The sequence below is a fragment of the Alosa alosa genome, chromosome 3 (genome assembly GCF_017589495.1).
Source record: "Alosa alosa isolate M-15738 ecotype Scorff River chromosome 3, AALO_Geno_1.1, whole genome shotgun sequence".
Classification (NCBI taxonomy): Eukaryota; Metazoa; Chordata; class Actinopteri; order Clupeiformes; family Clupeidae; genus Alosa; species Alosa alosa.
In genome coordinates this window covers 19,128,938-19,273,116 of record NC_063191.1, presented here as the reverse complement: position 1 = coordinate 19,273,116, position 144,179 = coordinate 19,128,938, and the positions used below count along the sequence as shown (strand labels likewise).

The 144,179-nt window shown below is 42.0% G+C and overlaps 2 protein-coding genes across 4 annotated transcripts in view; one reads left to right on the top strand and one right to left on the bottom strand.

Moving 5' to 3' along the window:
* Window positions 1–90, top strand: part of stx19 (syntaxin 19) — a 4,538-nt gene extending 4,448 nt beyond the window's left edge. Inside the window, exon 2 of the mRNA XM_048239546.1 lies at window positions 1–90. This exon is cut by the window's left edge and continues 2,396 nt beyond it. The gene's annotated coding sequence lies outside the window, so the exon portion shown is untranslated.
* A 49,597-nt stretch (window positions 91–49,687) lies between these two features.
* epha3 (eph receptor A3) lies at window positions 49,688–131,165 on the bottom strand. Of its 3 annotated transcripts, none has more exons than XM_048239544.1 (18): window positions 130,927–131,165; window positions 123,082–123,146; window positions 116,693–117,353; window positions 86,798–86,953; window positions 83,845–84,180; window positions 76,825–76,949; window positions 72,218–72,380; window positions 71,144–71,246; window positions 70,524–70,588; window positions 70,077–70,202; window positions 68,355–68,540; window positions 65,224–65,285; window positions 62,850–63,059; window positions 61,048–61,197; window positions 60,194–60,387; window positions 56,584–56,736; window positions 53,045–53,136; window positions 49,688–52,133 (listed from the first exon to the last, which is right to left on the bottom strand). In XM_048239544.1, exons 1-17 carry the CDS (start codon window positions 131,009–131,011, stop codon window positions 53,061–53,063), a joined length of 2,916 nt encoding a protein of 971 aa, XP_048095501.1. In that variant the 5' UTR covers window positions 131,012–131,165; the 3' UTR covers window positions 49,688–52,133; window positions 53,045–53,060. The 3 variants fall into 3 exon arrangements, with proteins under 3 accessions (XP_048095501.1, XP_048095500.1, XP_048095502.1); XM_048239545.1 differs by having other exon boundaries at window positions 52,026–52,133; window positions 53,041–53,136; XM_048239543.1 differs by lacking the exon at window positions 53,045–53,136.
* Window positions 131,166–144,179: the final 13,014 nt, after the last annotated feature.

Genomic DNA, 144,179 nt, shown 5'->3' with positions numbered 1-144,179 from the left:
TTTGCCTCTCGATCATCGCATCCTCCTGAGTAGATCACTAGTACTTTGTGTATACAAAAAAACTACACTAAAATGTGTTTATGGCCTTCAAAAATGATGTTGATAATAAATGTACATTTCTCTTCTTTTTTTCTTAAATCTCATTGTCATGGTTTGTTTATATACTATGATATGACTGAACAACCAAATTTTTGACAAGCAGATCCAATATTTTGGTAATGTCAATGATATCCTTTTCTATGCAGGTCACATATGCTTCTTAATATGAAGTGTGAACGCTAGAAAGAACCAGAGCTTCACCATCAATAATTTCTCATCAAAGTTTTCATAGTTACTGAAGTTCAGCAGGGAAACATTTACGTGCAACACATCATAAATTACACTCATGCATCATCCACCTGACCAATACAACTTAGTTGCATTTATGCATCATGGTCAACATTATGCTTGCAAATGGTCAGTAGATGGTGCTGGTGAAAAACAACTGACCATAAACAGAGCTGGGGATTGTTCTCTCTTTCTCCTCATCCTCCAAAAGCAATCATGGGTATTATTTTTGAAGACACAACACTTTCTCCGTATATCTACCAATTTAGATCAAGTCAATGATGTTCTGCATTCTATTTTTAGTTTATATTTTAGTTAAATCCGGCTCTGGTTAGATCTTTAAACAAAGGAAGTACTGAATATGTCATGCTCATTGATTCTGACTTTATAATATCTTACCTCTTACTGTAATCTGTTTTGTGATTAAATCAAATCAAAGACAATTTATTTACCACATTCTACATTTCAAATTAATTGAATGTCAATATTTTATTACCATTATGGTGTTAATAAAAATAATGAGAAGAGATAAATTGATTTGATAAACATGTTTAGCCTGTGATGCAGTTTCACAAATTGAATCATGGCAGAAGGATTACACAGCACTATGGGCTTTTAATACTTCTTCTATTCAATAATGCTTGACTTTGTTACAAAATGCTAAGGGTAAGCTCAAAGCACTCAGCACAAATTCTGCCAACACAATAAAAAATGAAATCTTATAAATGCATCTTATTATGTAAGGGCAACTGTCAGTCTGCAAGTTCAATGCAACACTGGCATACTGTTTGTGTAGTGTGTCCTTGAAGTAAGGACAATGTGGAAACCTTTCACAGGAGTAGCTTTTATTTTCAGCGAAGAAATATGTAAATACATCAGGAAGCAATTTACAGCCTATCTACTGTGTTTTCAGAGGTCTAAAATTGTATTATGAGCATTAGAGTACAGATATAATGTACCGACTGGGCCGACAGTACAAGTAACAGCCACACTGGCTGACAGTGTCAATAAAACCAAACGTTAACTCTAATGATTAATGTCTTATAAACATGCCTCTCCTTTTTTCTCATTTCAAAGAATCCCATCAGAGGATTACAGTAATAAAGTGGATCAGTCAGTCATGGGGAGAATGAGCACTATTGTCTGCGTCTGTAGCTGTAATGCTTTGGCCTGAGCTCCCCAGCGCCTGATGTGCTTCATCAGAGTGAGGCGCACCCAGCCACAATACCTGGAACAGGCTTAGACGCTTCGCTTTTACAGTATTTAGGCTGCTGTGGGGAAATGGACACGCCATGTGAGAGCACTGACACACTGTGTGTGTGTGTATGTGTGTGTTTGTGTGTTTGTGTGTGTATGTGTGTTGGTGTGTGTGAGAGAGTGTGTGTGTGTGTGTGTGTGTGTGTGTGTGTGTGTGTGTGTGTGTGTGTGTGTGTGTGTGTGTGTGTGTGTGTGTTTGTGTGTGTGTGTGTATGTGTGTGTGTGTGTGTGTGTGTGTGTGTGTGTGTGTGTGTGTGTGTGTGTGTGTGTGTGTGTGTGTGTCTGTGTGTCTGTGTGTGAGCATGTAAGGCTCAGCTGGCCAGGTTGATTTACTAGGACCAGTGACACTCTATCTGAACCATGAAAATTTGGAAGTGCTGCAGTTCCCCAATATTCCTGAGATTTGGGCCCTCATTAGCAGAACGAGACTCCGGAGAGAAGAGCATGGATGTATGAGGACAGGATATCCGTAAAGGAGACAGCCTCAGCTGTGACTCACAGTGTACATGTCACTCGGGTGAGAGTTTTCCCACTCATGAAACCCTATTGATCTTGGACTAGAGTTCACATATATAAAATAATGAGCAGAGATTTTTGTGACAGGATTGTATTGGATGAATGAAGATAAGTAGTACATACAATACAATTATATGAATATGTTTCACCAGATTTAATCCAGCATTTTATTCAATTTATTTAAAAATAAAATCAAACTTACAAAAACTAAAATAATGCTGAAGAATTGTGCATTTAGCCTATCCATGACCTTTAACAGTATTGAGAGGATTGTTATCTGAAAACTCAAATAAGCATAAATACAGTATCTTCAGTCCAGATCAACTCACAATCAAGTTAGAATGGAAAAAGAAAAATGTCCCTTAGAATGGATTTCTGTCATTCATCCACATGGCATTTTTTATTTACAATGCCTTCTTTAAGCTTTGGTTGACTTAATAACATTTCAAAGAAATCTAACGCAAGGTGCATTTAAATTGCTCTTCAGCATGGGAAAGAACATTAGAAAGACATTCGGGCAGATGAAAAAACACCTATCACGGCACAAAACAGTTTTCAGTGAATGGTAAAGGGAGATTTTGGAAAAGCAATAAGGAGACAAGCTCGAATGAGGAGCTGGAGCCAGAGACATTCCATCTCCAGGAAACATCCCACTAGGGTGATAGGCTCTGTACGGGGGAAACAGCTACAGAGGGTTCTACTCACATCCCCTGCAAACCCCGAGACATCAGATCACTGCCACTGTGCCAAAGTGAGAAGACAGAGGGAATTTTGAAATGACACAACAATTTGACAACTTCCTTTGCCATGGGAGAAGGAGAAGAATAGCAATGAGCCAGGCGTGTGGCAGAGCAGAGTATGTGTGTGGCTCCTGGGGCTTGTGCTACATCACAGGCAGAGGGGCAGAGATGCCTGGAGGAGCTTGCAACAGTATTGGGATTCTCCAGTGCTTTATCAATATTAGTGTGTGTGATCTCTCTGCTCTCAATCTCTCTGTTGATTAAGGAATATGTAAAAATCACACACTCTTAAAACGAATGTGTTGGAAACAACACAAACCGTGTTGTCCCTATCTGGAGACAGAGATGTGTTAAAAACAACGCAAGTTGTGTTTTCAACACATTCGTTGTAAGGGTGCAGCAACAGTCTTGTTACTGTTTTAGTCAGATATGATATAATAATGATATGCTGTATATCTGTATGCCTTTTAACTCTGAATGATGAATCAGTTTGCTATTTGTTTGCGTGTTTGAGTTGTGAAGTGCGTGTTTAGTTTGTTACCTTCAGTCTGTTTGCTATCTTAAGCCGAGTTGTACTGCAGCTGAATGTGTCCCGTCGCCCTACAACCCTGCCTCATTCTGGAGCAGGTCACAATCTGCTGTAGGGCCACATTCATCTCCTTGTCAAAACACAGTTGTATGCGAAAAATGCTGTTCTCTTGTCCCACGTTAAGGAGAATGATGGAAGCTGGCTTTAGCGCCTGAAACTGACACCCAGGGATCCCATGTTGTGGCTTGAAGAGGACCATTGCAGTGACATTTTGATGTCACAGCTGCCACAGTTGTACATCTTGAGTTTCTTATTTGAGGAGCACTCATAAATATCTCTGACACTTTAATATTCTGGCACCTGTTTTTCTGATACCATGACACTTTTTGATTTATTTCTTTATTGAAAGTAGTTGTCATCTATGGGTGACCAGTACAATGGAAATACTAAAGTAATAATTGATTATTTTAGGAATAAGATTTTTGTTGTTGTTATGATTGCTTTGCAATTACAAATTATAATGGATTGCATGAATTATTATGCATTGATTTTGATCAGTAAATCCAGTCAACATTTATAAATTCCAGGAGGAAATATAAATTAGGATTTTCAAGTATCAAAACTTCTATGTATTTTTTGAATTATGATGATGATGATGATGATGATGATGATTATTATTATTATTATTATTATTATTATTTGTAGTAGTAATAGTAGTAGTAGTAGTATTAGTATTATTATAGTAAGTGATATCATTATGACCATTTTATGCAAGAGAGGTTTACAATATGGACTTTAAAAGGGGGTATGACCAATGTCAGGAAAGGTTACATTAAACGTTTGAGACCCAAACCCAGTGGAAGCAGAGGAGAGGTGATGTGAGTGTGTGGTAGTGTGAAGGCATTTCTTTCTGTTTTAAATGGGGAATGAAGCAGTGCGTCCCTTCTCTGGACTGTGTGCTATGTGCAGCAGGCAGTGACAGACAGCACTCAGACTAGTGTGTGTCTAACCCTCCCTAGAGCTGCCGGCCTTCACCTTCAGGAGGGCCAAGCAAATCTGACATTCATTACGCCAACAACCTCCACTGACATCTGTTTGCCAACAGCTCCCCAGCAAACATCGATCCAGCGCAAGACCTGTGTCCAAATATTTCAGACTGTTGTATATCAAACTCCAGTCATTCTAACTCAACACAATAACTTATTTATAGCAATCATAAATTATTCTCCCTGATATGAGCTTCAGTCACGTAATGCTAATTTGAAGACAGTTGCAGGGGAGGGCTCAAGTGCTGTGCTGCTATCTTGCAGGCTTCTACTGCCTCATAATGTTATTATCCTGGAAACTCACTGTAGACTGTATGAGTGAAATGGCTACACCAGAGAATGATTTTGTTTTACCAACTAGTATAGCTGACAATTACAAGATCTTCACTTCAGTTATTTTATCCTTCTACAATGTGGATGGGAATTTGCTGTTAAGCTCTTGTCAGCAAAAAAAGCTATTGAGAGTAATGAGCATACTCTGAGACCAACTCCACAGGGTGTTTTTTGATTTTTTTTTCAGTTTATTTTGTAATCTAACTGTAAACAAATTTAGAGGAAAAACAGCTGAAAAGATGTCATATAGGCCTACCTTTTTTCTAGTTTCCAACAAAGTGCCCCTTATCCAATGACCTTTTCATTAATTAAAAGAATACTGTCCCCTAAGAGCCATAGCAAACTGCAGTCAAGCAAGTTGGTAATGGAGACGAAAATGGCCCAATAAAACAAAGAATTCCACAGCACTGCTTAAATGATTTTCAGTGTGCAAATGTTATTTCCTCTTAATATGCTCATGAAAGTTTTATGGAAGAGTTCGTTATTTTTCCCCCCATTCCTTCTTTTATCAAAAATCACAATGATTTTTATTTTTCACAATTTTTATTGCCACGAACATCCACCTCCACCACCTGCCCTATCCACCGGCCTTAACGTCCCACTTAGTCTGGCATTCACTTCAGCACAGTCTTATGCCTAATCTTGAATAAGAGTTTTAATAGTGTGAAACATCAGCTTGTTTACTTACTGTGGCAGGGAAGCATACTTTTACCCATGAATAGAGGGCCTGTAAAAGCTCCCCAGTCTTACCGCAGAGCCATTAAAGAGCTTCTCCGCCCTCACAGACTGACTGACTCTCAGACGTCTGATCTGGAATCCACCATATCCTGGAACTATCGTTCTCCTCCCAATCCCCCTGTCCCACAGCCCAGAATGGGTCTGAGTCTCTCTCTCTCTCTCTCTGACACACACACTTACACACACTTACACACACAGGTCTTACAGCCTCATCTGGGTAATGATGTTTTTACATTATCAAGGTCATGGCAATATTCTGGAAATTTCTTCAAAATTACTGCGCAATAAAGTCTTTGATATTATGCACCATGGTCAGTTTGATCTTTGGTAAAAGGAAGCTGGAATGACGTCTGGATTCATTGTTTTTGGAACATTTTCTGTTTTTTTTTTTTTTTTTTCAAAAGAAAGGCATGGGCACGGATATGTAATTCTTCCCATTTATTTATGTATTTATTTTTACTATTTACTATTTTTCTAATGTGAAAGAAGTCTTTCAAAAACATCTACCTTTTCAAGGTCTTCATCTTAAGCTGACCTTGAGATTAGTAAGTTTGTGGCACAACTACTAATAGTATTATTTTCATATTTCAAGACATGTCATGACAAGTCTTAACTTTTACAAATCTTCAAACTCTCTTACTGCATAATATACTGTAGTGCTGTTTTGCTTTGACATTTCCCATCATCCAATTGTGGAAGATAAATGCATTAGCGACAGTACTTCAAGTCAATGGTACTGTCATCAGCAGACTGCCTGACTGTGCCGGGAGAGAGTGGAGAGACATTAGAGAATGCAATTGCTTAATCTCCCGCTCTGTATAAAGATCGGGTCATTTTCCTGTCTGCCCCAATGCCGTCAACTGACCAGAGTGCTTTTATGTCTGCCGTGATTGGGATCATGCTGGGTGTCAAGTTGTGTGCGACAGCGGGGTGAAAAGAGGAAGCACTGCGGGCAGCTCTGAGTCTGGAGCTCTGCTCTGCTCTGCAGAGAGTAATGAACATGCAGAATGAACACTCACCGCTGCCTTGTTCTTCTCTACTGTAAGGGAAAGAAAACGGAGTCTGAGCGTATTCTAATACTCACACATCTACCACCCCCCGAAAGATTCTTTTACACCTTACATCATGTTTTTTTATTCATAAGATTATGATGGTTGACAATGACATTGATTTCCCTCTCTATTAGTAAAAGCGCTGTTGCTGCTTATTCTCAGGAAGTGATTTTGCTGTGGCGATTTCCCTCTTGTGATTGTTTGAAACAGATCTCAGTGTGTTTCCTTCCCCTATGTGAATGAGAGAGCCAAACTGTGACACCGCAGACACAGATGTGGACTACTGCTGATATTCCCCCCAAATGACTCAAAGTGTTTGGCACCGGTACTGTACTGTTTATTTAGTAAGTCATCTAGACAATATGCAATTTATCAGGGTTTATAAAGAGATGGATACAAATATTTCCAAGACATCCTATAATCACTGTATTTAATGTTATAATATATTGTCATGGGCATGAATTGTCTTTGAAACTTCTTGACAGACAAAAAATAATCCTTATTAATAGAATCCTGTATGTTCTTGGAGATACTGTATACACAGACTTGCATAGATAGTAACACTGTCTCTTTCTCTTTAAAGTCAAAGCTAAACATATGCAAATGCTTAGGGCTTTAAAGTGGGAGCAGAAATATCTTCACATTTTCAAAGAATCTTAACATTTCTTCACATTTTCAAAGAATCTTAATGACCCTTTAATGTATAATGACCATGCATTAAAAAGCAGCAATAAGTTCATCTTTATTCAAGTGAAGTCTGTGTATCTAATGAAGATATCATATTAAAGACAGAGTGCCAGTGTATGGCTTCTGTAAATATGAAGCGTCCACTTTAGACCTGGATCCAACAGCTGAGAATGCAATAGGGCCTTCCACCACAAAAGCACAGCAGTTTATCTTTGGACACTTGTGCCAAAATGACACAGGCATCATACATCATCTTCATATCTGAATAGCACCCATTCAGTTACCCTGGACCTGGACCACAACAAGCAATTTAGCGTTGAAAACATATCAGAATTGTTTTATATGCCATCATCAGAGGCGGACAGAGTACACAGCTTCATTACCTGAGTAAAAGTACAGATACCCCTTGCTAAATTTTACTCAAGTACAAGTAAAAGTACAACAGTCAGATGTCTACTTAAGTAAAAGTACTGAAGTATTTGCTTTTAAAAGTACTTGAGTAACAAGAGTACAAGAGTACATTTTCTAAATATTGCATTACTACTGCCACAGTGTTTATATTTATGTACAGAAACATCCTACATGGAGTTATGAAAAATGTTAATGTGGAGAATGTAAAAGGAATTGAAAGTAAAATCAAGTCATTTTCATTTTTTTACCATGTTGCCAGGGATGGGCAGTATTTCTAATACATGTATTTAAAATACATATTTCAAATACAAAATACTATTTTGTAATTGAAACACTTGAAGCGAAAACTATCATTAACTTGTTCAGCAAATTGAAATAGTCTGGCGAGGTGGGGCCACGGGTTGGCACATTCCCGGCATCTAGTAACCTGCTGCATCTTCATCCATTGTTTCATCCATGGTTTCTCTCTTATCTAAATCTGACCATGGAGTTGACTTTGGTGGAAAGCTGAGGGTGATTGCTGATAGGCTGTCCCAATCAGTGGTGCCTGCACAATCCAATCACGTTTGAGAGGGAAACAACAAATTGAGGGTTTCCGAGACTCACGGTTATGGATAGAAATGTAGCGGAGTAAAGAGTACAATATTTGCCTCTCAAATGTACTTGAGTAAAGTCATGAGTACTCCCAAAAATGATACTCGAGTACAGTACAGATCCCTCAAAATTTTACTCAAGTACCGTACTCAAGTAAATGTACTCCGTTACTGTCCGGCTCTAGCCATCATTACCCCCTGAATAATTCATAGGTATTTATTATCACATTAGTGTACTTCCAAAAGTAAAGACTTCTTAGTGAATTATATAATCTTGTGGAATAAAATGACATCTGGAACTGGGCATCACACTGAGGTCAGTCGGCCTCAGCTCTGGTCCTCAGGTGACATCCTGTACATCTGAGACTGGTCACTGTTATTTATCAAGTCTCACCACAAACGCGAACCAGAGACATCAGCTGCATTCACAGAGTTCCATGAAGGCAAAAAAACACCAGAGACAATAAAAGAGTGTGCTTGACAGGAAGCATGCAGAGAGTGTCATGTTTTAGGCACCAGCCCATCTTGACGTTTCCAAATTCACTTTTGATGGATGAGCCACAAACGGGACCCATGGATATTGAATGCAATGTTTGAGCTGTTTTTGTATGTCATAAATTAAGCATGGTCGGATGTATTGAATAGCATGTCTCCCCCTGCTTAAATTGCATCCAGATGTCACCGCATTTCAATTAAATTCAAAAGGGGCCTGGGCTATGTGTTTCATAAAAGTCCAGTTTCCCGAGCAGGTGTAGGATGATCAGAGTGCTCAACAATGCACTGGAGAGATTTGGGTCCTGCGCTCATCTGTGAGGGTCTCAGTCACGGCCTCCTCACTGACTCAGTGAAAATCGACTCCCAGCAACTCTTCTGCACCACACAAAGCCACAGTCATGCCAGCTAATCGGCCAGCAGCAGTCCCAGCTGATGTTTCTATTAGTCTCCTCTGGACTGCTCTCTGGGCCCCCACACTCTCTGGGTACTGTAAAAGGGCAGATTTCTGTTTTCTGCCAGAGATTCTCTGTTTTATGATGATGTATGACAACTGTTTTGGGACAGTAATGCACTTGGCTTCGACAACCACATGAAATCACCGTGAATATAGAGATGATTATGGATGGATCAGGACAATGGTTGGCGAGATCACAGCTGCTCATCAAAGCTCAAAGGCCTATTCACACAGTGTTCATGTTTGGGATGTTTATCCCCCTCCATGTTTGGTACTGTCTGTCCACTAGCCACTTGTACCACTGTCTTTATGCCTCACTGTTTGCGTGCTATATTAGCACATTAGCACATATGCATAACCCCCCCCCCCTCCATGCCACAGCCGAACTGTGGCCACACTTATACATTTTCTTAAATAGTTAAATATATAGATATATAGACTTTACTTTATTTCTGCATTGTTGCAATGTTGGACTTACTCATTTGGACTTACTCATTACTTTACTTTATTTCTGCATTGTTGCACTGTTGGACTTACTCATTTGGACTTACTCATTTGCACTATCACCATGACCACTATCACCATTGCACTACCACCATGACACTCATTCACACAGAGCACCTTAGAGCACCTTACCATACCTTACTATGCACAGAGAATCACAGGCTCAGCCCCTGCCTCAGTCATTGCAAGCGCCTCTGATTGATTTATCACCACTATGTGGATACTGTTTTTAGAATTGATTTAGATTAAGTGTTAGTATAATTTGTATTTTTGTAATTTGTATTTTAGTATATTTTTATATATTGTATTAAGTGTTAGTTAGTATAATTTGTATTTTAGTATATTTAGCATATTCTTTATCTTCTACTGTCCTTACTGCTTAGTTGTGTTTTTATATTATATACTTTAACTACTCTTTCTGCTGTTAAAGAATGTGTTTGTGTTGTATGTATGCTGCTGAGACCTTGAATTTCCCCTGGGGATCAATAAAGTATCTATCTATCTATCTATCTATCTATGATATGAATCATTATTAAAGAATCATTAGAATTATTAGAAGTGCATTTTGTTCAGTGTGACTCACTATCCCATGAATAACAAAAGCCTATAAAGCAATTTCACATAGCCTACTGCTGCTGGTAATATCAGAAAGCAAGCCAAGAAACAAACAAAAGAAGAGTTGTCCTTGATTATCATTATAAAAATGATTGTCATTATAAAACAAATGTGTCATATAATGGGAGTAGGTGTGCTGTGAAGGTAGAGGTATACTTCACTCCTGACACAGTGAGAAGAGAGGGAGCGTGCAGCGGGTCGATGTTAGCAGTACCGGCCCCACCACTGACCAGCTCCTCACTGCACTTACTCAAAGCACAAAAACGCCTGACAGGCCTCTAAATCAAATCCTCTTTCACACGAGCACACTCTCCCACTGGTGACGAGAATAAGAGGTGTACTCAGGGCAGTACAAAAAAAACACAATAAATTATAAGCATTGTTCCAGAGTTGAGCTTTCAGTTGCTCATACATAATGTGGGATTACTATTTCCAATCCATATATCACACACATGGAGTCTTTTGGAGAGCCAGCTATAGGCACCTACACATACTTGGAAGCTAAGAGTTATAGATTTAAGCCTGTGTCAGAGCACTGCTGTGTCCGTATGACTGCATTAAAAGTGCAGATGTAGAGTTGTGCTATTTGTGCATGCTTGCAAGTGAACTTAGTGTACCTTCATTGTGCTTTATACACCTCCTCTGTGCTTTATACACCGCCATTATTCAGTGTTCACTATTTGAATAGAACTCCCCAATACTCCACAAACCTACCCTGACACCCTCCGTATTAGTCTCAGCAATCTTTCTACTGCAGTGGGCAAGATAAGAGGCAATGGTCATCATCATCATTTATCTGCTGGAGACATAAAGGAGAGTGTGGATGACCTCCAAAGCAAAGACCCCCATAGTGTTTGATTAGTGGCAGCAGAGGGCCCGGTAGTCCCAGATAGCAACCGCCGTTGGCCCCGATCGGGATGTGGGGTCAGCTGGCCTCCTGGATGATTGTAAATTAATTGTTGGCCCTCCATCCATTTGGCCCCTGCGGTTCCTAGAGGCACAGCTCATTTTCGTCTCCCCCTGGGCCACCTGCTCCCCTCTCTCACGGGTAACACCTCCAGACCAGTGTGAGAGACACAAGGTCAGCCCAGGGTCACTCCAACACATCTGTCCTTTACGCTTTACGACACAGACAGGTACGACTCGCCACTGACCTGCATCTCTACCTCTGCCGAGTGAAAAGAGACACAAAAACAGGCTTTTGGTTATAAAGTGCCGAAAGAGACTGTTAACCATTCACACATGTTATAGGCTCACTTACAGACTCACACGGCTGTTTACAGGGATTTTTCTACGAGCCCAGTGTTGGGCCTCAGTATCCCTGGTCACTCCACTACATTTCATTCCTCACCATCTCACATCCAGCCTTTTCCTCTCAGCAGAGGCTTATGGTAAAGCAACATTCTTTACAGTTTATGAAAAGGCCCCATAGATAAATCCCCATTCATAGATCATATTCTGCACTGTGTCTTGTCACACCTCCAAAAACAAGTCCATGGTGCTCAAATAGAGAGAGAGAGAAAGAGAGAGAGGAAAAAAGTATCTTAAGGAAGTTGAAGAATCATGAATGTATTGAATACATTCCATGGCAAGTTACAAAAGGTCCCTACGAAAAGTAAAATCTTTTCCCCCTTTTTTCAGATGGATTCAGAATCCATCTGAAACACTAAAATATAAAACATAAAGACCCTGAAATGTTCCAGTAAAGAAATAAATATCAACACCCAGTTTCACAGCCTGAGAGGCTTAGCTCTCAAATATGAAAAAGACCCAGGTGATGGACCTTTTTGCTCATGAAGGTTCCTAACTGAGTAATATAACCTGGAAGTATCTTGTGATACAGTAATTTCCCATGGATTAGCTACATTATGTATAAACAGCAGGACATTTTATACAAATAATTTAAAAAAAAATGTTTATTGACCACACCAGTGCATTAACTGCAGTGCCCAAAGGCCCAATTAATCAAAATCAGATCATGCTTTAATCATAAAGAGTATACCTATGTATAGCCCACTCCTGTGTATTAACCTCATAGCTGTAGACATTTTGCTAATTCAATGTATAAACCTCTATTAATAGGTGGGGAATTATTGTAATAGCTGTTTGAGTTCTCTAAATGCATAGGAAAGGTGTTTCAATACGTTATTTTAACATTCCTTTTGGACAGGGTGCACTGGACCATCCTTGCAACAGGATGGCTCGCAATTCCTTGCACCAGGAAAAGCGATCAACACATATCGATAACACCCTTCTTTGCATAACTATGTACTCTGGTGAAAGTGGAGTCAGATTATCTTAGCGCTGCGGTTGACTCTTCCTACGTCATTATGAATTCTTATTCACATCTTTCCTTGACCTCATGATGTTTTCCATTGAGCTTAAGGGAAACTTGATCGGAAAAGATTATAAATGGAAAATCTGACCGTAGCCCTGGTCTGTCTTGGTTTTGTGGAAATGGACCTGGTCTTCATAGATTTAAACATATTGAATGCTATCAGTTATTGAGATTGTGATTGGAAAAGAAAACACAAAACATGCAGCCTCAGTAGCTGGAACAGTCAGAGCGAATTCTCCTCACACTGGGACACAGATGCCACTGTCACTGAATATGCCAACATGACATGGCACACACATTACATCGCAGGATCATTTGGTGAGGATTATCATTGATTTTCATGTTTTACATTCTTCCAGTAATATACTGCAGAGTCTGATGAAGCTTCATGTGCTGTTGAGGCCCAATGAAAAGTACTGTACCTCACAGACTTTTGATAGGAGGGGGAGTGAGGAGTGAGTGTTTTGTCACGCTGTCTCAACAGTCCGCATTGCCTCAGGACAGCCATCAGTTTCCCCAAGCCAGGGCCTGTGCCGGGGTCTCCAGAGGCCTGCGAATGTGCAGATGCTTTGGCTGATGTCACTGCCAGCCACACATGACTGCCTCAAAGGTGGGGAGGTCACCCCTCTGTCGGGTGGAGGGGGGCTAGGGCAGAGCTGGGACTGCTGACGCTGACGAGGGACCCAGTGAAAGAGCCGGTGCAGTGGACAGTGCGAGCCATGCAGGGTGCTGAGCCCATGGTGCCATGCGGCAGGCAGAGTCCTGACCCATGCCACTCAGTGTCAGACTGGAAGAGGCCATTGTTTGAAATCATCTTTGACCACACAGAGACTTCTGATCCACAAGATCCGGATACAGATGATTAAAAAAGCTTATCAGAGCACTTTTAAAAACATAGTTTTCTTTGATTATTTCACACTATAACTAAACACGGGTTTAGTCAGGTAAAATATTTTTTATACAAATGAATTCAATTAATTGAACTCAAAATAATGTATCGGCAGATTCCTTCATCATTTACAGCAGTCTTTTAGGAAGCCACACACAAAACAGAATTACTGATTAACTAGATTTAGTGAATTGCTGTCAGGCGAGAGCTCACACAGCCTGTGTTATCAAACATAGATAATTTGCTGACATCAAACTTCAGAGGCAGCCTGTTTACAGTAAGAAAGACTTCTTACAGGTAAATAGAAGACAGCCGAGCATGTTAAAGGTTCAGTAGCCTATCACACCAGTAGAGGGCATTGTAGGGGCATTGCTTTGTGTGTCACACCAGAACACTCTCCATGACCCTAAAACATTCCTTCAGATTGTTTAATTCTGTGTTTCGTATACAAACTGACCAATTTATTACCAGTTTTTTTTTTTTTTTATATTATTCAAAATATATTCATAATGCTTGTAACAGTCATCTAGCCTCGCATATGATTTAATAAGTAATTGATTAAACAATTGCAGTTTTATATAAAGTAAAAAGAATAGATGCTTACATACTGGAGTATGGTTAAATAAATGTGCATTGAAACCAGATGTATCTATGCAGTTAAAGTACCCACCGTCAAAGACAAAGACCTAAGAGTCCTATTTTCCACATAATTGCATGTTCATTTTGGAGACTTGCCCGATTATTTGAATGGTGGTAATTACATCGTGATTCTCTTCCCTCCCTCCTCTCTTTTCACACTCTGACGGTACAGGTTTTTATGGTACAGAGTTTGGAGATGGGATTAATGGTCTTTGGGAGGGAAAGAATGATATGCAGGCCATATTTGCACCGAAATAGCCTTGGGCTCACACCACATCTACTCATTATAGCATCAAAGGAGCTTTCACTCTCTCCTTCTCGACCCCCTCACCACCACCACTACGACCCCAGACTCCTCTCCACTGTGAAGGTAAATAAATGGCCAAGCCTATTGAAACATACAAAAATGGAACGATTTCTGTTCTTTATCCCCAGATTTTTCTTATTTTTACCTCCCCTCCACCCTCCATCTTTCCCCATCTCTCTTATAGTGGCTATACTGTCATCTATTTCTGCATAATGAAAACCATTAAAATGATCATCAAACTGGGGTCAAGAGTTCAGAGAGGCTGTTGAAAGTGAAACAAACACATGAAACAAGAGCATTGTCTTCCTCAGCATTACAGTGAGATTTGATTTCAGAAATGAACTTGACTGTGATGTGTTTAGAATATAAAACTGTGACGGTAGAGACACATGAAACCTTTCCAGTGATTTTACAACGACGGAACGTAAAATAATAATATATATTTTGCACAAGTACAGGTCAACTATGTTTGTACCTTTGGCATGTATATCAGCCTGAGGATGACATTTCCAAAATAAGTGTTAAGATGAGACTTTAATTTTCCATCTCTTCCTTTCTTGTTTCATTTTGGACAGACCTATCCACAAGAGCAATGTGTTGGGTAGGTCTTATATAGCTCATTACTCTAAAATTGATGGACATCATGTGATGAAAAGGATGTTGTCTATGTTCTTATGTGTATGGCAAAGGCACATACTATGGGGAGCCTATTGTAATATAAATATATGTCCCAGGCTTGAGATGTGGTCAGTTGGACTGGTTAAGATTTTTAATTTGATTGGGCTTTTGCATGGTAATTTAACTAAATGTTTTATGTGATCTTTCAAATATATTTTTGTAGTGCTATATAAAGTTGCATTTACTGTAAAAGTCACCACTATAACTGTAGAAATGTTCTTCATGAAAAGCTGCTTTTACTATGGGAGAAAAGGGATACCCTCACAGATATTACCCCTGCCTTGTTGACCAGCAGGGGGGACAACATGACCTGACCTCTCTTGACAAAAATAACTGTGTCTGGCACACAGAAAGATAACCTGGCTGAATTTGTGAGAGGAAAAAACGACATACAATACGTTCAAATATGCCCAGCTCAGACAGACACAAATTCAGTATACAGAATATTGAACTATATGCAGCATACATATTGTTTTTTTATAAAACACTACTGGCTCTACAAATCTAATATTTTATAGTATTGGGGTTTTGTGGTTACACAATTGTATTACTACTGATGGCAATGACCCAGGGAGTGAAAAAATGTGTATCCCTGGGCAATTATAGTAATCCTAGAGCCTCATAGTAATCAAAGAATAATGGTGTTCACCTCTGTTTTTTAATCGATGGTGGTGTTGGCTTGGTTCTTATCTTGGTTCTCATTTCACACCTCAAACACCTCTATCAAAATCACTTGAGGATTAAAGCTTTGATATCTGGGCCTGAGGTGTAAAAGGACTTGGGACACAGACCCTCTACGGAGTTGCAGGTATTAGCCCAGCCGCCGCAACAGACGAAAGACGATAGATAGATAGATAGATAGATAGATAGATAGATAGATAGATAGATAGATAGATAGATAAGTAAGTAAGTAAGTATAAGTATATATACCCTTTTGATCCCGTGAGGGAAATTTGGTCTTTGCATTTATCCCAATACGTGAATTAGTGAAACACACTCAGCACACACACAGTGAGGTGAAGCACACACTAATCCCGGCGCAGTGAGCTGCCTGCAACAACAGCGGCGCTCGGGGAGCAGTGAGGGGTTAGGTGCCTTGCTCAAGGGCACTTCAGCCGTGCCTACTGGTCGGGGTTCAAACCGGCAACCCTATGGTTACAAGTCTGAAGCGCTAACCAGTAAGCCACGGCTGCCCACAGATAGATAGACTCAGTAGGTTAAAGAGAAGGAGAAAGAGAAAGGCAAAAACAGAAAGAGAATAAGGACTCCATGGAGGTCTAGGGGTCTAGATCTAGTGGTGAGGAACCTCCATCTTTATCACATCATGCTTTAGGAGGGACAGTAAAAAAAACAGATCCATATGGTCCTCTGCAAAGACCAATCACAATAAGGGACAGTGCTTCCTGTGCCAGAATGAAATGTGCCTCTGGAAAGCTCCAAACAACATTTCTATTCTGACCTAACACTTAGAAGGACCAAAGGGGAGCAAGATTTTAACAAGGATGCAGTATGTTCTCTCAACTCTTGTAAACTGCCTCTTGTCAATCTCTGCATGTCATAATGAGCTTGCTCAGCAGTCTTTAAAGACCTCATCAATGTTTCTTTAAAAACAAAGATGTAAGTAGTGTAAAGTGTACATCACCAGTTTTAGCAGTATCCTACCGTGTCTGTATTGTAGTGTTTCTGCATCTGAGAGAGCTAAAAGGAAGAGAGAGAAAATAAAGAGGGATAGAGTGGGAAGGAGAGAGATGAGGAGGAGAGAGAGGGGCAGAGACAGAGAGACAGACCAGTTCCGTGCCAGCCATTATTACAATCCTGTGCAGCTGTCTGTGTTCAGAGTGAATTTAATGGCCTCCTTCAGTGTCTAATGAGCATAGCCCTGTTACGAGCATGTACATTAGGATGTTGTAATTTTGGAGATAATTAGTCCGCTTGTCAGTTTTATGCTTGGTACCTCTGTTGCTTTCCAACAGAGCCTCAGAGATGACTGTTTCTATTTGTGCAGCAAACAAGGAGATTTTACAGTTTTACTTCATTAGTTACGTCTTTTATTAGCTTAACTATCTCTCTTTCTCCTGTGGGACAGTGGACACTTTCAGATGTAAATATGAGAAGGGCAAAATACAGAAAAAAAATTATGTTTTGTAAATAATCTACCACAAGAACTATTGATCAAAACATTGGTTTTTAATTTGTTAAAGAGTTTGTGTTTATACTTACAGGAAACTATAGGCCCACAGTTGAGAGAACCCACCGTCTGACATAAATACTCTTTAGATATACCAGGTAGCTGTAAAAGCAATGGAAATGACCTTTTCTACAAGGAAAAGTCTAAATAAGTCTAACAGCTGTGAATTAGTCAATATAAAACACATTACTCAGTATAAGGTTGCAATATCCCGCACAGAATATACGGATTTAAAAATGTAAAAACATTTACTCCTGTGAATGTGATTGATGTATTATTTGTCTAAAAATTCAGCCAGACTTCATTTTATCATGATTGTAAGTGGTGGGACACATTGAAATATAGCCTGTTCTTCATCACAAATTGTGACAAAAGTCACAGATGACGTCCTGTAGGCCATTAGAGTGGTGTTCAAAACAATTTCAGCAATTACTCTGTGAACACAACACACAGTGCACAGGGTACTTGGGGAGTGAACTTGGCAGCTTGAGGAACCCTGAGTGCAATTTCCTCTTTATGAGTAGCAGAAAAGTCTTGGGGCTCTGGGAGTGGGATAAAAAAAGAAATCCTTATTTAATTCAGTCAATCTATCATCCTTCAAAGCTACAGCAGCTTTCAGATTTCTTAAATGCTGTGTTTACTGGCCTAACTCCATTTGCCTGTTGAAGCTGCTATTATTCATTACATGATGAAATAGAATAAAGGTAATTGAAATACTGTACACTCAATATACAGGCTACAAGTAAAGAAGATTGAACCTGAGGTTTCCTGATTTCTATCAGCACATACAGTAATGTCTCAGGCTAAGAGCTGAGACAGAGGAGCCTAACATACTGTATACTGTTCAACTCTGGATCCCTTCAGTGAGCTTCCGCGACCAGACATGTCTTACTTCACATCTCTGTTTGTTTGAATTCCACCACTGAAGAAGACCTTGGAGTGTGATTCTTGACGTGTTTTGAGTAGGATGTACTTGCTGGTCTATCGTCAAAGTGTTAGTCGACAAATGAGCAAACCAGAGCAGTCTGTGTGACTGAAAAATTTCATACAGGCAAATCAATCAAGGTTCAGCTCTGCAAAAAGCCAGTCCCAAGCCTTATGTGGGTAGGGGAAAATATCCACCTCTCTTTCTGAACTCTGCGAGAGTAGGTTAGACCACAACCCCACACACCAAATATCTATGACTAAGAGTTACATTATATTTCTACTTCTCAACAGGATAGTCTTCTTCAACATAGTCAAGCTATTAGTTAAAGGTTTCGGGAAATACTCCCCCAGTTTTCTACACATTTTCTTTCACTTTCACTCACTCTCCAGAAAAAACACTGCTAGTATTTCTCATACATTTTTAGTGCTAACCCCAAATATTATTTAATATGGTACAGTCTCTGGCAGTTGGTGTGTTTATGTAAGTGATGCAGTGAGTAACTCTGTTCAAGTGGTGTAGCGTTTCAGACAAAAAAACACCAAGGTTCCACTGACCTTTTTAAGCCAAGGAAATAACACTGATTAAAGTGCTTGCCTCTACCTCTGATTCTTTTGACCTCCACAGCATATGGGAGACCTTGGAGTACAAGGACACAATAGTTACAGATAATAGGAGATTCATCACTGACACTGGGATCAATCTCTATACCCAGTGGAGCCGAGAGGCTTTGTCTCAAGAGAGAGACCGTGATTTTGAACATAAACATAAAGCAACAAAGGAGGCCATAGCATGGAATAATTATGAGGATATTATGTTGTCTTTGCCCCTGTATTAAATGTTAAAAGGCACAATATGTATGACATTTGTTCGCCTTTTACTAAAATTACTAGCATTTTTGCAAAATACAATAAAACCTCAATGTACCTTAATTCACCACAGCAGGTAGTGAATCAGCACTGTGTAACTGAGCCAGTGTTTTCTACCTCATTCAAAACATATTCTGGCATAACTGACTTGATTAGCTTTCCAGCAACTACCCAGAGCACACAAAGGCTGGTTCAAGTATAGGGGTGATTTCATGTTAAAAGGGGTCCATTGAAGGGTAATAAATTTAGGCAGGTGGTAATCTCATGTCGTGGCCCCTGAATTTGACCCACATTCCCCTTGGACCTGCTCCAGACTACCTACAGTCATTAAGAACTGGAGCCCATACCAAACGGCAAGTAGTGCAGCCACTGTGAAAATAAGCTCATCTATTTCCAGGGAACAACAACAATACATGGCCCTACATCATCCTAATCACTGTGTGAGCACATGTTGCCCCTAACGGGTGGGGCTTTAGACTGGCTTTAATGTAAGGTTTTGGTCAGACAAAAGTTTCTCCATGTGTGGCACTGATTCAAAACAGCTATTTCCATGGACATCTCTTGAGGGGGTCAGACAAAAGTTTGTTTGCTTCTTGGCTTCTGGGCACTGTGGACAAAGTGGAACAAAGAAAATTCCAAACTATGTTCTTTCTGAGAACATTTTCTATTGATCATAACTCATCTTTGACATTTGTCTCAAGTCTACAGCTAGGTTAACAGGTTAACTTATTTGCAACTGGATTAATCAAACTCCCCATGTTAGGGTGCTTATCACCAGTGGACCACAAATTTATATGAAATGACACTGACAACACGTCTGACGAGGTCTATAAGTTCAACAACTCTTACATTTTTGCTTACATTATTGGAGGGGAAAAAAAATGAGGGAAGTCAACTCCAGATGCATTCTCAACTGATGACGTCAGAAGTGAAGAGTTGGCTTTGGGTAGTTCCCATATGAAAAATCTATATTTATAAGATTACAGGATCCTGTCAAAGTAAGACAACACATGTATGAAGGGGAAAATTTCATTTCAGACTATATTTTGTTTCAGTTTGTTGTATATTTTTCCCATAGAAAAAATAGATTCAGCTGATCATCGGGGAAGTTAAGTCTGAAAAGCTTAAAAGGATTGTATTTTCCCACACACACAACAAAAACCTGTAAGATGTAAGGCCTTAATATTCCAAAATTGTATTTTAACTGCCACAGTCCAAATACATATACACACACATACAGTATACATCATAGACCATAAGAGGATGGTTCAAAGAGGATAAATTTGAAGGATCTGTTCCTCTCAATGTTTTTGCCCACAGCCACCTTTATCAGTTTGGAGTATGGTGTGGCCAAAGGCAGTGTTTGCATCAGTACAAATGTGGGCCTCACACTCTTTCCTTTATATTTAAATCACTTTCAAAGCATTTCCATTTTAAGAAAAAAAACTTCACCTTTAACATAGCATCAACAGTGGTCTGGAGTGAGTGATGAGCTGTGCATAGAAGAATGAGAGAAGTGGATGTGTAATTACTGCCAGCGCCCCTCTCCTCCCACCCTTCCCCTCTCCCCTCTGTCTGCTCTCTTGTCTCCTTCACACCTTGTCTGAGGCCATCTGGGCTCTTGCACTGTCTGCTCACTCAAGGTGAAAGTAAACTACAGACAGCTCTGTCAGGACACTGATACCACCAATACTGCTGCCTCAGATAGCACCATATTTGTTTCGCACTGCTATTGTGCTCACTATAAGAGCAGCCAGAGCCTCGTCTCAGGAGCTAGCTGCTGAGGAAATGACAGTGCCAAGGCAGTGAAGCCTAGACTAAATATGGTCAGCAGGGGCTATTCTGGGCTGAAAAAAAACAGCTGTTAATTTTGTATTAATGTGCAATATTTACATCAGAGACCAGAGTGAATACTACAGTTCACACAAAAGAGTGCCCAGACTTGTACGTGTGCACACACACACACACACACACACACACACACAGACACAGCCACACAAAGAGAGAGGGGATCCTACTGAGGTGTTAATAGGCTGGGGGTGTTATATCTCAGGTGGCGCAGGAGAAAATAGGTTTGTGTCTTAGGGGGCCACTATGCTTTCTGATTCCAACATAAACCTCGGCTTTCACTTGTTTTACTATTATGTGATTATTTGGGATAGAACAGATGTTGAAAGTGTGGTGACAGAGATGTAGGCATGCTGGATAAGGACAGCAAGCTGTGGCATGGCAGGACCTACACTGCCCTCCCTGAGCTTGTCAGGGGATTTGGATCTAATGATGGGCTGTTTATCAACAGTCTTCAACACAGGGGGTGTCTCAGTGTGAGCTGAGCTGAAACGTAAATAAAACCAGAAGCACACATGATGGTGGCATATGTTAGGTACTTGTATCATATTTCCAAGGTCCTTGGTGGAGATAGAAAGCCAGACTTTATCTTGAGATGAATAGGCTGGCCCTCTGAAGAACTATTTTTGTTTTTATTTCATCCTCTACACGATTCTATTGAAAGAACAAGCGTAATAAGTTGGTCTGTTAGATGAGTTTCTGAGCATCGTGTGAAACATCAGAGGAGAAAATAGGAATTGTAGTCGATGAAAACGTATAGGCAGGTGGATGACTCAGTCCTTCTCACGCCTCCCCCCTCCTGTATTACACCAGGCCTTCCTGGTTCTTTGGTAGTTTTACACATGCAATTAGGTTGTTTGTTTTACATGTATTTATAGGTCCTGAAGGTCTGACAGACACCAGTCCAACCTCGCTCCCCATTGAGAACCATCTGGCACACAGCAAATTAATATTCAATGGGCCTTCTGGTGCAGCTCTCATCCTTTAAATCTGCCGATGAGAGGATTAGGATAGAAATGGGTGCAATACACAGGTTTACCCTGACAAAACAGTGCTGTACACATGGAATATAGGATCAGTGATAGGGATAGTTTTCAGAAGGTTTGCAGTGAGTAAATTAGTCTGTAATCAAAAGTACACATAAAATATACAACATAGTTCCATTTTTTAGGGTAACTTATGAATTTGCAAGCTATTTATATGCTATGAATTCCAAGAAACGTCAAGAACTTAAACTAACTTTTAATTGGGGTGCTGGTGTGGAAACTAGTGGACTTGTGTTATCTGTATATTTTCATTACAACCAAAATGTTGCCATTATCATGTCAGTTTGTCACTGCTCAGCAGGTTTGAAGTTATGATACTGTTGTATTCTATGCCACTAGGGGTTATCTACTATCTACTGGTCGTTGCTGCAACAGGGGATAAATGGCCTGAAGAGAGGAAAAAGGCACTTGCTGCATAGTCTAGGAACAGAGGGCCAGAGACTGTTCTATACGCTTCCATGCCAAGGTATGACAATGGAAGATGCCCTCAAAGCTTTGAAAGCTCACTTTAATCCGAAAAGAAATACTGTTGCTGAACGACATGCCTTCAGAAAGAGAGCTCAGGCTCAAAATGAAACTATCCTGCAATACGTTGCTGCGCTACAAGATTTAGCTACTACATGTGAGTTTGCTACGGAGCCCCTAAGGGGACATGAGCAAAAAAAAATCTGAAGTTTAGTTTCATGTGCTCACGTGAAACTTTCATGTGCTCACGCAAAACTTTCATGTGCTCATGTGAAAGTTTCATGTTCCAACTGGCTGACACACGCAAAACCTTTTCACATGAAGCTTTCATGTGCGCACGTGAAACTTTTATGTGTGCACATGAAAGTTTCTATCATGCGATGTCAGCCAAGCCACCTCGTGCAGTTAACCTGTAACCCTCCCCTTGCCCACAGGTCCTGATGGTACCCCTCATGGGGAAAAAAATGAAATTATAATAAGTTTGCCCATTAGATTTCCCACAAAATCCTGATGCCCAGAACACAGAAGTGTACGGAGCCCCGGATATGTCATGGGGGAAAAAAATGAAATTATAATAAGTTGTGGCCACGAAATAGCCATTCGCTGTCACACAATGGAAAATAATTTATTTTGCTGGGAATTAAATACAAAGACATTTTTTGAAAATGGAGGATTCAATTAGTTCCTCCAGCGTGCTAATTTGTGGCCACGGGAAATATTAATTTGTTCCAAGGCTCTGGAAAGGAATAGGTAATTTGTTTTATAGACCACTGGAAATATTTTAAGCAAAAGGTTCCTTTGGCCAACTGCAATTCCTACGAAATAGGTAGGCCTAGGCTGTGCACTGGACAGCTGGATGAGCAAATCAAGAGCAACTCCTTAAACAGGAAACAACTGTCACACAATGGACAGGGATAGTATGGTAGGGTGTTATTTTAGGCTGGGAATTAAATACAAAGACATTTTGAAAAAGCCTGGCATTGGAGGATTCATTATCAGCTTAGAGGCATCTCACAGACACATGATGCTAGCTGTTCAAATTGGACGCCGGGATAGATCATTGTTGACCAACTGCAAGGCTCTGGAAGGATCACGGTTAATAATAGTGGGTTTATAGACTCAACAAACATCAGATTTAGTCAAACGGTTTGATCAAGGCTAAAAGGTTCCTTTGCAGTGATACAGTGAGCTACTGTAAATAGAATCTAGACTGCAAAAAAATGAGACACCTTCATGCTAGCATCATTAAACACTATTGGCTTTATTCCCTCCTAGCTTACCATGATGCTAGTTTCAAATAAGATGATCTGGCAATGAAAGCTTTTTCTGGGTTTTAAGGTGAACATCTGAACCTGATCAGGTGCAGTAATGTGCAGGGATTTGCAGCTAACACCTTCATGCCACACACAAATGGACCTATTTCATGGACACAAATTGTCCTCCTATGTCTGTGCAGGGCTGCAAGGTACAATAAATTACCTATTTCATGGAATTACTATTTCGTGGGAAGCGAATTACTATTTCGTGGCCACAAATTAGTACTTTGTGGGAACGAATTGCTATTTTGTGGCCACAACTTATTATTTTGTGGGAACGAATTGCTATTTCGTGGCCACAACTTATTATTTTTTTTCCCCATGACATATCCGGGGCTCCGTAGAAGTGCCACAAAGTTGCTAAGTATAAATATATAATAAGTTTATTTAGATAAATTAGTCGATATAAAGGTTAAAAAGATTTTAAAATGAAGTTCCGCTGCCAGTCAATAGTCCACAATGGCTGCTGCCTTATACAGCAACATTGGAGCAAAGAGAAGTCCTCAATGGGGAAGCCCGATGCGTGACGTTACTGACCACGCCCCCTCGTGATGGGAATCCCCAGTAGCGTCATGCGCTTCCACCCGGAACCGGCAATCCAAGGCACCTCGGGCAGTAAGCAACAATAATCAAGGCCTAACAGCTCAAAAATACATTGCAATCATGAAATGCATATGACCAGGATAGCAACTGGACTTTCCTTTCGTTGGATATTGTGAGCGTTGGTTATATGCATGTCAAATCCTCGCAGCTCCAGACGAAATGTCGGTAGTCACAGGCCCTCCTCCGTCACTCCGGATAGCAGTCAAACACCTCGGTCAACAAGGGCAAGGAAATCAGGACAAAGCAGACCAAAACACAGACAATGACAGGAACATTCATGCGGCTGGGAAGGTGTTCTTACGGCCCTTTGCAAAGGAATCGAGGCGTTGAGCTGTACACAGCACTGGGTCTCCGTGGCGTTCAGTCGTGGCTCGCGTTATGTCCCGTTCCACCTCACTCCCATCACCGTTGGCTTCCCTTTCGAACCAACTCAGAAGCTGACCTAAGTCCGGGTCTTGCCGTTGCTGATAAGCTCAGTCTCACTCTGGTGGTGCAGTGGTTTGGGCAGCTTCTCCTTGCAGCAGGCGTACCACAGCCGTCTGTTCCCCGGGCAACCTGGACAGTATATCATCATTCTGGTTAGTTTTGCCTGGTCGGTAGTGCAATGTATAATTATAGTTGGCCAACTGTGCTTCCAAACACTGCTCCACCGCACCCAGCCGAGCTGAGTTCAGGTGAACAAGCGGGTTGTTATCTGTGAAGACCTCAACAGTGGCCCCCCAAAGATAGTCCTTGAATTTGAATTTAAAGGAGCTATAGTTTTGATCATTTTTCTCGGCTGGGTGTAAACTTCGGCTAGCATATGCGATAACCCTCTCCTTACCTTCCTGCACCTGCGACAGAATAGCCCCTAGTCCGTCCAGGCTAGCATCAGTATATAAGCAGAAAGGAGGCTAAAATCTGCATACGCTAAAATTGGGGCACCCAATTGGGATGCGTGACGTCACTGACTGGGAAGGTGTTCTTATGGCCCTTTGCAAGGGAATCGTGTGCACAGCACTGAGACTCTGTGGCGTTTAGTCGTGGCTCGCGTTACGTCTCGTTCCACCCCACTCCCGTCACCGCTGGCTAGCCTGCTTCCTTCCCGTTGTCTCCGCCCGAACTCCAGTAAGTCCATATTTCTCTGTATTTATACACCTCCACTTATTCACGGATAGGCTAGGCAATAATTGTCCCGTAATTGTCCATGACAAAGTGGTAAAAGTCATTTGAGCACACCAATGGAAAGTCTGTATCAGGAATAATGTTATATCCACACTTCACACTAGGTAGGCACAGCAATCAGTGATTCAATTAGAAAGACACAGCAAAAACACAGCAATCCCATCACACACACAGTGAATCCCAGCAATCCAAAGACTATGCTTCTCCTTATACAGTTCCAACTGGCTGACACACGCAAAACCTTTTCACATGAAGCTTTCATGTGCGCATGTGAAACTTTTATGTGCGCACATGAAACTTTCACGTGAGCACATGAAACTAAACTTTACATTTTATTTTGCTCATGTCCCCTTGGGGGCTATGTAGTTTGCTGACAAGCAGGATGAAATGATACGGGACCAATTGGTAGAACATGTTAGTAGTCAGTGCATACGAGAACGTCTGCTTATAGAGACTGAATTGACGCTGGAGAAAGCAATCACACTTGCTACTCAAATTGAAGCTGCAACACAGCAGGCCAAATCAATCTCTGCCGTTGCTGCGGCTCCTGTTGCCGCTGTGCATACAAAACCTACAGAGGGCCGTAATCGTCTCTGTAAACCTCGCCCTTGGAAACCACCTGCTGTAACCAATTCAGGACCTGCTGCTGCCTCTGCCTCTTCGTTCATGCTACCAATGTGGTTCTGATAAACATGTGGCAAATCACAAGACCTGTCCTGCTGCCACAGCCAAGTGTAAGAACTGCCAAAAGACTGGTGACTTCACATGCGTTAGCCGCTCTGCGCAGACACGTCATGTGGATTCAGTGGAGTTACCGGAGATTGAGATCGTGTACTTACATGATAATGACACGTCTGACAGAATTCGTTGTACAGCCACTGTTAAAACATCGTCTGTCACTGCCCCTAAAGAGTTCATTGTGGACTCCGGTTCATCAGTTTCCATAATACCGAAACCATGCTACCCTGCAGGCCCCTACTGTCAATCTAGTCACCTACTCCCGCTCTCCAATCCCTGTGCTTGGGTGTCTACCTGTCTTAGTGTCGCGTATGGATGCCTCTTGCTCTACAAAGCTGTTCGTTGTTGAATCAGGGACTGCGCTACTTGGGATGGATCTCATAAAGGGACTTAAATCACCACACCCCCAATGCCATTGGTATATGGCTGCGCAAAATGGTTTGTCCACAAAGTGAAAGTCTCCAGTGCAGTTACTCCAGTGAGACAGAAGCTGCATCGCTTGCCGCTGTCAGTGCGAGATTCAGTGAGTAAAGAAATCGACAGACTTCTCAAAGAAGGAATAATAGAGAGAATCGACGCTTCGCCGTGGGTTTCTTCAATCGTGGTCATTCAAAAAAAGTCAGGAGGCATTAGAATGTGCGTGGATTTGCGAGAGCCGAATAAGGCTGTTGTTACTGATAGTTACCCCCTTCCACATATTGACGAGTTGCTGTCACTGCTCAAAGGCGCTACTGTCTTTTCTACCATTGACTTGGAAGCAGCATACTTTCAATTACCTTTACACGAAGAGAGTCGTGACCTGACCAGTTTTGTTACGCACAATGGGCTGTTCATATTTTGTCCCATATGGGTTAGCCTCAGCCCCATCAGCATTCCAAAAAATGCTGGCTACAGTGCTGGAGGGTTTGCCTAATGTAGCCCATTATTTAGACGACATAATCCTTTGGGGAAAAACACAAGCTGCTCACGATGCCACTCTTGCCTCTGTTCTACAGCGCTTACAGGAGGCCGATCTACACCTTAACAGAGACAAATGTCAGTTTCACAAAACCACCTTGCGCTTCCTAGGGCACACCGCAAGGGATTCAACCAACTGACGACCATCTCTCAGCCATCCTGCACGCACCACCTCCTCTTGATGCATACACTCTACGTTTCTTCCTCGGACTGTTATCTTGGTATAGCAAATTCATTCCAAATTTCGCCACAGTCGTCGAACCCCTGCGCGCTTGCATCCGTCAAGATGCGGAGTTTAAGTGGACAGAGGAGGCTCAGTGCAGTTTCGAGGCTGTCAAAACGCTGCTGGTAGACAGTCCAGCTCTGGCTTTATTTGATCCCGACCTGCCTACGATCGTTTCAACTGATGCGTCCAACTATGGATTAGGTGCTGTCCTGACCCAAATGCACGGCCATATAGAACGCGTTGTTGCCTTTGCCTCGAGAACATTGTCGTCTGCTGAACGCAAGTATTCCACTATTGAAAAGGAGGATCTCGGATGCGTATAGGCCGTGGAAAAGTGGAGAACATGGTGGGGACGTGAATTTACATTGCACACAGATCATCAGGCATTAACTACGCTGCTCACTTCAAAAGGGATTGATTGCGCAGGCATGAGAATCGCGCGCTGGCTGCGCGTCTACTATGTTTTACCTATGATGTGGTATACAGGCCTGGTTCTCAGAACAACACTGCAGACTGCTTGTCACGCTTGCCGCTCCCTGCCATTGCTGACGGTTGCGTTGACACTGAGCCAGAGTTTGTTGTAATGTTGTCTACTGCTATGCATGCTGTATCACCCAATGAATTTTCATCTGCATCTGCTTCTTGCCCAGAACTTACTGCCCTACGATTACAGATTGCTAAAGGCTGGCCTCGCTCTCCCGTGATATTCCCTGGCACTGTCCGCCCCTATTTTCGCTTGCGAAATGAATACAGTGTGCAAAATGACTATGTGTTCAGAGGCACTCGCCTTGTTGCTCCACTCTCTCTGCGTAACACACTGGTCACTTTGGCGCACGAGGGCCATCAAGGAATAGTTAGGACAAACAGAGACTCCGTGAATGCAAATACGCTATCACAATAACTGACTATCACAGCAAATGACCAGAAGTGTCTTTTACTGTCACTGTTACGTCTGACAATGTGATTGCATTCCTTACCTCAGTCTTCAGCAGATTTGGAAACCCCAGTAGCATAGTGACAGATAACGGAAGCCAATTCACGTCTGCAGAGTTTGCTACATTTATGAAATCCAGAGACATATACGCATATCTGTCTATCACCCTGCTGCAAATGGCGCTATTGAGCATTTCCACCGTGTGCTTAAAAGCTACATTCAATCTGCCATCCTAGAGAGGAAACTTTGGAAAAACACTGTCAATGAATTCCTTCAGGTGTATCGCTCTGCTTTCCATTCAACTACTGGGATTTCTCCTTTTGAATTACTCATTTGGAGAAAGATGCGTACTCGCCTAAATATTCTGCCACTAGTGTCCTCCTCTAAGTATAATGCGGCCCTGTCACAGAGAGTGTCAGCTCAGCAGAGTAAAATGAAAACCTACACCGACTTCAGACGAGGTGCGCGCACTCCTACATTCAGAGAGGGAGATAGCGTGCGCGTTCGGAAACCGACACATGTGCCAAAAGTGTACCCAAGGTTCACAGACCCAATGAATCCAACGGAAAGTCGGTCCTGCCACTTATCTGTTACAGGATGGGAGGAAGTGGCATGCTTCTCACTTAACATTGTCCAATACCCCTGCAAGGCCGGCTAATTCAGACCTTCCTGTAATTGACTTGCCTACTGAAGACCCGCCTACAGTTCTTCAGCCAGATGTTCCTCACGATACACATTGTGTTCCGGACATAGACGTTCCAGCTGGCGTGAGACAACCGCCACGTTGGCTGCAGGAATATGTGAAATGATTAGTCTTTTCAGTTATTGATTAAGAATGACTGATTTAGAAATGAATGTTGTTGATGTGTACTTCAGTTTAAAACAGTATATGTTGCTAAACTACAAAAGGTAATTTATAGGCTTGTGTGTGAGTTATAACTTCTAGGTTGTTGTTTTGTATAGCCTGAATAAGTTCGGTATGTATTATTCTTAAAGCAACAGCAAAGAACTTTGCCTGTCGCATGCACGTTATTTGTTTATCCAGCACCGCTTTGCAAATGTCCACAGACAAGGTAGAATATATTGCATGATTTATGAAAGTTCGATGTATTGCGACATTTAAACACAAGTCAAATTTGTAGTTTCTTATGTCTCATTCCATCGAACTACAGATCCGCTACCCGATCTGGCAAACTTACATAGTGCGGTTATAGCCGATAGAGGGCTGTGAAGCGAATGCAGAAGTGCCGTTCACCCTGTTACAAGTTGATGAACCACTGAAATGATTTTGGAAACGTTATTTTAAGGTACAAAAAACTCTTTGGTGTTGCTTTAAGTAAGAGGGGAATATGTTCTATTCCATGCCACTAGGGGTCAGACTACTATGAATCTGATACTGTGAATAATGGGTGTAAGAGGGTAGAGAAGAAGTTCACAATGACTTTAGTAAAGTTATAAAATACTATTACACAGCCTCTTCATTTACATTCTACAATGCTTAACAGATACCCAGACCCAAAGGTGCTTATGAGATGAAGGGGTGTCTGAGAGAAGAAATAAATGATCATATTCCAGACATGCAAGAAATATCTTCAGATAATTTAGATGACTTCCATGAAATGTCAACAATTGCCATTGAAATTACATTTTTATCCCAAGCTAGCTTGTGCAAAAGGTAGTCTGTGTCATTTTTATTCCATAGAGAATTACCTTCATCTCTAGGAGGAGATAGAATGGCAGGTGAAAACCAACATGTGCCTCTCTAAGATCCCCCTCGCTTGGCTAACCTTGAATGAAACCTCAGATGAAAAGAAAAAGCTATTTTCACTTACCTTGCAGACCAGAAGTGCCAGACGTGGGTGTCTGTGATGTGCTTTGCTCAGCTGGCTTGGTTCACCCCTCTCCATTCTCAAGTACACATTAAGTCCACACAATAAAATTCTGCCTGATTAATTTTGTCATTCAGCTTTCACACCCAGTAGGATCACATTTCAGAATCGGGTACGTCTGATTTCATGGTGTGTGGCTAACCATCTTAGTGTGTGAAAAAATATAAATGACACATAACACCAATTATGCACAGGCCACAGAAAACAATAGCTGAACCAGATAATGCACTTTCAGTAAAGCTCCACATGGATGTTCTTTTCGCTTAGAAAAGTAAACAGTCCATGTACTGTAAATTACATCTCATTGTATGCTAAAATGCTAACAAAATACAATGTTGAACACACAGAATAATACAGTAAATGCATTCTACAAAATGTGAGTAATTTCTCAACCCCTCTGATTAACAAACTTCCAACATGTTACTTGATGTTGCTTGGTGCTAGTACAGCTGATGGAATTACTATTTGGATAACACAATGACAGTAAAATCAGAATGGCTGACAATCCTCTAAAGACCTTCTGAACCTGAAGCAGAAATTGTTTGCAGTGACCTCAAAACTTTTTTCTTTAATTTATAGCAAGGAAATCCATTAGTAGAGATAAACAGTTCACAAAGTCAGGTCATTAAAGGAAGGTTATGGGGGATATACTGTATTTTTAAATTAAAATTAGAACATTCTATTGTTCAATTTGATGCGGATATCATATGCTACTTTACTCAAAGGGAGTGATAGATCTTTCAAAAACAGGGCTTTTAATATTCTAATTTACATATATGGTGTTAGATGGTATGATGATCAGTGAGCTGGAGTTATTATATGAGTTAGACTTAAATTGAAGTCAGGTTCAAAATAAGGCACTAAAATGAGGTATTTCAACAAATAATGTTTAAGTATTGTAATTCCTCACAGATCCACAAGGGTAGCCTTCATGGATCTCACAGCTTTGAATTCCATTTCTGTTTCAGGTTTATTGGTGTTTTGGGAGTTGTTCATCATAACAGGTCTCTGTTTTACAACCAGGGATACATAGCACATCATTCCAGGGGCTTCTCTGCTCCAGGCTGTGTGTAAAGACTTTGTGGGTCTGACTGTAAAAATGGAAAGAGAGAGATGGGTCAGTTTTCCGAAGAACACAGGGCACCTCCTAGGATCCCACAGCCATGTCTGCTGTCTGTTTACAGCACAGAGTCTCTCTCCATCACGTCATTTGCGCTCCATCTCCTGAGCATGGTCCCAGGGGCCGCCACCTCTGACCCGCCCAGTCACCACCTCCTCTTCTCTGGTGCTCCATCAGTGGCGTCTCGGAAAACTATCAGCTGACAGATTTACTGGACTGGGCATTAGTTGAACTTGGGAGAGGGTACAACATCATAGGGTTACTCTCACAGACCTCTCTTGTCCACCGCAGTCACAACATGATTTAGTGCAAGGACATCTCTAAAGACATTAAACTAAATATACTGTCATTATACAACATATAGATTTGAGATCTGTCAAGAGGAAATGTATGACTACTCCTGAATCACCATAATGATTTTTTAAAAGTATGTAATGCCCTGATGCGTTTGAGGTATTCATGATGTGAAAACAAGTGATGAGCATCTCAACATTTCCCAAAGAAATACAAATTATCAGAATTTGAATATAAAGAACATGGCCAGGACATCATGCTGCCCATAAGAAACATATATTGTCACCATGGGATCCATGGATCTGTACTATTTTAGCATGCAGAATTATTTGAATAATGTCTTTAAAAACCTAAAGTTAAATGTGATTTGTTAAGTAATTCCTATGGTATAAATCAAAATGCATGTAAATAAATGTACATAATACACAATGATGTTGGACCATTACTGGTTCACACAGACCTCTTCAGCAGCAGTCCTACTGTTTGGCAGATTAAATAGTTGTGATATGACAAGTGTGTGTGTGTGTGTGTGTCTCTCTGTGTGTGTGTGTGTGTGTGTCTGTGTGTGTTTATGCAAATTGGTTGTCATATAGAGGATTTCACTTGAAATGTATGTGGGGAGTGTAATGTTGTATTATAATCTGACTCCAAGCAAATATTCACTTAGCTCTTAATTCAGGCATAATAAGCCTCCTTTTTCATTCATGTAGAATGAGGATGGCTATGAATTCAAATAATGTATGGAGAAGAACAATGAGTCCAGTTTAATTCAAATGGTATTCAAAAGTATTCAAATACCTTTCCATACCATTAAGCCATAAATAAAATGCATTGCACCCACACTTGGACTTTAGAATTGACAGTTCAAATTAAAATTCATTGGGATGGGATTTGGTAACCCAGTCTTTGAGGGAATAATGGAAAATTAATGTTTAATCCTATTAAGATAAGGATGTATTTATGGAATGGTCTGTATCTACTTTCAGCAGGCCTGCCCATCATAAATTGAAAGTCTTCTGGGGCCCTGTCAGTTGCCAACGTCCCCCACAGTTCCTTTATCAGTTCCATAACTGTTCCAAACATGCAATATTTTTGTGATAGAGCATTTATCTGATGCTCAGATGGAAAATGTGTGCATTGAATCCTTCAGTATTCCATATGAAATGTGCACATCCTGTTGTAAATGATATTATCATTATTGCATGAACCTGCAGTGAAAATGTCAATAGACTCTGTATGATGCATACATTTGAAAGGTATCAGTTCTTGACTTTGCACATCTTGTTGATTTGTCTGTGCAATTTTGCTCTCTTCACATCTAATGACAAAGTACACATACACAGAGATCATTTACATAATAAACCTATATTCTTACAGGGTTGTTCTAATTGTTCTGCTTAGGGATGAGAAAAACATACCCAGATGAGAATTCAGCTTTGACAAAATGTAATATTTTACAGGTACTTCCACAAGTTTTCTTTTTGCTTTGTGTTTTTAAGAAATTACTTAATATTTGGGGAATTTCTTGTCAGATACAAGCACAGCATGACTGATATGCTTGAGAAAGGCATCCTGCATGCGAACACACCTCAAGGGAGATTATATTTTATGGCATGTGTGTGTGTGTGTGTGTGTGTGTGTGTGTGTGTGTGTGTGTGTGTGTGTGTGTGTGTGTGTGTGTGTGTGTGTGTGTTTTACAGGGTGTAATTTGGGAGGCCATTACAATTAATACTTTACAAGTAAATCAACAGAATCCCCAAGGTGGTTCCTATCTCCCTCCCACAGACCATACTCTCTTAGCTCATTCACTTAAATCAATCAAACTCAATCTCTATTCCCACTATTGCCATCAAACAGCCACTTTGTGTTGACATCATGAAACAGCTCCACTATTATTCATATTTCCAAGTTGGAGCAAAATAAATTCAGTGTAATTAAGTATGAAACTATTTTAAATGGGTCCATCCATCTTCCATACTCAACAACTAAAGACTCCCTCTTCCCTACTGCAATGGCCTGTGAAGGCATTTATGTCAATACAATTTAACTTTTTTAGGCTAATAATTAGCCTACTGTAATGTTTTTTAATGAATATATTTTGCCTAAATTTTGTAGCAAATGACTTGAGATGTCATTAAGGATAAAGTAATTGTTTCAGTTTTGTTGTGACCACATTGAACAATTAAATAAAACCATCAACGACAGTAAAACCAAGTTTCTGAATTTAATTTTTTTTTAGTAAAAGGAAGCGCTGGTAAGGAGACCTTTCCTGCACTATTTGCTGCTTCACCTCACGTTCCATATCAACACACACAGTTAAGGACAAAATCACTTGGGCCATCTCAACCTGTCTTTGTTTGCCACCGACTAAATTCATATCTGAAGTCAAGCGGGGTGGGTGAGGTTAGGTCCTACCATAGCTTATATGGACAAATACAGCCACTGCAGTGAAATGCCACTGAGGCCAAACTCCATGAAAACTAAGCGTGACTTATTGAAATGTAGTCCAGCATGAAATGCCATCCGTTCGGTGGCCCTACCCTGCACCTCTCCTGTTTCTGCTGCTTGAAATGGCTTCACAAGAACAGCAAACCAGCAAACCAGCAAAGTCTGAGTCAGCACAGAACAAAGCAACACAAAGCACAATCAAGGATGGCCTCCTAATGGTGGGGGCATCTATCAGATGTCCTCATCATCTTTTGTGCTGTTGGCACGTAACCTCATTGTGTTGTTTGTTTACATGGTGCTTACACCCCCATGCCAGAGCTCAGCTGTCGTGAAACAGGGGGAGAGTGAGGACAAACGGATGGCTAATGCCAGGGTGGAAATGATCTGAATCTCTGTGTCGTCCTGAATACATAGAAGAATCCATCAGATCTAACAATCCCACAGCCTGGCTGCCCTTGATGTGGGGGAGAGTAACGCAGATGCTGGATGACCTTCTCAAGGGTAACCTTCTAGCGTGTTTGACCACAATCTAAGCCCTCAAAAGCCAGCAGGCCTAAGCTGACCCAGTGTGACCATAGATTCTACCCAATTAAACCAATTTGCATCAGGGAACCACAGTGATCTGTCAACCTCCTGAATCAAAGTGGTGAGCAGGGAGCCTGGGTTCAATGGAAGGGTCCTGGAGCATGTGAGTGTCTTGGGGAAAGGATAGAAGTGTCCTTCAAATAGCAATCCAATGTGGATCTCTCTCTCTTTCTCTCTCTCTCTTCTGTCTCTCTCTCTATCTCTCTCTCTCTCTCTCTCTTCTGTCTCTCTCTTCTCTCTCTCTCTACGCCCCCTCTCTCCCTCTCATTTTATTTCTCTTTCTCATATAAAGTCATATATGGTATGTACACAAACAATTACGAAACAATTTACCCGTGCCCTGTAAATTATTGTTTGTTGAAATATCAAAAAGACCTGATGACTTAATAGAATAATGAATTAAATCTTGGTCTGGATCTGCAGCAGGCCAACTGAGATGATATTTCATTTTATTTGTCTCATCTGCAATTACTTAGAGATGAGAAGCCTTACAGAGCTGCACAGGAACTGGCCTGATGAGAGCCAAGGGCCCTCCCCGCACTGCTGGCTCTGTTCCCCGCTGCAGAGGCATGTCCTCTGGGCTCTTCCCTCTGTTCTTGTCTTTTCCTTTGGTCCCCAATCCAGTGAGGAATCCATCTCCGCTTCTCACTTAACCAAGCTATCACCACCCTGCCATGCCTATGCACATATCAAGCCCATCACAAAACTTTCCAACCAATGATTCAGTTTATGCTGTGGGATAATGTTTCAACAATGTCGGGCTCCCTGTGCTGTGGCTATTGGAACCAGCAGTGGGGCACAGCCAGGAAGCAGAACCTTTCATATGTATGGACCCTTTCAACAAGGTAAACACAAACAATGCTTGAACATTCTATTTGGGCCCCAATCTACTTCCTCTGCATTAAGATAACATATGGAATGTTAAAATGGAAGTCTTGTGGGGCCAACTATGATGCTGATAATGGAACTCTCCTGAAAGGGTCCATACTGTAGCACACTGTCTGTAGAACACATTTACTACAAAAGATAGTGTTGCATAATCCAAGGTTTGGTCTCCTCAGGAAAACAATCCCAGCAGAGGCACTTTGTCATGATGAAGATGCACTCATGCTATTTAAATGTTGACTGGCCAACACTGATGGACTAGAACAAACTATTCCATTGTAATAGATTGAGTGCTGTGTAACAAATTGAGGCAGACAGGTAAAGAATGATATATAGGTGGTGCCTTTGGACTGTACATCACAGGTATGAGCATTAGAAATCTATTATATGCCAGGTGAGAAAGAACTCCAGCAGCAGCATTTTTTGGTGGGAAAAGCATATGCTGGAATTGCTCGTTTTACATTTTAGATGAAAAACAATATATTGTTTTATTTCTTGTCATTCAACTAGAAAGTAGTATAGCATAGCCCCCTATTGACAATTTATGCCGTCAATAGGCCTACAGTTTATAATCTTTTACCCAGTTGGCTTAGGACCCTAAAACCTTTCTCATAATCACTATTTTGTTAAATCACCGCTTTTGTCATAACTCCCCTGATGCATTTGCAAGAACACAATAGATTTTCAATTTATTTGACGTAAAATGTGTGATGAACTTTATCAAGGCCCATTTGGATTTATTTTGCACCACTGTTTAGATTGATGCTTGTCAGGAATTAATTTGATATTTCCCATTTTTGGCCGCTTCCACAAAAAAAATCCATCCATCCAAAATGAATTTGCATGCACATTTAAGGTATGGCACCTTTGTTGGACGCTCATCAGGCCTATATTTTTTTACGTTAAAATGGATGAACAGTCTGGCATTTGATTTATTGCATTTGTAGAAAAACTATAAATGCGTTTCATGAAACAATATAGACACCAGTCCTTATTTGCACCACTGGGATGTAGGGTGAGGCCTTTCATCAATGCATTGCAATGGATGAACTAAAGATGACTAAAATCTTATGTAGAAGAAGAAACCCTAAAAAAAACATCCATCCAAAATGACCTTTGTTTTAGGAAAAACGGCATTTGACAAGGTTTTATAAATACAAACAAGTACCTTTCATCACCTTTGGATGAACTGTGATTCCTACTTGTATTGTTTAGAGATTTTAGCACTATTCAAAGTGCCAAACAAGCATACACAAAAGTTTCAAGAGTGGGGATGGAGTAAAATATGGAGACAAATTGAAGTGTGATTTATTTCAAGGAACGGAACAGGATGACTGACATCTAGTTTATTATTGACAAATATTTCCCAGTGGAATTTGCATGCTTTCTGTATTTTTGAGATATTATTTAGAACAGATGACTGACAATTAACAAAAACATTACTTAGAGTTTTAGAAAACATAGAAATTCGGATAGTGTCTCAAATCAAAAGTGGGGCTTTGACCAGAAACCAGTTTTGAATGCAGAAAATGTGTATTGTTATTAAACCCAACACATTAATTTGGTTTACTTTTAACTACAACACAGTGAATAGCATGATATATCTATTCATCCTACACACGAAATGTCAAGGTGGACTAATGACATTTTCTAATTTTTCGCATTGTCCTCATTAAGCAGTTAATTTTCAAAGAAAAAGCCCTGATCTCCTCAAACAGATGTCCTTTGCCTTTACTTAATCAGGTTTGCATGTGTGCGTGTTCCTTTACCCCCGAGTTGGATCCTGCTGTAATCATACACCAGGGCTACAGATGAGGACAGAGTTCCCCACAGAGGGCCAGCGCTTCACAACATCACTATCTCCTGGGGGATTTGTTCCCCATTCAGTACCTACAGTAAACACAGTGCATATTTTTGAACGTGTGGTTTGCATGGCTTGTTTGAACTGCATGCATGTTGATGACAGCATATCTGCAGAAAGGCAGCATGGGAAGCAAAGGAATGAAGGGATTTGTTGACCCCTCATTGGCAGACAGACAGAACCTCTGTTCTCATTTAGCTGGTTGAATTACGTTGCTTTGCTCGGCCTTATTGCTGTTGAACTAAAACCACTGATGTTATTAAGTAAATGATGGCTAATACTGTATGTCTTATGAAGAACAGATTGCGGGCAAAGGGCTTGAGGGTATGATGTAAAGACGCCCCTTCAGATGTTTCCAGAACAAAGAGCCAAGTCAATTCCACTCTTCCTCTGTCAGTACTTCCTTTTGTTTGGGCTAGTGTGCGCTTGTTTATGGAAATGTGTTTCTCAGCGGTGTGTATGGAGAATGGTGGCTTCCTCAGGGCACCTATCAGAAACACCTGTTCTCTTTTTCAGAGCTGTTGAATGAAGGTTCTGCTCATTCTGCCCCAAAGCCCTGCCTCAGGTGAAAAATACGGCTATTGTCACTCACAATCTGGATTTACATAGGCACAAACATAGCCAAGATTAAAGAAAGGTGCCTTTCATTTGTCTCTTTGCATAGAAGAATCCTCCAAATACTGGCTTTTAAAAAGATTTCTGCAAACATAGCTTTCAGGAAGGAAAAATGAATGGTATCAAGTTCAACTTAATTGTGGTCTATTTTGAGGTATATAATTAAATTGCAATTAGCAACACAATATATATAAATTATAAAATCAAAATTCATGAAAATTCATTCAAAAATCATGCCTACTGTTATACCCTTCATATACTTACATTAGGGGAAGTCTCTCTCTATCTCTCTCTCTCTCACACACACACACACACACTTTCTCATCCACTGCCCACATTTCTGTTTTAAACGTCTATAATTAATTATCCTAATTTGTCTATGATCACAGGCCATAGTAGAAAAATAGTATTTACACAAGTATTTCCCTTTTTTTCCTACAACTCCCCTTTCACTGGGAGTAGGAGTTTAATTATGGACTGTTACATGTGATTTTGATTCCAGAGCAAGCTCTGTCTTCAGTATGATGGATTGAAGGTCAATTTCTGCACACAGAAATAGAGATGGGAGTTGATAAGCACTTCATCTTTCTGTATGTTGCATTTTTTTCATGTTCCCACAGACAACTTGTTTTGAACATGCTTTGGAATTTTCAGATACCCATATCTGGCTTTAAGATTATAAAACAGCATGAATTTACATTTGATAACACGGAAGTACACAGAGGGTAGAGCTATGAATAAAGGAATGAAAGAAAACTAAAATAAAATAACACACAGTTGATTCATGGAGGCTCTGACTAGAAACAAAAGCTCTTGAAAGATTCTCTTTATAACTTCCATTTGCAAAGCAGCAAAGAACTGTACAGGTCAACTGATTCTGACTTATTGTTTAGCAGACTTCTCACAAACATAAACAAAGGTCCTGAGCCACATGCATGGATTTAGTCTCTCACTTGGCCACATCTACATTTTCCAGGTTGCTTTCCCAGTGTGTCTCTCTCTCTCTCACACACACACACACACACTTTCTCATCCACTGCCCACATTTCTGTTTTAAACGTCTATAATTAATTATCCTAATTTGTCTATGATCACAGGCCATCCCAGGAAAAATGAGAAATAGTATTTACACAAGTCTTTCCCTTTTTTTCCTACAACTCCCCTTTCACTGGGAGTAGGAGTTTAATTATGGACTGTTACATGTGATTTTGATTCCAGAGCAAGCTCTGTCTTCAGTATGATGGATTGAAGGTCAATTTCTGCACACAGAAATAGAGATGGGAGTTGATAAGCACTTCATCTTTCTGTATGTTGCATTTTTTTTATTCATGTTCCGACAGACAACTTGTTTTGAACATGCTTTGGAATTTTCAGATACCCATATCTGGCTTTAAGATTATAAAACAGCATGAATTTACATTTGATAACACGGAAGTACACAGAGGGTAGAGCTATGAATAAAGGAATGAAAGAAAACTAAAATAAAATAACACACAGTTGATTCATGGAGGCTCTGACTAGAAACAAAAGCTCTTGAAAGATTCTCTTTATAACTTCCATTTGCAAAGCAGCAAAGAACTGTACAGGTCAACTGATTCTGACTTATTGTTTAGCAGACTTCTCACAAACATAAACAAAGGTCCTGAGCCACATGCATGGATTTAGTCTCTCACTTGGCCACATCTACATTTTCCAGGTTGCTTTCCCAGTGTGGAAGTAACAATTTAGCTTAAAGCAAGCCTACTTATGAGAGGTGTAATTTGATCCATATCCACACATTAACTACATTCAAATACAAAGTTAACTGCAACGTCATAACAGTGAAAGCAGACCTATCACTGTACCAAAAGAGTGTTGAAGAAGAACAGCAACTAAAGGTAGAATTCCAACTGATGATTTTTACATGTTGGTGTGGAGAATATTAGTAGGCCACATATCTATTTTATTATTATTTACACAAAATGCACAAAATGTTATGCACATAACATGTTACATGTTATGTTATGCACATACACTCATGCATATATTTATAGTCTCTCTCTCTCTCTCACACACACACACACACACACACACACACACACACACACACACACACACACACACACACACACACACACACACACACACACACACACACCATTTGCTGTTGTCTTGAAAAACTGCATGCCCCTGAATAAATTAACACATCTGATGACAGGGGCAGCACCTCAGCGGTGTATGCAAGTGTGATCATGTCAGAGGACACCTTCTGCCACAGCCCTGGTGATGAGCCTGACTCATGTTCCCCAGCTCACTGCCCAGTGTTCTTATTTGAGCCTCAGTCAGGGAGTAGCACGGACTCCTGTGTGGGAGCTAATGTGTGTGCACCGCACGAGCATCTCACATGTTGAGTGTTTCCAAAAATGTCCCTCTTCAGCAGGGTGGTCTTCTTCTCTCTGGAATACACCCCAATCTCCAGCTTGGTAGGGTTATTGCTAGAGGTGGGGGACTAATGCAGGGGACAGGGATCCCACTGGGCCAACTGGAAACCAAAGTAAAAAACCACACTGCACACGGATCTAATGTAGAGTCTAATGTAAAATGCCCCTAATAAGCATGATTTATCTGCACAACAGAGAGTTAAGTGCCCTATTTTTTCACAAATGAAGGAGATTAAGTGGGAATGGTGATCCAGATGGCAATCACAAAAAAGAGAGCATTTCTCTGGGTTAGATCATAGCCAAAACTCAACTCACCAGACACTAGCGGCAAACCTCTACAAAACATTCTGGGATCAGAGAACCTCCAGGAAAGCCCTTTCAACTACTGTAGCCAGTTTTCCGATTGGTTACACTCTAAACTGAACTGACAAACAGAGGATATGATTACAGTGTCAGTACCTGCTGTACAGGCCATTGGAGTTGTTTACCTCCTGCGTAAGAAAGACATCCAAAAACTGTGTGGCGTTCCAGAAATGGAATTCAGTGCAATGGTGCTTTTTGCACTGCATTGCATGAGCAAAACATCTCCAGTCTGTAAGCCCACACAGGGAAGCCTTAATGTTCAACAAATGAATAGGCATCTGGATCAGATTGGGTAACATTGAATGACTGTGGTCGGGTATTGTGTTTGCCTACAGCTTATTGTCAGATCTAATGCAGAGCAAATGCTCGCTGTCAGATTAGGCATTGATATGCCTGTCAAAGTGTAAAAGTACAGCACAGCCACAAAGGCAGCTTCAAATGTCATCTATAATTATGGGAAGGGGCATTTTTTCCACATTTGTACATTTGTGTAGCCAGTCAATATTGATTCATATTCATAATTTTGCATTGTAGTGAGGAGCTATAGTCCCTAACATAATGTATAAGTAAACCTTGGCTTTCAAAGTACATTAAAAAGAGGTTATTGGAAAGCCAAACAAAGCAACCCATATTATCATGGGCATCTTAGCAACTTACATTTCTAAAATAATTATTGGTTTAGCCTTGTTTACATTATCACCTGGCAGTAATGTTCAGGATTACACATTCAACACTTTTGAATATACTATATTTAAAGTATATTTCTGCAATAAAGAGAGATATTTTCAAGTTTCTGCCCTTTTTATTTCTAGTAATATAGTTGTTCAAATAGAGTGTTGCATATTGATTATTGTTCCCTCTACACATTAAAATAACCTATTAATTTATTTTATTCAAATATGTTTAATTGTATTTTAAGAATGGTATTATTATATGTTGTTTTTTTTATTATTTTTTTATTTGTTAAACAAAAATATTTTGGTTTTCGGAAAATTGGCCCAAGTTGTTAAGTGTGTTAACAGCTTCTTGTCCACAACTGTAAAAGTCTCTCAACTGAAAACGATGCATAGAGCAGAGATCCAAGCACAGATCATTAATGTTATTTTAATAATTGTAATCAAACACATATTGTGTTTATTTGATGGCATCTTCCACAAGAGAAGTGCTGTAGTAAGACTTCATCTCTATGCCATAGTCATGTCTAAATAGCACTTAATCTCTATGCCATAGTCATGTCTAAATAGCACATTCATACAGAGCGAGCAGTGAGAGAAACAAAAGGGCAGCTATCCAAACAAAAGTCAAAAATAGAGTCAGAGATATTACAGTAGACTGTGCCGAGTGACTGGCTCTGTTAACATTTTCCATAGGCTAAAGTGTTAGCAGACCATCACATAATTAGTACTGCAATAGCCATACCTCCTTCTCAAGCCGTGCAGGCAGCAAGCCCTATTTGTTTGAAAGGACCTGCCAAAAGGGATCCCAGACACTTGTGTCTGTTTTGATGAGAGAAAATCTCACTTTGCAGAAGAGCCTGTGTCAAAAGTAACTAATTCTGTCACTATACATCCTCTCTCTCTCTCTCTTCTCCTCACACACACACACACACACACACACACACACACACACACACACACACACACACACACACACACACACACACACACACACACACAGAGAGACACATCTCTGTTTGGGGCTGAATTACATGAAGGTATTGTTTTCCAGCTGAAACACACATCTTGCCTTATCATAAATTACATCATCCACTTTTTGTCCAATCAGAGACAGTGCATGGCATTCCACCTTTTCTGTTTGTTTCAGACTCAATGTAATGCAATGACAACAAGGTTTCCATTTGAAGAGAGAGTTCAGAAATCAATAGGGATCTACACCATTCAGTTTAAGAGTTTTGACAATATCTGTGTTCGGAACAATCTGGAGTACACATTCAACAATTATTTTATATGACTTTAAAACAGGAGATAAATAAATAAAATGATGAATAGATAAATGAATGAATAAAGACATATACGTGTGTGCAAAATGGATTGGTTCTATTCCTCTGGTTATGACATCAATAGGAAACTGAAGGTTTTTTATCATTTCCCATTTGGAAATGAGTTTCATCCTGTCTGTATATCATAACACGCTTGTAAAGGGCCTCTGGTCTGTACACACCGTCCTTATAAAGCTGGCCATGATCTGAGGACTTCTAACTGTGTTTGACAATCAACAGCACTTGTAAAGCAGTCGCTGCCAGAATCCAAATGGGCAGTAATTGTAAATGTCAGGCAGAATTAAGAGGGGAATGCGTAGCTGCACCTTGGTGCAGGAGAGGAACAAAGGAAAGAAAGGGGAAAAACTCCCCCTGACGGGTTCCCTCTGGGAGGCCTTTGTCTGCTGGTGCTTTCCAGTGAAGGGGCCAAGTTGTGACAACTCTTAATTATGGAAACATGTTCAGCATAATAGTGACCAATAGTGTGATTAGCAACACAAGTATTGTGTATTATGAAGGTCTATGCACATACAGTATTTCACGTTTGTAAACAATTTGAATGTTTTTTTTCCTCCACACCTTTCCATCAACTGTAGCAAACTATGTACACAATCTTGAAACAAAACAATCTGAATATGATAATCAGTGTGACTCTTCAAGACAGAACAAATAATGACATTAAAGTTAATATGTACCATAGGCTTTATGTGCAGTAAGCTGGCTTCTTGTCAAAATATTTAATCTTCTCTAAAATATTTAATCTACTGAATTCTGCCGGTTATTGTGCTTTTGTTAAGAAGTAGAATACTCTGTTTATTAATTTGAGTTATATCAATGTAGAAGGAGATGAGAATTCAGTAGGAGCTATTCAAAATAATAGCAATATTACATGATTGAATAATCATACATTATGAGAAAAATTATGGACAGAAAATGTCCTTTCCAACGTCAAGGAATCTCATGTTCAGTATGCAAGGAAAACGATGGATGGCTTTCTTGTCTTTGTTTGACTAATGCAGATGCCATTTTGAGAACATTTACTTATAAAGATATCCAATCAGAAATGGAAGGATTAAAGACTTTGGTCTGATCTGAGATCATTCCAATGGTAAGTCAAATTCCCATAGAGCTGCTGTGGCTGAGGTTGGGCTGGATTTCATGGTGAGAGGCGGAAAAGATTGCTCATGTCTGAGGAGCATGGAAACATACTGGAAAGAAGCGGATCAAAATAAGAGAGTGGGAAGCAAAAGCAGCTAATGAAAAAAAACAAATTAGAGAAGAAAAACAACAACTGCATTCTTACAATGTGAAGTGCTCTGTGGATTTGGAAGGCATCGAGAACTTCACAGAGCAAACATTAAAGCATGCAGCTTGTCTGGATGGTGCCCGGCAGGGCATGCCTGCGTCTCCCCTCGCGCTCTGTCTGTCTGTGGTCCTGAGGTCACAGCCGTCCCAGGCCTGTGTTGTTTTATAAGTGAGTTATGGCGGATTCCTTGGGCTTCCTCTCAGCCAAGTTAATGGCTGCGCTCTTGTGGGCTCTCCTCTCAGCAGGATGCTTCCAGGCTGCTCTGTGGCGTCTTTGTCTGTTGTCCGGTGCAGTCTGCAGGGAGCCAAGATCCAGCCCATCCCCCTGGTCTCCAGATGTTACCTTGTCCTTAGGACCCCATGTACCAGCTTGACCTAGACCTCACTATAAAGCAATCCCAAGGCATTTTGCCTAAAGAGCAAAGGGAGTAAATACATAAATAAACTGTTGATTAGTGTCCCCATTAATTCATAACGCTTGAGCTCATAACAAATAGCTACAGTAATGCTCATGGAGTGGAAGCTCTCTAACTAAAGGTCACTGAGCCTGAACACCAAATTCAGTCAGTGTATCACTGTAGTGACACCTGCACTTACCATGCTTGAGGTCACTGAGAAAGGTTTGAAAAATCATAATGGCAGTGGTAGCCAGTGAAATGGTATGGTATTTATCAATACCATAAAAGTCAAGAGGCAGAGGCACGGTCTGTTGGACGTCTGTAAATCTCCTCAATATTTTGGTTAACTCCTTTTGATCTGTGGCAGCAGTGTTGTATGAAATATTTCTTTAATATGAGATCATAGAGCCCATGTTATGGACAGGAAGAGGCCATGAGCAGTTGTGTCAGTGGATGCTGCAGCGCAGTGGTCTCCTGGCCCAGGAAATGCACTGGGTAGTTGTCCAGACCAGCCAAGAAAATTCCAGAGGCAAAACACCAGAGACATGACCCTACAAAAGAAGTAGGTTCAGTGAACCATTTGTCTTTTATCTGAAAATAGTTATTAATCTTGAAGAGAGAGAGAGAGAAAGACAGAGAGAGATGGTCATGGAAGTAACAAAACAAGTAAATATTAATAAATGCTGTCACTGTTAACAAAACCAAATTGATCCAAGCCAGCGATCACATTGGCTATTTGGATTGAGTATGATAGTGCAGAATATATACAAACCATTTTGATGTAAAAAGCCAAAGCAGAAACACTTAAATCTGAGGAATGTGTTTGCTTTTGTGCATGACAAATCGAACTGACGCTCCTCTGGCCTTGTCAAATATCTAGCAACTAGTCATTGTGCATGAATGCTTTCTAGTCATCATTCTTCAGACAATTCATCACCATGCTAGGCTCCAGCTGTTCCTGCAGAGGTTAAAATACTAAGGCTCATTTCTTTAGATATTCATATATCCAAATGCTTTTCCTCAGGACAGTAGGGCTTTTACTGGTAGAGTTTTGTCTGAAGTATTTTGGTAGACACAATTTGCAAATGGTTATGTCTTGGAGTCAGGAAAAAGTGATAATGAACTTCCAGGGAGATTAACATAGTGCCTCCAGTAACAGCAGTAAGTACTGAGATGGCCCAATTTCATTTCATGTAGCAAATATTCCAAACCTTTAAAAGGATTAAAGTGTAAGATGAGGAAAAAATGTAAAAATGCATAAAAAGGACTTTTTTGCAACCAATGGGGGATGGAAGAATGTACTGCTGAGCATTTTTGATGATTACTTTCATTTCCTTCAACTTCCAACAGACTATTTGTCACAGAGGCATCAAGGAAGCTAGCAGCTTGATCCAGGGAGAGGCATCTGACTTGAAATGACACTTGTGGTTCCCCAGCCTCTGCGGAGATTGACGAGCAGAGTGCCGGGAGTGGTTCAGTGGAGACTGCAGCCAGGGAGCATGGTGGAGGCATCATCCATACATCCTGACAAACACCCTGCAGACAGCTCAGCTAGCCCCAGCTGCACTGCTGACAAAACGTTGTGACAGGACTACCTTGGCCTGCTTGGCCTCCCGACTCTGAATTACAGTAAAGCAATGAGCTCATGAAGTATGGGCTCATCAGGCAGAAGGCGGAACCGCTTTTGTATTTGGCTTTGGCTAGTTTTGGGGGACAGTGACTATGTGCGCTTTTCTGCCCCTGTGAATGTAATAGCAAATACTTAGTCAAAGATAGTAACAATCACGAAAAGCCTCCAATATGATTAACATATGACATCTCCACCTCTGACATTCAGGAAGTGACTCCTTTGAATGACATTCACATCCCCTCCAGCCACCCTGACTTTGGGTTCCTTATGTCTTTGCAAGGTGGTGTCATGACTCTCAGCACAGCTGCAAACAGCTGGAGGCCTTTTTACAGGGGGAGTGAGGAAGGGGACTGCTTCTATCTTTGAATGTTTTTTTCAAGGGCTCTCCACTGATTTGTTTTTTTGTTTTTCTTCTGACATCTGATCAACCATTCCAAAGGGGTGAGCTGCCATTGCAGTTTTCACAAACAAAAATCAGCAACAAAATCACCTCTCCCAATATTTAGTATTAGCCAAAAATGAACTGACTTGCCAAGGGGTTAGGTTGCATTAGAGGGATATACAAAATATATGACTGTAGACATCACAGGGTTTATAGGTCTGCCATATGTGCCCTCAAAGAGAAATATGGCACTATACATAAACCTAACTACATAACTCTATTGTCTGTTCTAATCATTGCCATACCCCAAGAGGTACCTTCCTCCATTTTATTCTTTTTAAGGGGCAAAACACAGCACAGCTAACCCTAAAAATGAAGTGGACTAACCACATGCTGGCTTGGTTTATGAACATGCACCAGACTTCTCTGGGTTAGCTGTGTGTGCGAGGGAGGGACAGAGAGTCTCAGCCTCTGTACCTGTCGGACTAGTTTATGTTCTCTGTCTCTATTCGCCGGCCCACACGGGCCCTCCAGGAGCTCACGGGTCCGCTGGATCACCTGCAGAACAAATCGCAGCAGCGTCTCCCACATATTCTACATGTAGTTGAGCTTAGCCAGTGGGGGAGAATCTCAGATCTGTGGCGGCCTTTTCTGACGCACACCGTCTGCCCCGACACATCTGGTCTTTCTCAGTCTTTCTGGGCAGAACAGAGGGCCCATCAGTCACCACACGACAGCCATGTTTGACTGGCTCTGGGAACCTTAAAGATCAGTTGCATTAAAATCACACAATAAATCTGGCTCCTAACTATGCATGTAAGGATATGAAATGTTTTACTGAAAATGGCCTGCAGCATGGCCTTCTTAGACTATCTATTATGCATCGAGGACAGAAGCACTGTGGCATGCACTGAGAAATTGGAAGCTGGTGACCACATGTGCGATACAGAATACATAAAATTCAGCTGTGCTGCACTGTAGGAAGCTTTCTCAGAGTGAAATGCATTGCCCTTTAGGTCCAAGTTCTAGTCTTTATGACCAGATTTATGAGGCGGGGAAGGCCTAGTTGCGTTTATCATTGGACCTTTCCACATGTTTCAGTGTCAGTAATTTTTATAATTGAAGCCACAGGCTACTGTTTGTTCTGGTTCTGTACCAAATGTAATAATTTGAGGAAATCAGGTGGAAAAAAAATCTCTTTGTAAGTCATATTCTGTTTGATGGAAGGAACACAGACCTGTAGGACATACTTCATCATGGAAGATGTAGCCAGCGAAAATGTTTTACAGCGAAATTTGACATCAACTCCAAAAACTACATAGTAAAAATCCTGAATGTCTAGTTCCTATTCACATAACTACATAGGCCTACCATCAAACTTAATAGATTGATTAAAAAATAGATTGTCATGTTATATTCCCATCACGTGCTGTGGGTCAGAGACATGGTCCCTGGAGGTTGAGGTGTTTGATATGCCCAAAGACATAATTTCCATTAAATTATCACCATTAACTGAGTGTGACGTGCATTTAAACAGAACCCATCATTTACACTTTGGGGTTCCGCCACCACAGATAAATGAATAATAAATATATTCTTTCATACCAACTATAGCGTGATGATATTCTTAAAATAAATAGTGAGTTAATGTTTCACGTGTACAGAGGTGACCAAGAAGCTAGCAATTCTTGTCCAAAAAGTATTGCTACACCACAATACTCACCACCTTGTGTCATTTTCCCCCGTTGCACCGACACTGGATTTTAGGGTTCCCCCACCTGCCAAATGCTATTTTAACCACTGACTATAACATATTCTTGTGCTAAATTTGAGCCTTTTGTGAAATTTACTTAGGAAGCAGCTTCATTGTATAACAATTTTTTCACAGTTATTGGTAGAGTTTTGAATGGTATTTCATGCAGCGCCCCCTGTGAAAGAAATTCTTACCAGATCTGGCATGCATCCCAAGAATTTGGTAGTGAGGCACGGCATAACATTTTCTATAATATATTTGTAATATACAATTTTCTATAGACCAACAAGATATTGGCTAGTGATTTTCTTTTTTCTGAACGCTATGTGGTACCACTTCAGAAATTAATTGTAATCTGCTAGGGCATTTCACCTCCTAGAGGCAACCTGCCATAAAATATTGGAGTTTTTGCAAAACATTTTTTTCAAATTATTGCCCAAAACTGCTCTGAGCCTTCAGAGGGCGATAGCATAAATGGAAATGTCCAAACTTATAGGGACTCACTTCATATTCCATATCATTTCTGGGCTGGGCTAGCATGCAGTAGCCTGAACAGTTGTGGGTTCAATTCCCAGCTTCCACCGCCCTTGAGCAAGGCACTTAACCCCAAGTTGCTCCGGAGACATCGGCCCTTGTACTATAATAAACATGTGTAAGTCACTTTGGATAGAAGTGTCCGCTGAATAAATCAATGTAAATGGGCTACCATCACACTACTGCCTTGGTAAGGCATTGAGTATATGACATAGTTGACTAAAAAGTGGTGAGGAAGAAGTAAAAAAAGCACATAAAGGTTAGTCGCTGGTGCTGTGGTGAGTACAATACTGTATGAGTGCAACAGCAATAACCATTTTAAATCTCAGAGTGCATGTTACTTTTCCAGATAAGGACTACCTCTTCCAGTAGGTCAAACTTAAGACCTACAGCAAGGCAGGCATTCCCGTATGTCTGCGTCATGGATCCTAGTCGCTATTTGAACACGTGCAGTTCTTCCCTTTCACTATCCTGACAACAGAAAGCTGTGGGGACTTTCATGTGGGTCATAGCTTAAAACTGCTCTTTGCTCTGGCTGAGACTATGAATGCAGCACCTTAGGGAACCTCAGCCCCTCAGGGAGCACACGACTGCTGTTTACTGTAGATGGGGAATGACACAGGCTGCATAAAGTAGAGGTGGATAATAGGTTTACGAGGGTCACGGCATGGAAATACTCAGGCCTCCCTACATGGACCTGCTCAGACCTGCTGGTGCATCAATAGCAACACAAAAAATGATTATCAGTAGTCTGAAATCAAACCCAGGAGACACATTTCTCAGAATTCTTTCTTTAGAAAATATTTTGAGAATGTTTATTATAAAAATATAAATGTTTCCACTACAAATCACTTTACATTAGTAGACAAGGCCATCTACATTTGCACTCCCCACACACCCAAGCACACACGGATCTAATGGAAGAGGAAAGGACAGGTGGGGAGGAAAACAGTATTGCTCTTTTAAACACCATGTCTATAAAGTAAATACAAAACATTAATATCATCGTCACATAACCATGTCATAACTTACTGTATGCAACAAACAAAACATTCCAAAAAATTTGCACTGTAGAGTGTATGTTAACAAATAAATAGGTAATTATAGTTGTTTTTTTAAACTGTAAAAAACAAATATAAAATAACATCACACAAATGATTTTATTTAAATGTTGCACACATATTTCATTGATCTTTTATACATACAAACATTTGTACAATGGGATGGCCAGGAAAAGGACTGTACCCCTAGGTTCACTGTTGCTATTAGTACAAGGTCTTGTTTACATATATACATGCTAACAGTAGGGAGAGCAGCAACATTTACAGGCAGGTTGAAAGGGACAGAGGAAGACTGGAGATGTTCACCTAAAGTGGAAAACTGGAAAGATGCGGTAGGATTGCACTGCTTTCAAGGCTGCCATTCTATCCCACTCAAATACTTCATGTTTTTCTGATGCACATAAAATGTGACTTGCAGATATGCTAATAGAAGACTCAAGGCTACATGTTACCCTCTGATTCAAATGCTGGATCCTGCAATGCAAACTAGACCAAGCTGGACAGGACACTACATTCTGTAATAGTTGGTTGGTGCATTTTATCTCTGCATCCTCTTTCTTTTTCACTCTCTACCCTGCCTCCTCATTCTTTTCTTTGTTTAGCTTTCTCAGATTAATGAGGAACATGCATCCTGAGATCCTGCACAAACCACCCAGTCCACTGTGCTGTTTGTTGATCTCTGTAGAAGCCCTGATCAAGACATATTCATAGGAAAGTATGAGAGGGTTATGTCCTCTACTTAGTTATTCACATTATCAATAAAAACTAATGCTTCCATTTAAAGTGACACTGTCAGCAAGAAATACAAAGCTCTCTCAGTAAATTCACTCCTTGCCTACGATGGAAAATTAACTTATCATTTGTAAACGTCTTATTATGTCATCTGGCTATATGCATGTAGTGTAGTGTAATAGAATATGATACTATGTATCTACTCATTAATTCATAAAATTAATTTTACGTCAGTGGATAAGACTTTCTAAATGGACACATTTTCAAGTTTCTTTTTTTTTTTTTCCTCAAAGCAAAGATAACTATGACATGACTGAGATTCAGCCAGAGACGTCACACTAGCCAGATTCACTATGTTGGGTTCAGTCATTGGAAGACTGCTCTGAAGATCATTAACACCCCTCCCTCTCATGTCAAGCCTTTTCAACCCTTGTGACAGCAACTTTCAAGCAAAATAATTTTAGTGCTAGACCTTTTACAAAAAAGCAAAACAATGCTCTGAAATGCATATTGCCTTATTTGACAATCCCATGTACTCAGCTTGACAGCCTTAGTGGATAAATATTGCTTGGCATATGCCTAGTTAGCATTTTACAAGGCCTGAAGGGCCTCTTTCCAGCTAACAAGAGAATTATCTTGGTCTTCCCCAAACCAGACCCTCACAAAGTCAAAAGGTCACACTCAGTGGTAAAGTGAGGAGACTGGACACGGACACGCAGTCCTTTCTAGAAGGGGAAGAAGAAGCGAAGAAACAGCTGACAAAAACCCTCAGGTTTCTCTGCAAACCCGATCAATAATTCCATCAGGAGGTTTGTTGAATTGGTGCATTTTTGATTACTAAAGGCATTTAAACAACTCTTATGTTGAGTCTTGTTTTTTTTTTATTTATCCGTACCTACTCAGAGAAGACAGCTTGACAGGTCAATGGCTCCATCAGCTCCATCCTGTTCTACAAGCAGGGCTTCTGCTGTCAGACTCCAACATGTCGCAGGCGTATGGTGGCAGAGGTGCGGACCAGGAAGCCATCGCCCAAAGCACAAGCTCAGTTACAGCTCACTTGCAGCTGCCACATACAGCTCTCGCACCCTCTCTTGGGCCTCAGCAATAAGGCAATACATCATTGGTGGGGATCTCGAGGTGTTCAGGCTCTCACTGAGCACCACTTGTCCCTCAGATCTCTCTCTCTCCTTCCAGGGAGTGAGCCCTGAACTGCAGATACCCTAATCGTCTTGTACCTACTTCCTCCTGTTATATGCTATTGTTTGTCATTGTTTTGTTTCAATGCAGAATTCTTGTCTCTTAAAGCCAAAAGCAGTTATAATGTCCTGCAGTTTACACGGGAACCGGGCCATTCTTTGTGTGTGCTTCAAGTGCTTGGATACTGCTCACAATCTTCGGTCCAACAATCGTCACACCAACTTTCTTGAAATCCCTGAAACAGCAGAGAGAGAGAGAGAGAGAGAGAGAGAGAGAGAGAGTAACTGGTACTGTCCTTCCTGAGTAACATACGATGACAGTAATGACATGCCCTCAGTCCTCAGTGCCATTTCACCTCTTTCATCCTCACTCCACGCAGTTGCATCAGTCAAGAGTGTTTGGATGTGCTCTACAACGGTTTACAGAAATCTCCACTAATGTACAGAGTGCTTCTATGAGTGTATGTAGAATGTGTCGTGTAGCATGGAAAACAACAAAAATGTATCTTAATGCAGCAGCATGAATACCTGGAGGGTATTAGAGAGTAATGCTTATGCTGGAACTACCTTAAAATGGGATGTGGTTTCCTGGGTAAACATCTTTCATAACAAACATTATTAATTTCACTTCATCTGAAATATGGATGTGGTCGCACTGCGGTTGGGTAGTAGATGTCTGGGTGAAACAGCACTGATGACTGTGCATGAACAAACCAAACTCTCAGTCAAGAATTTGTTTAATTAGTTCCATGCAATGGTTGACAAGAGCCTCAATTATTTACAGCAGAGTATCCATTATCTAGACATACTGTACATTTGGATTAGAAAATCACTTCGTCACAAGCATTCAGAGAAGCTAGACAAAAAATAAGATCAACAAAATTAGTATGACCCATATTGCCATGTTGAAACTGCAATTACTATGAAAAGCACAATGGGACCTTGTGGTTCTGGAGATAATAAGAGCAATTAGTATAAGCAGACCTACAGTTGGTTAGGACAAGCACAGCTCACAATGCACACGATGAGGATGTTCAGCTGACAGGTGACTGTCGGAGAGAGGTCATCTAAGCACCAACAAATGCAAGCATGGCGGCTTTAGGAAACATACACACGGCAGTAAACCACACAAACCAAACCCACCCACCATCCAGTCTTTAGGGTTAAAGTGTTGTGATTCCCATGGAGGGCTCCCACTCAGGACAAGTAGCTGCCGGCCTGACTTCTGCCATACAGATTCTACAGACAGAGTACACCTTTCAAGTCGGCAACAAGACGTCAACACGGAATTGAATACAGTAGCTGACTGAAGAGTAGTTGGGCAATTTTCTCAGACCTTTTGGACTATTAGTGAAACATTTACCCAATTTTGCAGCTGCTCAACTCTATAAACTGAAACAAATGCAGAGACAAAGAAAAAACTTCAGATGAATAAGTGCAGAATATTCAGTGCAGAATAATTACCGCGTGATGCACTTTGGAGTAGGCTGCAATTTGCAGTTCATGTTAAAACTTCACTATACCGACTGAACACAGCTGAGGAAACGAAAAGAGTAATGAGGGCTGTTCGGTAGACAGCCGAACCAAAGAGCATGATGTGGGTAGCAGAGAGAAAGGAACTGAGAGGACAAGGCCTGTATCCCACGAAGCCCATCAGATTTGTGCGGTGAACTCCTACACTCGATCTCTCTCAGAGTGAGAATACTCACATGAATGTTCTGATGCCTCACGTCTAACCAGAGAATAAACTAAAAAACGGCATTCAAGGCCTTCAGAGCTGGGAACGCCACTGGGAAGAAGTGTGGTGGAGGACCACAGAGGAGGGCCCGAATAAAGTCATCCCAGTTCTCAGCACTGCTCATGGCCACAGGTTACTCACAAAGTCTTGTGGCAAATGGCATATTACAGATTGGAATGTTAATAGAGTCAGACAGCGATGACTAGATGATGACTTCATGTTCCGTCTAAAATCTCAAATCTAATCTAACATCTTCATTTCCAGTAAATAGTTGCTACTAAGGTACTCTCCAGTGGCACTTGCAGTTAATACTGACTCACTTAGAGAATGTTTCACCAGTGACTCCCAACAGTCTGGCATGGAATATACAATACACAATTTCCCATGCCAGAGTATATATATCCAATGGCAGATTGTATAGTGTATTATACTGTAGACGTACATTTGTGATGATAACATTGTGTGATGAACTCTTATACTGATCTGTCATTTTACATTTGATTTGACTCAGCAGTATGTGTGATACCAGGAGCCATGAGTCCAACTCAGCAGAGGGAGACAAGTGGATTATTAATTAGCTGAGGCCACTCGCTTTCTGCTGCTGCATGCAGGTGGAAGTGGATTAAGTATGCAGCTCAGACGCATCATGTTATCATTTGCAAACGTTTTGCAATTGTCAAAAGTGCTTTGTTGCTCTCTAATTATCTGAGTTACATAGTGACCAGCAAGAAGCTAGAGTGTTCCACATAATAAAATATGGCCTTTTTAATAAAATGAAATGTGAGCATTCCTTCTTTGTTTTGACTGTTCAGTCTGAACTGTAGAGGAGAGTGAGGAATTCTGTCATGCTTTTCAGTTTTGGTACATATTTCACTGTATTCTCAATTAATATTGCGGTGCAAAATCATTAGGCATTAACATGAGAGGGCCACCACCATAAGTGGGTAAATTGCCACATTGGATTATTAAGCAAACACATACTTTGTTATGAACATACAGCTCTGGAAAAAATTAAGAGACCACTGCACATTTGTCTTTGGTTGCTTTGGTTGGACATTCGAAAGAGCTGTCATATTCAAATTTGCAGTGGTCTCTTAATTTTGAATATGACGCCAACTCATTCAAATGTCACTCAGCAACCGTAGGATGACATCAGAAAAATGTGCAGTGGTCTCTTAATTTTTTCCTGAGCTGTAGATTAAAATCTATTTTATATCCAAAAATGAACCCACCACCTTAAATATACAAGGACCTGGTCTTCCAGTATTCAGTCAGAATTCAAAATTCTGGCAAAACATAAACGGTCCCTCCTCAGGTAGAATACATGCAGCATGGGCCATTTGCGACATCTCACACATTAAACCCAAGTACACTTTGGCTGGCTCTATGAATATAGTTTTACGCAAACAGAGGAGAAACACTTTTTTCTCATGTAACAATAGGTCGTTTGTATTCTTAATGTAACATAATATTCAGTTGCCCTTTTTTCTTTCCCAAACCTGACTTTGATACTTTCTTTCCTTAAAAGTGTAAATACCCAAAGCTACAAAAAGTGTTCACATAAAATCTGATGTGACATAGTTTTACTTTGGAAGGGGGGGGGAGTGGTAAATTTGTGCTAAGCTCAAGTTTTGGGAAACCTTGACTAAAGGTAAATAAGATGCTGACTCAGAGGCTTGTGTCACACAGTGTAGCTATTTCAGTTCTGAGATTGCGCCCCTTGTTTTGGAGAAATCACCAGTGTGACAACTTACCCCACTCGCCTCAACCCTCCTCACGAGTCAGCTCTCTCATCACAGAGAGCCATCCCGTGTACTCTATGAATGCTGCCGTGGGGGGATGAAACAGCCTTACCCTCAAAAAAAATTACATCTGGGTCATGGGTAAGGGAAAGGATTTTATGCACTATTTGCATTTCATTATTTACACTGACATTGGAAGGAAATGTACACTCAAAGAATGCCTAATTGCTGCCTGTCCAGTGTTTGTCTACTTGGTCATGTAGGTCCAGGACTGTGCAAAAGCAGACATGCTATGAGACTAGGCCCTTTGATCATGCTGATTAGCCAATTTCTAATTATTTACTCTGTCAAATACTGCATCCACTGAATGAGCAAGCATACCTCTAGGGATGCTAACTAAACTAGGAAGTTGTCCCTTCAGGGCAACTACCATATGTGTTTTTTCCCACAAAGCAAGTCAGATACCAAGGAGTAGCACCATGAAGGCTTTGTTTTCAGTAAGATGTTTGATTTAATCTCCTCAACTACTGAATGTACAATTACAGTGTTTCCCAGGCCACAGATTTTGTCAGACCCGTCAGATCTTGTATGTTATACTTGTTGTTTCACTACACATATTTTAAGTAAATGACACAAAATAGAAACATGTGTACAGTGTAAGAACAATTCCAGTAAGCTGTAGCTGTTGGCCATGACTTGGACCACATGGGTGCATTTATGAATGCATTAGCCTTCAAGATGAGTGGATGTAGCAGCAGTGACATCTTCAAAGAAGAAAAGTCTTTGTTGTGGATTTATAATGTGACATCTTTATATCATGCATTGTGGTTGTTTTGTAAATTTGAGCTAATGTGCATGGCACTATTCTTGATAGTTCTTGAAGATGGGATCTGGTGTCATGCTGCATTATATTAATTCAATCACCTCAGACTTGAATCCTTAAGTTGCTGTTCAGCATGCATACTGTATGTAATATCTAGTTTGTTTCAAACATTTGTCATGGGTTGCACCATTCACAGCCAATTATATTTGGAATTTTGTTATTTGACTTCAATGCCAAGCAAATCTCTGAACATGAATTTGGATGTTCAGCTGAAGAAAAACGAAACACATTATAATAGCATAATTTTTCATGTGGAAATAATTCCCTGATTGTTACAATATGAAAAGTGCTGAGGGCAGGAAAGGAAGAAATGGTTCTCTTACTCTGTGGAGGTCTTGGCTAAGGTGTCGCACGAGCTGTAGCTGACCCCCGAAAAGGCCTCCTTGCAGGGGAGAGTCTGAACAGTCTCCAGCCAGTCACCCATGGTCCGAAACGTGATGTCTGTGTTGTTCCGATCCAAGAGAAGGTTTGCAGGTCTGGCAGTTGAGCAGAGGGAAGAAAGACAAGATTAAGTTGAATAGTGTAAGACTTGTAAGTGGTCATCTAACAAAGAATTTGAAGATGCTTGAAATCAAACATTGATTTGCAACCTTTTTCAACGGGAAAAGTGTCCCATTCTCAATTGCACTGTTATTTAATAATATCAACAGTCACAATAATAGCAGTGTTAACAACACCATCTTATATGTACACACACACAGACACACACACACACACACACTCTTAATTTAAGCCCAATGAAGGCACCCCAAACTAAAGAAGATGTATCCTGCTGGTCTGCAATTCACATCAGGTACAAAAATGCCATTATTAGGAAACAAGCTCATAAAAGTGCATGCTGCAAAGAGAAAGCACTGGAGGCCTAAAATCTGATCTGCTCATTGTCCCACAGGTTCTCCACAAGGAAATACCTGTGGAGAAGGGGGACTCTCCATAAACTGTTTCTTATGCTCAGTGTTATGGCAAGCATTCCCAAGTGAAAGTCACCAGAGACCAGAGATGTTTATTTTCATGTACAGACATCTCTGACCATTGGTGATGATTTCCCAATATGCGTTTCTCATTGTTTATTGGATAAAGGTCCATTTGTGGGGTCATATCTGGAACAACTATTAATCTTTCAATATGAGAGATTAACATCACAATTAACAGTTTAAAGTAAAGTACTACCGCCTAAACAATAATACCAATATTACTTTATTCCATACCAAAAAATACCAATATTACTTTATTCTTTTACACTAAATAAAATGTAACAGAATAAAAACATAACCATATACATATACAAAGCACAACTCTGTAAGAATTCTACAATCTACAATGAGATGTCAGCTTCAAAATATGGAATGCAATTGTATATAATTGCATAATTTTTTTCATTTTTGATGATGAAGGTAAAACTCTGCCAAGAGACTATAAGAGGGTGAGGCTGACCTCTTAGTCATGCGGCCTCTGTACATTCCATTCACACGTAATGCCCTGTATCTTGTTGATTTGATCAGTTTGACTTTTATATCACAATGATGGGCGGGAGCGTTTTCTACTACTGTTTTAAATGCTTCAGGCAAAACAAGAGGAACCCACTACATATGTAATGTCAGGGCCAGGAACTTGAACACCTGATGAAAAACCATAGGGAATAGAACGTAGGAAATGAGATTATGATCCCCCATAGAGACGGCTAAATTTAACTCAGTAAATAAACAAATTATAATGCCAGGAAATCCATCCCCCTTAAGCCACATGTGTCCAGGGATGAAAATTGGAATGAGATTTGGAACAAGAACAAAACTTGACTGTGCCCCGTAAACAATACAATTGTATCCAGCCTGTGTTCCATAGCACAGGTGATATCGTATTGCATTCTCATGCCGTCACACTTCCTGCTGCCGACACAGGCAGCAGAATAAGAGACTGGACTCATATGAACTGATGTGGTCCAGCACATCAGAGCAGCAGGACTCCCTTGAGGAGAAAAGTATATTAAATCTAAAAGAAGTACACTAGAAAAGTATATTAAATCTAAAAGAAGTACACAAGAAAAGTATATTAAATCTAAAAGAAGTACACAAGAAAAGTGCCTAAGAGGAGTACAGAATAAGTGCCCAGGAGGCTTGGTCAACTTTACTCTTGTCTCTCTATTGCTGTGGTTTGTAAACTGCAGATCCTGTTCATTGTTGGCAGGAGACAGAAAAAGACAATACTTAAAAGCTGCATATGAGCTTTATAGCTGTTGAAGAGTATGTGATTCACCATGAGATTTCACCTTTATTTCCAACTCTTAGAAAAACCTAGACCTTTTCCAGACCATCATCTTAATCTCTTCCATAGGGTATAGTTGCACTGGGGTTGACCTTGTTATATTTTTTAAAGAAAGGGTTCTTGAGTTTGTTTTTGCTGCTATCGTTATTTTGAGATGCAGCATCGGAGTCTGACTGAAAGATACATGGCAGCAAGAGAGGGAGAGGCAAGAGATGAAACAGAGCAGCGTTTGTTGTCGGCCGTGTGAGTGATATCCCAAACCGCTGTGTGCACATCGCATTTCACAGACAGTTGGGCTCAGAGAACCAAAACAACAGAGGGAAGGAAGAACTAAACACTCAGGGCCCTGTGTCTTCCTCTCTCTTTCCCTCTCTTTCTTTTTCTCTCTCTCTCTCGCTCTCTCCCTCCTCCTGTCTCTTCCCCCACTAGTGGGGTGACCTCTCCATATCCACGACTGCATAGTATCATGTTTTTAAAGCCCTCCTGAGAGGAGAAGAGGAGAATGTAGACCCTCGTCTTCCTCATAGCAAAGACATCTGGGCAGCTTCGTCTTTCGTCTTTCAGCTTTCGTCATGGACCAAAGTATGCCTGTGTGTGTGCCGGTGTGAAGCGTGGGCTGCCCCGAGCGAGAGAGCCTTTCGCGTTCCTCTGCCGCACACATCTGCCTGCCACTCAGTCGCTCTGTGCTAATGGGGCCCCAGGCTCAGTGAGGGTGCTGCTGCTGCCGCTACGGCTGGGCTCTATTAGTGTGCTGCGACTGCACACAGAGCAGGAGAGGACGGCGGCCCTGGGTGCCGTCCGGCGGCACCCTCAGCGGAGCCTCTGAGAGGGGAGAGCCATAAATCACCCTCTCACCCTCCTCCACTCCCCGCGGCCACTCCGTGTTAAAAGCCAATCAGGAAAATTACACACAAACACCCTGGGACCCATTTTCACTTTCTTAAGAAATCATTACTCAATGTTATATACTCCCCATGTCTCCATAATAACACGACTCCCTGTTACAGTGTGGATGTCGACAACAGAAATGGGGCAAAACGTGTAGGTCCCATCGCGGGAGAAGATTTATGGCTATAAAGAGAAGGTGTGGGAGGGGAGGATGCAGGCCAAGTGCTGGCAAGGAGCAAGGCACAGTAGGCTAGAACTGGCTACTGGCACCCTTTTCATGAGGACAAGACCAAATCAGTGAACTGAACCGGCACATGCTGCACATCCTGCGTATCGGAGAAGCAGGATGTAACAGATTGTTTACAACAAGCAATACATGTCTATGCACAATATTACTACAGGCTGACTTTGCAAACAAACAGAACCTAAAGCAGAATAAATAATCCCAGACAAATGCTGTGTGCACACTCTAATAGACTGGCTGCATGGAAGAACCTGATTAGCGAAGACCAGATGTTTGAGGAAGGAGAAGTAACTGTGTGACTGAGCATCAAGGACACACAATAAATGAGTCTCTGGGAAGAGGGGGAACTATTTCCTCTCATTAATGTGCTGGTGTGTTACTGATGAGCAGGATGTGACATGAGTTGTGTGGTGCGGGGGAGGTGCGCTGGGAGCAGGATGAGGTCCACAGCCGGTTCCCTCCGGTGCTATCTGTGGGTGGATGGCCTGCTCTGGGTTGGGTTGGGTTGCTTGGGTGCAGAACTGAGCACAGTGACCTACCTGGAGGCGGTGTTGGCTGTGATCTTCAGACTGCTGGGATTGCGAATGAGCTTGTCCAGGATGCTGACGATCTGCTCAAACTTTGGCCGGTTGTTGCGATCCTTCTGCCAGCAATCCAGCATCAGCTGGTAGAGTGCAGCAGGACAGTCCATAGGCGGGGGCAGTCTGTAGCCCTCGTCCACCGCTTTGATTACCTGCAGCCCAAATATAAACAGGAAAGGACAAAACAAGGACTCATCATTCAGCGTGGAATTTTGGCTTTGGGTGGAATGTCCTTTTTAGGGAAAGTATTTGATAAATTTCCTGTCTCAGATTATTTTTCAGTTCCTCAGGGTAAATAACTGCTTTGCCTGCAGACGCTCAAAATGGAAGTGGATGAAAGCATAACACAGACACAAAGCGCATACAATCAATTGACGCTGGAACAGAACAGAGCTTTCTGGCAATGTTTCCCTGCCTCTAATTGCTTGATTATCAATGCTGTGGCAATCCAGTCCAAATAAACTCCCTTAGTCCATTACTTTTGACTGATTTGACAGCACTGCATCAATAGAGACTCCTCTCTGGGTCACTGCAATGTTGAGGACCGCACCTAAGCTCACTCTGTCAGCACTGAGCCCTGCCTGCCCCATATCTCCTTCCTATCACCACACTTGCCCATTGTCCACAGGATTGCAGCCACTAATGGCCTGTCTTTGTGTCTGTGGCCAGTCAGGTGGCAGGCTCTCTGGAGCCGGCCATCAGCGACAGGTTGCGCCTGCCACCTGGCTCCTTCACGCCTCACTTCCTCGCACAGCAGGAAGTTCATTAGAACCCCCCTGCCCCGCCCTGTTTGCTGACATAGCTCAACTCACATCCTGATTGGACATCTCCCAGTACGGCCTCTCTCCATACGACATGACTTCCCACAGCACGATGCCGTAGCTCCACACATCGCTGGCTGAGGTGAATTTGCGGTAAGCGATGGCCTCTGGTGCTGTCCACCTGATTGGGATCTTGCCGCCCTGTGGGGAAAAAAGTCAGTTATAAGTAAGTAAATGTTGATTGTTTTTGTAATAATCTTGTCAACTCTTTACATTGTAATCTTACTCATTCCACTGATTAACTCATTAAATTCTCTCATTGAATTCATCACCCTGCCTCAGTCTGGGTAGTGGGACGATATACAGTATACACTGAAACGGGCATCTCCCTTCATCCTGAGCTGAAGACCTCTACAGGGCTGCATGTGTGATGAATAAAAACCAAAGCACTGACATCTGCACCGTACAGGGAGTATAAATATGCATTTGCATATGTTTGTGTGTTGAAGGCTGAGGTTTGGCAGCTCATGCCAGTGGCTGTGATGAACGCCCCCATCTAATCTCACCTCACCTGCCTGACCTGCCCTCTCCTGCCCACAGGCATCACAGGGAGCAAACGCCCGCCCACCCGCCCGCCCGCCCGCCCACCCGCCTGCCCTCCGCAGCTCATTTCATCTCCAGCCCAGCGCTCCCAGCGGAGCGGGCCGGTGCTTTTCCGGTGCTCTAAGCAGCGCTCCGACAGGCTGCTGGACTTACTCAAGGCTCTGGGCTCCATCGTCATGCTAACAGCAGGAGGTAGAGGAGCCAAAGCTAACCGTCGCGCTGGCCAAGGCATACAACTCCTGCCTCGCTTTCTCCAAACACACCGCCCTCAAAAAATAAACCGGCGCGTCCATGGGACCCTCCCCTGTGAGTGCAGACAAACAGGCCCAAGTCTCAGGGCAGGAAGATTACTGCTAATTAATGTAAAATCTGACATCCACGCCATACCGACTCCTGGGGGCCTTTCAGCTGAGGGGGGCGGAGGTGGGCACTGTCTGTGAGAAGTTTACAGCAACACAACATGGACAGGATAAAGTGGGACTTTCAGATTGACCACAAGTATTTATGTTTTATTTCGTCACACTTTTGAAATGAAACGTATGAGGGCTTGCCCCCTGAATTCCCTCATGAAAAGTAAACTGAGCATTTATTTAACAAAACAAATATCACATGATGGGACAGTCGTGCCTTGAGTTGAGTCCTTCATATATCCTGGAAGTTGTGTTTAGAGGAGAGAGTGTCATTCTTTTTTTCTCCATGATCCTCCTGAAAGGGCCGCGCATGTTCTGAATTTACGTCCGTGTTATCTCTTTATTTATGCGTGGGCTATCTGCCTCACTCCAGCAAGGCCGGGATGCTTGTCTGAAAGTGACATATGTGCCCATTAATCTGGGAGACAACAGATATTCCTAGGAGAGCTGGCCTTGGGAGATAGGGAGAGACAAAGCCCCTGTGTGGGCTCCCAGGGTACTATGCTGTGGGAGGAGATGAGCAGTCCTCAACACTCAGCTTTCCACAATGGAAATGTGTGAGTGGATAAAAAGACTTAGACATGTCCTGAGCTGGAGAAAACATGGATTATCTTGTTTGTTTGGGTTTTAATTTTGTTTCTTTTTTTGTTTGTTTTTTTGCTATTTGTGTAAATCTGTATATCATTGTAATGTAGGCAGGAGCTGCACTAAAATGATGTGGAAGAAAAGGAGGATGGCTTATTGGAGGGCTTGCTTGTATGGATGGCTTACTTACTCTCAGCAGTTTAAAACAGATTTGTCAGGGAGTTTGGTACGGCGACGGCTGCTTTTCTTGCTCACCCGTGTTGTGTAGGCAGCCTCGGGGTCGTCCTCCAGCACCCTGGACAGGCCGAAGTCAGACACTTTACACACCAGGTTGCTGTTGACCAAGATGTTGCGGGCGGCCAGATCTCTGTGGACGTAGCCCATGTCTGAGAGGTATTTCATGCCCGAGGCGATGCCACGCAGCATCCCCACCAGCTGGATGACGGTGAACTGTGCGTCGTGTTTCTAGCCGAAAGAGAGAGAGAGGGCAGTTGATATAGCGTGGGCCAGAAAATCACAAGCAGACTGGCCATGTCAACGGAACAATCACTAGCAAATTATCAGAGTCCCACTCAGACTTTCCAGCGACCTATGAAATGATCTCACTCCTTTTAAAAACCTGACTGGCCATGAGAGCCAAAACTCTTTAATGTGTTGATATGCTGATGTATGACTTAGTTGGAATCTCAACCCTGTCACTGGAATTTCCTTAAATGGTGGGTTTTACCTCCATCCAACCGCTCAACAAATATCTGCTAAGCAAATGGTGAGTGCAATGTGAAAGCAAATACATCATCCATAAAACACCTACAGCAGTATATATGAAACAGAATGAGGGACATATACAGCATCATGACATGTTGCCCTAGGCTATGTTTACACTGTAGTGTGCTGGGTTTATATGCAGAGTGATGGGCAGTTGATGCCTGAAGAGGACGTGGAAGATAAACACCCAGAGGAAGCGCTATCTCAGACGGAAAGAGAAGACAGGATGAATGAGATAGCATTGATTCTTCAGAGGACTCTAGAGAAGGGATTCTTTTACCAAAGACAGGCAACTGCAGGCTCCTTCCAGGCAGCTTGTTCGATAGCTGCACTCTTTAGCTCTCTCTCTCTGCTTGCTCTCTGTCTGTCTCTTTTTACCGACTCTCTCTTTTACCAACGTCTTTTTTGTGTGAATGAAAGCCAGTCGGGAGCTTTGTTTATGTACTGAATGTAAAATACTTTTGGATTAAAATAAACACTGGACCACCTGGAACAGAGTGAAGCCTGAGCAAGTTCAAAGACTTGCTAATAATAGTGACATGAGCGGCAGTGAGCAAATGCATTCAGTGAGGGATGACAGTTTGCTCTGATGGAGTGCAGGCCACTCTCAAAGCAGCAGGAAATTGCTGCAGAATACTGCAACTGTGCTCTGGGTCGCTTTTTTTTCTGTGGGTGGGATGCTGTGCAGGCACATATGGAATACAGTTCAGATAGCTCCCCCAAAAACTGAAAATCATGTTTGTTCATGTTGTTTTAATGTTATGGTATGGCTAATTTCAATAATCCAGACCCTCTATTTAACGTTAAGTGCACTGCGTAACTCAGGGAATCTGGACTGCCGCCTTTGGATGCACAAGTTTCTCATCAAAATGACTCATACCCTCCACTTCCACGGGGAATGTATGTTTTGCTTTTCTCTCTCCCTTTTCACAGTACGCTGCAGCAGTGTGAACTATCTTGTGTTGAGGTCCCGACAGTTAATCATGCTCCAAACCAGCAGATAGCGCCTGGCTGAGGTCCTGCGGATGGCAAAACGGCTGAGAAATGACACAAAGCCGTGTTGAACACATGTGTCAGGTGCGCTAGCGCTGCTAAGCCCTGATGGTAGCTTGCAGAGGTTAAGCTGACCCACTTAATGAGCTCGTTAATGAAGCTATCAGCACTTTCCAGAGTGGCCATGTCTCGCCCCGGCCCGCGCGACACGCAGCCTGTTGTTTGCTTGTTTGTTTTTGCAGCGCTGGTGATTTGGTAATGGGCGGTGTGTGAAGGACAGTGTGAGCCCGGGCTGTTTATCTGGCACGGCTGAGCGGAGCGGAGCTGGCAGGCTGGTGGGCAGGCGGCCACTCTCCAGCACCCGCTTCCTCCTGCCTGTTCGTCCTCCACGTGACAGCCTGGTGGGATTCATTTCACTTTTCTTTTTTTCCCCCCTCCACTCCCAGGCCCCAAGTCTGTGTTTGATAAAGGCTAGAAAGACACAGTTCCACACTAATCAAGGACTAAACACACAGCTGCTTACAAAAATGCATTGAAGGAACCCAGAATAGAAGAGCTTTTTCCTTCAGTTGGAAAAAAAGATCCTGTACTAGATGTCAGAGAGAGAGAGAGAGAGAGGGAGAGAGGGAGAGAGGGAGAGAGAGAGAGAGGGAGAGAGAGAGAGAGAGATCTGTGTCTGCCGTAAGGTAGTCAACACGTATAGGGTAGAAGACAAGTCGATTAATGGCTGTGCTGCAGACGTCAGGGTGAGAGGAGGGGAGGGGGCAGGTATTTAAAGCCTGTTAGAATGAGAGCTCACCGCTCCTGGAGCCTTGCCTCTGATCATTCATAATAGAATGTCATTAGTGGAGCCGAGGGGTGTCATACTCACTCGCAGGAAGCTGTCCAAGGAACCATTCTCCATGTACTCCGTCACAATCATCACCGGCTTACCTGAGGGGAGAGAAAATTGGAGATTTATTTCCCTCTTAATCTTTTTAGTCTAGTTATTCTTAGAATTATTCTAAAAGCTCCGTGTCTGAAGGAATAATTCACTTCGCATCACACCGAAATGCAACGCATCAAAATGCTTTTTGAAAAGTTTTCTCTCCTGAGATTACAGAAATGCAAATGGTCTGAGATGAAAATATCTCCAGCACACACCAACCATTCAAAGCAAAGAAATAAAAGATTCATTGTCATGATTTTGCAAAAATACTCACCTCATCTTAAAATAAAATAAATGATACTGAGTTAAAAAGAAGATTTGTGGCGTTCTGCTCAGCCTCATTTGGGAATCAGAGTAAAATCAGAGATGTGGCAGCTGTACTTTATACAGGTTTACGAGGCCACTGGGCCAAGTTGGCCTTTTCAGTTCCAGCACATCTAAGGCAACCTCCAAATGCCACAGAACTATGCACGGCCTTGCCCTGTACTGTGTGCCTCCCACATGACGTCCGTGACCCTGGCAGAAACGGTCAACATGACAACTTGCAGCGGCTGTGGGTTCACAAGAACTTCCTCTGGGATGAAAAGAGGAGTCTGAGTGAATTTAGAGAGCCCCTGAGGTCAGCTGTCAAGCCCCCAGACAGCTTTACTCTGCCGTCACCGTGGCCTGTAACTTACTGCTTTTATCATCTGCACCTTATTTCAATCTCCACTGATGCTCCATGTCCACCAGAGAAGGAGAGAGAAAAAAGGCGGGCCTTAAATCAGGAGCGGGCCAGCCACTGGCTGTATGGTCACGAAATGTTTGTGTGACAGATGGCTCTATTTCCTCTCTTTCATGCCTCACATGTGCATGTATCAATGTGAATACCACACATCTGGCTCCACATATCCTGCTCTCAAAACTGCCTACAGTCCAGAATGATAGATGGTGTTTATAAAATACAGTACATACAGTCAATATGCGCTGAGTTGATAAAAAGTCACCCAATTAATGCAACATGTCGAATCACACACATCCTGCCCTATCTCATAGCTCACAGACTTTATGGGAGTGCGTTTACCTCATGGGCTCCACTGACTGACAGGCAAACCTGTAAGTCCTCAAGATAGAGCTGCAAAGCACTTTCCCCATCCATGAGAGCCATTCTCATTCCAAACACTCTTAGATAGAGTCAAACAAACCCTCTCCTGTTACAATGAGCCTTGATAAAGTGACTCCCACACATGGGGCAGACAGCTTTTATGGTTCCAGATAATAAAAATATGGCCTCCACTCCCCCAACTCAAGGCCTGAGCTTTTGATCCTGGGAGCAGGCTCGTAATCAGTTTGCAGGCACAATTCCTTCGTGAAGCGGCAATTGCAGCTCTGCAAATATTTTGCCGAACGCGAAGCCAAAAGCAGCAGGTTAAATGGGGTGTGAAACTCTCTGGATTATTAAGAATTAACAGGGGCTAGTTAATAAATCACCCCGCGTCAGAGGCCGTGGGGAGACACATGCCAGCCTCCCTGTCCCCCGCACTGCCAAAACACTGGAGCCTGGAGCTGCTTTCAATCACGCACATATGCTCAGCCAAGCCACGCAGCCACTGCCCTCACCCAAACACTGAGGCAGACGCAGATACGATCGCAGCGACATGCCCACTCACATTTCCACACACACAGAACCACAAACACATACTAACATTTACATAGACTCTCACGCACAAACATTCACAGACAGACAGAAAATAGTATACATACAAACAATCCCTAAAACTAAACCTAGTGTCCCAGTCCCAGTTGTTTACAATTAACATCCACTTGTTATTTACAAGATGGGTTTTTGTTGAGAAAGAATTGCAAAATTAACCAGACAAGAATCATAATTCAATTTTATGAGGAATCATATACATGAAAGGCACATTCTGCATTCCTCTTCTGATACTATTTGAAATGAATCAAAACTTGACAAACTGTTGGATACATTCTGTAAGACTTTGATCAGACAAAATGCTGAATATGCAGTCCAGTCTGGCAAGGATTTCTGCAAGCAATAAAAATGATTGGTACAGAGAAGGCTGGTCAAAGTTGTTGTTTTTTTTGCGTAATTTCCAAAGAACAGACATTCATAATTAAAGCCACACACACACACACACACACACACACACACACACACACACACACACACACACACACACACACAGCAAACCTATACCTTGAAATATTATGGCTGTCATAATGAAATTGAGATTTAGATTCAGATTTATATCTAAATTTAGATCTAACTTCTAAAATGATCTACAATAAATTGTTCTTATCGTATCACTGTCAGTAATTGTTTTGAAGACCTATGACTTTGGGTTCAACAATGTTTCCTCTGAACGGCAAAGTAAAAAAAATAAAATCCAAGTGCGAGACACAGTTGGGTAGAGTACCACGGTTTGGCTTTTTTGCTATTTACATTATAAACCATTGGAAAGACGTAAATTTACATTAATAGAGATTAAGCTGCTGAAATTTATGATGGTGTGTAAATGCTTTGCCTTGGTTTGAAAATTGACCCTTGACTATGAGAATTAAGTCAGTACAACAATAGCGTTTTGGGACTTTTGTGGCATTTGATTTATACTGAATTTGAAGTTACACAATAATTTATGTATAAACTTTACTTGCTTGCATGCAAGGGTGATACGTAAAGTTGACATTTATTTAGCAAAAATAAGAAATCCATAGCTTTGATTAAAATATTATAAATCAGAGAAAAAGACTCAGCAAGTCATGTTCCATACTCTACTACATGACACGGCAATCTGGAATTACTCAATAGTCAAAATCCACAACCCTGTTCCTGCAACAATTCCACCAGCTTCATCACCGTATTCCTCTTTTGTTTATGTGCCGTCTGGGCTGAGAATTACAGAAACAAAACGGACTCAAAAAGCCTGTGAGCAGTGATGGGAGATGAATATTCAACTGTTTCTTCTCTTCATCCCATGAAGTTTATAGTTACTGAACAGAAATAACTTTACACTGTGTAACAACTACATGTTGTTTTATGATGGTGGAATGCACTGCAGAGAAAGCCCACTTACTTCGTGTGACCACGCCTTCCAGCCTGATGATGTTGGGGTGGTCAAACTGTCCCATGATGCTCGCCTCACTCAGGAAATCCCGCCTCTGCTTTTCCGTGTAGCCTGCCTTCAGAGTCTTAATGGCCACACAGATCTCTTTTTTTGAGGGCAGTTTGAGGCGCCCACTGCAAACCTCCCCAAATTCTCCTGGAGAGAGAGTGCATGGTTAATTTTACTGGAATGTGACCCTTTGTCAGTTTTTCCTACCGAACAAATTCTATTATGCTCTTACCCTTAAAAATGGTTTACTGTCTCTGCCAATGTCTACAATTTTTACAGCACATGTTATGACCACTTATCAAAGGTTTCCATGTATAACAATAAACATGGCTCAAGGGCATCTGTATTTTCACTGCTCTTAGGAAGGAGCCAATCTCCTAAAGCCATTTCTAAAGGCACGTGGCCATGCAGGTGTAAGTTTTTCCAGGGTAGTTCCCAGCCGAATGAGCCAGCCAGTCCACTTCAAAGAGCTCCGCACGAGGGTTGAGCCCTCTCGCTGAGACGTGCGGTGACAGAGACTTGGATGGATGCAAAAGAGATTGAGGTGATGTCACCAGAAAGATATCCAGGCCAGGATCATGTCCTCCTTGCGTAATTTCATGTGCAATTATTTCCTATCCAGGTTGAGGAAAGGAGAGGAGGGGAAACACAGGGCTGATATCTGGAAAAGCTTAGCAGGAATAATTGCAAGCTGTCCAAACAGCCGCCCTGCTGGGCTTGGCTGCTGGATAGACACATTGCTGACCGTCCGTACAGTAACAGTAAAATTCACTGGAAACATACATAATCCTCTGTCTTGCAATCAGTCTAATGAGAAGGACTGGAAGATGAAGCTCAACTAGTGGGCTGGACATGACTTCTATTCTAAATTGAAATGAATGGATGGCTATTCTTCATCACACACTGTCCAACAGACACACACACAGACACACACACACACACACACACACACACACACACACACACACACACACACACACACACACACACGCACACACACACACACAGAATCCACAGTTAATGTATCAACAGCTCTGTTTTATTCACCCATCTTAACAATAAAGAAATGACAGCTCCAATCAAGCAACAGCATTTAAGCGAGTAGGAGATTTTATAAGACGGTGGTAAATGTTGAAGTTTGTGTGAAGGCTTTACAGGGTGGACTCTAGAGTACGTGTGCCAGAGAGGATGTGTCATTAGATGTCACGTACCATCATCTAGCCTATTGTCTGCTGGAAGCATGAATCACATAGCATTACTCTGTCTCTGACGCCGACTAGCTATTTAAGACCTCCGAGACCCAGAGTGCCTGTAAGCAAGGGGGCTGTGGGGGGCTGGAAAATAACATCCCAGCTGGGGGTGTGGAAGCATTACCCATATTGCATTTCTCTGGCAACAGGCAGCCACTGTATTAGGGGCAGCCAAAAGATGTGAAGCAAACTGATGTGCAAACTCTCTCTCTCTCTCTCTCTCTCTCTCTCTCTCTCTCACACACACACACACACACACACACACACACACACACACACACACACACATACAGCTGAGATAACCACCAAGAGAGGTGTGGTAACTTTGGGGAGTTTTGAGGAGTGTAATTGCATATCACTTGCTTATGTATTCCATACTTGAATACTTTAATATGTTATGTTCTATGAGGAGGGGCATGGTTATTTGGCTTACCTGCACCAACAACTTTGTCAATAGCTATACAGGACGCATCCAACTCTTTGGCAAACTCATGTACTGCCTGACAGGGGTCCTCGTATGTGTGGGGATCCACATATGTCCTGATTCCCGGGAGCCTCACTAGGAGGAAAATAGGATTGTTAGAAAATCAAACAGTCACAAAGCAAATGAGCAAAAACTCAGCATCATACTGAGCGTGTGCTCTCTCAACCAAACTGCCAGGACATATGTTTGGCAGCCACTAGTAAAGTGCTGCCCTCTAATCTTGCTTCTAATAGTTCGTAGCACAGCACGCTGACTTGCATTTGTTAACAGGAAACTGTGGTTGCATTGATCATGGATTCAAAATGAGAAAATAGTAACAAATTCAAAGTCCCGCTCTACACTTGGACATGGGAACAATAGGAAGACAAACACGGAGGCACAGATAAATATACTCACAGTGCCCATTGCCAAACTGAAGCCTCTTTTCGTCTGGATGTTTGGATTTGCTGTAACCACAAAACCTGCCAATTAAAGCAGAGGAAAGGCATTAATTACCGCCAGTGACTCCTCACTGCAGCGCTGGCTTTGCAAAGTGCAGTCACAGAACAGTGACAGGCACAGGACTGAACAGGGGCTGGAGCCAGCAGACAGACCTGACTGTTTTGCTTAGCTCTGAGGCAGAACAGTATTTTTGTGTTCCGTAATAAGCCTGAGGTTTATACACTCCTCAGCTGCACGGGTTCCCAAGATCAGCCCCTTATGCATGACATGATCCTCTGCACTCATGTCACCTTTACACTGGGTATGGGACAGAGAGGAGAAATAACACATCTCCTGCCAAATGTATCACAAGAAAAGGGGGGTTGCAATGGGTCGCTGGGGGAGGGGGCAGAGGTTGGTGAAAGGAAGGTTCTTGGGAGAATCCTACATGCATTTCGCACTGATTGGTGGTGTAAAGCCACATATATTCCTCACTGTCCCATGAACACATGTCAGTAAACACACACACACATCCATTTCTCTCATGTTCATATACACAGCAAGTATTGCTTGTGGTATGCTGGCGATAAACTCACCTGCCAATCACAATGTAGAGCACCACAGACAGCAAGATGATGGCAACAGCAGAGGAGATGGCTATCAGCACAACCTGGCTGTTCTCACTGGAGATAGAGAACGCTACAGAGAACACACAGATAAGAGATCAGAGTCAACGCTTCTCACCCCTATAGCACTAAAATGTGTATTTGGTGTTTACATGCCTTCACTGACATTTACATTTTAAAATAAGTTCAGCGAGTGTAACAACAAATCTACCTGTTAACACTTGAATATTAAAGCCTGTCCTTTCTCAAGAATCTATTCAGAAAAATGATAGAGGTGTCTTCTCAGGTGCTGTACAATTTGAAGTGTATAGCAGTAAGTCAGCGGTTCATTTCTCAAGTGCTAACTCATGGGCAACATCCACCTCCTCAGTGTGAGGCAGAGCTGTTCAATCTGTGTTTGTCACAATCATTCATCATGATCCAATCTTTTCCCCTCGTATTCGTTCAAATGATTACTTTAGTTGACTCCTCAGACAGATTATTTTCTTTAAATAAGCCGGGGCCATTAGAGGCCCATTAGTGTGTGGGATTGCTCTGTGCGCTTGCTGCTCTGCTGAAACACAATGAGGATTGGGAGACTAGTTTCCTCCGAGCGGGGATTCAGAACCCACCATGAAGAATGAGGGTTATTTCCACTTGAGATTTATACCATTTTTCACATATCTCTCTGGTCAAGAACCACCGGAGAGACAGGTCTGTTTTTCTAGTGGAGGTCTGCAGAGGCATAATGACTGCTGGGAGACTCTGCGCTGATTGTGAAACTCTAGTAGAACAACTGTACTTCATTGATTGCCCATAAATGAGTCACTTTCACCAAGGGAAAGCTCAAACCTTCAATCATAACTGCAAAAATCAAATTTTACTAATTTAACAAACTAGTTTTGTTCCGGTTTGAATAGTGTTTTTGCTGTTTTGCCCTTGCAATGAAGAATGAAAATAGCAACTGTGCAATGCACATGCTTTGGGGTACATTTGTCTTATTGACAGAGACGGCAGTGACAATGTTAACAGTGAGTGGCGCATGATGAGGAAAGCAGTGCTCACAGTCAGGGCTAGTCTCAAACTCAAACTTGCGGCTGCTGCTCCCATAGCCAGCTGCAGTGCGGGCGCGGATCTGAAGCAGGTACGTGGTGTCCGGTTTTAACCCGTTCAGGGTCACGTTGGTGCCCTTAGACCTCAGGATGGTGTAGCTGGTCTCTTGCTCCTGCTGCAAGACACACAAAGAGAAAAAGAGGTATGAGCCTGTAGAAAGACGGACATGGTGACAGCAGGGATACGTTTAACCACCAGTAGTGAATGCGATGATAAGCGGCTCTAGCTGGACGCTGCCACCTGCATAATGACAGCTTTTGCATGAACACCAAGGGACAGAGAGCATATCATGTGAGTTAGTCCCCTGTGTAGAAATGTGTCTTTGTAATCAGGTGTGTCCACTGCCATTGGGGACTCTGCCAGCTCTGCTTGATAAATTGCCACCATTATTTTTTATGGCTTTTCTAAAGATCTCTGTGGTGTGCTGATCCTCTCTACCAGCAAAAATGGCAACAGATTTATAGGCAGTCTTTACTTTCAAGCCATTGTTTCCAGATGTGCTTCTGACTGGAGGGGGGAAAAAAGCATGGAGTCAAACTCTTAACTATTTGTCCGGGTCAGAAATTCATGAAGAAGGAAAAGAGCAGTTTCTTTCTCCTGCGTCCCACAATGCGCGTGCGCTGTCCCCACGCCTCTGCTCGTCTCTGGGCTTTCTGAGCGCTAAGGGAGGCAGCTGCCATCGCACTCTCCAGAGGCACATGGAGGATGGCTGGCATTTGGCTCCATCCCTGACCTTTAAGCAAAGCCTGCCGTACCCACTGCTGGTGCTATAACATTACCCCATGCTGAAGTAATTAATGGTAAATGAGATTTGTGAGAATCATTTTGGGGGTACAGCAAACACGTAGCAGAATGAACTCTATTAAGTTTCATGTCTAGACGAAACATGCTAATTGGTTTGTTGATGACGACTGGTATGTCCTATAACAGTGAAGTGCTGCCAGATGACAGGAAAAGGCTACAGTTACATATAACGGATTTAAATATAAAATGCTCTTATCCACTAATCAGAGTGAGAATCAACTGGGCAAACGAATGCATAAGCCCATCCACAATTTCCAAGAACAAAATGGTATACTGATCCTCTTTACCACACATTGGCATGCAGTGCACTGTCAGTTATGTTTTGTAACATGTAAACTGTACAGGTCAAAGTTGGGCTTCATTAAGGAAGTTTAACCTAAAGACAGATGGCTACAAAAACTCAAGACGTTTTTGGTGAGGAGCGATTAAAATATGAGATTTCAGTGAACACACCAATCTCCTTCACAAGATGTCGTTTCCATACTCAAAGGAAAACTCACATAGATCTCTGTTTCTCGAGGCCACCGAGAGCTGTCAGTACAAAAAAAACAATGATTTTAAAAATGCCCCAAAAGTGTAGCACTGTGTTGTTTTTCATACTGACAGTACTCGGTGACCTCAAAAAACAGATCTGTGTGAAAACTTGCCGGACTTCTCCTTTAACTACACAGATAAAACTGAATTTGAGAGAAACTTCATTTCATCTAAATCCAACATCGCTGTTGTGTTGTTTGAGTCCTCATGTAAAGACCTAAATCTTTCCCAGGTTGTCACTGTTCAGTGCTCACAGCGTCATGTGGTCTCTTCAAAATCACCCACAGGTGTGTCAGAACTTTTGCCTGATGGACGTTCTCCTAACACATGTTCCAGTCAGACTCCTTACAGACGTCAGGAAACTCACAGCACTGGCATTTGACAAGGCGTGCGAATGTTACTTTTCAGTGTCTACATTATTGGTGGAATTTAATATGTTTGTCATGTTCTGCTTTGGCAATATAAATAACACAATCTGGACTTCTGTTACAATATTCTCTGGCAAAGGAAAACCAGAAATTGAGTAAATAAGAAGAGCATTTCAACAGGCATTCTTTCCAAGCAAGCCTTAAAGCAAATAAACACTTAAATTAGAGAAAAATGTTCAATGTTTCTTTTTCACCCTAAGATTAATATGATAAAACAGAAAAAATAATCAAACATGTATTCCCACAATACTTATTTTCCTTAAGGGCTCAACAGAGCCTTATCTTCATGCTCAGTGCAATTAGAAGAGATTCTAATGTGGGAGAGTAAAACTGTGGAGTCAGGATGATTCCTCCTCATTCTGGGAAACGCTTATGATTAGGGTTCTCATATTTAGACACCCTCACGTTGTAAGCCTTCTTTCAAGGCATCCCATATGCATGCATTTGATATATACACCAAGAGAGGGTAAAGTGTATCACCCCTGCCTAGCATGTAATCAAATCGAGCTTTATCTTAAGTGAAGCAGCATGAGCACCTTGTTGAGAGAGAGGAGCCGGTGAGTTTCTCACAGGAGCTGCCGTGCTGTAGGTGCCGTGCCTCTTACCACTATTCAGGCAGGCGTTTAGTGCTGTTTGTTTGGATTTATGGTACACAACATCCCTCTCTGTAAACACCAGGTCGTTTTGAACTGGGAAGATTGATGCCACCGCTCTGCCTTTAGGCACTTTTTGTAAAGAGGTTGTGTGCTGAGGTCTGCAATGTATTTCTGTGGTCACTGTGAGCAGCGTTAAGTTGAAGACTGAGGATCCAATTTTGTGTGTGTGTGTGTGTGTGTGTGTGTGTGTGTGTGTGTGGCGGGGGAGACGGTTAATTTTGTGTGTGTAGGTGGGGGCCCTCTGTCATCTTTTGCCAGCTTTGATCAGGGGCACAAGAGGTTTAGAGGGTGTCCCTGGCTTTTCCACATGGCAGCACCAACTGTGTGGGATTTGGGAGCCACCAGCCACGCCTGATGGGGCTGCTCCGCATACTGTTGTGTAATTAACAGGACTCAATGGCGGGGGCAGACTGAATTTTATTGTGCAAGGGAGAAAACACTGTGCCACCCAGGGTCAAATGAGACATAGCAGATTTCTGGAGGCCCTGTGGTGTACCTGTGCCAGACTGTAAGACGAGCTGGAGATGAGCCGCCTTTTTGCTTGCAAATAAGGGGATTAAGGCCAGGCCAGGCCGGGGCATTTCCAAAGGCCAAGATTTGGAGCCTGACTGCTCATCCTGAAAGACACATTACAAAGGTCCTCTGTGTGGAGCACGGGGGTCTGGCAGGCCTTGCCAACCCTCGTTTTTGCCAGCAGATTGAACAGTGGTGTCAGTGGATCTGGGTTCGGCATCAATCTCGAGTGTCGCTCTGTGTGGCCATTCAGCCAAGGAAAGATGAGCTTATATCTTCTGTGAAACAAGCTCGTAAAAATGTGGCAGAAAAAAACAGTTCTGATGATCCCCAAAAGGGCCATCCCTCTCTTGAGTGATTAAAATGGTCTCCGTGGCTAATTTCTGTATCAAATGTCACAGATAGTTCATCCTAGACCGCACCGAAGGGCAGCAATTTGTTCACTGTTCATTTTCACATAGAGACCTTGAAGACATATTTATTGTTGGTAATAAACCCTCTCTCCATTAAGCTAGATTTTAGACCTTATGTCTGGAAAGAATCATTTCACAGACAAAAACTCATCCATGATGGAATTCAAGGCTTTTACTACGCCTGAGAGTATTGTCCATAAGTGAAGAATTACATTAACAATAGGTAAACAATTTTGCACTTTAACTTGGTCTGAATTGTTAAAAGACTAAATGAAATGGGGTGCGTGCAAATGTGTGTGTGGTCATACAGTCAAAACGTTTACCCACTAGACGATGGAATGTTTTTTCTGTGGCAGGGTTATGGCCAGTTGCCATGGGAGACTGTTCTAGAGCTGTCTTTCATGGCCCTCAGATCCCCTGCCAGTTTGGGCAAGGAGGCTCCCACAATGTCAGGCCCCACTTAGGTGCCAAACCCAGAAGCGGAGGCCTTCCTCAGCTCGGCCCGTCACAGGGAGATGTGACCCAGTCCATCTCACGTGGCAGCGGCCCCATCACGCAACCTGACAGGCTGAGAGGACCGACCCCAGCCTGCTCTCAGGACTGTGGAAAAGAGCAGCATTGATGTGGGAAAACAAAGCTCACCCCGCCATTCAGCGCATTAAGTCAATCAGGACCGAATCCGTGCACGCTTCATTAATCACACGGAGGCTGAGAGGAGACCTGGGAGGAGGCCGGCAGAACGGGATCGCCACGGGAGAGAGCAGGCTATTGTGTGAAATGGGGGGAGAAGAGGAGAGAGCCAGGGCTCCTGTAACATGGCTTTAACAGGAGAGAGGTGCTAAGATCAGGGAGGATTCCTGACGTGAACACTCAATGGGATCAAAGTTGGAGACATTTGACATTTTTACTGGCTGGTGGGAAGAGTTTCCGACGTGACAAGCCGCTCGTTACACTAGACTCTGGAGCAGAAGAGAAAGCGCCTGGATGAAGACAAAACCCCTCGAGACTACCGTGCCACAGTGGTTTGTTCTTGAACTTAGCCTCCATTGATTTTGTTTGAAGCCATATGAACTAATGACCAGAGCCATGCCTCTCGGCCATGTGTAGCTGTAATTTGGATTAAAGCAGCATGATGGGGTCACTGAGGGAGGCACAGACCCAGTTAGAATGCTAATGCTAGTGTGAGCACTAGCACAAAGACCTGCCCTCACCTTCTCATAGTACTTGACCTCATAATCCAGGATGATGCCATTGGGTCTCTCCGGCTCCAGCCAGGAGAGTGCGATGCTGTTCCGGGAAGTCCTGTCCTTTCTGATGACTGTGACTGGGGAAGGTGCTGGAGACATGAAAAGAGAGAGAGAGAGAGAGAGAGAGAGAGAGAGAGAGAGAGAATGTGTCCAAAGAGTAAAATAGACAGAAAAGGACAGAAAGAGCCAGGAACAAAGGAGAAAAGAGAGGATTAGTGCCAACACTACCTATGGCCGCATAGTATGACCATGGAGCTGCAGTTCACAGGAAGTTCAAAGGATTAGGAAAGTATTCAACATTTTGCATTTTGCATCCTGTGAATACTTCCTGTTGACATAATTGAATTTGCTCTTCGTTGGGGTCAGACTGCAAGCTATAGGAGTTCAGGACTCAGACATACAATACAAAGACCTTCATACATCTGGCTGGAACTGAGGCCACTCTATCAAAGTGAAGACAAGCAGCATGAGTATGAATCAGTGCCACCCGTTCTATTTCAAATCCAATGAAGTCGAAGCATTCCTCTCCCCCATGGTACTTTTGGTTCAGTGCTTCACATGGTCTCAATCTGCGTCCATAATTCAAGTCAGAGCTCCAGGCCAGCCTCCACCCGTCTCTCTCTCTCTCTCACTCCTTTTTCTTTCAATTTTACAGCTCTCTAATTGTAAACCAGCATGGAGGCCATGAAGGCATCCAACTGCCCCGTGTTTTAATTTTATTAGACCACAGGAAAAAACATGTTGTTCTTTGAAATGTTCAGGCTTCTCTTGATTGTGATTATACACTTTAAAAATGTCCTATTTTTTCTCTCCCTTGGCAGTTATTTTTTCCTGTTAATGAATCCAGATGGAGTGAGTCTGCTCCCCCAGCACAAGAGCTCCCATCTCTTAAGTTCTGATAGGAAAGGTATTATTGAAGTTTTATAGCTGCCACAGTTTATGGTGATTCTGATTTACAGCGTCTGGGCTCCAGGCTTTCTTGACACTTGGTATCTTTCTCAGCTTTCTCCAGCACCAGCCAGCAGGACTAAAACAATGGTTGATGGTCTCAAAGTAGCATGCAGAAAAGGTAAGACTATATCCTGCCAATTGCAAGCCTATGAAGTTTCAAAATTGTGTGTGTGTGTGTGTGTGTGTGTGTGTGTGTGTGTGGGGGTAACCTCTAATGCAGGACCAAATCCCAACCCTGCTTATGGATTAGACACAGGCCCTTTCACACTGGCAAAATCGCCACGATTTTATGTACCAGAATTGCGGAACGACTGTCCCTTTCACATAGACCGAGGCGGAACGGCGGGACAAAGTGTCTCGCCAAATTTACTACCAAGCCCCCTAGACATTTTGCCGAGTTTTTTCGTTCCGCCACCAGTGTGAATGGGTCAAGGCGGAAAGGGGAATCTGGGCGGGTATTTCAATGCTATGTCCAGCCCACCACAGGAGATTGCAAATAAATCTAACTGATCAAAAGCAGCAATCGCAGAGACAGCACATTATGACAATCTATAAATTCACTGTTGACTGTAGCTTGGAATGCAATCAGTTGCCATTATAGGCTATCTTAAAATCCAGCGATAAAACAAAGCATGAACTCATGAGCGTCTGTCTGCCCTATATGTATATCCTCTGATTGTAATGCTTATCTAGGCGATATTTGTAACATTTATTTTGTATTTGGCCTGTTATAAAATAATGTAGACTTATTGAACAATTGAAACACATCAGGAACCGCAAAGTTGGAGACATGCATAAAGACATTGCTGCAAATGTAAAACCGGATTACTCTGGAATGGCTAACTGTGCAGGGGGATGCTTTACACCTTTATGTTCGGTAAGGTCTGCTGTTTATTCTGATATATGGTTTGTCATGTGTTGAGGGAAAGTTCGCGAAGTATTCCACCAAGATGAATGGGTAGGGAGACGGGCGCAAAAAAATATGATTGAACTAAAGTTACTTTTCTCGCGAACCGTTTACCACAACAACTAACCACTAACATCGTTTAAAGGCTGAGAAAAAGCTCTTTCGTGTGATACATGTGATGTCTGTGATGAATAGGCTACTTCGCAAGTAGTTCAGCAAATTTGGGTGGGACAGAAATAATTTTACAGAGCAGCAGTTCTGGCCATATAGACTCTGGCACATGATGTACTGCTTTAAATGCATTTTCGCTTCACTACCCAACACGCGAAAAAGAAAGAAAAGAAAAAAGAAACCAATGTGCTTATGTCGCGATTTCTGATAGGCCCAGGCCTAGAGAAAAGACAGCTAACCTAACAATTAAGATTTGCTTTGCCTACACAGCTGTTTGGTTGTCCCAAACTTTGAGACGATCCATACTCGCATTAACTGAATCTTAGCAACCCGAACTGCGATGTTCAGTGACAGGATGTAATGCCTAATAATCTCAATGCCTTCGGCATAACTGCTAACAGTGCGCCTAGGCCTACTGTTAATATTTTTCAGGTGTTTAAGCTGCTGTTTTCTTTTCATGACGAGCACTAGGCTAGCTATGCTTGAATGATTTATGACTGAATGGAACGTTGCGTTTTTAAAGAACTGCTTATCACGTCGTGTGACAAAGTTTACACTAATCATCATCTTCTAATGTATCCTTATGTTGAGCTGTCCATTCTCTTTGCCCTAGGCTATCATTTGTGCGCGAAGCATGTTTCAATTAAGACAGTACACAAGCTATTTTTATTGTAATATTGAACGATTTCATGAATAAATTGTACGCACAGTACATTGTACGACCAAGGCAAGGGGCAACTCTTCTCTTCAATTTCCCTTCCAAATTACGTTTTATTGTCTGAAGACATCTATCGCAAGAATTTAACATTCTAACAGCAACAGCAAAGCAAATGCATGCTAACCAAAGAACAGTCGGTTCTCCCACTATAGTTTTTGAAATCACACACCTGCTGTAGCCTATCTAAAGGCCCACGCACATAAGGCCTACGACTACTCTACCCGCCCCTGTTGCACGTCACAATTTAATTTACTATAGCTGATCCTGCCTCCTGGCTCCCCTAAATGCCGCATCATGTGAACAGATCACCCGCTTTCAGACACAAAAAGACGGCAAAAAGACGTCCCCTCTTCCCGCAAATTTAGCGTGATCTCTGTGTGAAAAGGCCTGCCATGCCCTTGCACAGTTGCACAGGTGTGGCTGGTTGTATTGCTCCATTTCTATGTTTCAACAGGAGAACTGAGACCAGTGCTGATTTTGAATGAAAGAGTAGCGGAGAATGAAAGGTTCTGTGCAGGGCACTGAGTCAACAAACGTCCTCCACATGGCACCAGGGATTAGTGTGTGGGAAAGAGGCCCCAAATGTGGCTTCATGTCTGCATTGGACACTTCCTTCCTCCCTCCTTCCACCCAAGACTTGACTCTAGTCTTAGTACTGCTGAGGCTTTTTATCGTTTCAGTCCTGGTAGGCTACGCCAAGGCTAACATGTCGCACTAACTCAGCGTTTCTCAAACTGTGGGTCGCCCACCCACTACTCGGTCGTGGAGACATGCCAGGTGTGGCGCGAACTGACGTGAAAAACAGGAGGTTTTTTATTTTTTTATGTATATTTTTTGGGTTCTTTGCTTTTATTCCGACAGGACAGTAAAGATTGACAGGAAGTGAGTGGGAGAGAGATGGGGTGGGATCGGGATTCGGGACATGACCGCAGGTGGGATTCGAACCTGGGCCACCGTGGGTGCTTGGCGCCACAGCGCCCCCTATTTATTTTTTTATCTGTAGCCTAGGCCAAGGTAGCACCCGATGCGCAATGGACGCACTGTGTTTTTCATAGGGAAGCGCTCGTGTCAAGGCAGCTTAGTCAGTCCCGACCTGAATGAGATTTTGAACGAGGTTGTGAGTGGTGAATTTCATCAAGACCCGGCCCTTAAAAGCGTATCTATTCTCCGCACTTTGCGAGGAGATGGGAGCTGACCAAAAGGCTGTACTGTGAGGCAGCGAGGCAAGGTGGCGAGGCAAGGTGGCTTTCCCGAGGTAAAGTGCTGTCGTGCGTGTTTGAGCTCCGAGTCGCCTCTTCTTGGAGGAAGAGCGCATGTTTGAATCTGCAAGCACGTTCACTAATGAACATTTCTTGACGAAGCTGGCCTATCTTAGCGATATATTTGGAAAGCTCAATGAGTTAAATCTCCAGACAAGCACCTACCTCACCTAGCAGATAAGAGTACTGCATTTACCAAAAAAACTTGAGGTATGGGTCAGGCGCCTCAATCGCGACAGTATTATGCCTTTGAGAATCTGAGTGAAATCGCTGAAACGTCTGATTCGGGAGCCACTCTTGTGATCCCATGTATTAAACAGTAGGCCTACATCACATCCCTGCAATATTATTTCAAAAATATTTCCCAACCAGCAGTGCTCAATATGACTGGATTATGGATCCATTTAATGCAGCATGTTGGTATTTCATTGAATATATTGTACAATGCTGCAAAATATTGGCCTATGCTTCCTAATATGTTGCTGGAAAACAGAAATGTGTGTTTAATTTACAATGGCACATTATGTATTTATTTATTATTATATCTGAAGCACCAGCTGATTTTAACTCTGCTGAAGAGGATATATTTAGAACTTGTCATTATTTCAATAAATTTGACCATTTTAAGCTTGACCTAACACTTTCTTAGAGCGATGACAGGTGGGGCTCGAAAATGCCCCCTTGATCAAAGTGGGGAATGAAAGAAAAAGTTTGAGAACCACTGCACTAACTGTATACACTGACATGTTTTAGCCCAAACAGTTTGTTTAACTAAGATATTTTTTACCAATGTAAACATGTTGATTCACTCTAATTTCTTGGCCAGACTTTAGCCAGGATATTGTGTCTATTGCATTCTACCACAAACTTCCTACTACAACACAAAACCCCTCCATCTTAAAAACAGGTGATGGTGTTGGTGGCGATTTTACCATTTCCACCCATTTGTTGAAATCCACATCCTGTTTTCAACAACCATGTTTGAGAGTTGGTTGGTGGTCTGATTGTGGTTAAAAATGTCTTGCAACACCTTGTCAGAATGGTGGGATGATTCAGCCTCTTCATAAGCCGTTTACATGCTGTCAGAAGGGAGCAGGAAGCGTGGTAGTGGTGTCAGGGGGTGTCTGGAGGACCTTGGATGCTATGGGAGCTAGGTGGAATGCACTGCACTGCACTGCACTAACACGGAGGGCAGATTGCATGTGCTGTCCTCCCTGTGGCTGCTCCACACATGCCGGTGGTGTTTAGAGCATGATGAGGGAGCTGCGCTGACATCTCCTAGAGCCCCCCTCATAAATGCGCCAAGAGCACAGCTGCAGTCCCCCGCTGGGGAAGATCAGCCGTTCACACGTCCATCTCCCTCCTCCAGCCTCCTCTTTATGGGACTGTAAAGGTGGCTGGATTATGGAGCCCAGTGCAGCAGGATCAGGGCAGTGGCAAAAGGTCTCATGACCTCGCTTGTTTGGGAGCCCTCCTGGAAGAGGAGGCTAGTCTGAACTGAAACCAGTTTGTAGTTGCAGTGGCAGTTGGCATGTTTACATATTGCAAAGTGACTCAAGGACAAGGGCTTTGTGCTTACTTTGCAGCCCTGTTGTGCACTCCAAAGCAAATATAGAATAATAGAAAAGTTGGGTGTCTGCATATGTGTGTGTGTGCAAATATGTGTGAGTATGTGTGTATCTTTGTGTGTACTGCGAGTCAAAATAAACTAATGAGACGTAATGTATTGGAGCACAACTTCCTCTCTGGGAAACCTCTTTGATTAATAATGAGATTTATATAACTGATAATAATGAGATTTTTATAACTGAAATTAGCAGCAGTGAATCACCTGTCCACACAGAAACCACAGTGGTATTGCTGAAGCCATATATAGTTCCATTTCTCAGTATCTCTCTATATTTACAACCCCTCTCTTCACAGGTTTACAGGTCTGTCAGCACAGCAGCAGCACTTTTAATGGGCCACAGCAGCTGTGATAACAATTAAGAAGATAATAGTCTCTCTAGACCATAACTTTGTTTGATAAAAGTCTTAATCCAAATGTCATGGTCTTATTTGTTGTAAAATGTCAAAAACAGAAGTTCATCTCCGTGTGAGACTCTCCTGCACTGATAAAGCACTACAACAGTGCAAAGTGTTATCCCCACACATCCCGTTGAGATCAGATGGCATGATAACAGCCTTTGTTAAAAATCCATCTGCCTTGTACTATTGTAACAGGTTGCAGTGCACCAATAAGGCATTAGCAGAAGGAAGCTGCAGGATTCTCACCATCATGCTAAGGGCATTACAAGGTTTAAACTCTAGTCAACTGGTCCCTGTGGAATACGGGTGCAAAGCGATCAATCTTTAGCCTTTGATCTACAGTAGTCCTCAGCCTACTCTTCTTTTATGACATGGAGCTGCAGCGCTCCAAAGCTCAAGTCTAAGCCCTGTACTAAATCATCTCCTAGGGCCTGCACCTATCACTTAAAAGCCAAGGCGAAGCTGACAGAGGAGACGGAGGAGACAGAGGCTGCCGTCCCTCAGGATTGGAGAGGAAAGAGATGCACGTCTTTGCCTGGGGAAACCCGACCTGAATGGGAAGCAGATGGGCATCTGCAGTCTGCATCTCACTGCCTCTACTGTAACCTGCCAGGTCATGACACAACCTCCTGCCCTCAGCACTACCCACAGTCACACTGAAGTCATCTCCTTCATTCCGATACAAACCCACACACAGACACACAGACACACACACACACACACACACACACACACACACACACACACACATACAGTCCACAGTCTAGATAGTCATGCATGAGGATCTTGTGGAAATGCAATTTTATCAGGCATTGCACGGAACTGTTAAGGGCTGAGGAAGTAATTGATCATTTTCAGGAAATGTTTGTTGACATTTTGTGTGTGTGTGTGTGTGTGTGTGTGTCACCAACTGTGCCATGAGCTAGGCTCACATAGTCCAGAAACCTCACCTGCTTGGTTGGTTGTTATGGTGACAGCAGCATACTGCCGATGGGTGGACACCAGCGCAGACACTCCATTCAACGCCTCGATCTCAAAGGTGTAGTTGGTGTGGGCCAGCAGGTCGGCCACGGTGACCGTGGTGTTGTGGAGGCCCATGGCACGGGGCAGGAAGCGTACCATCCCTCGACACGGCTCACAAAGCCGCGGCCCCGGCCAGCAGCGCTTACACACCACGTTGAAGGACAAATCCTTTCGGCCGCCCGTGTCCTCTGGCCAGCTCCAGTCCAGGATCACCGACGTCTCATTGATCACTGAGATGACATTGCGTGGGGCGGAGGGAGGCCCTGGAGACAGAGGAAATCCATCGGAGAGCATTAGTCTAAAGTGGGACGCCAAAGTCCACCTTTGAATTGGCAGATAACACAGAGTCCATAAACATTTAGAAATAGGATAGGATACTTTGTGTTTTGAGATGGCATTATGTTATTCACTTTATGGTGGACTGACAGGTTGTGGACAAAGTTGTTTATCTTTAAGTGATATGTAATTTTACAAGAAAATGCTGGTGCTTTAAAACAAATCTTTAAATATTATTTTCGACGTAACGGGTAAAAACAAATAAATAATTTTAATCAAAATTAAAATAATTTCATATTTACATAAAAATGCATTAAATAAAAATCCAGTGTTATATTCAAGACATTTGGCATATATACTGTAGTAATAGAAATGCAGCCTTATACAACACCATTTGAAAGGCATACTCTCATATTCAAAATAAAATCTTTGTCTGAGACAGACATTAAATATACGTAAGCTAGTTCAATACAGTATATGTGTCCTACACTAACTGATTAAACTCTACTGAAACCCAAATGTCTGGAAACCACTGTAGCAGTTGGTCTGAAGTAAAAAAAATGGAGCTGGAGCCTGTCTTTTTGCATATCTTTATCAAGTATTGGCGCACATGAAAGTACTGGCAGAACATTTCTAAACTTTTCATTATTTTCATAACGTATTATTAGTTATGGAGGGAAAAGATATCTCTGTGTTTGTTAGATTGGCTTTAAAAGAATGTTGCTATAAAAGTAAGGAAAGGAGGACAGAAAAGTATTTCCTTCTGATAGGAATAGCAGGCTTGTGAAGCCCGTTCTGTTTCACATAAGAAGTGGAGACACTGAAGCAGGACACACGTCTTTATCAGAGCATCATGCTGAGACTAACACAATCATTTTCTATAAATGGGTTTAAAGGTAAAAAGTCATTTTTTATTTGACATGAAAATGTTACACAGAGCCCTGTAAAAGCCTTATTTCTGATGTCTTTGAACCTGTAGTTTAGACAGGTAGACTAGTAATTTTACACATTCTTAACGTTCTCTTCCCTGAGTCTGGAAAAACAATATCTAACCTTGCCATCAAGCATGAAGCCATTAAAGATACTGCAGTAGATGTACTGTACACAGACTGCTGCCAGAGGAGCAGAGGAAGAGGTTATGGTCTAATACGACTACATTACTCAGTTCATTTCACGTCCTGTAGAGTGTAGTGTTACAAAACAAAAATTACAAAACAAAATCAGATGCAGTCTACAGAATGCAGATGATGGATCAAACCAACCTGGCAGGGAATGAGACAGAGCAATCATACTGTGTGTGTCCATAGTTGTGGACATAATGACTGTGCTACCACTGTCCTGCAACTACAGCACCCATCAACAGAACTACACAGTTGTCTACATCTGCTTTATGGTTCACATATCCTTGCTTTATGGGAAACATCAAATACTGACAGGAAGACATAAACATCAATATACACAGATGTTCATGAATGTAAAACATACAATATAGCTCAATTACTGTATCTCACCAAAATAATTTTGTGATTAGGCCATGATGAAAATATGAAAGTAAAACTTAAAGCAGTTGAGTAATAAATAAGTAAACATGACCTCTTTTTTCGTTATTTTTAGATCAGCCAAGCATCCAATATCTGATATAAAAAAACATCAAAGGAAGAACTCCACATAACCTTGGCAGATTAATTACTTTAAAATAAGCATTTCCGCGCATTAGTTGTGCTTGACTTTATCTGTGAAAGTCAGGGGACCATCCACACATCTCTGGAGACTCAGTGTAGATAAATGTGATAATTTAAGCTCTGTGACTTCACCAGAGGCTCAAACTCATATCGGCTGTTTCAGCTCGTCTCAGACCTGCCTCTATCAATGTTTCCATTTAGGCATGGGAAGGGGGAGGGACAGGGAGAGAACAGGGGAACCAATTGGGCACATCATAATCTACAGTTGAAACTGGCCACAAGAGATCAAGTGGAATTGATGACTGTGAATAGCTTCTGGCAGTATGCATTAATGTTCCACGTATGAGCGTTGTATGACCCAATCTGTAGACTACCTTGGATATAGCGAGACACCCAATTGAACTTAGCCTCAGATTTCAACGTGGCTCTCATTCTTTTTCCTCTACTGTATATGATGCAAATTAGCACTGATAGGAATGCCATGTTTTATGGTAATGTGTTGTGGAGCGCTTGGCAGTCTCACTGTGTTTGTCTGTCTACCATCTGCATTTTCTCCTGTATAAAAGAGAATGGGTTAGGTTGCTCGCTGCAGCTCCACCCTGCTGGGGTCTGCTGGTTAAAACGGTTAAAAATAAACAAAGCGAGGGTCTCCACTCACTGGGCGCTCCAGGGAGAGAGAGCTGTGGAGGATCAGAAGCTCTGTCTCAGCCAGCCAACACAAATTCATCTTTTATAGCACAAACACATCCTCGCAAAGATGCAGACCACGGAAAAGCACCATTGAACACATGCAATAGGGCCTGCAGGAAGGCATTCTTGAACTAATCGTGCATTGGAATTGCATGTGGAGGAAGGATACAATTTTCACTTTTCTCATTCTGCATGGAGTACAAAGCATACATATCAAAGGTAATCAACTTACGTGTGCAGGCCATGGAGGCAGGGTCACCCTCAGCACGGAAGTAGTTCTTCTCGCAGGAGCAGTGCACTGAGCCCTCCTGATGGGTGAAGCTATGTGGGGGACACTTGGAGCACTTCACGTTGCCTGGAGAAGCCTTGTAGAAACCAGGCCTGCAGACTGTGAGAAGAAGTAAAGTAGAGTGAGAAAGATAGACACAGACACAGAGAGAGACAGAGAGAGAGAGAGGAAGAGATAATAGATGAGGACATTAATACAACTCTGTAACATCCTCCATGTATGCAGATACTTTATCTGTATACTGTATGTTCAGTACCAACTAAACCAATCACAGATATTTAGAGGAAGAAAACATAAACATACAGAAAAATAAAAAGCACATGTAAGGATGGGAATATGTTCAAATGAGTTACATTTAAAAGAAGCAACAACATAAGGTTAGACTTTGAATGCTCAAATATTTAATGAGCTATGTCTGGCTCTTTTGGAAACCAAATGTAAGGGATGTTGCATGAATTATGCAAATACAGCTCTTCAAATATCTGTGCTGTTCAATTGTACACAGCAGCTCATCCAATGCTATTTATGAGCATCCCATTCCATTAGCTTTAATGAAGGGGAAGGAATCACAGCGAGCATGTTAATTACTGAGCCTGGTGCCCATCTGCATTCTACTCTTCTCCTGTTGCATGTTCAATACCTGTCACTGGATACACCCTGGCCATGAAGCACAGCTCTCAGTCAGCAAAAATGGCCTTTCCATATGCAAGCCCTCTCTCTCCATAACAAATTACACAAGAGCACACAATGATCAGAAATCATTGCAGGATGGACCATAAATATAAAAATATGCCATAATACAAGCAGACTGTATAAGCTATTTCACACAAACTCATTTACTGCTGCTTTTGTTGCTCTTCTGATCTTTTGCTGCATGTGCAGAAATGACCACAAGAAAAAGAGTCATTAGAAAGTGAATTCTTGGAGAAACTGTGGATTCTGCTTTGTAAGACCCAATAATATGAGACTATAAATGGCCTGTGATTTAGTCCTGGTATAGCCTACATAACAAATGAACACACAACAAATATCTTTGAATATCTCATGGAGCTAAAACATACCCTGTCACTGATCCTTGATATGGACAGAGAATTTGGTTCCAAAACGCTATATCCACCATTTTAATGAATTTTCATAAATATATTTTTTTTACATTTTGTTTTCAATTTCAAAGTAATTGTATTAGAACTGTAATTGGGTATTGTTATTTTTTGTTATCTTTACTCAATCAAAACAACACAACTACAATTTGAGTAATATCGGAAATATACAATTAAATAGCCTGACTTTTTAATGTTTGTAAAACCGGGCATATAGCGTTATGGAACCAAACTCTTCCTTTATACACGGAAATGTGTAAAAACAGAAATAACTGTATAAATGATCAGCCAACAACACTACAGAGACTGATCTATTCTTAGATTTTTTTTCCCCTTTATAGTTTGATGGAGCCTCAGCTCTACTGGAGCGCTGCTTGGTCTAGACAGCCGTTTGCAGGGGGTGGCTCACACTGTCCTAGCAACTTCTTTCCCCAATTTGTCAGTGTCTTGCTGAGCAACACTAAACTGATAAAAGCTGGTAATGATGGAAAGCAGAAGCTGGCCTTTTTCTATCCCCAACATGCTGCTGAGTGCTCAGATGTTAGACATACCCCGGGCCGGTCTACGGGTGTGAGACATCATGTACAAGCTCACCCCTACCCTTTCTGTTTTCAGAAATATAGGCTCCATTAGTCAGTGTGCTTCTGTGCATAGGAGATGCAAAAGACCTTTGGTATGTAACAGGCAGAGAGGAGGGGACTTTGGAGACAGTGATCTGTGGCACCCTGCCCGCAGAGATGTGCTCAGGTGATTTCTCACCCTAAGGTGAACAGCATGCTCTCAGTCACAATACACACAGCAGTGACACTCACTCTCAAAGCAGCAGTAGCTGTTCAAGATAATGATCAGTGATATTATCAGCATCATGTCACAATAATAGATCTCAATAGTCTCCTAACAACAGACCACAAACAGGAGCTGTAAGAGGAAGGCTATTCAACCAGAGCTGGCTGATTTGAGAGGGAGACATTCTGGAGACGTAATAACCCAACAGTCTCCTAATCAATCAATATCCAATATTGGTTAGAACAAGTGAGAAGTGCTGGCTAGAATGACAGTTTTCTCCTTACAGTGCCTCTTTCTCACCAGAAGGCTACAAGGACCACTCAGCAGATCTTACTCAAGTTAATTGTTTCTGAAACTCAATCCTTCTCTCACTCTCACTCTCTCTCTCTCTCGTTCTCTCTCTCTCTCTCTCTCTCTCTATCTCAGACTCCCTCTGTCTGGTGCAGACAGATATCCTCTTGAGAGCTGCTAACAATGACCAGGTCAGACACCGTACCCAATGCCGGTCACAAAGTACAGCCTTAAACCATATTATATCTGACTTGCCTCCATTTAATTTTTCCTGAAACTGCACAGATAACAATTCAGTTTCTTTAATACTTTCCCAAAAACACCATATTTAATACAAATACTGAACTGTAAGTGACAGTCTACCTATTAGTCTGTTAACTTCTGTTGCTATCACATCTCAGAAATATATTATTTTTTGGTGAATACCAGACAGAAGTATAGTCAGAAAACTAACACTCAAGCTTCCACAAAGTGCTAATCTATTACTTTTTTAGCATTTTGGACTGGTTTGAAAATAAATGCATGAATCAATGTTGAGTGGTGATGGCCACACAAACCTCTGCAGTTCAACACAAAGGAGGTAAAAAATCCATCCCAGTTGCATTAACTCATAGTCCAATCCTATCAGCGCCGGCACTCTCCCTCCGGAGTCCCCAGCGCTCATGCACTCTGACCCTGATCAATGGGGCTGATGTCACCGCAGAGACAGCGCACTCCCCTAGCTACTCATGCCTGACTTGCAGCCAGTCACATTGCAAATGGTATCTAAGTTTGTTGACTACTTTACCACTGAGTCTAACCATTCTTGCAGATGTAGTCACAGTCACTGCATGCCAATGTCCCAATCTACCTATAAACATGCCTCTCAACAAGAAATATGTGCCTCCTTGAAAACAGTATGAATTATATAAATATGCACTCACAAATACATATACATGCACTCTTTCATGAAAGGACACGCACACGCACACACACACACACACACACACACACACATACACGCACACACACACACACACACACACACACACACACACACACACACACACACACACACACACACACACACACACACACACACACACACACACACATTCACACACACACACACAGTATACAAAATGCTATGAAACTAAATTAATGCATTCTCAGGAGCTATCTACCCCTCCATGGTGCATTTGCTATGGTGGACACTTAAGCACCTCAGACAGAGCGCTTTGAAATGTGAGCACACCTCCTGTTTGTCCTGGGTCTCATGGAGCCAGAGGTTGCTTCACACTAAAATCAATATACACACTCTTGTAAACAACGCTGATGACACTGCACTCAGAGGCACTCAGATCGCCTCTGTGACCCTCCTTGACCGGCCAACGTTTTGCGTTAAGGGCGTCCCAGAAACTGCCTGAATGTATTTGACTGCTTAGTGGAGTAACAGTTGCCAGACCAAAACATGGCTGTGGCTGTTGTTGAGGAAGGGGAGAGAGCCCAGTCTTCCATCAGCAGGAGCCTGCATGGCAGGAGAGGTCGGAGGGGTTTTCACTCCACTGCAGCCCTGCCAGTGGTAAACAGAGCGAGGAGCGCAGAGTGTTGACTAAACAAATGATTTCCTGGTTTTAGACCCCCCTCCACTGTTCATTCCACAAGGTCAGCAGGACTGTCACCCCCTTTCACCCCCTCTCCATCTCTCTCTCTCTCTCTCTCTCTCTCTCTCTCTGGCTTCGAGTAAAATTAGATTTGATCAGGCATCCGGCAGAGGCACCATTCTTCAGGGTTTGAAATGACAGGCAGAGACAGGAGGCCCTGCGTCAGTCGTCAGGAGACAAGGGAGCAAGAGAGACAGAGAGGGAGAGAAAGAGAGAGAGAGAGAGAGAGAGAGAGGGAGAGTGAGGAAGAGAGGAGAGAAAGCAAGAGCCTCAATAAAGAGCACTTTGGAAATGGATATCACCAGTGTATTGTTCAGCAAGCTTCGGGGACTGTTTACAGCTCCAAGCATGTGCTTCCTGGCTGCTCTCCTGCCGACGCATAGAGTTGCTCCTGTGCCCACACCTTCCCTAGCCCACTCATCAGACACCTTTCTTATTCAAATCAGCCCTGGATGTGATCGCTTAATTAGGTGGTGCAGTAACTGGGAAACGCCACTTTTATTTTTCTCCCCCCCTCCCCAACCCCACCCAAATCTGAAGAGCCTCTTGGCCTCTTGAAGGTTTTCTTTTGAAGTGAATAGACCTCCCACTCCACAGTTATTACAGCGCGGTTAGCAGCACAAACACCAGTGTGGATGGGAGCACTCTGATATGAGTTACTGCACCTCTGAGCGCCACTCCACTGTTCTGCCGCACTCATCTGGCAGAGCCACAAAGCGAGTGTGTTTAGCATTTCCTTTCTTTAAGTGTGCCTCATTTTGATTTCCTTTGGCTGTGGAGAGACATATTGAATGGGGGAGGGGGCAATTAACATCCCGTGCCTCCATAAAGACACTGCAGTGATGTAGTACGGGTCATTGAGACTGGGCCCATGTTCATCAGACGGGCATTCATTCTCCCATCCATAATGTCTCCCTAATGTAACCGGCCAGCTCCAGCAACAGCTGAACACCCACTTCAAATATAATGAGGAACAGTAGAGCAATTTTAAAATAATTATTTCTGCAAATTACTACAATATGCATTACATTTGACTACAGTCATTATAAATGTATGTCTAGTGAAAAGAATTAAAAAAAAAAATGCATCTATATGCATCTCAATCCTTTTTGCAACAATGTTTTTTCAACTGACAAATGCTCATTATAATTAATGAGTGACATATGTGAGGGGCCTGACAGTTAGACCAGGGCAATGTGCGTGACTCAGACACTGTCACTGCCATGAATCACCTTTCTCAATCCTGCCGTGATGGAGCAGAGGAGGGCCAGCAGTCTCCAGACAAACGTTGCAGCGCTAAGGACTCACTCTGACCTCCCAGGCCCTGGGCTCATTAAGAGCAACACTGGCCCAATGCACTCTGCCATGCTCCTGTCACCTCACACAACAACAGCATTAAGCCATGGGAGTGTGAGTGCAGCCCTCCGCTCAGCTAATGGGGAGCTGTTATTCCTTTTCTCTCTCTCTCTCTCTCTCTCTCTCTCTCTGTTTTTCTCTTTCTTTTTTCTTCTGTCTTTCTGTCTCACTCTCTCAGCCTCTTTCTCACTACAGTGACATCTGTATTAGGCCACTGCACATTGGCACAGGAATGACAATGACTCAGCTGCGGGATGGCAACCCCCCCCCCCCCCCCGACACACACACACATACACCCTACAGACATAAACACAGACATAAACAAACAATTCACACACAAATCGCATATTAATACTATCATCATGAAATACCATATAACACCAACAAACCTATACACCACCTCGGGCTAATAAGTAAGGGATAATGTATTGTCCGTCGGTAATTATCAGAAAATAAGTCCCGACAGGTAGAACAGAACCCCGACGCGCAGCGGAGTTTTGCTTCGACCTGAAGGGACTTATTTTCTGATAATTACCAGCGGACAATACATTATCCCGCTTATTACACGGCTACTTGCCAAAAAGAGAAAAGAAACCTAACACAATAAATCTTTAAAAATGATTTTGCTACCGTTTTGTGTCTTCTGCTGACAAAATAAATAGTTCGCCACACAGATAGAACTTGACAGCTTCAGGTGTTGCGTGGCAATGTCTTACTAGCTTACTTTCCCTTTCAATGAAAGTCCATTGCAATAAGCGAACAGACGTCTTGCAGAGGGATATGAAAGACGTTAATCAACCCGTTGCCATTGACAGCGGTGATTATATAATTTGCCAGTGATTAATTTAGATTTAACATAGGCCCGAACGTTGGGAAGGCCCATTCATGTGAATGGAACTTTCTGCAGCACTCTGAAGAGCCGTGTAATAAAGAATCTTACATACTGAGCTGGTTCAACATCGTTGTCATCTGAATGGTTTCCATTTTTAAGCCTAACTGCACAGTCTCCCATAATCACTGGCTATAGGCTACAGCAGGCAGAGCTGGACAGAGGGAGTGCTAGCAATGCCCTCAGTGTCCTCTGCAACACAACTGACTGTTTTGTAATGAGGCTCGTATGGTCCCTGGTTCCCAGGGAAAGCCAACTATCAATGCCATTGTCAGCCGTTAAGGTCAGGCAATTATGTGCAGTGTGTGTGCATGTATGCGGGCGTGTGTGTACATGAGTGCGGGCACACATGCACACGCACTGTATACACATATTTGTGTGTGTGTGTGTGTGTGTGTGTGTGTGTGTGTGTGTGTGCGTGCGTGTGTGTGTGTGCATGTTTTTGCGTGCGTGCGTGCGTGTGTGTGTGTGTGTGTGTGTGTGTGTGTGTGTGTGCGCGCGTCTCGCTCTGTGTCCACAGCTGGCTGTGTGTGTAAGGACATAAACTAAGTAGAGAGAGCAGCTGGGAGTCCTGCTGGCAACTGTGGCTGGCAGCTCACTTGCGTATGCAGGGGCCCCATATCAGCATAAACACACATATGCACACACAAAATCATAGCACATACGGACATGGAGACACACACACACACACACACACACACACACACACACACACACACACACACACATACACATATACAGAAAGCAAAACAGGATGCACACATGTCCATACACATTATCCAGTGACAAATAGATACTGTTTTGTTCAGGCTTTCTGGTGGAAAAGGAAAAACATAATGCAGTCACATTTTCACAGCTTCCTCACAGAGCTGAGCATGGCTGGGTCACTCAATAATTTCACTGCAATCCCTAGACAATCCCACTAAGACACCATGATGCCTAAAGCTGTGAATATATATATATATATATATATATATATATATATATATATAAATAATTCACAGCTTTACTATATTATTATATATAAGAATTAAAAGGAAAGGAAAAAAGGAAGTAAGCTTTGAAACAAAAGTAAGCCTATAAGCATAATTTCAAAGCCCTTTGGAATGTGATCCCCTCTTGCCCTGCCGTTTGCAGTGGGGTGGTGTTTGCTCCTCTGTGTGCTTTTGTACAGAATGTACAGCTTCTCAGGCAGAGGGGCTGCAGCCGCACAATGGAAGCGCCGCGTTTGGCCACCACCTAATCCCATATTGTGGCAGTTTTATGGCCGGGGCTCTTACTCTCCCTGCTCAGGTCCTCCATTCTGCGGGAGCTGCCGGACCACACGGAATCTGCTGCTGCCGCTGATAAATCTCTCCAGGCAGACAAAGGCAGCAGCGGGGGTCAGCCAAGGGTCCACGAATTGTTGCCGGGCCACTTTCAGTGTGTGTGGCGACTGTCGGGCCGTGGGCATGAGTGATAAACCAAAGGGCATTATATTCATCCTGGGCCCTGGTGGCACAACACACCAGCCATAAAACCTCCTTTCTAATCCAAATGACCTGCTTCTGGCCATTGTTGGTGGCGAGGGGACCGAGAGCTTGTGTTCTACACCCAGCCATGATAACCGGTGCAATGGCTGCTGAGGAGGGGCCCGTGAGCTCGGCCATGTGAATTAACGACTATCTCCCATTGTGTCCTCGTGTGGGAGCACAGCCTGCCAGAGGGCCGGTGGGAGGGCCGGCCTCCGTATGTCCCCTCCGAGCTCCGCAGCGGGACATAAACAGCCCAGGTGATTGATTCTCTATCTGCTGCCTGTAGGTTGCACTGCCCTTCTGGATGTCTGCTCTCTGAGGTGACGCAAACAAGAGACACAGGAGGAGGGGAGAGAGTACCATTAAAATACTCTGTTTGGGGAGACATGCTCTTTACCATGGTGTTCGCGTGTTTCTGCGTATGTGTGTGTGTGTGTGTGTGTGTGTGTGTGTGTGTGTGTGTGTGTGTGTGTGTGTGTGTGTGTGTGTGTGTGTGTGTGCATGTGTGTGTGTAGATGTGCTCACATGCTTAGGTATACATTCTGGCCTTAGGAACAAGGCACTGTCTGGATGACCGGTGTGAAAGAGTGAAGGAAGGAAGTGTACTTCTTTCAAGTATGCTAAAATAGGTCAGCTAGAACGCGCCCGCACCACAACGCAGACCACTCGGGGGTGATGACCCACTTCCCCTTCACTGGCACCGCCTCACCAGGAGCTTTCCTACACTCCACTGCATGTCCATCATATCAGCACCACAGCGCAGGACACTGCAGACACACTCCACAAAGCCACACAAAGCTTCTGAGGGATGGTGATTTGACACTGTGATTTGTCAGAGACGTTTTTTTTTTTATCTGATTAATAGTTCTTCAGACTGAAGGTGACACCAAATCTGCCGTGTCAGGTTGTGTTTGCACAGCTGAGGCGTTGTGTGTGCGCTCAGAAGCCTTATCGAGGGAGCGCCAGTGCTGTTTCATCCAGGGACATAAACCAGAGCTACCTCCAGAATTTACAGAATTTGTAGAGTCTACATTTCTAACCACCAGGCCTCATTGCTACCATATGCTCCTCTGTACCGCTGGTCATCTTTGTGCAGGATCTGTTACCCCATGCTCCTCACACTCCCACCTGAAGGTTATCCTGGGCTGCCACAAAGGCATTTCCCACTGAATACACCCAGGAGCCAAGGCAACATTACCATAAAGATTTCACCATTTACAAATTGACACATTTCAACAGATGAAAACATAGCTCACTAGTGCACTCTACAAACTCCCAAAAGCTACAGTAAGTGGTAAATTCATTCATCAGGTTGTTTCCTGGTTATCAGCACTCTCAGAGTCCTGACAGTGATGGTGACGCTTATCTCTCACCTGGCCTCGTTCTGTAAACATAGCCCCCTGCTGGGCTGGAGGACAGGGGGATGAGGGGATGTCCGTCTATAGGCTGTCTGAGAAGGAGCGATCCAGATGAAAATATCAGATTCTTCAGAGATCAGCAGCTCCTGGCAGAGGTCAGGGGAGAGGGCCAGTCTGACCTGCGCGGTGGAACGAGCTGTGCTGTGGGATGTGGGTGCTATTTAGATTCCTCTTGGCAGGTGCCCCTGTGGTTGCCTGGGCAGAGGGGCCCACAAATCAATCTGGCCTGACAGGGCACTCCGCAGGGTGTCCGCACATTTGTTAAGGCTGCGCTGCCAGCCGGCCCCCACTTGTCTATATATGTGTGTATGTATGTGTACGTATTGTGCGTATCTATGTTTGCATGTATATATGGGAGTGTGGGTATGGGAAGACAAGGCCACTGACAGGGCCTCTCTCTAGACTCCACTACAACTAGCATCAGTGTATACACGAAGACAAATCAGCGAGAGAGAGAAAAAGAAAGAGAGAGAGAGAGAGAGAGAGAGAGAGAGAGAGAGAGAGAGAGAGAGAGAGGAGCGAGAGAAAAGCGCAGTGCCATAAATCAGAGGGCTCGAGTGTGGAGCTGCGCGGCAGGCCTGTCAGGGCCTGGAGGAGACACGCCACCGCAGGTGATCCCCAGACGCCGTGGAAGAGGCGGCTCCAAACATCAACAGTCTCTTCTTACCTCCGCACTGACAGCTGCTACAGGCATCCCATCCGTCCCTCAACCAACACACACACACACACACACACACACACACACACACACACACACACACACACACACACACACATACACAAACACACAAACACACAAACACACAAACACACACACACACACACACACACACACACACACACACACACACACACACACACACACACACACACACACACACACACACACACACACACACACACACACACAAACAAACACCAAAAACCTACACACTCATACACAGCACACACAGTCACTCAGTATGTGCCCAGTGTTGTTCTGTCTCTTAACATGCAACATAAAATGCCCCCCTGTGAAGACACTGGAGCCACAGCTGCATTCTGATGAGACAGCAACTCTAACAATGTATAAGGCTTGAGTAAACCTCTTCTGAAATGCACCAGTGCCGCAAAGTTCAGCCACAACCTCAGGCTTCTTCACCCACAAAGCGTGTGCGGAGCAGAACAGAGCGGGACCCGTCTGCTGGCTGATCTTTTGAAATGTATTACAGCTCTGGCTCTCACAAGCCATCTATCTGCCCAGGAGTCCTCCAGGGCAGCACCAGGACAACTCTGGGTCCTCTGAGGAGAGCTCTGAGGAAACAAGGGAGAGCATCAGAGGCCTGACATTTTAAGGTAGCGCTACAACATTCTGGGCAATTATCGCTGTGTTTGGCACCACTCAGTGGGGCAATTACCCACCAAAGAGTTCAGGAGGTGTGTGTGTGTGTGTGTGTGTGTGTGTGTGTGTGTGTGTGTGTGTGTGTGTGTGTGTGTGAATGTGTGTGTGTTCCTGTTCGAAGCCAGTCTCATGGGACTGTTCAATCACCTGCGTGTGGCTCTGCTCCACTGCACACATCACCACATCAGCTCTGGCTCCTCTGGCAGTGTGTGCACTCCGTGCAGTGTGCCTCTGCTCTGGAGCCCGGGGGCCTCTGTGGGTCCCTGCCATCCTCCATCTCCAAACATGACAAGTGCTGCTCCGCCACAGCCCTGCACTGAAGAGTGGCCCAGCTCCCTATGTGCCACGCAGAAATTACAATACTAGATTCCACTCATTTGTTACAACAAATCACTGCAGAATAATCCATCTGGACTCTGTTTCACTCACTCCCTCTCTCTTGCTCACTCGCTCGCTTTCCCTCTCTGTGTCTCTCTCTGTCCTCGGGGCTTAGGAAACTCATGGAAGAAGTGCACACGCAGCAGAACACAAAAAAACTTGGGAGAGGATATGGAGTTGACGCCACTGAGAGTCTGCAGACCTTGGCAGAACTCGGCACATTGGTGGGAAATAATGACCGATTCCATATTCCAATCATTACAGGGCTCCCTTTACTTATCGCCCTCTGCTCGTAGGGGGCTCCTCCGCACGCCAGAACAACAACACACTGCCCCGGAGCACAACACTCTCATTAAAGCTCACCTTGCACACCGCCTCATGAAATCATTTGCATTCCTCATCTGCACTCAATAGTGCTTCAGCAGTACCACGGCACCTTGGTGCATTTATGATGAAGCTGAACTCTAGTTTGACTTATAACTAACTGCTAGTGGGACAGAATTGTTACTACTTAAAATCTATTATTATATTATTATTATTATTATTATTATTATTATTATTATCATCAACTCTCATTTTGGGCACACTGCGATGACGTCACTAGTGCAGATGATTTGTAAGTGGTGGGTTGCCAGTGGATCTCCTTTCGTGCCTGTCTGCTAGGCTGGCCCAGCTCACCATTAGTTACCCTGATGGATCTCTTAATACATCAGGGGGGAGATTAGAGCACACTTGACTGTGAAAAACAATCCCTGTGCGGGGCCCCTCTGGCCGCTGCTGATCAATGTGCACAGAAACAGGGCATGTCAGAGTAGGGCCACTTTGATTGGCCTGCGCTGTAGAACAGACAGTAGACAAACTGACAGCAGCTCCCCCCCCCTCCTTTTTTTTGCTGTGTCCCCAACCCCCCCTGCTTATTCCCTCCATCGATCTTCAGAGGTCCCAGGGCCCCTGTCCATTCCTCTGACACAGACACCCTGTCTGTCTTCCAGCGCCGGGAGGACGTGCTGGAGACCGCACAGCTTGTCACCACAGCGTGACACATACACGCCAACACGCGTGTTTGCACACTTGTGTGTGTGTGTGCGTCCTCAGTGATGCGTGCACACTGATAAATACACTAGCAGGCACATAGGGCATGCTGGCCACAGACACGCACACAAAGAGAAGCTCGCAAGACTGAGCACACTGAGAGAACTAATGAGGGTGCGTCAGGAGGAGACTCAGCACAGCAACTGTCCCAAGGACCTCCAGCAGAAGAAAAGAAAAGAAAAGAAAAGCAGAATAGTTCCAAAACTGTGTTTGGGTTTGAAGATTTGCATGACTAATGAGATGCACTTATTGGAGGTTCACAGAAGTGTCATTAATCACTGACCGCTTTCTTCCCTCTCTCTCTCTCTCTCTCTCTCTTTCCCAAAGCAGAGGATAAACATGCTCAGGATCAGGAATGACCAATCAGCAGCAGATGGTGGAGGAGAGCTTGCTGCAGTAGAGCAGCCTGCTCGCTTGTCCTAGTCACTGACTGGTAGATTAGCGAGGGCTAAGCATTAGCATATGACTGTCACATTTCTGTTTGATAACTGATGCTGAATACTAATTCAAGTATTCTGGGTTAAAAAAAAAATGTCAAAAAATTTGCAATGACTTTGAGGAAAGGAGCAAGGTGCAAACGGCACAGTTGCATCCAGGCCAGAGGGATTTTTGGTCAAGGTCACTCGAACAGCATCATATAATATCTCAGCGAGAGTGACCTCCCTGTGGGCTGTTAGAGTCTCTTTGTGTGTGTGTGTGTGTGTGTGTGTGTGTGTGTGTGTGTCTGCATGTGTGTGTGTGTAAAGAGAAGGTGAGAGATTGTGACTTTGTGAAAGTGTTAGAGGCTGAGTTGAGAATAGGACTGTTGTGATGGCACAGCTGAATGTAGGTGCTCTTTTTTCTTCTCACCCAAGCTGCCAGAGAGCCGTGAGGTGCTACGCAGCTGATGTGAGGCACTGGTGGGGTGCTGAAGCTGAAGACAATGCGATTACAGTGGGGCTCCCACTGAATGAATGTGCTGGGGAAATCGCAGGCGCACAGGAATGTCCCCCTACCGGGCGCACACATGGTATTCCACTCTATGCCACACACATACCCCCCCCGCCCCCCCCAAAAAAAATCCCACATATACACACACTCACAAACATGTGTACACATACACACACACACACACACACACACACACACACACACACGCACACACATCAGCTGCCCGAGCAGGGCTGTGGCCTGGACAAAGCCCAGCCCAGTGAAGCCCAGCGGCGCCCCAGACAATGAGCCCTGATTGGTGGAGGAGCAGAAAAGCATGTCAGAATGCAGGCAGGGCCCCAGGTCTCCCTGTGAGTCCAGCACTCCCGGTCTGCACTCTTCTCTCTATTAAAGCACTATTGCACTACAACACTCATGTGAATGATGATGATGAGCTTTTTAATTGGCTCTTCCAGCACCATAAATAGATCTTTGGAGTAAGATGGCTGAGCTAGCGTGTCCTTTGGCGTGAGAGGATGCAATAATGATAAATGATATCTATTTATTGCCATGAATCTCACTTACTAAAAATGTTAGTTTTGGAACAGCTCTCAGCCAGTTGGAATGATATATTTCCGGGCCTCCCTGGGCATTGATTTATACTAAATGCCATCTAAACTACAGCAATCATAATTAGGCCAATTAAAATGATGAGCAATAAGAGTGCCAATTCTTCAGACACCTGGAGACAATTTTCTGATGCTCTCTTGCTTCACTGTGTTGTAATAATTACCAGTGATCTTTTGTAAGCATTTTTCCATAAAGAGTTGCAAAATGTTCAAATGTTCAAAATGTGCAAAATGTTTCCATAAAGAGTTGCAAAATGCACTGGGGAAGTTCATAATTAACCATTTACCCATGAAAAAACAATAAAGACATGTACCAACAGGCTGATTGTAACTTCTAAATTCAAACTTCTAACTCCCACCGTCCAACAATGTGCGCGTGCGAGAAACACCACCCCATACCTGGCCTTATTAGTCTATAGCTACATTTGCCTAATCACTCAGACTGTCTTCCTGTGTAGTTTAGCTCATGCTATGTACAACTAAGTAGATCTACATGTGCATGTGAACAGCAAAGAAGCATAGGTTACCGCTCAGAAACAAATCATCCTGACAGGAATTATGGGTCAGTATATGTTGTTCTATATTTTATTATCTACCTATTTTAACACTCTCTCAATGCACAAACCTACCAGCATGTGTGCGCGCACACACACCAGAGTTAGAGTTAGTGTTAACCAAGTCAAGTAAGTCAAGTCAAGTCAAGTCAAGTCAGTTTATTTGTATAGCGCATTTCACATGCACAGAGTGCAACCCAGAGCGCTCCACTCATAAGACATTGACACATTAACCAGAGTTAGCAGTTAGCACATTTGAATTAGCTCTGCAGGTGTGTCTGGAGACCATCCCATTGAAACCGATTTCCGAATCACCAAAAACCCAGGAACCAACCACACAGCTGCTTATCCTGCATGGGGCGGCTTTCTATGATGACAGACAGAAGAGTACAGTTAGCAGCACTGTTGAACACAACCAATGAATGCGCTGATGGAATCAGTGTTATACATAATGGACGTGTTTTTTCTTTGGAACTGGAAAAAAAAACTGCTTTGAAAATCTTTGTTTACACGAAAGATGCATTTATTATGCTTCCGTAAAGACTGGGTAAAAGTGGAATGTACCAGTGTAAGTTTAATTTCTTTGCTGGTTATGCCCCATGGAAATCGGACGTGAGTGAAGGGTCCCCAGAACCATTCTCAATCTCAGTTGAGATTTGAAAAGAAAGTCTGAGGCTAGCCAGGCTACCACGCTGCCAAAAACCATGTTCTATTCATGGTAATATTTACACACATAAATGCAGACAGCCCCATGCAATTCGAACAGACTAGATCCCGCGGACCATCAAAGTGACTTTAGCTGAATGTTTAATGTATGATTCTGATTAACACCTTATTTCCCCTCTAATTACATGCAGTGCTATCAAACACAGTATCCATTTGACAGGCATCTGCATGGTAACTACATGCAAATGACACTGAGTAAGCGCTAACCTTTCCCTTCTATCTATTTAAATGTAAATCAATGCATTCATTGCTGTGCTCTCATTAGACATGGCAACTCATCAATACCAACCACCCCAATTATTCTATCCCAGAATTATTTCTGAATAGTGGGTGTTTTAAAACGGGTCGGTAGAGTATGGAGAAGAAGAATACCTATAATAAAGGAGGCTTTCAAGTACCGTTCCGTACTGATCCGTTGGGATAATACATCAGTATTTTATGTAACTTCAAGAGGGGAGCTTCATCTGTCACCCAGGACGTTCAAAAGGTCAACACTTACTTTAGGTAAAACCTCTCTTGGGGCGAATTTTATCAAAAATATGTCATGGATATTTTTTTATACTGTTCTGATGATGCACTGCTCTCCCCCCAAAAGGATTAACAAGATCCTTTAGGGCTGATTTGTTTTTCGTTACAAAGCAGTGACCTAATAGGAAGCTTATTAAACAGTGTAAGTCTACAAGATGGGTGAGACACACACACACACACACACACACACACACACACACACACACACACACACACACACACACACACAGTGTATGTCCATGTACAGGATAAGCTGTCCAAGTGGCTCTTCATGTGAGAGTGTATGGGAGGATCTGATGTCATAGTTGTACTGCTGTTTTCTGGGAGAGCCTTTTCTTTGGCGTAGCACACTCTCTCAGGATGTAACAATAAATACGCAGGGTCTTTGAGCTTTAATTGTGTGGAGAAGAAAGACTCCCAAAGAAGTCTTGGCTTTGGCAAGCACTCCCAACATTGAGCTACAGCACCAGAGCTGATCGGCATATAATTGCATGTTTGAGCTAATCGATTACATTACACAAGATAAATACCACTTGTAAGTCATTTTAATTTGAGATGTATCAGTCAGAGAAACTTTGACAAAAAAAAAAAGCATGGCACCGTGCCCTGGAGGGGAATGCGTACGCCAGTTTAATGAAACTGGCTTTCCTTAAACATAGGGTATGCCTGTATCATCTCCTAACACCCCTCCCTTGCAAATACCAGCCATGGGAAACTGAAAGGGAGATCATTATCCCTTTAAACCTAATTACTGTCCTTGGCATAGATTCAGTCTCATTCACTCTGATAAATACCTCAGAGGCAGATTTTTAACAGGACAAATATTGAAAATGAATAAGTAGGGGCAAGCTGGAAAAGCATTCCCAAGTCAATTGTATTTGATGGGTGAATTAATCTTGCTGGACTCTTCCCTGTGCTGTAGATTTTTCTCGGTGCTCTTAAACGCTGAGCACATGTGTTTTAAAAGACACTTCTCCTCAGCAGTGTCTGTCTTAAAGGTCATCGCTCATCTGAGACACCCCCGAGCCTTTAAAGGTTGCTCCTTTTGTCCCCCGCTCTGTATGTGACAGAAACGTCAAAAGAGCAGACATGCACCGCACTTCTCAATCCATGTGGGCCGAACAGTGGAGAGATTACAACATCCGTTCCCTGATGTGAATAAAAAGAAAACCAACAACAATGGCTCCAAGGCTATCGGGAAACATCCTCAGCTCCTGATAGAATCGACACTAAAACCTTTTCAGGAAACACACTGAAGAGGTTAGGCTCAGATTCAAAAACTGTATCTATCATCCAGATACACCACAGACACCTTACATCTCTCTCTCTCACACACACACACACACACACACAAACACACACAGCGATCATAGTATTTGTCTGAGTTGCTATTGCAGCCTCCATGCACTGATGATCTGGAATATTCACTGTTCTGCTTGGCAGTCAAGGTGGAGAGCTCTCTAAAAAGCTTTAGAGAACAGTGTGAGAGCACTGGAGCTTGAAACACTTTAATAAACTGAGGGTGCAGAAACGGCAGCCAACCTGAAATGATGCATGAACATTCCTGATATACTCCTCTTTTAGAGCTTTTGGTGGCAACATCCTTCTCCTTCTGACTGTTCTCTCCCCCATATCTTTCTCATTCTCTCTCCCCAGATACCAAAGACAAAAGCAAAAACATTTCTTCCCACTTTTTCGGGCCCTGAGGCATCTCCCTGCATTCCTCTTGACAGTGACATTTTCTCTTGTCACTGCTGAGTCTGCTCTGAAGCCCCTTTTTGCTGGGATTTGGCACGAGTGGTATTTGACAACATTGTGCTGTCAGACAGGGAGACACAGACTTCCCTCAGAGGGGTCATGGAAACGCTAAAGGTCTCTCCAACATCCTGATTCTGAGGGCCACACAGGCTCAGAGAGCATAGGCCAGCGTGTCTGTTTACATTTCAGAGGGATGTTAGCACACAGTTTCCAACTCGTTCTTGCCGTTGGTGTAGGAAATGTACAGTGACTGTCACTGTCACAGAACAGTGAGGAAGAGTCAGGAGTAGGACACAGTAAAGATGTTTCCATTGATTTAAAGACATCTCTAGGTGGATATTATGAGAAATATTCTGTGTGAGAGACATATATGTAATTGTAAAACTTCAGAAATGACAGAAATGACACATTGTACACTAATATTACATTAGGTGATTAATTACATGTTTTACTTCAGGTGTCAGGGAGAACAAAAGAGTTCCCGCAAAACAAACTACAGAAGCAAAAACAAAGTGACCCCACCCAACCATTCCTCCAGCATGCAGTGCCAGGAAAAGAAACTATTTTGAGCAATTCCTTTCTGGAGCTGAAAACTCAGCAGTGGGACAGTGCACAGCATGTCCACTCTATCACATGGACACTGAGGGCTCTCCCATGAGGGCCACGCAAGGAACCAGCGCTGGGGATGGCCCCTGGGATACTGCCTCACAAACACCACATACAGAGTCTCCACTCATTCACATTCACATAGACAAACCAAGCCAAAAACAAGCTATATAGAGAAGCAATGAAGCAATAAGCAGCCTTGTGTTAAGGATTTCTTCTTCACTGACACAGGGGAGTTAAAAGAAGAGCCTAATGGAGCTGATTATTTGATGGAAGTCATTTCAGGGGAGATAGCAGGTTATAGCTAACTGTATGTCATGGTAAATGGACATTAAAGTGAATGTGACTGAACATTAGAAGATAACTGGAGTCGAGGAGAGGCTTGTGCCGCAGCAAGCATTAAATCTGTCCTCTCCTCTGCCCGGAGGTAATGATCTGACCGAATCGACAGAGCTGTCTGGGGAGGCGCGCTGACAACAAATCCCAGCTGAGATGTTAAGGGCTCCCCACCTACTGCCATCATTAAGATGGAAGAGACAAACAACAAAATCCACCAGGAACTTCAAAAGGCAAGGTCAAGGACTCCAGCTCTGTCTGCCCCAGAGCAAATCTGAGGGAGGCAGATCCGGCTCTCACCGGCAGATTCCAGAAGGCACTCGTATTGTTTTAAAATAGTAACCATCTTAAGAAGGAGCAGTCCTATGGTTGCACTACAATTCAGAGAATTGTCTTATAACATTGGCCTACCATCTGCATGAACATGGTTTACAACTGACAAAGTGAAAAGTCACATGGGAAGAACTCATAGATGTTGTTTATTATTTTTGCAGCCAAACACACACAACACACACAAACATCATATCACTGAACTATAAACATAGCTAAACATCCTTTCCTTCATAACCAACCACACAAACAAACACACAACTCTGAATGCCAAGCCAGTTAATATCTGTCCTGTCAAAACTAAAATATGAGTTTGGAAAGCAGACGTCCATGGGCAAGAGAGGCCTCTTTTGTGCGTGCCCTTGTGAATGAGGCGTTTTCCCCCTGGCTGCGTGGTGCGAGAGAGGGGCCAGCACAGCCTGAGTGAGCGCTGGAACACAGGCTGTCAGTGAGGCCTTGTCCTGCTGTCAACCCAGCAACACGCTCATCCATCACAGTCACACACCCCCCTGGCTGGGTGTCCCATCCGCCGTCGGGGGTCCATCCCAAATAAACAGCCCCTATACGGCCTGCATCTGGACACTGGGGCCTGCATTCCTCTGCCTGTGGTTACCATCTTTGAAGTTAGAAAACTCTCTCTCTCTCTCTCTGAATCGCTTTCTCCCCTCCTGCCCACTTTGAAAGGTGAGTTTATAGAGAAAGAGAAAGCAAACAGCTTTTGGCTCTTCAAAAGACCCAGTGCTTGAGAATCGCTTGGAAAGGCAGAAACGCTTGTGTTGTCTGCATATTGTTTGGTTACGTTTGTGTATTGTAGTTATTAATTCTTTGGTCAGAATTTTGGGAGTGGCACCTCAATTAAAATGCAGTGCTTGTTGTGTTATTTAGACTGCTTCTTTCCCACAACTGATTCTGAATGCTTTCAGGGTTTCTCCCATTTCTTTTAATTTGCTATACTAAGTAGAACGATGAGATTTTAAAAAGTTAAATACATGTGGGTGTCTACTGGGGTAAAAACACATGTAGAAAAGAGTGGCGCATAAAAGCAAGACTACACTGGACTATGACTTTTCCCTTACAGACTCACATTATTGCTACAGAGGAATCACAAAATCCTAACCTTGATCACTAGCTCGATTGTTTTGAACAACTGGAGCGAATCAGCCAATCATATCGTGCCAACAATCTTTGATGTGAAAGGGAACAAGATTCGCAATTTCCGCAACCCCTGTGGATTTCAAGTCGCCCAATAAAATCAAATAAGCTTGAATTTATCGGCCGACTGGAGTCATGTGTCTCCTAGGATGAGATAGTGAACAACCCAATCACATGACTGACCCTGGCAATAGCCACCACCATTCAAAGCAGAAAAAGCAGAACAATGCCCATATAAAGAGGTTCTCTAATATGTTTTATACAACCATATTTCATAAATTACAGGTAATTCATCTGCCATGGATGAGGAATCTACACTGATTCTGAACTTTAATCCATTTTGCAGAAACTTAGTTAGACCATGCAATGTAGCTAACATGACCATTCAGACCAATCATTTGTGGTTTTGTTATGATGCAAGACTAGAAAGAAATAACCTCAGAGATGTTCATTCATTGTAATCTGTCAGTGGAAAATGTCAGGTCTTTGACTTTATGATGGAAAATGCTTTGGGGTCAAATATTTGGTGGAAAATGGCAAGAGAAAATACACAAGGAGCGAGTGTCCGCACATTTCATTTGATAGAAAAACCAAATGCAGTGAGTCAGTGCTACTCTAATGGCTTCCATCTGGGACCTGACCCCAGTTTATGAACAGTAATTCCAGCATGAAAGACCCAGAGCAAACTTGACAATTACAGTGCTCTCAAGAACAAAGCCAGCAAGATGAGAGGTGAGTGGCCACTTTGTCCTAAAAAGGCGTCAAACACTTTCCACACACAGAGATGCAAAGTCAAAATATCCCTGGTGTCAGATCCTCAGGACACGGACCCCTTCGTGACTAACAGTAAGAGGACTCCAACAGACTGGAAATTGCATGTGAGAGTGCAGTGACTAAGAGATGAATCAAGCCCAAGAATGGTGGCTGTACTCAGCCACGGCACACAAACCCTCCCTCACCCTCGCTATGTCTCCTCACTGATTGGGGCTAAATGCCAGCCAACACAACACTCATGGGTCAGTGGAGACTGGCTATGACAGATGGAGGCTTAAAGAGGAAGAGAGGAGAGAGGGAGAGAAGGAGAGAGGGAGAGAGGAAGAGAGGAAGAGTAAGACTGAGAGGCAACATCAGAGAGCTTACAGAAAACTCCTATACAGCTCTATGCAGTGTCTGCATTAAAAGCGGGTAACTTCTGAAGCGACGTCTTTTCTCATCCTTTTTTCCTATCCCTCCTTCCTCTCTTGCTCCTTTAGTGGGTCAGACACACTGTCATTGTAAATGATGGCACACTGCAACACACTGGCCTCTTGTTCCAAAAGGGGAAGACATCAAGGACATGCTCTTCAGAGCTGTTCTTAAAAAGAACTTGAGCTTTTGGTCGTACAAACAAACAGGTGAGGCAGGGGAGTTTTGTCACATAAAGTGAGCAGTATGTTTCTGGGAAATATATTTCACACTGCTACATGAGACGTACACTACACCATTGTACAAAAAACTACCTTTCAACTCACTTCAGCTTCAACTGATTATAGTGGAAGTTTCTCCTCTGCACCAATATCCCTGCTTTAATTACAACAGGAATACAGTCTGTTTTCAGGTGGAACATTTTCAGCACAAAGCAGATGTGCTCTGTCACCTGCAGTGTTCATTCATACATACTGTACAAACTCACACTTTTCCCACAAGCCTCCCTTGGATGCATATGCATAAGTCAGAGATGTGTAATATATCACTTGGAAAGGCAGACTGCAGCTCTGAGCTCCAGCATCAGGCAGACTGCATATATTGTGAAGAAATAACGCCTGAAAAGGGCGCTAACCTGTTAGTACAGCCACTCCTCAGTCTTTCACACTTTAGATAGGATTGCAACACTAATTGTACTAATTGTACTCATAAGACCGGAGAATCCCACATTTATTCTCCATTCCTTTCTCACAGAGACACAGATGACTCGAATATCTTGTTGCTCCAGACAGACCAAACAGTTGCTTTGGTCTGAGGGACCAAGTCCACATGGATTTGAGAGCTCATCCGCATCCACATGCAAAAACGAGAGAAAACACTGTTGCCAACTGGGACATTTTAAAATCATATTTCTTGTATAACCTAAGCTGCCCTCAAGTAATTACCACCAAAATATTGACAAGATAAATCCCATAAATAGTTTTGCTTTCAACATCAGCAAAATGTGGTTTGAGAATGAAACTTGATTGGATTAAAGTTTGGGTGGTGTCATCATCGGTTTCAAAAAAGTTCCCTTTTCACCTTGTGTTTTAAAAGATCCCCACTCCGGAACTTGTTTTCAAAAATGTGCATTTTTAAGCCCAAAAAATGTTGTCTTGTGGGCAACAGGCTCAGTACTCATTCAGTGTGCAGTGTGTAGATAGGGCCATAGACGTGGAGTATTATGAATGGTCAGTAAATGTGTGCATGAGAGTATAGAGTAAACCACAGAGACATTGGGGCAGAGATGAACAGAGAGCACGCAGCATGTGATCTGACAGAGTCACGCAAGACCTCTTACCATACTCATCTAGTCATCACGCTTAATCATACAGAATGATAAAACATTGTATGGAAGAATATTAGACTCGAAAGTTTTGTACGTGTGTATCACGTTTTGAAACTGTAGAAATTATTTGTAACTGTAAAAATGATCTGTACAAGTAATTGTCAAAATGACAAATATGCCCTACAAATCTATTCTACAGGTACAGATCAGTTTTACAGCTACAAATCATCCTACAGTTAAAAATATTTTACCATTAAAAACATATTCTACAATTACAAATCAATATTCTACGCCCAAAAAGTTGTCCTACAGTTACAAATCTTTTCTGCAAGTGCACAGACTTTTGCACCACCTTAGGGATGAGAAGTGTCTCATATGTATTGTGTGTGTGTGCATCAATATTTGTAACTGTAAAACTAATTTGTGATTTAACAAAAAAATAACACAAACGATTTTAAGTATTACTCATATGTCCTTCACTTACAAAATATACAGGTACTAAACCTTCCACAGTTGATTGTCTTTGAATTACAAAGCTATTCTGCCATTACGAATCTCTGCCGCTGCACAAGTATTTTCTACAAGTATACGGATACTTTTGAGACTGTTCTGGCACTGTTCTGGAGACTTGAAGTATAACCGTAATTAGATTGGTTAGTGCCGTCCGTCGATTGGCTTGATTGGCCGGTGCCATCTGTCGGTGCAGCAACAGCTCAACGCGAGCTACGGGAGAAACGCGACGCAACGGACCCACAATTCAGTTTGGCAACTGATGACGTGATGTAAAGTGAATGGGATGCGTCTCCAGCACTGCAACGCATACGCAACTGTGTGTAGGAGCCGTAAGGCTACTTGTCACTGCTTTCTTCCAAAAGTATGGCAAAAGTATGTCCATGTCGTGTATGTGTCGAAAACTAGCATAGTTAGCTAATTATAAGGTAAGTATATATTAGTCTATGCCGCGAGTGGCCAGCTGTTGCGAGAGAAAATTAAGACCATATGCCTACTTGCTCCGGAAAACTTAAATTGTGCTATGGATTGTCATGACAGAGAATTCTTAGTTTGTTAAGCTTAGGTCACTAGCCTATGGCGTTTACGTTTATACGTTGATAGCTAGGTTATTTTGCTAGTTTATACCAAGGTCCACATTGCATGAGGCCAGCTATTGGGAGAAAAATGGACATAATTTCGCCTGGAAAACAACACAATATGATGTGGATGGTTATTGTACGCTTGAGATGCGAGAGCGAGCTAAGTTAACAGATCAATGGAGAGAAGTTTGTCATCATGACAGCATCACAGATTCTCTTTAGAGTTCAAAGTCAAAGTCAAAGTCAAAGTCAGCTTTATTGTCAATTTCTTCACATGTTCCAGACATACAAAGAGATCGAAATTACGTTTCTCACTATCCCACGGTGAAGACAAGACATATTTGACCAATTTTAAGTCCACAGACAAACATAACATTCAAAAAAACAAAAAGTAAGTAAATAAGTAAATAAGAGGGCACATATAATAATAATGAAAAATAAGAGCAGCAAAATTTTGTTGACATTGTGCATAGACAGTCAATAAAATACTAGTGCAAATACTGTAAAATACTATAAAATACTGTTTGACCTAAGTAATAAAGAAAGTGGCATAGTGGTGCAAGTTATGTAAGAGCAGCAGAAGTGTTGTGTTTTCAGGACAACAACACCAAGTTGTAAAGTGTACAAGTGTGCAAGTGTTCAAGTGTGCAGGTGGAGTAGTGCAGGCGGCCATTGTGGGTCCAATGTCCAGGATGTTATGTAGCTGAGGGGTGGAGGGGGGGGAGAGGAGGGAGAGAGTTCAGCATCCTTACAGCTTGGTGTATGAAGCTGTTAGTGAGTCTGGTAGTGCGGGAGCGCAGGCTTCTGTACCTCTTCCCAGAGGGCAGTAGATCAAACAGATTGTGGCCGGGGTGACTTGCATCACTCACAATTTTGGTCGCCTTAACTAGCGGGTGAGGTGGGTGGTGTAAATGTCCTTCAGGGAGGGAGTGAAGCACCAATGATCCTTCCAGCTGTGTTCACTATGCGCTGCAGGGCTTTCCTGTTGTATTCAGTGCAGCTTCCGCCCCACACAGCGATACAGCTGAGAGGATGCTCTCAATGGTGCCTCGGTAGAATGTGGTCATGATGGCTGGTGGAGCACTTGCTCGCCTGAGTTTTCACGCAGGAAGTACAGGCGGCTGAGCTCTCTTCGCCAGTGATGCAGTGTTGGTGGTCCAGGAGAGGTCTTCACTGATGTGCACCCCAGGAATTTGGTGCTGCTCGCTCTCTCCACCACAGCACCGTCGATGGTCAGTGGCAGGTGTTGGGTGTGACCTCTCCGAAGTCAACAACAATCTCTTTGGTCTTGCTGGACGTTCAGCAGGAGGTTGTTGTCCCTGCACCGTGGTCAGATGGTCGACCTCCAACCTGTATTGAGTCTCGTCGCCCTTGGTGATGAGACCCAGAGTTGAGACCATCATGGAGTTTATGTGCACAGCACAAGCACAACACACCACCAACACAACCCACCCACTTTGGTACACACTCCTGGCTCTGTGATTGGTTAGAGAACTTAGATTCCTGATTGGCTAGCCAAACCTGAGCATCGCTATCGGCTATTCAACAGGAAGTGCCAGATCAGTCTCAAAAGTATTCGTACACTTGCAGAAAATACTTGTGCGAGCGGCAGAGATTTGTAATGGCAAAATAGTTTCGTAATTGAAAGACAACAACTGTGGAAGGTTTAGTAACTGTGGAATATATTTGTAAGTGAAGGACACATGAGTAATACTTAAAATCGTTCGTGTTATTTTTTGTGAAATCACAAATCATTTTACAATTACAAATCCTGATACACACACACACACACACAATACATATGTGTCATTCCACGTCAATTCAACCAGGGCCCACGCACTTAGGTCTCAAAAAATTCTGAAAAAATTACCAGGTGTACGTATGTTACCCAGGAGACACACTGCAAAATTACTCCTATGTAAGATCAATACTTTCCAAGATACAGCCAGTTTTACAGGGGGAGGGGGGTGTCGATTTTGTTCGACCTCTTTTTTTGTCAAAGTTCACAAGCCCATGGCCAAGAACTAAACCATGTAGGAGGCTCAAATTTTGCATGCTGGTACATAAATAGGAATAGTATGTAGCAAAATCGTCACTTTTGGTCTGGATAATCCTGCATGGTCATAGCTGTCCCTCAAAGTTGATACACATTTTATTGGAGTTTTTGGCTGGGCTCTGTTTAAGCCTTCAGAAGACATATTTTGAGTACAAATATGAAATATGAAATATGAGAACTGACGTGGAATGACCCATATGAGACGCTTCTTAATGTGGTGCAAAAGTCTGTGCACCTGCAGAAACAATTTGTAACTGTAGGACAACTTTTTGTACGTAGGATAATGATTTGTAATTGCAGAATATATTTGTAATGGTAAAATATGTTTAACTGTAATATGATTTGTAGCTGTAAAACCGATCCGTACCCGTAGAATAGATTTGTAAGTGTAGGGCATATTTGTGATATTGACAATTACTTGTACAGATCATTTTTACAGTTACAAATAATTTCTACAGTTTCAAAACGTGATACACACGTACAAAAGTTTTGAGTCTAATATTCTTCCATAACATTGAAGCCACCTCAAAAGCAGACCCAAATGGCGTATGGAAATTGCATTGCTTTCCATAGATGCAACACAACACAGACATAATCTGTTAATTGTGTCTGCTGTGTTGAGCACACACTAACCTAACTCTGCATTCTTAAGGGAGCTACAGCCTTGGCAATCAAGAGTACGGAAATTAATTAGCGGTCCTGTGCAGCCTCAAACAAACCACTGCACGCAAACACCCCCCACCCTGCTGAGCCCGCACGCTACAGAACTAAGTCCATATTTATTATCTCAAACATGTTTTCCAAAGCAAGAAAAGAACGGACAAACGTTTTCAAAATAATTGACACTCTCTGATGCACTCCTTCTCCTCAAATAGAAAAGAGCTGTATTTTTTGCTGCATTTTTCCACTGGAAAAAGCATCATCAAAGCAAAAACCATCAGCAGCTCAACTCACAGAGAGTAGCAGATGCAAATGTGGACACTAAACCTGGATAGTTGCGGCTGCTGCCACAAGTAGAGGCGTCATATTAGCCTATCAGTACTCAAATGTCTCTGAAAACACAAATTCTCAGTGTCATTCTGTATCACACTCAACCTTCAGTCCAGCAGTTTTCATACCAAAAGTATTTAGTGGCTTGTTAAACTGACCCATTGCACTTTCTTCATTGGCATTAATAAGATCTGATAACTAATCAGGGATAGCAGGCGCACGGATTGTATATCCTGGTAAATCCTGCAGGAATGTAAACCATTGCCGCTCTCAAAGGAGATCTGTGGCAGCTGTGAACATGGGAAGGCCAGCAAACAGACAGACATCCGGCCCGTTTAGGCTTTTTTATTTGTTGTGTTAAGATCAAATTATGGTTTAAGGAATTTCACACAGATTGCAGATAGTTCACCTGCTTCATTCTGTTACGATGATAGATAAAGCCTTTATTTGAGCCAAGAGTTTTCACTGTGAGCACTAGTGTTAAACACACAGTTGGCGTGAAAGCTGGGGAGAATGGAGGGTTCAAGAACAACGAAAGGTGAATTCTGTACTTGTTGTGCCACCTTAGTAGGTCTCCTGCTGGAAACATTGACGAATATAAAATCCAGTTAAGACTTACCTCCTCCTGATTCTAACATCTTTCCTGAAGCAGAAGGGCCTAATTAATGTGACCTTCAATTTATCTATGGGTATCTTTATTGGGTTTCCTACGCGCTCTAAAGCTCTAAACTGAGCATGTCTACACATAATGAGACATTCCATGTTTTATCTGCCTTGTAACACAGAGCATATGTTTCCACACTGGAACATTCATTCTGTTGGTAAGTTTTACCCAAGAATATAATTAGTTTGTATAAACACAAATACACACACACAAAAATACACACACTCGAGCGTACACCAACAGAGAGAGACTTTTCTTCAAAGACTGCAAAGCTGTAAAAGCAAAGCAAAGCAAAGCAAAGAAATGCAAAGCGGTGTCATGATCTGCTGCTGCTTTTCACCTTCCATAGCCTACAAATGGTGAGAATTTAAGCTACTCTTCCATACACCAAACATAAGTCTTCACACAGACAGTATGAGTAATTTAGGCTCACATAGTGCATACACGCTGACAGTATCAAGCAGGAAACAGTATGTGTCTCTGCTCTATGAAATATTCACAAGAGGCACTCAGCCTCCCAACCCAGCAGTGTCACAGCCAACCAAGACATAGATTAACAACCAGAGTGACAAAAGTGGGTTTGTGAAGCACACCTCTGAATGCCTCTGAATGTCTTAATCTCCACTGCAGCGATCAATCTGTTAACACAGCGAGGCTGCAGAAAGATATCCCAGACAAGCCCTTTCTTTATGCACTTGCAGGCTTTGGAAGTGAAGGTGCAGCTGTCCTGTGCTGGTAACACAAGCCCTTATTAGCCTCCATTAGCCTGCCCCGAAACTAATAAGAGATTGTCAAATACGTCCAAACTTTCACACAACTCTACACAAACATGCTAACACAAGTGATGCTACGCAAATCTAAAGCTGATGTGTCTTTCGGCAGTTTGTCTCAGTCATCTTACTGACAGGGCAATCTTAATGATGGTGCCACGCTTTACCTCCCTGATAGAATCAGTCTTTCAATCAATCAGTTATTCAGCGTGTCTGACTCATTTCGTTCCATATCATTACTGTGCACTTAAAACAAAGACTTGCTTTTGCAAGTACAGATGCCAAATATGCCACAGCTCTCAATTTGGATTGATAAATTGCGCAAGTCAGTCACCTTCAGCGGCAACAATCCTGTTTGTTTCAAGCCAAACCACACAATGAAAAAAGCTATGTCTGGAAAAATGCATGACCATGCAGAGCTGTTTGAAATGTATGGTCAGGTTCCAGGCACCAGCATTTGTATTCAGTTTCAGTGAAAGACACTTTTGGCTGAAGTCACATTTTACTACTCATACTGTTAGAGAGGAAAGGGCAAAAATGACACATCTCTTATGTAAAGTTGCTCTGATATAAACATGCACCTTGGTAAATGTTTATAAATGTATGTTCTTTAAAGTGCATACACAGCATTGTGTGCTTTTGGAAAGAATAATTTCAGTGTATCAAACAAGGGCTTTCTTCATGCATGCTATCCTCTCAAGTGGACATGATTCCCACAACAGCTTATTTACTTCCGTCAGACGTGCATATTCAATTAGTTTGCTACTATTTGAAAGTCCATCGCAACAGTCAGTGACCATCATCTTACTCTCACTCATTCTCCATGTCTGAGGTCTCTCTATGAGTCACCTGCGTTCACCCAGTTACCCGCACATGTCTGTAATACACTATTTAATGCTATAGGGAATTTGCTCCTCCAGCTCCTCATACTACCTACTCAACCACTAAGAGCCCAATAGAAGTGAATTGAACCAAATATATGGTTATTGTTATTAACACAGCATTTAGTTTCATACTGATCCAAACCAGCCATTATTGCAGCTGTTCAGCATATTCAATTCCACAGCTAACCTTAATGTAAGGCATTTCTATTCACAGTGAAGGGCTGACGCCAATCAGAAATACGTTCACATCCAGAAAATGTTCTTCAGAACTCAATACAACATTCTAAAATCCCCAAACATCTCTTCCGCAAGTCAGAGCGGAGTGGGGGGACATTGAACACTTTATGAGCTGTGGTGAGCTCCCTTGGGAGATGGCTTAGCTCAAATAATACCACAGGCTGAGGCCAGGCTCCCTGAAAGCCAGCTGCCAGCCAATTTATTATCAGTGCTCTGAAGCACTCCTCTACTTCTCTCATAACCTCAGATGGACAGACCGACACAGACACACACACACACACACACACACACACACACACACACTAACACACACATAAGAGTTAAAAAAATATTTCACTCACAAACTACACAAACATAAACAGCAAAGATATCAACTGGTCCTAACACAGAATTTTACATTTTCTGTTTTACATTATTCTCAAAAGCACAAGGGGCAAAAATACATTCAGAAAGTCAAGCTATTTTGGCAAACAGACACAGAGCACGCAAAGCTGAATCCCAGATTGTTGGATTGTTGAAACAGCTACCTTGTCAAGCTTCCAAAAGAACAGTAGCCCAACGCAGATACAAAGTAATAGACTCAAAGTCTTATTTGGCAAAAAGAGTTATAACTCATACTCTGCCATTGGCTGCCCATCATACACACCAGTACACACAGACAACTACACAAACTATAGTCATTATTTTCCGGTACGATTTTTTAAACTAAAAGAATCAGATTTGAGGAGTGTTGGACTTGAAATTAAGCACCAATTTAACATGACATCTACTATGTCTGAAAAGTTTCTCATATTGAATGGATAATAAAGATGGAAATCAACAACATCACATAAAGGAGAAATTGTGCTGCACATTTACTTCTCATATGAAGGATAGTGCCAGAACATGATGCTGATAAAAAGGAGAAAATGATCTGTGAAATGAAATGTGGGGAGAAACAGAGCAAATAGCAATTCAAATAGAAAGAGAAAGAGAGAGCAGGAAGACTGAGAGAGTTACAGGCAATGAAAGAGAAATGGCAAGATAGAAGGACAATTAAATAATGTAAGAAAAACTAAGAGCAAATTATTGTAGGTAAACAAAAACGGAAAAAAGGAGAGAGAAACAGAGTTGGTATGTGTGCGTGTGTGTGTGTGTGTGTGTGTGTGTGTGTGTGTGTGTGTGTGTGTGTGAGAGAGAAAGACAGAGAGAGACAGTCAGACATACAGACAAAGAGAGAGAGAGAGAGAGAGAGAGACTACAAACACTATGTCAATACCTTGGCAGGCTGCCCCACGATCTTCGAAGCCAGTGTTACACAGACATTTCCCAATGGGCACCAACCACTCCCCCTCTGTGCTGCAGTACATTTTGGGTGGGTCCTCCTCTCGCGAGTTGTTCACACACGAGCCCCTTACCTCCACTAATGACTGGGAGTCCATGGGCACGGTGTCAGGGAACATAGCGAGATTTCGCACTGTGAAAGGGCATTTTTTAAAGTACACACGCACCGAAACAAGTGCAACACAAGCCCCCACATCCTGAAAGGCCAAATAAAAGCCTTTCTTGGTGACCGGCCCCACTTCGCGCACCTCAGTGTTGAGTTTGAGGATGCGATCCCCTAAGTCCATCTGTGTGAAGCTCTCGTCAGCTGCAATAGTGTCAATCTTGGAAAACTGGTGTTCCCTGAATTTGGATCCTTGATCCTCATCCGTCTCCAGATAATGGAGGTTGAAGGTTTCTTTGCAGGTCCCAAGGACCATTGGGATGCTGTTGCAATCTCTGAGGGTGAACTTGAGCTCCACATAGATTTTTTGGGCAGAGTTGCGTGGGATCCAATTGGTCCTCAACCAGTTGTTTTGGCTGTACTCCATGACGTTGCATACTTGGAAAGTGCGTATTGGTGTATAGTGCTCATCCACACCACTGATCTCTTCCCACTTAGAAAAAGAGAAAGAGAAGAGCAGATATGTGAATCCACATGACTCACAACATACAAGAAAAATAAAGTAGAACTTCACTGCAGTGTGCTTAACCCTTAAAGGTGTAGGTTTTTGAGCGTTCTAAGTTCCGCAACAATTGAAGGTTCTAAAATTCTATGTTGAATTCAATGAACCCAGATATTCTTTAGAACGTTCATTTCTCAACATTCCCGTCACAGCAGTGTGACGTACTCCTTTAAGGGTTAAGTGTACCATTAAGAGACAGGCAAAGCATTTTGTAAGAAAGAGATCTCACAAAAATCCATGTGTGCATTACATTAGAAACTGTGAACTGGTCCATACCAAACTTCCATACCAAAGTATCTCATACAGAAGAAACATTTAGCTATAATGTTTTGAGAATTAAAGGGGGAAATAACTTATGACCTACACTAAAGCAAACAAGGTGAAAGGGAAATTTCACAAGTTTAACAGACTCAACATCTTATTCCCACCTTTCTAATTGGTTGGTTCTGTAAGGTACATCCTTATCTATCAAGACTAGGAGTGGGAATCACAGAGTTACTGAGTAACTCATGAATCTGTCTTTGCCCACAATAACAATAATATCAAGATACAGCAATTCTGCAATACTCAATATATTGGTGGATGAGTCTGTTTAGAATATGAATTGTAGAATTTAATATTTTAGTAAAAATGTTGATATTTGGTGCCAGTGTATCGATAACATATCACAAATCTAATATATTGCCATATCAATATTCCCTAACCAAGACCTTATCTGTATTTGAGTACTTTAAATGTCATTCACCTTCCATTACAACTGTTGTGTGTTGAATTTATTTGTAGTCCTACACACTTTCACATGTAAAAAATATTTGAATGTATACAAAGTATATATTTCAAAAGAAAAATGCAAAAAGTAGATTCATTTTAAGTAGAACACATTTCATAGAAATCAATTGATTCAAATTAATTTTCCTTTGGTCAGCCATCATTAATTAATGTTCTATAAAATAAATGAGGTGCACCACACAAAAATGTCTCTACTGTAAGAGGAGCTTGAGTTATGATAGTGTGACGGCAGAGTGGATTGTCATACACTGTGTCCAAGTCACATTGTACCATGACCAGAATCATGAAGCTTTCAGGCTTAACGTATACAAAGCTGTTATAAATGATGAACTGAGCGTCTGTGTTTTCTATTACAATGATAGAGAAAGCGTCTGGCTCCCCCTCACCCCATAGTTTATAAAAGCCTTCAGTTGAGTGAAACAGTCCCTCTTAAGTGGCTGTGAGATGTTCATTACCACACGGGGCAAGTGTGCCCCCAGACTGAAGAATGGCTGTATTTATACTTTAGTTGTGGCCTTCATAAATGAAACACCCAAGAAAGAGAACAGTACTATGTGATTTTCTCTCAGAAATGTGTTTGCTTTGAATTTTTTTTGTTCTGTTTTTTTATTATCATTTCTTTACAGCTATGGGCTTTCATTCTCTACTGTATAAATGTGGAAAAATGCAATTATCATCATTGGCAGACCAGGGGAAATATGTTAGGGCTCCAAGGAGTCCGAGGAGCAAATGATTCAAGGGCCGTGGGATTTCATATTGGTTGTGTCCCTGCCTTTAATCACTCACTTTCATACACAATTCTTTAAAAACTAGATTTGAGCTCAGGCAGGCCTTATCCATTTCAGTGACCTCTATTATTTTGTTGGAAGGAATATTCACCACATTCCTACGCTGATTATCCAGTATGGAGCCAGGTATTCATTTTATCTGCAGCAGAGATCCACATGGAAGCCTAATTAGTGTCAGTAGGATTGTATTTTGGTACCGACTCCTAACCCACTTTGTAAGGGCTTAAGGCCACAATGACCCAATACTAATATCAAGTATGACTCAAGTTCACATGAAGCGTAAAGTCTGGTATGTTGTCCAAATTAAGTAGTAATGTAAATTTGCTTATGTGCATGAGTTATTTTTCCATATTGGAAAATACATGTCAAAATATATGTGATGATTTGTCTACATTACTGTCATAATATTAGGTACTTGCCAGCTTGGTTTTCAAGAGTAGCTGATGTCGCAAATGAAATCCAGGTGCACTAGCAGCAGTACATGATCATATTGCAGTGAGTGACTGTACTTAAACCACTATTGCCAAAATAAATGAAATGTCATATATAGATGTATGGGCCTTACACTGGAGACTAGAGTATTTCATGTCCTGTGCCATAGATGACATCATTATGGCACAGTCCCATCCCTCCACCTTTACACCCGTGGAAAAAAAAGCTTTGCTTCATATGGTACTAGTTCTCCTGATTTTTCATGTCACCTCAACATTTTTCAAAGACCACTGACACAGTCTTGAAACAGTGGAACCAGAATTGGGCACTGTATCTACACAAAAATATGTTGTCTATTCTGCAATTTAACACTTGAAAGACTGAGTCATTTTGTTTAAATAATATTTTACAATTGTAAGCCTCTTTAAGCAACACACAGAGCAGAACAACATTGAAATCAGCAGTTGGCACATTTGGCCAGAGCCTGGTTGACCAACCCCCTGCGTACTCTCACTGTGAAGACTGGCCAAATGGTAAATACTTTCAACTGGTACTGCTGGACAAAGTCAAGGAGAGCTTATGTTTCACAGAGATATGTAATAAAATTATAATCCACCCCTCTCTCATATTACAATTGCACTGTGTTAGTTAAAAAGGACTGACATTTACTGTGGCCTTTTTGCTGGTGTCACATGTGTAACTCCAGGATACATATATGCAATATGCATACACCACCAGTTACACTACATCTAATCTTGTTGGAAATGTTTATATCATTGAGGTCAGAGTTAATTATGGATCTGGTTCATGGGACTCTATTATGTATCTCTCTATTCACCAAGGGCGCTAGAGGAGTATTCTCTAACAGGCATGCATGTATAGGCACACAGAGAAGGAGTCATACTGGCAATTGGACGGCTTGGAGGTCCCCCCTAGAAACAAGCGAGTCTGAACCCTTGGCCAAGTTCACCCTCACCCTAATTGATATATAACGACATTCAGACACTGAGAACAGAAGTCAGGGAGAACTGGGGTCACACCTGTGAACAAGGTCAAAGTTCAGGTCTCAAGTGACCCAACTTCACATAGCTAAACTCCAGATTTATACTATGCTGTTTTGACAGTAATATTTTTGGTTTTATTTTTTATTTTTCTTGCATATTAGTTACCTATATGTTCCAAACATATGTCCAATATTAATGTTGCATTTAAAGGCACCTTTAACATGGTTTGCTCTCGGGATCCCCATCTGGTTGAGAAACGCAATAGTACAAACAAATAGATGTCTTTTGCAACAAAGTATGAACATAACTCTGATATAATATAGAGGGAATGCACCGACAGCAGTCTGTAGAAAAAGATCTCTGAATTCCTATAGCATAGCAGCTCTTTTCCGACCCGAAACTAGAAAGTTGCTATGGCAATTATCGCATACAAAGGGCCGCTCGTACATTTTATTTTCATTTTTAATTAATGGTTAATTATTTCATGTAATGTAAAAAAAGCTCGGGACAGAATGAACCGGAGTTTTTTTGACTGTCTGCTGACTGTCCTACAGACAGCACAGAGTCCCCACACCATGGCCAGGACCTCAAGCCTCTCCAGATAAGATTTCCTGTGCTGGGTCAGTGACAACTGTAGCATATCCATCAATGGCTTTTCATCACACGACCATAACACACAGGCAAACTTCTATTCACCTCTCTACTTGCACACTGGGCATTAATCTCTGATTATGGGTGGGTGGGCGGAGGTGGTTCTTTGCACTTTTGTACAGTTGGAGACTTTTCAGTTTTCATTCTGGAAAGTAAAACACTTAATAATCATCTCTCCAGAACTATGATCATTGTACTGCATAATTACAAAGAGGAATATGATATTTTCTGTTCCCGGTCTAATTTGTCTCACTGTATTAAACTTCAGCTTCAGACTGGCTATTTTGGAACACCCAGTTTTAACTGCTTCCAACAAATTAAAGAATTTTTCGGTATTTCAAACATTGTAGAAAATTGAAAGGAAATACAGTTTTCTCTTTATACAGTAAGCCCTGAGAACCAGTGAACAAAGAAGAATTTATTTTGGCTTTGAATTGAGGCAACACTCACGTCAAATCATCTACCACTCCGCACTGCCAAATGTGTTCAATCATTTCTCATTTTTCTTACAGCATGACATTAGCTTACAGAGTTCCTGTCTGGTGCTCCTGAGTTTGATCTGTGCACAAGTGAAAATGTCCTCTTCTTGCTATTCAATCATGTGAAATGGACGCAAGCGCCTATAGCGGAGGCCAAGAGCCTGAGACAAACAACCGGCCTGGCACATTGTCATCCAGGTGAGGCAGCTGCATTAGCATTCCTGATGTATCCTTATGATGAAGTGCTTCTAAATCCTAATCTGCAATTCTTAATCAAGTCCCCCAATCTACATCCTCTCAGACTCAGGCAGTAGCGTCAGCTCACGGAAATGACTTGGACCTCCAGCTCAGCGGCAGGAGAGGCCTGCTGATGCGATAGTTTAGACGGAACGATGGGTAATCATGGAACAAACACACAGTAATCCAGTTGCTGGGGGAGGTAATGAATCCCAGGCCGAAGCCCTGATGCAATTTGGGGAGGCCATAATAAACAGGGTGGTGTGTTTAAAGTGCTGTCTGCACACGACCGATTTATATTTGCTGCAGTTTATCTGAGCAGGCGGACGCACACTGAGGGAGCGTCCGATGGGCTTAGCTCTTAATTTGCTTTAACCGGAGCCATTTGTGCTTACACCCGCAGAAGGCAGGGATGCCATCCCTTAGTGTCAGCAGTGTACGGCTACATTATTAGAAATCATTTTTGAGGGCATGCGGTTTCATATTGGTCTAAGATCAGTTAGGAAAAAGCCATAGGAAATTCACCATCCACCTTGAGTGCTTGATTATCCCCACACTCTTTTAACAGCTTTAATAATGGGTCTTTTGACATTTCGAGGCCATTGCTTTTGGGCTTAATGTGATTCTTCATTCAGGTTGAACTCACTTTTCTTTGGTTCCGTGCTGCATGCTATCTGACAGTGACGGCTATTCAAGCGACCAGTCTATGACATAGGCCTACTTAAGCAAATATAAGTGTTATCCATTACGTTCAAACCAAAAAGTTATTTCTGTTTTTCTCTCTCTGCATCTCTCCTTTTCTTTCCTCTATATTTTACAATGCCAACTATAAAAAGAGCAAAGGGAAACCAGGTCTGGCAGCTTTATGGAACGAATTACTGGATTACCTTCAGCAACTGCCAACAAGTCATTTTAACACTTAATAAAGTTTTGAAAAAGGTTTAATTTGAGGAGCCCAGGAGGCCAGTACTTTCATTGTTGAACAAATAAACATGGTCATTACCGGAAGTTATGACCTTGGGTCTCTGACAACAAAGATAAATTAGTTAAGAGACTTGTTACTGTACAAGCCTTAGGGGAGTATTTCGCTGTTTCCCTGCTGTTTCCCTGCTGTTTGGTTCTGTTTTTCTACTACATGATCTGCAATGGTTCTTTTACAATGACTTCTGCAGCACAAACAGTATCATCAATAGCCCCCATGTCATTATATCATCACCTTGATCATTTTGTAAGGGCCAGGACATTTAGAATGGGAATTAATCCTCTTGTCAATACTTACTCCATGCGATGGGTAGGAAATCCATCCCAGTTCCCCTTGACTTGCTTTAGAGTCCAGTAGGTTCACTGCAAAAAAGAAAGAGAAGGAAGAGAAGGCCGACAAATGAGTCTCCATTACTTGTTAGCCTCAATTAGCCCACCACCCCTCCCATAAGAGATGTCGTACTGTTCTGATCAACTGGGTATTTACACAGCTGCAACACTGCCATGACTCCACAAAATCAAACAAACAGTGGATGGCTCTTCCCTTTGTGGAAACAGCTCATTCTCTATCGGCTCGTATCAAAGCCCAGAATCAGGGAAGGGGCAGTGATTGTGTAGTGTTGTGAAGAGTCCGCTACACGGGAAACCCATTATTCCCTCTTCACAGCTTCAGTGCCGCTTTAAACTTGACCAGTGGGTGGTGTCTCTCATGTCGATATCTGTCATATCGACTCCTTTGTAAGTGTTATTGCACTGATAGGCATCTGAAACAAGGCAAAGGATTCACAAACGGTTCCAATTGTATGACAAGAGTCATCTAAATGAAACCCAATACTTTTTCAGCAATGGGCTGATTAGCCACTGAAAGACTACACCAGTTTTACTTTTGAGATGGTCAATTACATCAAATGTAAAACATGTATTTATAAGGTATGAGCTTCAAATTCAATAAGAAAGTATGTACAGAATCCAAGCATAACTACATGAGGAGAATGTATGTAAAATGGGACTTAAAATGCAACTCCAAAGCTTAAGTAATGGCTGTCCCTTTTAGAATATGCTATTTTAATTTCCATTTGGAAAGAAAACATGAGGGTGTACTAATGACATATCAAATATTTATCAGTCTAAAAGGCCAAAGAATATAACATGCATCTGTGCCTTCTCTGGACTACACTCTCTGTGCCAGAGAAAAGAACAAAGGCTTTAATGGGGGTACAGTAAACTCATAATCACATCTGACATGTGGACCACTGGCCTCTACCCCACTGATAACAACCTGCCACCATACAGACACCACCCAAAAGAAAGTGTTTGAAGAGAACTGAATGGCATTTTAATAAAATATAAAATACACAGGTGAAGCATACACACTTGCACCCTTATTCAACTTTGTGCTATGACAAACATATAGCTATAGCGAAAGCAATGGAATTACAATATATCAAAGGATATAAATTAGTAATGTTAGTAATTTGACAAATGTTAACAAACACAATCATTAAAACTAGTACTAAAAGTGATATCGAAGACGTGAATAGGAAACTGTCTTAAAAATGGTGGTGGTCTACACATTTTTATTTGACAAGATGCAGGATAGGGGAAACCATAATCAAGCTCCAGAACAAAATCTGCCCAGAAAAATGGGCTGTACCTGAGAAGCCGCCAGCTGGCAGTGCATATACAGTAGACTGATTTCTATTAACTGTAATAAAGCTATCTGCTTCTGTCAGATAATAGCAGCTCACATCCAGCTCCATTGGTTCCAATTTAACTTTCTCAATGAGCCGGGCAAACGTCTCAAATTGAGCCGACCAGGGGAATTTGAGAGCAGAAAATTAGATGGCTATATTGGTGAAGCAAATTCTCCAGCTGTAAGAGGCAGGAAAAAACAGTGAAAGTTTTTGCCACAGAGGGGACAGAGCGGCTAGTAACCCTTCCCAGCTCCCCTCACAGATGCACAATTCTATACGGTAAGTACAATTATTAATAGCAACCTCAATGCCCATCTCTGAGAACAAATAACATGGGGTAAAACAGGGAAATCAATAGGGGAGAGACACACTAATCCAGAATCGCAACCACAGACAAACCCATGGGCATCAATCTTGCTGATAAATCATTCCTGCACCAACAGCCATTGTTTTCCTTTCATTGACACAAAGCACCACGATCGAACTATCAACGAAAGTGAGAAATGGAACTAAACTTTGCACTCATTTAAAAAAACATGTAGCAGTTGAGTCATCACTGCGAAATGTTATTATTTTGTTGTCTTTTATCATCCCCTTTGAAATTAAAAAAAAATATTTGAATAAAAACATGACCAGGAGACCGATAATGCATATGACAAAGCTGTTCTGCTCCCACATGATATGTGGCACCATTCACAGTTTCTGATGACCTTCATCCTCTCAGGTAGTTAATTAAATCTCTATCTGAATTAAGATATGAAAATCTGCAGACTTGTGTGGTAACTGCGTCCATGAGTCCATGAGCCTGAAGACCAAGTGAGGTCTGGCTTCATTAAAAGCGTCTCAAGGGTGAGTGTGAGACTCACAGTAGGGTCAGGAGATTATTTTCAAAAGATTCTGGAGACAAGCAGAGGAAGATTCAGGGGAGCGTGTTTCGGAGACTATACGCTGATCCCTCATGCTGTACACTGGACCTTCCCCTATCGCTGGCTCAGCTAACCCACTGACTTGGCTGGATAAACAGAGGACCTTCATCAATGCATTCACCCATACTGAGAAATACATAAATCTTTGGATCAACTGATGAACAGATTAACATTGTAACTCAAGACACAATACTGCCACAATGTCCATGATAATGATGGTATCACATACACCAACTATCACAATCTGTGCAATTGAAGAAAAAAAATCAGGAATTATGTATTCAGTATACAACAAAGTATTGTTTTTGCCTTGTATGCCATTTCTCCCTGTGAGTTTCTTCCTCATTGTCCATTTACCCTCATTCAAGTGCCACCACAGACTCATGAAGCAGTGACTAGTAAGCCCAATTGGTGGTTAAATCCATTTTTGAGTTACTGCATGTTTTAGTAAAAATATTTTGCATCAGCGTATTGATAACATATCACTGCAACGCTGCAACGATATTTTGATACTCGATATTTGGTCTCACCCCTACTAATGAGCATATTAGTCATGGAAAAAATGTATCTAAAATGTATTTTAAGTTTTTTTTTTTTTTTAAGTTCATTGAAATTAACCATAAACTTTTTTTTGTGTTCTACCCATCAGCATGCTTAATGAGCATATCTCTTAATAAGCACAACTTTATATTTTTTGTCTTGCTCCATATTTTTCCGCGAACATTACTAAGCGAATGTCCCTGAATATAAAGCTGTGGCTGCGGCCGTTGACTGACACTGACAACTGAGAGAAGCAATGACGTGTATTTAGCAAAGATCTCTCAGACAGCCTAACCACTAGCTTTGACATTAAAAATCTGATATGTCAATATGTTGATGGTTGGTGTTTATAGATATAATTATGCATCAACATGTGAGGTGACATCATACAGCTCTAATAATGAAAGCATGATGGCAGAGTGGTATGTTCAATTTAAGCCGTATTCTGAATGTCACTAAACACTCCATTACAACACGCAAATAAAGGATGATGTTACACATTTCAAATCCATAAAAGGTCAACTAATCAGACAATTACAGAGGATTAAAAGGGAAAAAATAAACAGAAATCACAAATTCATATGCAAGGGTACAACTCTAACTGGCTGCACCTACAGTGGCATGATGGCAATGAAGTATTAAACTACAGGCCATGAATTATTCAGTTCAGTCTTGCTGTGTCTGAAGCTATAGCTTCTGCTACCCCTGTGTCCACAGCTCACAGCCCTTCCTCCGTCAGTCTCTGCTAGCCAGTACCGAGTAGGGCTGGCCTTCCTGATGGCCTGCTACACCACAACAGACCTCAAGATACATAGTCTTCACACATTATTAGCACTCCCAGGTGCCATAACTCAGGGAAAAAAAAATGTCAATTTCCCCAGCAGGATGCCAGGCAGCTCCATAGATTGTGTTAGAGGCTGCACCACATGTAAATATGCATTGTTGTGATCATGGTCTCAGCTCTCAGTATCACACCACTGTTTTAAACCCTCTCTTACTATATGCAATATCCAAATCCCAGGAAGATGTTGAATATTACTGTTACTGTTAAACACACCTAGGACTTGTATGGTTAACTAGTATAGCTGGTTCTCAAAGTAGGCTATGGTTGGTAATCTGACTAATATTTGAGATAAAAACACAACCAGTGAAATATACTGAATCAAAATGCAGTCATTCCCCAAGTTTTCATAAAGCTATCTGAAGTTCAACACAAAGCCTGCTGAGTGAATGCCATTTTCCCTGTTAAACACAACATTCACTGCCATGTTTGAGAAGAAGAAGACAAAACATGTATCTTTCCTCCATTTTCCTTGTGTTGCTTATAGGAAAATAATTCAATGATGATCACATTAAAGTGTTCTTTCTTAAGTTTGAAAATAAAATGCACGAATAGCCTACATTTTGCTATAACCTTTAAAGGGGTCCCTATAATCTATAAAGGGTGACTTTTCCAACAAGGGGTGCTTCATTTATATGCTAATTCATTTATATGTTTCAATCAAAACTATGTGTCAACATATTTAGATCATTTATTCAGTGATTAAATCACTTTTTTTTTTTTAATTATCATAACTAACTTTGAACATTCACAAAGCAGTGTAATACAAAAAATAGTAAATAACACAATAAACAAAACCCTAATCTAGTGCAAAGCTTCATCTATGCTGACAAATCAGTCATGTTGCTTTTTTACTGTATTGTTGTTGTTGTTGTTGCTGCTGCTTTGAAGATCCAACCTATACAGCTTTGAGGACTGTTCTAAAATAGAACATAGTAGAAAATCTCTAAATTGTACCCGGCTATCCACACGTTAAGAAAAAAATGCGCCCGTGCGTCGGACTGGATAAATAGCTGGGTGGGTAAAGTTAAACTATGGTTCGCCAAAAAACATCCAACAAAATGCAATATTTCATCGAATTATTATCTATATGTTCTTATGGTTTACAAATGTATAGGTTAACTTAGATGTGGTGACCTTAGCAACTCCATAGACTAAGTTCATTTTGTAGGATACAGGTTATTGATAATCAGGAATGCGATTAAAACATACATTTCCCAATAGTTCACCATTTAAGTAATTGTTAGTAGGCTTATACGATAACATAAAAGTTGAATCGAAGGCAAATGTTACGCTTTCCTAGGACTTCTTGTTATTTGACTGCATAAATAAATTGAAGAAATGTGTATTTGATTGGATCAAGGCAGTGTTTAATTCTAAGCGTTTAACATCTGCATTAGCTTAAAATGTGCTGGATTGTGTCTGGGCCTGAACTCGGTTCAGTAGATGAGTTTATTGTAGGCTTATTCGACGTAGCCTACTGTAGACTATGATATTATTTAGGCCAGTTTTACATTTTGATGCGGAGCAGATAGCCTGCAGCTTTTTTTTTTTAAAACGCCCATATTTTAAGGGGTGCCCTTTCGGTCAACCAGCTTTCAGGCCTTTTAACCTACTATCAACTGTTTTGAGGTGGCAAAAGTATAGCGTCACATATAAATGGCAAGTTTTGGAAATCTTGGTCTACCAAAGAGTCTGCATTAGGCCCTATTGTTGCTGTGTTTTGATATTTCTAGTCACAATTCTATCAAACACAGCTTGCCGTCAAGATTTTCTGAAGAGTATCCTTCTCGTGAAGCCTATTTGTTTCATACAAGCAAGACCCATTTCAGTCAATTGCCATTCAGGTAGGCCATGTTTTTGTTTTACTTTATAGTTGTATTTGATAAATAGCCGATTTAATTTGAACTTTTCTTCAGTGTGGTTTACATTTGCTGTGCACAACACTCTGCTGCATCTTGAACTCAGTCAGTCAAAGAGACTATCAATGGCTTTTTCAACGACATGGTAGTCCTATGACAGAAAAAGTCAATCATCCCTTTCTTATTTTCTTTTCAGTTCAATTGGGTTCGGTCGAATTTCAAAGCCATGTGGCTCGATACTGACACTCACTGGTGAATCATTCACCCTGATAGGCTACACACTTTCCTCGAAGAAAATACATTACAGTCAATCACAATGCGGCCTAATATCAGTAGGCTACACGCAACGAAAGAAATGTTCGTCTTTTCTCAGTCTAGGAGTGTGTGTGTGTGTGTGCGTCGTCCACCCCCTCCCAAAGGCTAGTTAAATTGTCCAGCCTGTACAATTGACCATGTCAAACCATACAAGGCTATAAAATGGGTCAACATTTAGAGGCGTTATTTCTCATTACACTACGTATTAAATCCACATAAAACTGAGACGAGCATGGGTAGAGTAGCTTCTGATTAAATAAGGTGTTTCGAAATTATTAAATTTAAGACAGATATCAAAACTTTTGAGATGGTTGCCCTAATCTTCCTTATAAGCTCGAGAAAACCATATGGTAGCCTGCTGACCAAAATTTACATCAAGAAACAAGCACACAAGGTAGATCATATGAAAGCTATATGCCTATGTAGGCTATATAAAGGCTAAAATCATTGTTCAAGTAGGCCACAAAAAAGTGAATCGACTTTCTGGAAGTATTCTGTATACCATGGCATAGCTTGTAGGCTACGAATACTGAGCACCTTTATCCTGCCTAAAAGAACTGTCTATCGAAACTTTCCCATGCTAAATTTTGTACATAAGCATAAGCAAGAAAAGGTCGCTAAGTATTCAGTCCTCAAATTCTATATTTTGTAAGATAAACTCATACAGTAAGTGCACTATTCTGTCTTTGAGTCCTTGCCTGCCAGTAGGCTATATTATGGTTAAGTCCTATCAACTTTTGTTAAGTCCTGATTTGAAGCCGACTAGTGCTGACAAACTAACAGGATAGTTTATTTATTGTGATTCATCATTTGACACTTTTGTTTCCTCTATTCGCGTTTGAAATACTGCAACCTGATTTTTAGGCTATCATCCTATCGCCATAGGTTACAATCAACACAAAAATTAGTTATTTTAGCAGGTTTTTTTTTAACAGTGACAATGATGGCAACCATGTTTTGCTATAAAGGCAAAATTAGGAATTGTATTTAGGCTATATTAAGAGGCCGATAAAACCAACTAAAGGAAGGTGTCTCGTAAAAACTTGGGTGTGTTGCGCGCGCGCGCGCGCGTCTCCCTCCCTCTCTCTCTCTCTCTCTCTCTCTCTCTCTCTCGCTGTGTTTAAGTTTAACAGGCACAATACAGCACTTAAACCAGTAATATCATGGAGGAATATCTGAGCCAAACATTTGTGTTAGCAAGTGCCAACTTCGCGCAGCGCTTGACTTGGCACTTCAGAGCCAGCACGCGGATAAGGCTGCATGCAACTGTTTACACTCCGATGTTGTTACTTTCAGTTGCTACGTGAATATAAACAAACTATTAAGGCCAGATGGTAGTTGATAAATTCAAATGAAATAGACAAAGGTTTGATTTTCTAAAATGACGACTTGCGTGTTTATAGGCTATATGAGGCATTATAAAAGCTATGCGACAGGAGCAAACAGTCAAGGGCGAGGATCTCGTCCAAATTTCATTTTAAATATGAAGTGATTTGTTCTGTAGCCCGACATTAACATCGTTTCACTTTTTTGGAAAGCACAGGCTATTTAGAGAGCCGTGATTATGCTGTCACAACAATGTCCAGTAACGATTAGGGGCCGCCAATCGTTCATTACTCTTTTAAAGTCGGATTGACAAAGTGCTCGCTTTAATTTATCAGCCAAACATAGGTATTTATTCATTTGGATGCTTTAACGAGTGTCGTGAACAGTAAATCAGTCACCAATTCCTCTCACATTTTGCATCAGAAAGAACCACATGGCAGTTCTCGCAGAGCCTATTAAAATTTTGAAATATGAACCCAAACGTCTGGTGTTGACCGTCCCGTATACTACGGCTACAGCTACATCCACTCCGACAGAATCATTCTACATACCTAATTTCAAATGGAGCCATGGCGTGCCATTTATTCTAACTAGCGCAATTTCATCTCTCAGAATCTCTACTTCCGAACGTATTCTTACCTTCATTGGAAGGGTGAATGCTGAGTTCTGCGCGGCTAATAAACAAGCAGAGAAACAAAAAAAGTACTAAGGGTTTGCAATCCATGATGGCAGTTCAGAGGGCAAAACGAGGTACATAACTCCATGAAGCATGCCAGTGATGTGAGGGCTTCGAATCCGACACAAGTTACCATTCTCGGCTCAGAGGCTGATGTCAAGTTTGACACCGGAGATGAGGAGGAGTCTGCGCGCTCCCTTCGTCTTTGCCTTCGCCGAAGGCTTCCCTTTTCCGCTGGGTCCTATAAAGCAGACATTGTACGTCAGGACCCAGAAGTTCAGGAGAGGTCACGTCATAAGAGGTATGGAAGGAAAGGAAGGAAACATGGCACAGGCCTATGGCATTTCAAACAGGGCAATTTCAGAAACTTAGACCAGTAAGTACAGCGCCTAAGGAATTAAAATTAAGAAACTACAGTAATGTCTGTAACATGAGGATTTCAGCCATTCCTTTAGGCTGGTAAAGGACATTGGCACCAATGCTTACAAGGTTGCCATTAGGGTTTCTTTATCATATCCAATCATAATTTCTCCTTTTTCAATGCATAACACAGTTACTCACAGTTAAAAGTCATCCAGGTTCACTTTTGTTTTCTTGATAGGTATGCCTATAGCCTAGGCCTATGTATTATTTGTGCTCTTGGTTCTTATTCTAAGTAATTGTATGTCATCATTATTAAAATGTTAAGCTGTATATATAGGTGATATTGAATTTGTTCTTACAGCATGGTAAAAAGGGATTTATGTTGAATCATTTAATTTCTTTCTTCATGCTTTCTTATTTCTGTCTTCCTTTCTTCTGGAAAATAAACTGTAATATTTACTGGTGTTAAGATGTACTAAAAGTAATAAAGACAAATAAAACATTTAGTCTACCCTGAAGATATGTCAGTTTATTTGAATCAAAATGACTGAACATCACAGTTTGAACTTCTCTAAACTAATATTTATTTAGTACAGTCCTTGTCAAAGTGTATTTATATTAATTTGTTGCCGATTTGTAGTATTTTATTTCATAACATTTTATATGCCAATTTCTTATTTTGTTAAAGTTATGTTTATGTATGCAAACAGTAAGGAAGTCTAAAACCTATGCACATGAATATCATGTAATTGAAAAAAAAATCCTGTAAGCAAGTATTATTTAGGCAAGGTAAAAGCAGGAGAAAGTTTTACTGGGTATATGCCAATCATGTTTCCTAAATCAGTCTTCTGTACTGAACCACGATTTATGAATTGCAAACCAAAAATGTACCACTATACTACACTATACTACGGTATACTATTATAGTATAGTATACTATAAAATAAAATACTATACTATACTATACCAAATTGAAACCTGTGACCTGAAATATTAATGAAAATATCTGAAAAATAGTTTGAGGATTTAACAGTTTAAACTGCTTAGATGGGAGTGTCAGTATGCTAGTATGCTGTTTATGTTTTTATGTTCTTATATCCTAATTTCATCTTGCTTCATTTTTACCCCTCTGAAAGTCTGTTCCAATCTTAAAGAGTGTTCAGATAATGCTGAATTAATTTAAAAAAACAATCCATCCAAATCTGGAGTGACGTATTTTAATGTATTATATTTCTACTAGTCTGTGGCTGTTACTCTGTGTAGTTGTGGGGCAGCATCTGGCTACATACAGCTCCATTGCTACAGAGTTTTTTTTTCTTTTCTTTTTTAAGCTAAATCCACTCCATTGTCAAACATGTTACCAACACAGTTGCCATTCCCTTTCCCTCCCTTCCTCTCAGCCGCTACCTATCAGGCTTTTGACAGCAATACACCAAATTACTTTTGATAGTTGCAATGAAATGCCATGATGAAAACCTGGTTTAAATCAATCTTTTTTTTACACAGAAGGAATGTCTGACAAACCTGGGCAGAAGCCCAGACAGCCCAAAGGGATACTCCCATACCAGAGTCCAGACTGAATTCTCCTCTAGTCCGCTAGCCTATCAGACATTGTTCCACATCAGATTCCTGATCTCAAAGGGTTGGAGTGTTAGACAAGGACCCAAATGTAACAATCTATTTAACAAGTAAACATGTCTAGAGTTTAATTTATGGAAGAAAAGCTAAACAATGAGGCAAACCAGCAAAACTGGAACAGAAGAGGGAAACACTGTTTGGATGTGTTGAAGCTATTGAGGTTTTGTCTGTAAGAGTCTGGTCCCACAAAGAGCCATGTGTAGAGCTTATTATAGTGTATGAGAGTTGTGTGGCATCAGTTTTGCTGAACTAAGTATAGCTATATGTAAATTGTACATTGTTTTTTTAAGGAATCCAATAATCAAAATTCAAAAATCAATCATAAAAGATAAACACTGTGTACACCTTAATGTCATTCAGTCACTATTTAATTTTGCCGTCTGAGCATGACAAAATGTACAGTTGTGTGTGTTACTCATCTGTTCATGGGAGGACGCCCATGGCCATCCCTCCAGAGGAAAAGTAACACTGAAGGCAGTTAGGCTTACATACTGGCCAGTCACGCCCATGTCTTCTGCTTCATAACATTATGTAGACAGTTGCAGTGGCAATGGATTTTCTGTCAATACTACAGTACATCAACCTACATGATTTTAGTTTGGATATAACATTTGCTGCCTCACACATTACAATAATGCTGATTTAGAGAATTATATTAAGTAACTTACAATGTGATAAAATTTAACTAGTTTAATATGTGTAATGTAATTAATCAACAACTTCAAATTCTGGTTAGCATTCAGAGGTCAAATGAAATCATTTGGCTTTCAGAGAAAAACAGTGTGGAACTGTGTAAAGACATGTACAGTACAGTGCCCCCCAGAGGAAAAGAAGCACATATTAACACTACATTTGTTAACTTGCGGGTGCACTTATTCAAAGAAATTACACACTTCCTTGTACAGCATCTGCATTTCTGCACTTTGACCATGACACATTAGACTCTGCTAGCGGGGTATGTAGGATGTATAGTGCAAATGGTTGACAGGGAAAGTGAGGAAGGCCCACATATAATTGGTTATCCTACAGTATACACAAATTTACCAAAGTGAAGACTGTGAGAAACGGTTGATTGCAAATGTTTGGTTCTCACTTAAATACCCACCCTGGTTTAGCTGAGGCCTGCAACACTCCAAAACCTGGGAAGTCTTACTTGCCAAGTCAATAATTATGGTTTTCATAATTACATCTGACATTTTAGGGTAAACAGCTGGAATTCAATGGGAAAAATTACACCAGTCTGTCATAAAGAAATGTCCTCCTCACAGTGAATAGACTGCTTGCCCCAATGGTGTGTTTTGTTGTCTTAAGTAGTTCTTTAGAAAATAATTAATTTGTATTTCATTCCTGAATGTAATACGTCTGGAGAATAAATACGAGTTTATAGAGGTCAATTTGATTATCAATTCAACATTAATCTGGGAAATCTGAGAAATAATAAAATAAAGCAGTTCCAGAAAACAATACAATTACATTGTGTGTGTATGTACAACAGTGTGTTTCTGTGTAAATATAGAATACTTTCCCTCTTTACATGCCATGGATGAGAGGCTGTTGAAACCCTACAAAATACAGTTAATTACCACAGAGCAGCATGTGCACAGTCAAGCAGGCATTTGTATCACTATGACTGGCCCTGCTCTTTTACTCTCAGCCTCCTTCATGCTAATTACATATGGGCCACCCACTCACCCCCACTTCAAACTTATAGTGGCTTAATGTTTTGGTGGGACAGGTCTGGTTGGCATCCAGAGGAAAAGTCTGGTTGGCATCCTGAACTCTCTCTCTCTCTCTCTCTCTCTGCTTATTTGTTTAGGAGTTTTTTTGAAAATAGGTCTCCTGGTATCATGGATTTGAATCCCTGTTGAACTAGTGCTTGTTGTTGGCCAAACATTGGAGTCCATCAGTGTCCTCTCCATGTGTATTCTTTTCGACAGGGAGGAGATTATGAGTATTTATCTTCATTACCACATTAGCTTACTGCTTCCCCATCGCAACTCTTGGGAGGTACACGTAATTGCTCTGATAGCCTGCAAATAAAAAGCACAAAAGGATGTCAGGAAGTTATAGAGGTTCCTATAGCTTCACCTTGACTTCTCTTTCCTTTAAGGGCTATGGCATGGACATGGCTTGAGTCCAACAGCAAGACATTAATTTGGTTCGGTGCAGTGGACAGTCTATATCAAAGCTATTTATCAGAACATTCACTTCAAAGAGCAGTCCTCGTTGAGAGTGTTAAGATTAACAGCTTTTTGGTTTTTATCACATATTATGAATACACCTCTCATTCCGAAGGAATAAAGGATTAGTCCAAAGGACGAGTTCTATTAGTTTTCGCTTTCACGATGAAAATCATCTTTACAAATGCATTTTGCAATTTTTTTATTGCAAACCGCACAACATACATTTAATTGGGCAGTTTCCTAGTATGTAAAGAATGGTGCGTTACTGAACAGCAGGTGTAGTCCCAGCAGTTTCCTACTGGTCTCCCCTTTCTTTGCTAAATACTTTAATTGCTCAAACATACACATAACCATAACCAAAACCTTATGTATGTAGTTCAGGACAGAAAAACAGCATGAATATGGGTTGCAAAAACAGCCACTGCAGCTCCAAGGCATCTTACGCCCATGGTAACATCTTTCTGACACTCACTGTTATCATCAAGTCCTTACGACATACCACGCAACCTACTACCCCCTACAGCGAGCTCCAAACTGACACACAATTAAAAATGGCCATGTTAAGAGACACCCTGGAGTAGGAGAGCTTGCGTGACTTACATTCTCATGTCCCAGGGCAGGCAAGGATGGGAGGAGAGTGAATGATGCGTGGCTAATTCTACCAGGCCAGTCAGAATGGATGAAGTACAAAACTGAATGTGCATTTTTCTCCCTCTATCTTTCTATTTATCTCTGTCTCTCTCTCTTTCTCATTGGACTAAACCACCTCTCAGGTTCAGGAAGATGTAGACAAGGAAGTGTCCACTCCACCCACACAATAGGTTGATATATCCAAGAGCAGGCAGTTCATCATGGAGTTACCATACTTCCTTTCAACGATTAACACGCTCAAAAATGTCCTTCTTATTCAACATATTCTGTCGAAGGGAAATTAACATGCTAATGCTGAGCCCTGTGAAATTGCATGACTGGTCTCCATTAAAGGGATAATTTTGTGAAACTTCCATGGGATTGCTCAGACTCACTGGGAGCCATGTATACTTCAGGCACAAATATTCTCAACATGCCTCTCTGTTCGAGAAAGTACCACACCTACTCTGAGCAAAGTACAGTCCTAAAATGACACACAGCCACAAATATAAGACATTCAATGAGGCATATGTCTGACTCAAGTGCTTTTATAACCTCATCTTCTACCGGACCCTGCATCACATGAAGACATGACACTGAGTTGAGGCTCCAAGATAGTGAACTAATGGCAGACCCAAAGTGGGAAGCTGACTTAGTGCCAAAGCCTCTGTCACATATCTGTGCTGTTAATTAGGAACATCCCACCCTGACTCATGTCAGTACATCACACTGCCGCCCTCTCAAAACATAAAGGCTGACTGCCAGAGATGAACAGAACAACCAGACATGAAAACTATCACCAGACCGAATCTCAGAAGACAATTGGTCTGGGAATGCTTCATTCACTTTCAATTTGCAAGGGGCATAACCAGCAGCTAAAATAAACTTCAACTGGTACATTAAACTCTTTACAAATCCTTTCAGAAGTGTAGCAAGCACATCTTTCTTGTAAAAAAAGGTTTCAAATGCAGTTGTTTCAAACGATACAACAAGTCTGTGTCATTTAATACCGACACCCTCAGCGCAGGCATTGGTTGTGTTCAACAGTGCTCCTCCTGACCCCACTCCCCCGTCTGTCATCGTATAAAGCCCGCCCCATAAATGGCCAGATGGATCTGCAGAGCTAATTCAAGCCCAATTCCAGATTTGTCTATAGGTTCACCCAGCCTACAAGATCACATAATCATACAGGTCATAGTTTCATGTTTCATTTTTACGTCCCTCTTTCGTCTTCCATCATCACAGGATTACTGTAATGCAACTCATAAATAAAACATACATTTCAATCACTTGGTAACCTCAATATGAGTCTATCATGTTTGCAAATATTGGTGTTACCCTCTGTTGTCTCTGGGTGGTTTCCACAGCATGGTAATCTTACATAGTGCATATTGCAGATTTAAATTAATGTCCCTGTCTAAAACATTGACATACACTTTGAGGTGAAAATATTTAAACATTAAATGTCTTCCATAACTAAATTTTACTAAACAACAAAAACATTATACAGAAATAATCATGCATTAACTGAAGGTGTCAGTCATTCTGAGCCAGTTAAGTGGTAAATTGGACATGAAGTCTGTGCAGTTGTAGCACTAAGAAGAGTGGAGAGCTCCTGGGCCAGGTCGTTAGGCAGGGTCATTAGTAGGTCGTCCGACATGTTTTCATTCGCCAGTGAACTGCGGGAGGTCAATTGCCACTAAATTACTAGCCAATGCTGGGAAAAGAGAGAACAGATAATTAGTTCATTCTCGGTCCAGGCGATTAACTTTGTTCTAAGAGACAACCAAATGACTAGGATACCAATATCTCAATTAGTCCAGTGTTTGCACTGAATGGACGATGCCTCAGAGGTAAAGTCTGGTAGACCTACAACATTACACAGAACTTTCATGTAGCCACTCAGTCTTAATCTACCACTTCTAAACACGAGAGCAGAGCACACTGAGTTGTGTGAGAAATGCGGAAGCTCTGTCTGCTTCATTAAATTCAAAGTGATGTTTTGGATCTGGGGGCCGAAGGATTAATGTCCATCTGAGTTTAGTATTGTACTTTATTGCAAGCTGTATCAAGGTGCTAGCAATTAGCGATAATGGGGTTATTGCTTGGCAAAAAAAGTTTTAAACGTGCATGTTTAAATTAGCAACAACATGATTGTGCACTAATGTGACAGTGCTGAACAGATGGATGTACAATACATTTTTAGAAGAGCATGGCCGTGGAGTTAGTCTCACTGACCACAACAATAGAGCTGAAGATTTAGAGGACCCATGACATAGAAAAGGAGGCAGTCACACTGGCCGCAGGTTTTTCTATTTTAGATTCAAGCCTCTATTATTCATGCTTCCTGACTGAAGATAATTAACTTCAACATTTTGGGGGAGCAGACAGATTTCACACCCACTGGTGGAGCAGGAATGGCCTTGTCCGTGCCAAAGCTCTATCCCATCTGCTTACATTGTCTCTGCATTGTCTCTGCATGTTGTGATCCAAACATACTTTTCTTCGAATTTGTAAATAACTTCCTCTCTTCGCTTGCGAACTGGAAGAGAAAGAGGGAAAGAGATGAGCAACAAAATGGAGAATAGGACATGGAATTAGGGGCAACAATTTTCCTTAAAGTTGACAGGGACATGGATTATGATTTAGATGGAATAGATTGGTGAGAGATCATCTAGGGTTTAGAAAGGCTATGTGTATGTAACAGACTAGAATATGTATACGGTACATTAGTATAAGGGAGGTAAATAAAGGCATGAGGAGGAAATCAATATAGTGCAATTCAGTGTGTGTCAATGGGAACACTAAATCATTTGTTGCTAACTAAACTAAAATATTAGACCACTCCTCCTCATCATTATACACACAACTGCAGGGTGGTGTCTTTCAGGAAGTTCCTTGATTATTCTCAGTGAATGGTTGCAGAGAAGGATTATAGAAACAATTAGCTTATCAGATCATCTGTTTCCATGGGAGGGAGCAATCGGAATATAAAGCCAGCTAAATTATATTTTATAAATAAACATTTATAAAAGACAGCTTGAATGAGACTGGCAGAATACCCATCTCCTGCATCTCTCCTCTCACTCCACCTCTCTCCATCTTTTCACATGACACATTGTCACTTTCTCTCTCTCCTCTCACCTCCGGTTCTCACCCCCTCAATCACTCCGCATATGCTTTGCCCTCACTCCCGTTCGCTCTCCCTCTTGTCCATCTCTGAGTGTTTCCACACATTTCCACACTTGCTTGGCTGCTCCTCTCCTAATTAGAGCCACAGGCATGTGGGAAGCAGAGACCATTCCAAACACACAGATTTTCTCAGAACTCACTACAAGATGGACATCTTTGCCTTCTCGTCCCTTTCACAAAAAGACAGGATGTAAATAAACTAGATGTACCGCATAGCGGTACAAAATATGACCGCCGCTCAGTCCTGTACATCCGTTCCGCGAAAATAAATCACACTTCAATTTGTCTCCATATTTTACTCCATCCCCCACTCTTGAAACTTTGTGTATGCTTCTTTGGCATGCCTGAGGTGTGTATGTGGCTGCACAGAAAGTACCCTACTGGTGCTGAAAAGGTGAATAGATTGTAGAATAGCCAAAGAAGATGTAGAATTGTTATAAAACCTTTAAAATCTCTAAACAATCACAAGTAGGGCAGTTCATCACAGTTCATCCATTGCAACTGGATTGATGAAAGGTCACTTACACCTGTAGGCTACATTGTATTTGGGAAAAGCAAAAGGTATCAGCATAATGTTATTTATTTATTTATTTTTATGTATTTATAAACAAAAAACATCTCTGTCAGTTCCATGTCGTTTTCAACAGCTATCAAAACAAAGGTCATTTTTTTGGATGGATGGATTTTTTGTGAATGTTTCTTCTTCTACATAAGATTTTAGTCATCTTTAGTTCATGTAATACTTTATTGTCAATGCACAAATTAAGTAACAGTAGTCTGAAACGTTATTGTTAATGCACAAATTAAGTAACAGTAGCCTAGTCTGAAACGAAATGCTGTTTTACATCTAACCAGTGGTGCAAATAACTGACATGTCCAAATGGGCCTTGATGAAATCGCCGCTAGACTGTTCATACACATTTTAACGGGCCAAAGTTGAAAAGCTTTTTGTCCGTTATTGTTAGTGCAAATATAGGCTGATTCATGTTCCTTGCATTGTTTAACTGAGGTCCATGGCTAGTCTGGCTTTCATCAGACCAAGCTCAATCTTTTAAGAAAATCAAAAATAAATATGGCAGATCAGGCTGGGTTCACCCAGCCTAGTCCATAGGCACCGGATATTGTTTAATTTTCCGATTGAGATATACACGCTTGGCTATTCTAAATGCAAAATGCATCAGGGAGTTATGACAAAACGGTAACTAACAAACTAGATCCTAATAGAAAGTTGTTAGCTTCCCTAAAGCTACAGGTAGGATTATATAGCAGGCCTATTGACAACATAAATTGTCAATAGGCTATGCTGGCTAACACACAAATAAAATCTCCTTTGAAACCAATGGCTTCGCTTTACAGTATCAAGCGGACTTAAACTGTCATATCGCGGGCTAAAAGTTGTAATAACATTCACGCAGCTCCATGAGTCAAGGAAAAGCGAATGAAGCCAAAGCCACTTCTAAATGGGACCCACTACACAGTAGTTTAAGGTGTTTTGCTAAAGCAGCCATAATGAAATGAAGGTGTCATTGTTTGGATACTTCACACACACGTGCTTTTTAATTTCACAGACTACAACTACCAAGCTGTAATCAAAAGCAATCGACTTCCTCTCTCACCCTGCACGCACTTAAACAAAAATAAACAGGCGTCTCAGTCTCACGATGTATAGCAAAACTGTATCAGACCGGTGTAACGTTGGTAAATCTTCCATTGCACAGAATGATTTTGTAGCACGTGCAATAAATGACAGTCGAAAGATACAAACAGTGCTGCTATCAATTTGTTTGGTATAACCGCATTTATAGTTTTCTACAAATGCAATCAATCAAATGCTCCATCACTCAACCAACGCTTAACGGTAACATTACCTAGGTCCTTATTGATATTACAAGATTAACGGCCTGCAGTAAAACCAAGCATGTCCGGAGAAAACATCCTTAGATTTATTTCGGCTTCAAGAAGAAATGGGAATTACACTTCATGTGAACATCGTCCTATCCTTATTAGATGTTCACGCGGTAAATTACAGTCCCTGTAAATGAAGGCCCATTGTTTTTTTCCAACCCACTTTTAACTTCCAACAAAATACGCCTCACTGCAACGATGCGCCATCTAGTGGACAAACGACTACTTTCGCCAATACTGAAAATGCAGCCATGATGATGATGATGAATATTTATTTTGGCTTTAATCCTACTGATTTTCATTTTTTACCGGGGCAAATCACAAATGAGTGATTATGAGCCAGGTTGATGTGGGCCCTTGAGACCAACATACCATAAAAGATTCACAGAGAACTGTGTTCGCCCCTACCCTCCTTTCGGGGTCCAGTCCAGCTGGGTGCTGCAGATGAAAACTAAAAATGACGGTTCCATGCTATCCATGTGGGGGGGGTACATGCTCACCAAGTTTGTGTACCCGGTTCTTTCAGTGTCCCGGGAACTTGTTGGTGTACGTCACTAAATGTACACATAAATTATTTTATTGTAAGGCCCCCCATGAACGAAAGTACACAAAACTTGGCATGCATTCAGAGGGTGTCATAATGATCCTACTCTTTTAATTTCGTGCAGTTTTGACCTTGTCAGCCAGAGATATTGAGATGAAAACACCTCATTTTTTGCTTTTTTATTTTTTAACTAGGTGGCGCTATACATGAAATAAGTGGTAATGGGATGGGTTGACATGCCCCCTTAAGACCAACATACAAAAAAAAGGTGGACCTCCTAGGCCCTACGGTTCTCGAGATATTCACAGAAAACTGTCTCCGGCCACCTACAGGCCAGTTGGTGTATAGTAACATAAATTAATTTATTGTGTGGCCCCCCATGAACGGAATTCCACAAAACTTGGCGTGCATACATAGGGTGTCATAATGATCCTACACTTCCAATTTTGTGCAGTTTTGACTATGTTAGGTCACAGATACCTTCAATTACACCACCTCATTTTTACTTTTTTGTGTTTAACTAGGTGGCGCTAAACATGAAATGAGTGGTTATGGAATGGGTTGACATGGCCCCTTGAGATCAACATACAAAAAAAAAAATGGTCCTCCTAAACCCTACGGTTTTCGAGATATTCACAGAAAACTGTGGTCTGCCCTACCTCCTTCGGGGTCCAATTCATGGAGGGGCTACAGATCAAAAACGAAAAAACGATGGTTCCATGCTATCCATGGGTTACATGTCCACCAAGTTTCGTGTACCCGGTCTTTCAGTGTCCCGGAATCATTGACGGAAATTTGGGGCAAAAAAAAAAGAAAAAAAAAAAAAAAAAAAAGAAAAAATAAAAAAATCTGACTAAACCTATATGACCGCCGCCACAGTGGGCGGTCATAATAATACAACATGCTGAAAAAGTCAGAAAAGCTGCCAATTTTAGTTAAACAAGGTAACAAATGAGACAGTGACAACATAATGGCAAAATCAAAAATAGCCACATTATAAATGTAGTTTTAAAACTGGAAAATAATTATTCTGAGCTAAGAATAGCACCCATGATCACAGCTGATTTATTTTCCACAAAGTAAAAATTAGTGAAATTATATTGACACATTTGTATTCCTGCTAAACACCACATACATTGACTGTCCATTCAGAGCAGATGTTAACACTTCACAAAAACATGTGCACAGAATACTTCCTGTGACCCATAGGAAGTTCATGATGACCCTGGTTGCTTTCCCATTGAGATAGCTGAGGCTCCATTGGGATATCCCTTCCCATGTTGCCTCCCTTCTGAAGGAACCCAAAAGTGCACATAAACATAGAGTCCAGATGAGGCGCCTAAACATGTCTGGACCCGTTTGAAAAACAGACATGACACTGGATCAAGTACTCTGCAAGCGAACAGACCCAAATCCAGTGCATCTGTTCAATTGGTCATCATTTCTCTGACCAGCCGTGACCTTCAAACAGAGAGCCAAACATTTTGCAGCCAAGAGCTAAAAGTGGAAGCGGTCTTTTAGAGGAGGCCATTGTGCTTTCACAGACAAGCCCTTCCCTTTCCAGGCCCAGTGGCCCACACTGACTAGGTGGGAATTGAGGCTCTAGGACAGAGACAGAGAGTACAAAGGTCATATTCACATAATATATCTGGCCAAAGTATATAGATATAAGCAGTACTGTGAAGTACTGTGAATTGCCTCAAACCTCAAACATAATATGTTTTTATATATATATATATATATATATATATATATATATTTATATATATATATATATATATATATATATATATATATATATATATATAATGTTATGTTATAAGCCATCATAAAACAACAACAAAACAACTGTAATGTGGATCTCACAAGGTCAGCAATGATGAGGGACAACAGGCAGGCTGGTCCACGGTTCAGTGTCTGTCATTATGGATAATTCTATCATCACACTGTGGTTAGGAAAATGCTCTCATCATTGCAGACAGAAAATAATCCATTATTTGGATAATGTGAGGGGGGTCTGTGATGTGTTGACAAGGATTAAGTGATGCCACTGGATGGCTGCTGATGTGGCACTAGTTTGTGGCTGGGCTGTTGTTTTTATCGCCAGCTCAGGAGCAGAGGGGCCGTTTGTCAGGGGAGATGACCCGGCCACTGCCGTAGAGCACCTGCTCTGTTGCCGTGGAAACAGCAGGTGCGGCTTGTGGGGGTTCAGGGATCAGAGTCTCCTGAGACCCTTTCGGAATGTTCAGGCAAAGGACATGAGTGAACTGTGAACACACTGACAGAAGAAGCTTAGACTAGGCCTCGCCTGCATTCTGAATCAAAATACAGCTAACTAACTAATATGGGAAAGTTAGTTAGTTAGTTAATTAGTTGTCCCCTTAGGGAAATTCTTTTTCACATTTTCCATACCACTTTTTGTCCTACATGGTCACAAGCACAGAATGGCACATACATGGTCACAGAATGACACATACAGACATACACATTACATACATCATAGGCATTTGACACAGACTTTTACATAAATTATTGGGGTTTCATGGGAAAAACATACATTATTGCACTGCATATATTTATCTGTGGGGCTTTGTGTTGTTAAGTGTTTGGATTGCTAAGGGGATTCAGCTTCTGCTTAAGCGGGCTTTATTGCACCTTGTGCTTCTAAACCTCCTGCCAGAGGGTAGGGGTGAGAAGTAGCGGTTGAGTGGGTGGGTAATGTCCTGGGATATTGAATGAGCAATACTGTACGTGCGATGGC

Excerpts from the sequence above, each read along its gene's own strand:
- epha3 (XM_048239543.1), bottom strand. The coding sequence starts at position 131,011 with ATGGATTGCAAACCCTTAGTACTTTTTTTGTTTCTCTGCTTGTTTATT. Across the intron at positions 72,381-76,824 it reads AGGTCAAGTACTATGAGAAG|CAGGAGCAAGAGACCAGCTA; the intron begins GTGAGGGCAGGT and ends TGTGTCTTGCAG. Across the intron at positions 68,541-70,076 it reads TGACAAAGTTGTTGGTGCAG|GAGAATTTGGGGAGGTTTGC; the intron begins GTAAGCCAAATA and ends CTCTCTCTCCAG.